The sequence below is a fragment of the Mastigoproctus giganteus genome, chromosome 8 (genome assembly GCF_048544385.1).
Source record: "Mastigoproctus giganteus isolate SK-2022 chromosome 8, ASM4854438v1, whole genome shotgun sequence".
NCBI lineage: Eukaryota > Metazoa > Arthropoda > Arachnida > Uropygi > Thelyphonidae > Mastigoproctus > Mastigoproctus giganteus.
Window position 1 is genome coordinate 190,366,854 of NC_143582.1, and position 123,401 is coordinate 190,490,254.

The following is a 123,401-nucleotide window of genomic DNA, read 5'->3' on the forward strand; positions in this document are numbered from 1 at the left end:
GATCCTGACAATGTTTTTTTGTACTGATCATGCATAAAATAAACACAAAAGACCACCTTGGGTATATATGAACTGTAGTTAAGGTAGATGGATTCATCCTATCAAGAAGGCTCTTATAAGATGAATACTGCTGGCAGACTACTAAATGTATACTATCTTTCAGATATGGTTATATGACATCAGCATATTTGGGGTACTGCCCCAAGATCTTACTAGTGCATTTTGGTCACTGACATACAATTATTAACAGTTTTCAACCTGATGCTGGTTTGCCTTGTGAGACCTTATAATTAGCATATACTGCCGAAGTCATTTTGACTGAGGAAGAAATGTACAGTTTCTCAAAGCTCCTGTTTATGCATATATTAAAAAAAAAACAAAAAACATGGTTTTGGTTTTAGCAAGCCGATATGTACTATTTTGAGTATATTAATTTTAAAAACAGTCAAGTTGTCTCTTGCTAAAATTGCTATTGTTCAGTATCCTTTGTTTTAATTCTCTGTTCTTTATTAAATACTGCTGTTTACAGCATTTAAATAAAGATGTTACACCTACTTTATACATACAGTTTGGTCATTTTATTGGAATCACAGGGATTGCATGAGCTAATAATGTGTTGGACAGCTGTTAGCCTAAATCACTGTTCCAATATGACATGGAATGAGGTTGAAAAGGTGCTGAAAATTCACACAAAAAATCTTGGCCCACTAATGTAACAAGACTCCCAAATTCCCGGAGTGACATTAGTAGAGAACAAGAACTGTGATGAAAAACATTCCTTTTCAGCTCCTCACACACATGCTCAATGAAAGTGAAATACAGGAATTGGGCCAGCCAAGACAGATTCTTGAAGCCTTTCTCTTGGTTCCGAAACTTTTCACACATTTTTTGCAGTGGATGGTTGCACTGTTATCTTGAAGGTATCCCCGACAATGGGAAAAAAAAAACATGCAGCACTGCTGGTGTACCCAATCTCTAATGATGTTCAAATATGCTTAGTAATTCAGAGTGCTATCCAGTGGGATAGGCTACCCTTGATTGCCTAATCCCACTGGATAGGCAACCAAGGGTATGCTGTGAAAGTACACTCTGCACCATTGGCTTCTACCGTCAGTACACAACAGGATGCTTCAAGTGCTTTGTGTGGTCTCCTCCATGTGCACACTTTTCTATCAGTACTGAAAAGTATAAACTGAGATGCATCTGGCCACTTGACTTTTCACCAGCCTCCTACATCAATTCTTGGAACTATTACAGACATTTGCTGGCTGGTATCAGATCTGCAAAAGACTTCTACTCCCGGAGTGCATTATTTGTAGGGTTTTCACATGCGTGGAACTGATGTCTTGATGTTATTGCTTTACACGAAGAGGTAAGTTGTTCTGTCAACATTTTGCTGCATCTGTACATTTTGGCCTTAACTGAGTCTGTTCATGGATGTTTTTTGCATTCTTATTTGCTAAAGACCTGAGTGACACTAGTCTTTGAATGCCCAACAAGTGCGACCATGCTCTCTGCTGTAGTATCTGATAAATGCATACCTTCAGTCATGCCTCTTCAAAAGTTCAAGATCTTGTCCATTTCCAGTGAACTGATTTGTGCATTAGTCAGGTCACAGCTTTGTGTTTTTCTGCGCACATAACACAAACGACATAATCTTACTAGTGCATTTTATATGTTAATTTACATATTTCTGCATAAATAAAATGTTGCAATGTACATGTGATAGCAGTCTTGGCTGCACAAAATTTTATTGAAAGAAATTGTAATAGGTACTGTGAATAGTCCAAATTCAACAAAACCTTTTTACTATTAATATTTATTGAAAAGTGCTCTGAATAACAAATGTGATAATGTTCAACTGCAAGTTTTTTTTTTTTTTTTAAACAGAATATCCCTGTCATTTGATGACTGGTTTATACACTACTCAAAAATAATAAAATATACATTACTCAAATTATATAACTAGAGACAGTAGTGGAATATCACAATCACCCACTGATATGATTTCAGACAGACAAAATATACAAGCAAATAAAAAACAAAATTAACAGTAAACTTAAGGTGTAATTAAGAAGCAGAGTACCATTTCAATGTAGGTTATTAATAAATTGAAATAGCTCTAATTGTGATAGAAAAAGTAACTAACAGTAGGTGAATCCATTATTTCATTAAAAATTCTGGGCACAGCTGTAACCGGTTTCCAGTCACAGCAATTCCACACATATCAGTTGCATTTTATGACCTTCCTTTAAGGGTAACCTAGGGGCTTTTCTAGAAATAGAAAACTTAGACAGCTGTTGCTTGTTCCAACTTGGATCCGTGAGAGTACAACTTGGGCTGTGGTGAGAGAAAGAATGTAAATTTATTTCCCTCGCCATAGCCCAATGTTATACATTACAGATCTATCAGATTGAAAAAGGTAACTACATAACTTTTCTATCTCTATAAAATCCCAAACATGAGAGTTAAAAAGCTTGATCAAAATGTACAGACATGCAAACCTCTATAACAGGAGTGGCCAACTTAATTTGTGATGTGATCTACTTTTTCCCTTCAAAATGCGCCGAGATCTACCATTTAAAAAATTTCATTGCACAAGGTGCACAAGTCGAGGGATGAGTATATTTAAAATTCGTCGTGATCGACCTAAATTAAATCCGCGATCGACTGGTAGATCGCGATCGACTAGTTGGCCAACCCTGCTCTATAATATAAATTAACGTATCAATTGGTTTGTACATTTTTTCTTTAAAAGGACTCTAAAATTATATGCTGTTTTACCAGTTCTCTATTATACCATAAAAAATCACTTTATTCCCATGCAAGTCAGTGTGGATGAACTCAAATTCAGTGCCATTTTATATTTTGGCATTTTACATTGAATGTAAAATGAATACATCAATTCATTTTACATTCAAACTGCAGTGTAGAACACAATATTGTTACTATACAAAGGGTGATCATTTAATTCACTGACTGGTGCAAGATTTTGTTTACCATGTGAACTGTCCATAACTGCCAGCTAGAGGTGCTCTCCCTGATAGCTATTGAGCAGACTCTGTGCGCACATGCCAGTACTTGTCGAGCTAGTGTTGCGTGAAGAGTTTTTTTTAGTAGCATATCGCTGACGATCGGTTTGAAGCGAGTGTCATGTCAGATGTACAGATTGAACAGCAATATGTGATTCATTATTGTGTCAGACAGGGCTTAAATGCATTGGAAATAGTTAAAGAGATGAATGAAGCATATGGTATTGAGTGTCTTAGTAGGAGGGCCATATTTAAAATGGCACAAGTGATTCAGTGAAGGCCATGAGTATGTTGCAGATGTCCCAAAACCTGGTCAGCTCTTCCTCCTCAACTCCAGAGCAAATCACAAAAGCCCAGGAAATCTTGGATAAAGACAGGTGAATTACACTTTGTGAATTAGCTGTTAGAATGTCCATTTCATACTGTAGTGCTCACAATATCGTGGAAGATCACCTGAAAATGTAGCAAATTTGTGCCCACTGGATTCCACACAATTTGACTACAGAACAAAAATAGCAAAGAGAAGACTTGTGCAAAGAAATGCTTGATCATTTTGAGATACAGGGTCAAAACTTCTTAAACTGAATAGTGACTTGTAATGAAACTTGGATTGTCACTATGATTCAGAGACAAAACAACAGTTGAGTAAGTGGAAGCATTCTGATTCACCAAGACTTAAGAAATTGAGCTTCTCGTTTGGCTGACAAATAAATAGCTCGTGTTTTTTTGACATAAAAGGCATTCTTGTTACACATTTTGTGCCTCATGGAACAACTATGAATAAGGAAGCATACTCTGAGGTTCTCACAGTCAAACTTTGCTGTGCCATTTGTGATAAACATCAAGAACTTTCCAGTGTGGAGTGGTTTCTCCATTAAGGCAATGCCAGGGCCCATATGGCTAATATTGTTCACCAGACTCATTCACCTCTTATTCACCAGGCTTAGCCCTATGCGATTTATTCCTGTTTCCACGTCTGAAGAAAGTGCTGAAAGGCAAACATCTCCCACCTGACAACAATGCTCACAGAAACACAACAGAAGCACTTCGCAGTCTTTCGAAAAATTGCTTGCAAGAAACATTTAATGCATGGGTACAATGGTGATGAAAGTGTGTAAAGTTTAAGGGAGAGTATTTCAAGAAGGGGAAATCCACAAAGGATTCAGATGATGCCAATTAAGATAAGATCTTGCACCTGTCCAAGAATTAAATGATCACCCCTTGTATTACTGCCTATTTTGTTCTATGAACAACTATTGTGACCTTGATGTGAATTATAGAAACCAGAGTATAACCAATCATACATAATGATGTCTAGAATGAACAAGAAAAAAAAATATATATATATAAAAAAAAGACAAATTTGATTGGACATATACTGTGTGTGTGTGTGTGAGAGAGAGAGAGAGAGAGAGAGAGAGAGAGAGAGAGAGAGAGAGAGAGAGAGAGAGAGAGAGAGAGAAGAGAAGAGAAGAAGCAGAATTAAAAAATAGATAGTTTGATAGAGGCTAATGATATTGTGGGCTGAAGGAGAGGGAGAGATGGAGATGCAATTGAGTTTTGGGTGTCAGGGAATATTGGAATTACAAATATTATCATATGAAATTGCTTAAACAAACCATAGAAATATGTTTAAGAGTACCTGAAGATAAACAGTCAAATGCTAATATATAGTTGTTAATGCCTTGAAATTAAAAAAGAAAAAAAAAAAAAAATTAAAATATTTCCATTCACGCTCTGTTAGACCAGTTAGCAGTTTCTATTGTTGCAAAAAGAGTTGAAGCAGTGCCAAGTGTGATATACAGAAATATTTGGACTTTTATGATAATTCTGCAATTGATTTTACCAACTGTAAACCCTTCTGGCCTGCATGGCATCATGGGTAATTGTCTTGTACAGGTGTACATCGTTCCCTTTTGACAATAAACTGATCTTAAATGTATTAAAAAGAACTCTTAAGAAATATAAGCAGTGAAATTCAAACATTTGTGATGTATCTGCAAAAGTTTCCCCTCCTCATACTTATGAAACAAAATCCTAAATCAGAAACAAGTTAATTAAATTGCACCACAATAACAACAGAACAATATATTTATTATTAAATTTTCTCAATGGTCCCAAAACAAATTAAATAGCAACTTTATTTTCCCTTTCCCCAAATACTTCATCTGGGAAGATCTACAAAATTTAGGAAGAATGAAGGGCAACTGATGCTGTTGCTGCCTTAAAAGTGTTGGTTTACATTTACAGGAAGATTTTAATTTATTCATACAGTAATCTGTCAAGGTGGCACATATTTCATTTTGTCCTTGCAGTGTTAAAATCACTGGAGCACTTTATGTGCCATATACTGTTTGGGAAGTTGATGTAAGAACCACAAGAAGGCAATGGTCTGATTCTTATTTACACAATTTCTAAGTTTTATTCCAGTCCTAAGGAATAATTAATAAATTGCACTGCAGTGATGATAACTGGTTGCCAAGCAACCAAGTAACGGATAAAGTCCAAGAAACTTCCATAAAATACATGTGGTTTTTCCCATCTGTAATATGTTAAAGAATAAACTTCCTATAAAATCAACTTATAAAAAAAAAGGAAGTAAAATTTTTTTCTAGCACTCTAATCATAATTAACAAAAGTTTAATGTAAGTAAATATATAAATAAGTGCTTAAACCAGTGGTTCCCAAAAACTGGTGGATAAATGGCACTTAAAGATGCTATCAATGTAAAGATAGAGGGAATTAGAGTGATAAGTTCACCGAAAAGATTGGAAGCCACTGGATTAACAGTATTTTATTATTGACTTTCAGACACCAACTAAACAAGGGAATAAAAAAGATAATACTAGCCAACACAATTTTTACCTCCGAGAACTTAAATGCTGTTTTTAACCAATTTTTATGAGTATACTTCAAAAATCATCATGATAGTTTTGCATCACATCACAGTTATTAAATATAGAGGGAGTTAATTTTTACCAAAATATGTCAATTTTAACAGAAAGCTAATTCTCTTAATTTTACAATCAATTCTGTCCTCAGTTTTCTTGTGATAAACATTAGGTTCAAATTCTGATGCAACAATTTGAATAGAGCACACTTTGCATTTTTTTGGTGAGGATTTTTGTAGGCTGTGCCAAGGTTTTCCAAGTATTAACTGATCGTGACATGTTCTCAGGGTTGTAAATCTATCCTCCAAACAGAGAACGTATAATATTTTTTACACTTTTATTACAAACTTGAATTATACGTATATATATCCCTTTATTTTAATGTTAGTACATCTTTTGATGTAGACATGATAGACTTTTTATGGTGATTTTTGGAATCAGGGCATTTATTTCCTCCAGAATCATATTTTCATTGCAGAGGTATGACAAAAAATATTTTTTATTGGCTAATGTAATTAGACACTAAAAATCAATATGAATATAAATTTAAATAATTAAAACAAAAATATAAAATTAAAGTTTTGTATAAATAAAATAAACATGTATTAAGAATTAAATAAGTAACTTTTTAAAGACAGCATATGCTACCTTTCTTGGTCAAACTCTAAATAATAAAAATTCTGAGAATATCTGAAACACATAAGCAGTAAACAGAAACACAAGGGGGATCATGAGTATCTCAGAAGTGCAGTACCAGTCTGAAAAATTAAATATCTTCTCCTATCCCCAGATTTCTATCTATAGCGATTTTTTTTATTATGCTAAAGTTCTTATTCATTTTGTATACATTGTATTGGTCAAGACAGCACCGTAAGTTTTCTTCAACTCTGCCTCTTGATTGTAGCAATGTGTGCTATATTTCTGTGGCAAGATATTGTGGCATATACTTAAACTGCTGGACAGACCCAAAACAAGCATTCTAAATAGTATTGTAGAGCGCAATAGACTGTCAATCCATATTTCCTGATAGGTGCAGTAAATAATAAAGTGGAACAACAAGCTACAAAACGTGATAACATTTGTATCATGTGGCGGTGTGTTTTCTTTTGCTTTTTTTTTTTTTTTTTTTTTTTTTTGTTTTCTTTTGAATGTTTCTTTGGCAGTTGCAGCCACTGGATGTTTATTCCTTTGGCCCTTTCATGGGGTTTATAGCGTTTTTACATCTGTATATGAAGCTATACATATCATTCAGGCCGATAAATGCAGAATAGCTTGGGAGCAGGAACCTGTCACCTCTGAACTGGGATGTGAGCTGTACATAAGATGTGAGATGTAAATAAAATAAATGAATTTTCTACTTATACTACTTGCTGCTTACAGCCACAGAGGGTCAGAGGAGTTCTGATATCAATTGATATTCTATAAAAAAATTATTTTAAAATAAATTTAAATATTCCTTCATTGTGGTTTGATTTTTGGTGGCACTGTTGAATTTGTTAGAATTAGAGAAGCACTGCTGTCTCATTTGTTGGTGCACTACTTGTGTCACATGACTGCTCATAAGTCAAATGAAAATTGAATAAACATTGTAAGGCGCACATATTTTTGGAATTGCAAGTGAATTTGGATAGTAAGCAGTACCATAAAGCACTTGCTGTCATAGAACTGCTACTATATCCCATTAGTCACTATTGCATGACCCCACTCTGCACAACACCTTGCTGACTACCGGCCAATGAGGCCCATGTGACTATTTAATTTCTGTTCCAGTTTCCTAACAGCCATGTATATATAAACATATGGGGACACTGTATTTCAGTGTCCCCATATGTTTATAGCAGTTTGTTAACCATTTAGTTTAAGGAACAGTTTTAGCAAAGTGTTCCACAGGGATCTGATTTATTATTATAAACAACACACCTAGCTATAATGGCTTCTTTTCATATTACGGGGAGTAGAATGTATTTCTTGCAGGGAAGCATTAACTTGACTTCTCTCTTTTGAGCAGAGTTTAGGTTTAAAGATTTGGAGGAAATCTTAAATCTTAATCTTTGTAGAAAATATCACAGATGGTGGCTTCGAAACAATAACTATTTTGAAGGAATCCATAACTGCAGTTATTTAAAATACTTGGAGCAAAAATACCCACCCTTCTATGCATAAGAAGTTATTTGCCAAATTTTGATTTTTGCAGTAACAAAAATCTTATGAAAGAAGGCAAGCATCAGTGCAATAACAACATCTGGTACACAGCACTATAAAAGAATATATGGGATTTATAATAAAATTACAGGTAGCAATGTCATATTTATTGACTAAACTTGACTGTTTATACACCAATTCCAGGAATAGTCAAGTGTCCTATTCTTCTTCTTCCAGTCACACAGCTCCCTGAGGAGCTGTTGTGGCCACCAACAAATTCCTCCAACTGCATCGATCGTGTGCTATACGAGCATCATTGCAAAGTGTCATGCCGAGAAGTTCACTGATCCCATCCTTCCACCTAGTTGCAGGTCTTCCTCTGCACCTCTTCCTCTTGGTTTCCTTCCATTAAATTCTTCAATGGAAAGTTTTCCCTTCTTACTATATAACCAAAAAACCTGAGTTTTCTTTTGTTGATGCTACGAAGAAGAATTTTAGGCCTGCCAACTTTATTCAATACCCACTCATCTGTTCTTTGATCCAAGTAAGAAATACGCAGTATTTTCCTGTAACATCACATTTCAAATGCCTCAATTTTCTTCCTGTCAACTCTTTTCAGATTCCATCCTTTACATCCATAAGTGGCAACTGGAAAAATTAATGAATCAATGATTCTCAGTTTCGTCTTTAGGGGCAGATCATGATCCCTCCATAATTTTATCAGATCAGCAACCAACGTTTTAGCAATTGCCTGTCATCTCTTTACATTTGAGCAGTCACAATTTTTATTTATTCTTGACCCTAAGTAATCAAATTCATCAACTTCTTCGATATCTTGTCCTCCACTTCGATATTAACCTTCACTTTACTGGAATCGAAATTATCACCATAATTTTAGTTTTACACACATTCAGAAACAATCCTTTTTTCTTACTTGCTTCACATACTCTCCTCAGAGTTTCTTTAAGATGATCCTTAGAGTTACAAATTAGCACAGTATCATTTGCATAACAAAGGTTGTTTATCTTCAGTCCTCCAATTTTGATGCATCTCTAAATCTTCCAAAGCTTCATGTATGATATCTTCGGTATAAAGATTAAAAAGGTGAGGTGACAAAATACAGACCAGCCTGACACCGTTACCTATTGTGAAAAAGTGCGTGTTTCCCATGTTCATTCTCACAGTTCCTTCCTGTTCCTGGTATAGCTTAATCGGCTGAATTATGTGGATTGGGAAACCCATAATAGTCATCGTTTCCCATAGGTTCTCATGTTGAACACAATCAAATGCTTTTGCATAATCTATAAAACACAAAATGACTGGAACATTGAATTCTTTGCATTTTTCAATAATCGGTCATAGACTTAAGATCTGATCTCTGGTTCCTCTACCCTTTCTGCCAGAAGAGCAAGCATTTCTTCAAGTTTTCTTGAGATTCTGTTTAATATGATTTTAAGAAGAATCTTGCTAGCATGAGAAATTAGGCTAATAGTCCTGTAATTTGAGCAAATTTTCATATCTCCTTTTTTTGGTAAGGGGGATGAAAATTGATTTCTTCCAATCTGATGGCCACCATCCTGTTTCCCAAATTTTTATAATCATTTTATGAAAAAAAACTCTGCACCCTTCACACCTGTAGCTTTAATCAATTCCACAGGGATTTCATCAATTCCAGGTGACTTGCCACACATTAGTTCTCTGATGGCTTTTTCGACTTCTTCCTTCAGTGGTACTGGTTCATGATCACACTTTTGAAAAGCGAGTGGCAGATTAGTGCCAACAGGTGCTCGGAAGAGCTGCTCACAGTATTCTTTCCACCTTCCTTTGATTGTGTTCACCTCTGTTAAAATTTCCCCTTTGGAGTTCTTAATTACATTAAGTTTTAGTTGGAACTTTTGTCTTAAGGACTTCATTACATCATACATCTTTTTAGTGTTGTTTCATTTGTTGTGTTATTTGATTTCTTTACACTTTCGATTGATATAATCCTGTTTGTCCTGGCTTAAACAGCGCTTGATGACTTTGCTTTGTTCCTGATACTCTTCATTTCCTTGTACACTCTGGGCTTTTGCAGTTCTTCTCTGTTCAATAAGTTTAGAAGTGTCTTCTGTAATCCAAGTCTTCCTAATCTTTGACCTTTCTCTAATGTGTCTATTTGCTGAATCCTTAATAATGCTTTTTGTATTTTTCCACATTTCCTCAGGCAGCATATCATCATCTAGTTCTAATAGAGCTTGAAAACGATTGCCTCTTTCAGGCATATAATCGTTTGGAATATTTTGAAATCATTTGAAATGTTCCATAGCAAACTTTAATTTGATGACATGTCATATGTGAGTGGAGTAGCACAGCATTTACGTGCATCATAGTTCAAGCCCACATGACTGCTAAATATAGTTGTATTATTGTCAAAAAAGTAATTCTGACTCCTTACACATGCATAGTGCCATAATTTAAACAAAACATTAATTTATTTCAAGACAGTCGCTGAATGACATTCGACTTTTCCTGGAATTGATGTGAAAATAGTGAAACTGCACATTACTCAAAAGTACCAAAGGCAGAATTTGCCTTATGCAGACCAAAACTCTGCTGGTTTTGAGATCAATGTGAATTTCATATCAACATAATTTATGAAATTAACATACAAAAAAACAACACTTTAGCAATTTAGCTTGAATAAAACCTTGCACAAATTGCATGATAGCAATTTAGCTTGAATAAAACCTTGCACAAGTTGCATGATTGCAATTTACTTTGAATAAAATCCATGAGGTTAGTGTATAAGCTGAAACACATTGGGATCATGAGTAAGATTCTAAGATGGATTGTAAGGTGGCTGCAAGGCAGGAAACAGATAGTTGTGGGATCCCCCCCAAGGACTGATAATGCAAGAAGTGGGGTACCCCCAAGGATCGGTACTGAGACCACTGTTGTTTCTGATTTTCTTAAATGACATCAATGAAGGAATACAGGGTGTGATGTTAAAATTTGCAGATGATGTCAAGATTGGAAGAGTAGTTAACAATCAGCACCAAGCTGCACTATGCTTTAATGCAGCAATGGGGAATAGCAAAGCCAAAATAACTTATATGTGGTAGAATTAAATTTAAAAAAAGGAGAGAAGAATTTGGGGGTAACAATATGGGTGGACATGAAGTTCTCAGCATAATGCACACAGGTGGGCAAGGTGAGTCCCTGGTATCCTATCAATGAGTTATCGAACATTTCCTTGTATAGTTAGGGAGGACTAGTGAAAAATTCAGAGCTACAGGGCTCAATAACTTCCACGATTTTTTAATATATTAAAAAGTAAGAGATTACCTCAATTTCTTTCGTGGAATGCTTCCAGTCAATTCTCTCTCATATGTGACGAATAAAATAAGATGAAAAAAAGTGAAAAAACAGCTTCCCCTTCCTATGGAAGGGAAACAGCTGTGCATTTCGTTTAATTTGAGTATTCATCCAAATGTTAACTTTTAATCCGTTTAATTTTAAAAAGTTTTTAATCTTTTTAATAGTGTTTTTAATTAGTGATTTTAATTATTTATTATCGGAACCAGTTTTAACTAATTATTATGGCACAATGTCTTCTCGCACTCATGGTCTTGCTGCAGTGGTTTGATGTGTTTCGGGGTCGGGTTGGGGCTCTCGGGTTTTGATTCCGTTGCGCTTCGGATTTGGTCATATCTCTATGAGTGAGGGAGTTCGTTAATTCGTTTTTTCTCTTTTTTCATCTTATTTTATTCGTAGCATATGAGAGAGAATTGACTGGAAGCATTCCAAGGAAAAAAAATTGAGGTAATCTCTTACTTTTTAATACAGTTAGGGAGGACATAATCCCACCACAAAGGCAATTATAAGACTGCATTTGAAATACTGTGTTCAAGTATGGAGACTGTACTTAAAGAGAAATAAACACAAATCTTCTTAAAAGGATCCAAAGATGGGCAACATACTCAGTGAAATCAGCAGAAGGGCATTCATGGATTAAAACAGCTTGGCAACCAGGCACCTTGGGATACCTAACTGAGGTCTATAAGGCTCTGCAAGGAGAAAGTAAAATGATTGATGGTGAAATTTCCACTGCTGTAAATGATTTCGCAACTAGGGGCCACAAATCAGATTATGAGGGAAGGCCTTTAGACTGAACTGCAAGAAGTTTTCTTTTTAGCTAGTAAGTTGTTAGTTACCAGAATAAGTTGCCTCCACAGTGGATTGAACCTAACAGATTGGAGAAATTCAAAGGACAGCTGGATAAGCACATGTGAGGAGGGAATCACACAGGTATTTTATTTATTTTTTTTGTCTGGTGCAGCAAAAGCCTAGGGCTACATGGCTAATACAATACTGATATTTACAACTATATTAAGTAGAAAGATTATCACAATTATACCATTTGCACAAATAACTAACATAAAATGTTTTAAGTAAAAGATACACAAAAAAGGATACGGATTACAAAACATCCTCTTTAGATCTACCTTCTCTTTGCAATACGGACATGTCTGTTTCTTGCCAACAATACACCATCCACGGATACAAAATTCATGAAATCTAGCTTGCTATTAAGAAAGATGCACAATACTTTTTTTTTTTAAAGTATCTGAAAATTAAAATCCCTTATTATTATTTACAATTTGTATCTCGCATCAAGCTTTGCAAAATATGGTCCAAACTAAAAAGTACCAAACTGTACTTTTTAGTTTCACTTACATTGTGTTAATCCATTTGACAATTTTATGTGAAATCATACACAACACATTGACAACTTCTTGTAATACATTAACACATTAATGCATTGCAATACTTTAACAGAATTTCTTAAATTTTGATAGAGAAAACTGGCAAAAATTATCTTGGAAAGAACTATGAGTTACTCCAGTACAAACAGAATGGTTTCAGTGTAGCAGGGTGCAGGAAGAGCATTATAAATAAACCTTTACTGAATGTAACACAGCCAATAAATAACAAAGGAAAAAGGTACATTATGTCCATCATGGAAGGAAGCCAGGAATTTAACCCTGTGCAACTGCCAACAGGTTAGACTGTATATATGAAATATGTTAAGGGCTTTAGCCTCAGGCTGCGAGATATTTAGACAACGTACAAGTTAGTGCAAATGCATATTAGTACACAGCTAAACTCTGAATTAACAAAAATATGCAAAAGCATATTTTTGCTAATTCAGCATATTTTGCGGCATCATTTAAGTTATATCTCATATTGTGAATACCTTCACAACGAGTTGCCATGATATTGCACTACTTCGAATAAGTAACGCTTCACCAAAGGAGAAGACTGTTGTTACTTATTCTCAGCGGATACCATCCCCCAAACGGCACCGTTTCAGGGCTATTTGGCCCTTCTTCAGTGGGTGGGTAGGTACCCTAGTGATGCAATGATGACAAAACAGTTAGAAGTATAACTCCGCAATATGAGAGATGCCTGATGGTGTATAATATAAATTAAGACTGAAATATGTTAAGGGTTTTAGCCTCGGGCTGCGGAAGATTTAGGCAACGTACAAATTAAGGCAAATACATCAATAAGTAACAACAGTCTTCTCCTTTGGTGAAGCATTACTTATTTGAAGTAGTGCAATATCATGGCAACTTGTTGTAAAGGTATTCGCAATATAAGATAACTTAAACGATGCTGCTTTTGCATATTTTTGCTAATTCAGAATTTGGCTGTGTACTAATATGATGCATTTGCACTAACTTGTACGTTAGACTGTATAGTAACAGAGGCATCAAGAGCTAGTACACGCCTCAGAACAAATGGCTTCACAGGGTTGACTTGCCTTTCTCAAATTTGAATTCTAGGTCTCATTCACAAAGTACACAGCTGTGTGACTGACATCAAATGAGATGCCAGTCATACATTCTAAGTATATGAAGTTTAAATGAGATGTGTCCTAAGTACAGTGGATTCTGGTTATTTGGGCTACCAGTTAATCGGGGCAGCCTTCTATTTGGGGCAAATCTTAAAAAACAGAAATTTTCTTTAAAGAGCTTCACAGGGTTAAAGTGGAAACACACCATTGTCACATGAGCTTACATTTTACTAAAGCACAGTTGGCAGTTTCTGGTTTATTAGGCTTTTCTGTTAGTGCAATCTATCATAAACGGATAGTAAACTCGATCTTATTGAATTTGCGATAATACCAACAGCTGGAATTCTGTGGGTTATTATGGTGAAATGTGTTTACACTTCCATGAAATCTTCAATCATATAAAAAAATTAATTTTCAGTAAAATCTTCTCTTCATTCCTATTTTTAAAGCTTCGTAACTTGTTACTCCGTTTTCATTTGCGCATATTGCATTACTTGCAATTTGTGTGTGTGTGTGTGCCGTGTTTTTTTATCTTTTTACTGTTTTAAATTTTAACCCCCACCCACAAATGTCAGTGAACAGAAATGTCAACTAGTTAGTATGTACATATTACAGTACGTATTAATTATTCCGGTTATCACGTATATTCTTCCGATTTTCACGTATCATTTAATTTTTTAATTGGTAAGGTAATAAAGGATAAATCTGTGCTTAATATATCTTTACTTTTATAGCCTGTGAATAATATTCCTCCTATTTTCACTAATTAGAATCGCTGTTTAATAGAATTAAAATTCAATTCACAAATATGATCACAATGACTGGCGCTTACTACACATCATATAGTGAACATCAAATTATGCTTTACTATGGCGAGTCCATCGTAACATAATTTGATTGTACAGCGAACCAATTGTAAAGAGGGGGGTCCATTATATTTTTAACTATTTGTGCATTAAACTTTGGATAATTGGGGCAGCCGCATAATCGGGCCAAAATGCATTAGCCCCGATCTGTCGCAAATAACTAGAATCGACTGTGTATATGAAGTTTAAATGAGATGTGTCCTACTAAGTATATGAAATATTCAGAGAATCAATTTGTTCCCTTTGTAATCAATGTTTGAAAAATATGAGTTGTGATTTTGTTCAAATTATGCTTCAAAAATCAAATATGTAATACATGTGCACATTTTTTTGATTTTGCCATGGATTTTGACTCATGTCTTGGTAGATTTCCTTTTAAGTAAGTTGCACCATTATGGGATTACCAACACAGCATTCAATTAGCTTCAAAATTTCTTCCTTAATCTGGAAGCGATTGTGGGATATTGGATGCCTCTTGAAAATAATGATCCCACATTAATTATTAATCAATGATTGTAAATCTGAAATTTTTTTCTACCCTTCTAAATGAAGAGGCTACTGGCCTATTTCATTGTTACCAAATCTTGGAAAAGTATTGGAAAGATTGATATTAATTAGATTGGAGGCTTTTTTGGCCAAGAATTTAGATTTTCCACATCAATTTGGTTTTAAAAGAAAAAGCTCGACAGATGATACATGATCTTGTTAATTATAGTATAAACTCTAATTGCAAATATGTCTTGGCCCTCTTCATTGATTCTGAGGGGGCCTTTGACACTGGCATGAGAGTGTGTTGGCCTCTTTGAGAGCACTACAATGCTTGGATTTATTATACAGAATAATTAGAGATTTAAATGGGAGGAGAATTATTGTTAGGACACCACATTCTAAATTTGGATGAGATATTAACAGGGGTTGCCCACAGGGATCAGTGTTAGGACCAGTCTTCTGGAATCTGGTACTTAACATGTAGCTGCATGATGACATACTTTGTCATAAAACTGCGTATGATTTGGTGGTGTGCATGCAAGGAAAATCAAGGAGATATCGAGGGTAAAACTAAGATGGTTGTGGGTAGTCTCGCCAATTGGGCTACAGATAAACTTATTATATCTTCTACTAAGACGGTTATGATGTGGACTAAAGAGAAACTTGATTACAATATGCCTCCTCATGTACTTATTAATAATAAGCAGATACCTTTGGCCTCTAAGGTCGAGCACCTTGGTGTAATTATAGATGATAATATGTTGTTTGTGGCACATCTTGAATATCTGAGGTAAGGTTAAAAAATTTACTGCCTCTATTGTAAGGATTACTAGAAAGGACTGGGGACTCAGTAAAAGGGTCCTTGGGTTATATTCTTACATATAGTATCATATGCTGATTCTGCTGGTTTAGGAGAATTAATGTAATTAAATTTAGGCATAAGATTAACTCAATTCAGAGATCCATGTTGCTAACAATATTAAGAGTATGTAAAACCTTCTCTACGCATGCAATGTAGGTAATTCCTAGCACCCTTCCGTTAGATTTATATATAGCATTTAGGGCATTCAGCTATTTTTTTTGAGAAAGGAAATTTAGATTTCATTTTTGGGTATTACTAATGATATTTTGGTAGATAGGAAAATTGAGGAAAAGAACATATGGTTAAAGTTAAATGAAATATGGCAGACGTTGGAGCACAAGTAAAACTGGATATGTTACTAGGCTGTTTATTCCAAAAGTAAGTTTTAATATGGGTAAGAAGACTAAGTGCTTTTACCCAACTATGGAAGCGTCTTATTTGCTAATGGGACATGGCTCATTAAAATCTAAGCTATGTGATCTAGGTCTGGAAACAGATCCCTTGTGATCCTGTAGGTTGTTGTTGTTGTTTGGTTTTTAGGAGCATTAGCAACTAAGGCCATATTGCTCCAGGAATATGCGGTGGTCATTCCCTTGACCTTTCCGCATCCTCCGTATTTGGTGGTGACGGGCTCAAACCCCGGTCTAATCAAGAAGCGTGTGCTACGCACTGCTGCTCCTTCCCACCTGGCTACGGAGGCGCGATCCTGTAGGTTCAACAAAACTTGGGATAATGTTTTGTATGATTGCCCAATTTATAAAGAATTAAGTAAATTAAGAGCTAGCTTACCAACATTGACAGAATGGTTGATTGATGAAAAACGTTTTAAGCTATTACAGGAATTTTGTAGGAGCGTATTCCTTAAAAGGAAGCAGCTCTCTATTTTGATTAGTGTAGATTTAGTATGACTGCACTTTTTTTTTTGATTTGTTTCATGGTTTTTTTTTTTTTTTTTTTTTTGCTGGCGTCAGTTAAATATTACTGATGCGGGATTGTGCTTTGCGAGTATTCTTTCTTTGGCGAGCTTGTAGAGGGGAATTTTTTTATTAGTTTTGCTTTGTTTGCTGGCATCAACAGAATTTATTGAAGCGGGATTGTTCCCTGCAGGCTGGTTAAAGAGAGGTGGTTTTTTTGGGGGGGGGGGGTTAAATTTATTTTATTTTATTTATTTTTTTTTTTTTTTGGCTCCTAGGTTTGGGCAGCCTAGAAGCAGGAATTGCTGGCACCCATCAGACTTGCACAACTGCTGGGGATGCAGGATTTTTGTTATTTACACAGACAGTATAGTAGACCCACGTGCCAGGGACGGACTGGGATATGGTTGGCTGTGTGGTGCCTGCTTCCTGGTGGATAAGTGGTCTGCCTACTATTTTATATATATATATATATGCATATTATAAAAATATGACAAATAAAAAATGCTTCGGTGCATTTGCCATTTCCTATCCTGTTTATTTAACCTTTAAATATCTTATCTTTTTTACTATCTCTTAAATATTTTACACACACACACACACACACACACACACACACACACACACACACACACACACACACACACACACACACTAGATATAGCATAAAATGGTACCTATCATGACAGTTTAAAATTCAAAGAACAAAATTGGCAGTGAATATCTGCAACATACAAAAGACCCTATCAGCCTCAATATAAAGCAAAGCTAATAATAATCATAACAATTCCATATTTACAAAAAAAAAATCTAAAATACCAAAAATTTTACCAGTTATTATTGAATAAGGCTTACATTGAAAGGCATGTCATCATGGGGCTAGAGCCTCTCAATATATGCCATCAATAACAACCAAAAACTTTTTTTACTAGTTATATGCCAGAAACAGATAGTTTTGGTTGTTATTGATGGCATATATTGAGAGGCACTAGCCCCATGATGATGTGCTTTTCAATGTAAGCCTTATTCAATAATAACTGGTAAAATTTGGTATTTTTTGGTATTTTAGATTTTGTAAATATGGATTATTATGATTATTATTAGCTTTGCTTTATATAGAGGCTGATAGAGTCCTTTGTATATTGCAGATATGCATTGCCAGTTTTGATTTTTGAATTTTAAACTGTCATGATAGCTACCATTTTATGCTATATCTATTGAATTTGTATATTTGCAGGCAAATGTAATGTCTAATCATTTCTGATGGCATTAATTTGTTCTGACTAGTAATTTTATCTATTTTAAATAAATATATTTTAAATTAATATATATATATAAAATCATGAACTTGGTCCGGCTTAGATCTTTTAAGACCTGTTCCGCTGTAGCTCTTGGAGGTGGTCTTGATCACGCCATCGTTGTTTTGGTTGACCCACATCTCTCTTGCCTGTAGGTTTGTAGTTAAAGGCTAATTTTGGGAACCGGTCTGGGTTCATTCTTTCTATGTGGTTGATCCATTTTTTCTGACACCATTTTATGTCATTTACTATGTTATCTACTTTTAATTTCTCATGGATATCTAAATTTCTTTGGTCTAGTCTTGTAAAGCCTAATAATGGTCTTAAAAATCTCATTTGTGCTGCTTCTAATTTGTGTGTATCTTTCTTATTTATGACCAAAGCCTCAGAGCTGTAAAAGAAGGCTGATTTTGAAGTGATGTTGTGTAGTCTTAATTTTGTTTCAGTTGTCATTTGTTTTCCGAAGTGGTTTTTAATCATTCCATTCATTTTATTATATTTTTGTAGTTTAGTGTGGATGTCTTTCCCTTCATTTGATATTAAATTTCCCAAATAGGTGAAGTCAGATATTTGTTCTATTATTTTGTCATCAATAACAATTTTGACTCTGTATGTTTTTTCCACATAATCCCATTGATTTTGTTTCTGAGGTGGAGATTTTTATCTTGTACTTTTTACCTATTTTATTCAGTTAATTTAATGCTATCTGTAGTTCATCTTCGGATTTTGCAATTATAACTTGATCATTAGCATATAATATAGTTTGGATTTTATTCCTGTTGTTCAACTGTATTCCGTTGTTAATTGTTTGTTTCCATTCTTTAATAATTTTATTGATGTAGATATTAAATGAATTTGGTGATAGTCCACATCCTTGTTTGACTCCTTTATTGGTGTTAATTGGGTCTGACAGTTGGCCATTAGAATATTTTATGCAGACTTGAGTTTTTATATAGGCTTTGCATCACTTTCCGGAGTTGGGTTGGGATATTTTCTTCACGTAGAATCTGCCAAAGTTTTTCCTGGCATAGTCATATACTTTTTCATAATCAATAACCAGTAGAAATGTTGGTTGATTGAATTCTCTTCTTTTCTCCAAAATTTGTTGTAATGAGAAAATGGCATCTATTGCACTTCTCCCTTTTCTGAACCCACATTGCTCTTCTAAGAATTGTTCACTGTATTTATTAAATTTATTCTTTAGTATATTAGAGTATAGCTTTGAAGCAGTTGATAGCAGTGTTATCCCTCTGTAGTTGTTAAGGTTATTTCTGGAGCTTTTTTGCATAAATTGATTACCTATAGCCATATGATGTTAAATAATTTTAGTAGTGCATTTTTTAGCAAGGTGCCACCATATTTAAATAGTTCTACATTCAAATTGTCTATGCCTGGGTTTTTTCGGCTTTTTGATTTTTTAATATTAACTTTGGTTCTTCCATTGCTATATTTTCTTCATCTTCAGTTACCACAGATTCATCTTCCAATTCCCTAGTGCCAGGATTATACCATAGTTTGGAATAGTGTTGCTTCCATTCTGCTTGAGAGATGGAGTTTTGGAGTTGGTTTTTATTTGATCATTTGTGTCCAGTTTTAATTTCTTAAAAATTTTAAAACCTCTTCTCTGTGGGCCCATGATATCACGTTCTAAAGATTTAACGAATATATATAGTTATTATAGTAAAAGCATAATAAGTACTATACAGATGCTGAACATGTATATGAACACAACAATATACAGCTTTATATTCATCCCTATTTGTTTATACATATATTTTTTTTTTTGTTGTTAGATGTTCCACTTGGATACATGAATATAGGTGGAGATGGACATCAGTCTGGGTGCCACCAGAGACAGTTATACATAAACTAACTAACTACCTTTTTAAATGGTTTACATACAGAAATTGCACATGAGAACCTGTTAGATACTCTGCCACCAATTTTGCAACTACTTGGCTTTTGCTCAAAGAGCGTCATGGTACCAGACAAGTGCCAATGCTGTTTGTTTAAAGTTTCAGGTTACCTGTTTTCTCCCTCCCACTAATTCAATAAACATGTCTTACCCTAGTTGTTTTTGAAATATTTATTGTTTTCACACAAAGTTTGACGTCAGGAAGGGCATCCGGTTGTAAAAACTATGCCAAAACAAAAGGTGATTGATGGAAAGTAGATGTGTCAGGGCTACCGAACAAAGGACGGGTCCGGTTAAAGAAGTTAGTTCAGCTAGTGATGAAGGAGTTGAAAAGTGTTAGAATTACATTGAACAGTGGGACGATGAATGGAAAGAGCATGCCGACCCCATATGAATGCGGGAAGAAGGCGAGGACAAAGAAGAAGAAGAAGATTATTGTTTTCACAGAGTAAAGATGATAACACAAAACCTGATATCCTCTCCAAATGGGCACTACTCAGTTGGAAACAACACATGTAATTTCAAATTTTGCATGCTGTGAAGAGTGCCAAATTTTAAATAAATCTGAAAACAGAATAACTAGCAGTATTGCATATATACGAGGGGTTTCTGAAAAGTAAGGTAACAAATTTTTTTTCTTAATAATGGTGAAAGGGAATTAGATGAAATGCGGTGGACAGATAGACCCATTAATAATGTTCAAAAAGACTGCCAGTGCAGTGCTGCACACTGGCAGTCTTTTTGAACTGCCAGTACTGTTGCCTCACAGTAGATTCCAGTTGCAAAATGGCCACTACCATACAAGTGTGGTCCAAAACAGGTGTTCGTGAAGTTATATTTGCTTTTTGCAAGCAAAAGGGTCTTTAAGTAACATTCACCATGAACTGATTGCTGTGTGTGGTGAAAAGGTGATGACAAAGAAGCAGGTGTGTTTTTGGTGCAATGAATTTAAAGCAGGCTGTGTTGACATTGAAGATAGACATCGGGCGGGCAGGTCTTCATTGAGCAAGACAGAAGACAACATTTTGCACATTAAGGGCATCGTTCTTGAAAACAGGCGAGTGAAACTGCACAAATAGTGAACATGAATAAGTTGACTGTTCACGATGTCCTTGGCTTTCGAAAGGTGTGTTGCCGCTGAATGCCCCCAACAATTGGCAGAGGAGGACAAAGCAAAATGCATGGGGATGTGTCTGGAGAACCTGTTGCCATACAGCAACAAAGGAGAGATTTTTTTCGCTCGCATAGTCACAGCAGAAGAAACGTGGGTTCATCACTTTACACCGGAGAGCAAACAAGACTCCATACCTGGAAACATCCACAATCTCCTGTGCACAAAAATTCAAAACTGTTTCCAGTATCTGAAAAGTGTTCTGGGATTGCCAAGGTGTTCTGTTGGTGGATTTCTTGCCGAAGGAAGGAACAATCAATGCACAATTTTACTGTGCAATGTTGGAAAAACTGAAAGATAACATTTGACGCAAAAGACCAGAACTCCTGACAAGCAGCGTGATTTTGTTGCATGACAACAAAACTCCACACCACTTGTGAGTGGTTGTGCCATAATCATTGGGAAACTCTGTCACATCCCCCCTACAGCCCAGACTTAGCACCTCCAGACTTCCATTTGTTCGGCCCTCTGAAAAAACACCTTTCAGGAAAGCATTTCACCACAGATGAGAAAGTTCATCAGGCATGTGATGTGGTTACTGCATGTGGGCACAGACTTCTTCAGTATTGGTATTGATAAACATCCATCATTGGGACAAGTGCATCAATAAAATTGGAGACTTTGTGGAGAAGTAGCGCATATTTCTTAGTGCGTAATTTCAACTTCATATTATTAAACATCATTGAGAGAAAAAATGTGTTACCTTACTTTTCAGAAACCCCTCGTATATCATGTTTTTTTAATAATATTTAAATACATAATAAACAGAAATATGTGCATGTTTGAAATTTCACACTTAATGTTCCTTTAATTGGAAAATGGAACAGACTAAGAAACTATGCATTATTTTATGTCTTGCTTTTTTTTTTTTTTTTTTTTGTAATTTTCAACAGAATTAATTTTTTTGAATATAAAAGGTGAAAAACACACAGCATAGCACTAATAAGGTACTGAAGGATGCTGGAGCAGCAAGACTTAAACCTATAACCAACATTTTGGTTATAGGTTAAGTCTTGAAATTTTATTGGTGTGCACATTAATCATCCATACTGCCAAAATGAATAACAGACTTTCTCCAATTATCATTCAGAGATAGATATATCCTATCTATCTCTGAATGATAATTGGATAGGTTCTTTTACTATCCTAGGCTTATGAACTGTGTTCATACAACAAAGGGGCAAAAAAAATCCTGTAACTGTAATGGTACAAATTGATTCTTAAGAATGTGCTCCATCTTCAGGATGTTCAGTGTGTTCTATATGAGCAATTTGAGACACCACAATGTCTCAGATATTGTGTCTTGGTATTATACTATTTCAAGCAGAACTCACCTTTATAGAAAAAATGCTATTCACCTGAAGTGCAGTTTACACACATGTAAATGTATGCCATGTATCTACAATCAAGGAATTGTAGACAACGCACATTAAGATGCATTAGCAACTTTTTTAAAGGTAGGTACAAGAAAATCAGCTTAAGCTTGACAATATTATTAGTTAGGCATTATCAATTATCCCAAAGTTTTAGGAAATCTTTGGAACATTGTAAGTAACATCCAACTGAAGATAAGTGAAGATGGTACGAAGCATACAGAAAGGATGGGAGAAGGCTAGAGGAAGATGAAGAGAAAGAGTTATTGATGGTGTCAAGCAAGCATTACAGAAGGATTATTTTGGCTAGGGCCAAAGGTCTAACAATAAAATAACATGCAAGAAGGCAGTGAATGGAAGGCTGACAGTCCAGAAAGACAGATTTGTACTAACATATTTGGAAAATGAAGAATGCTTTAGAATTTGTGGTATAGTTGGTGTAGGCTTAAACTTGTGGTTCTCCAAACTGGTCTGATCCCCATTTATCATGCAATAGAGATTACTAATAAAGAATTAAGTGGTTTTGAACAATGTGAGAAAATCTAATAAAATCTAATGGAACTAATAATATTCACTTTAAATACAAAAGGATACATGTGATCACATGCTAATTTGTATGTCTTTTCAACAATTGCTTCTGAATTATTCTGGACTAGAATTTTATTTCCACACACTGCACAAACATTTGGTTCAAGCTGACGAACTGGAACTCCAGTAGGTGTATAATACTATAAAAAATTTAAAAAGACAAAAATAAGTACAAGAATACTGATAAAAGAAAGATTATTTAATATTTCTTCCTCATCTTCTCCAGTTTTCAGAATTTTTTTTAAATTCTGAAAGCTGGGGAAGATGGGGAGGAAATAAGAAACACTCATGTTAACACTCAAAGGAACTACTTATATAATAACCATTCCCTAATCCAAATGATGGAAAGACCTAGTCATTATTTAAATAACTAAACTAGGCCAATTTTATGACTTTTAATCTATTTAGTGTGAATAAATTATCCCTTGTTAATAACAACCATGTATATATTTATAGAAGAAATTAATTAAAAATAAGGATAATAATGCTTAAATTAGTTAACCACATTAAAACTGCAACCTTAAACTGGTCAGCAACCTTTTTTGGCATGGCAGGTCAATCAAACTTTTGACTAAATAAAAACGAATAAATTTCGATTTGTGTGTATAAATTAATAGAGTGTAGAAAGTTAAAAATGCCACCTAAAATCTGAGCATAAATGTTCAGTCAGATTATTAAAAGCAAAAAATAAATATGCTTCTCTAAAGATATGACATTCTATAAAAATGTAATGAACAGTTAAAATAGTTTCACATGACTCGCACATAAGTGGGTCATCCGCTCTCAGCAAAAAAGGAGCGTGTCTGATGACTGCCTATGCAGAGCTGAGCAAGAAAAACTTCCTCTCTTCATACCCTGCATAGACTGGACTGCCAATGTGTGATTACAGGCTTAATATGATGTAGTTTATTTGTGGTCTGTCTGTCTGTGCCAAGAATCTTGCCACTGGGAATATAATTTGGTGCACATTATTTGCCTGTAGTTCATACAGGTAATGATTACCCAGGGAAGTGGATGATTTGGCAGCAGTATCAGCTAATTCATTTTCCCTGATCCCAATGTTGCTTGGAATCCAGCAAAAGTGGATATCAAATTCCAACTCAAGGAGAGAGAAAAAAAAAATCATCTGACTAGATGAAGGTTATACCTCACTGATAATAGAAACTGTAACACACTTGATGAATCACAATATTGTATACCTTTGTTAATTGCTATTTTTAATATGATCAAGTGCTATTTCTATTGCATGAAATATTGCAGTATATATATGCTAATTTCTTGTGGAACCTTGTTGGATACAGTTTTGTGTGGAAGTACAACAGCAATCCCACATAAGATTCTGACTTGGAGCTGTCTGTGCAGACTGGCAGGAAGTTGGAATATTGTGCTTGATGTGATGCAAAGAGTTGCTGGTGATGTGAGAAGTCACAAGTTGGAAGATGGCATGCTAGGGTGTAAGGAATTGTCCTGATGACTGAGCAATGTTGTCTAATGACATGTTTAGTTCACTTAACAGTCCTTGGATTCGAATACCAAAAGGTTGGTTAGCAGTCTGACCAGTGTTGTAGAGATTTTCCCATCATGGCTCAAAAACTGATGCCCACGTGGGGTTGTCAGGAAGGAATTTCAATTAAAAGCATACTGTAAGGACAGCTGCTTACGTCAAAGAGACAGATATGGTTCATTTACCTGGATGGCCTGGTGGTAGATTGGATCTAATCATTGAAGTGCACTGTCTTTAGCAGAAGCATAAACCTGAGAACTGTAATCAAATTTAGAATGTACAAGAGCCTGGTACAGCTGAAGTAGGATACAGTGATCTGCACCCCACAAAGTTGATAAAAGGGATTGTAGAATTTAAGTCCCTTGGCACACTTTGTCCTTAGCTGATGAATATGTCTTAGAAATGTTAGCTTCTTGTCAAAAAAGAAGTCCTAGGAGTTTGGTTTCTGCTACCACTGGAATGTTGTTTAGTCCAAACCTTAATTCTAGATCAGGACGAAGCGACAAAACTGTACACAAATAGTTGTCTGTGATGAAAATCTGAACCCTGTTAGCTGATGTCCATGATGTTCAGTGAATGGCTTTCTGCAGTTGCCTTTCAATGCCCCTCATATTGCACGAGTAAAAAAATATAGTAAAATTGTCAATGTAGAGGGCATTGTTTACTGTTGTGGAAGTTGTTCTGAAATAGTTTGATTTTAAAAAGCGAGACACTTAGGACAGCCCCTTGTGGATCTCCCTGTCCCCATCCCCTTGGCAAAACACTTGAGAGTGTGGATCCTAAACAAACTTGACGATCAAAATGAATTCCAAGCACTGGTTACCCTTAACACCAAAATTATGGAGATCTTGCAATATGCCAAATTTCCAGGCTGTATCATATGCTTTTTTGATATTAAAGAAAAACCAGTGCTTGGACCTAATAAAAGCATCACAAATATCTGTTTCGAGGCTGATTAGATGATCCAAAGTAGTTCTGTTTCTTCGGAAGCCACACTGCATCCTGGAAAGCAGACCATTTGTTTCCAAATACCATATATGGCAAGCATTAACCATTCTCTTCAGGACTTTGCACATACAGCTTGTCAGGGAGCTAGGATGATTAGTGGATTTCTAGGAGCTTTTCCTGGCTTTTGGAAGGCAAGAACAATTATACCTTTACACCAGGAATCCAGAAATTATTTCTCAAGATATATTATATTAAATAGATGGTATGAATCAGAGCTGTAATACTCAATATGTTCTATGTCGATATGTTCTCAATATGTTCTTATTATTTTACTAATATTATATTAAATAAAATTAAAAGGTAATCTTTACGTTATGGTGATGGTGATCATTTTGTAATGGATGTCATCTGGTCCCATAGCACTTGTTCATGTAAAAAAAAGAGTGTTGCACTTAACCCTTCCTGTGAAAAGGGGTTGTTACATGGTTCAAGTCCTTCAGAAGAGAAGTTTAATGGAAGTTTCTTACTTTTCTTTTTTGGGGCCAAGAATGCTGGGAAATGATGTTATTGCAGAGATTTTTGCAAATGTTTCCACTAGAGTATTTGCAACTGCACTTAGATCTGCAATTGGGCATCCATAGTTCACAAAGATCATTAAAGGGCATGGTGGATATTTTCCCTTCATTTTCTGAATCTTATCCCAGACTACTTTTGAGCTAGAAGTCTGGATTATGGAAGAAGTAAAATGCATCCAAGATTCCCTTTGGCTCTGACGTTGGATGTAGCATACTTGGGCATGTGCACATTTAAATGATAGTAAATTTTCTGCGGTGAGATATCAGCAGAATATCCTCCAGGCTTTGTTTTGTGCCTTTTTTGCTGATGTGCATCCTGAATTCTACCAGATTTAGGAAATGGTGGAAACTGGATGGATGTTTTTGGAATTTCAATCGCAGCTGCGTGGACGATACAGCCACTCCCCGACTTACGTAAGGGTTGCATTCCATGGAACTCTACGTAAGTCAGAATTTCCCTAAATGCTTATGCAGCACTCACAACTATGCACACTAAATTTGATTGAAGCAAAAAATAAATGCTCGACAAACATGTAAATAGAATTATTTAATCAATTTTTTTATCTCATGCACAGGAAAAATTACAAAAGTGTACAAAATTACAAAAATTTCAAAATTATAAAATTACAAAAAGAGAGAGGAGACAGGCATAACATCAGCAAGTTTTACCTTTCGGGCATCGTTGCCAGAATTAACTCTCTAGCTGATAAGCACACTGCTGCGGAAGTTGAGAGCTGTGGAGATTTAGAAGGGGTTTTTTCTAACATATCACAAAATTTCTCTTCAGCTGCAGAATCGGCACTGGCAACTTCACCACACACTTTAATGTTTTGGAAACCAGTGCGATGGTTGAACCTATTAACCACCCGTTTCTTGCCACGAACTTGGCTTGGGGTTTGCCATACTTATCCTTAATATCTTCATAAATACTTCTTGCTTTTGCTTGGATGGCCATTGGACTCAGGGACACTTGCTTCTGAATCTGATTTTCCATCTTTGATATAGTACCAGAATGGTTTTGTGATTACTGTTTATCTTAAATACGTTGATCCTTTAACGTGTTCTTTTATACGTGAACTGTTCCATTGTCAATAGTATTCGCTGTTGAAGCAGCAAGACCTAATTCCGTGCAATAGATGACAAACTTTGTCCTGCTTTGTACTTCTTAATTAACCATCTTCATTTCTAAATCAATTTTGTTTCGTTTCCTAGCACTGCCAGCACTTGCACTTTCTGTTGGTCCCTTTCCCTTCACCATTGTAATAAGTAAATAGGAATGAAGAGAAGATTCGGAAAATTTGTGTTTTTTATATGATTGAAGATTTCAGCAAAGGGGAACTCATTTCACCATAATACCATAACATAAAAACCCACAGAATTTGAGTTATTGATATTATTGCAAATGCAATAAGATCGAGTTTAGTACCCGTTTATAATAGGCTGCACTAACAGAAAAGGCCAATAAACCGAAAAGTGCAAAATGTTTTTACTGTTTGATGGTAGTGACCTACAGAAAAGGCCAATAAACCGAAAAGTGCAAAATGTTTTTACTGTTTGATGGTAGTGACCTACAGTACCTACAGAAAAATATCACAAAGGCGTTCAAAATTGATTCTTATAACAGAATATATGATAATGATGAAAGTGTAGTGCAATTTCCATTATAAAAATGACCTTTAAGAGAGATAAATACTTAGTTATATAGTGAAAATTTCAGCTTCCAAGGTCTTGGAACAAATAACCAAAAAAAAAAAAAAAAACTTGTGTTATTGGGTTCAACGTTACGATATTTTCACGATACCTTCATTTATTCCTATGGGATGCAAAATATGTTTCCACGATTTTTTTTAAGTTTGCACAGGCCGGAAAAAACTTACGAAAAGTCGAATTTTCATTAAGTCAAGAATTACATAAGCTGGGGAGTGCCTGTATATTCTATGATCTACATGACTGCATCACTGATAGGCTCCTGACTGACTGTAGCGATGTCAAGATTAGCCTGATGTTGAAAGGCATTACAGTCAGCTTGATCAATCTTCCACTGTGATAATTTAAATGGCAGACACAGTCTCCCATTGATGAGGGAAGTATAACAGGGAAATGATCACTTCCATATGAGTTCTCCTCCACCTCCCAAGTAAGTGAAGGGGGGGGGGAGAAAGGGAGCAGACAGAAAGATCAATGGTAGAAAAATGTGTAGGCATGTGGAAGGTGTGTTCCCACATTTAAAAGGGAGAGGTCATTGTCAGTGAGCATATGCTCTATCAGTCGTCCCCTTTCTCATTGATGTTAGCACTACCCCACAGGGTAGTATGTCCACTAAAATCCCCAAGAAGTAAGAAAGGAGAAGGCAACTGCATAACCATGACGGTCCTTCTGGAAGATGTCAGTCCCAGGTGGCAAATAAATAGAGCAGATGATTAATACAAACCCCACTGTAAGGCAAATTACAACAGCCTCTAAGCTGGTTATAAAGCTGAAAGGGGAACTGGTTGTGCATGAGGATTAACAACTCCTCCATGAGCAGGACCATCCTTACAAATAATAGCAGTGTCGCACACATGATGGGATCATCATTTGCCTTTAAACATGTCTTCTGTAAGCAAAAGCAGGATGGTTCATGCTTTTTCAGGAGTGCCTTGATGTCTTCTACATTTTGCTGGAATCCATGCCAATTCCACTGTAGGAATATGGCCAATACTGGGGTTGATGGATCCATCAGTCAGCTTCCAAAGTGCTAAGGGCTTACTTTTCTCAGTCTTGGATTTATCTTTTTTGGGGAAGTATGGATGCTGTCCTGGGTAGGTCCATTTCTTCCTTCACAGAGTTTCAAGACTGATTCATCAGGTACCTCCTAGGTTTTGACATCCATTTTTTTCTTGTATCACCACTGGTGGTTGAGTTTTCAGTACTGTTACTTTAAAGGTCGGAGGCAGTACAGATATTGGAGTGACAGCTGACTTGGTTTTTTTTCTGTGCTGGTTTTTTTAAGCTCAGTAAATAGCAGGCAATGGAAGTGAATAATTCTTTCAGTGGTACAGTCATTTCTGTTTGAGTTCCAATTGAACATTTCTTGGCAACCTTTTCAGCATATGTTACCTTATTGCTATTTACTGGTTTAACTGCTTTTCTGACCTCCAGGTATAATATATTCAACTCTTCCTTTAGTTGTATTTCCTTTTCTTCCTTCCACCTCTAGCATGCGCAAGAGTATGCAGGGTGCTCACATTGGCAATTAATGCAGGTGGGTTTAGCAGCTTTACATGATGTAATCTTATGGTCGTCTGCGCCACATCTTGTGCATGCAAGAGTACCACGACAGGCCATTTGAAATGTCCATATTTCTGGCACTTGAAACCCCTTAATGGGTTTGGAACATATGGGGAGTTGCCACATGTTCCAAATGTGATAAGTTGCACCACAGTCGCCCTTCTGTTGCCACGTACCATCCGGGAGAGCCTTCGCTCATCTCTACCATCGATGAGCCGTGGTCGTCCAACACCTCGCCCGCGGTTCGTGGGACTTCCCTCCTCGGACCACTTTTGGTAGGTACTAACCACGGCTGACTATGAGCATCCCACCAGCGGTGCCGTTTCAGATATGCTCTGACTCAGTCATCTGGCCATTACAATTTGGCCATTGTCAAACTCACTCAAGTCCGCTGCCTTTCCCATCTGAAGAACAAGAGTAACACTGATTAACGGAGCAGTATCAGGTGTTTTTTATACCGTGTCCAGACCCATGCACGCACCGTAGTTCACTTGCAGTTGCTTTGATTTGCATAACGACTTGCTGGTCATAATGTTTTGGCTCATTGGCGTATTGGTATATTAAAAGTAAGGATGAGGTTTCTAGTCAGGACTAGACTCCCATTCCTATGTATGAACATTTGGCTTTTTAATTCTGAACAGATTTCCTCCTCAGACAAATTGGAGCAGATCCTATTCAGAGATTATGCCTTGGGACGAGTTCAATGTTTTGTGGAGGTACTATACTTGGTATTCCCCCAACAGCTGTTGCTTGGAGGAGCTGTTCCGAGCGCACATAAGCTTTTGTCTCAATAAGGATGTCGTCACAAAGAAGCTGTTTAACTGATTTGGGTTAGCCTGCTAGCCCTACGAAATCCTTCCTGATGAAGAAGGTTAATGTTTTTTCTATGAGCTTTTCACTGGTGGAACATACAATCAGGTAACAAGGTACTGGACTTAGACCTGACGCATTTTCAGTTCTGGGTCTTTTAGTAGAGGCAATCTTTTCCATGTTAGTGATATAATTTTCTGGTAGGGACCTCACTGGAGTCCCAAAAAGGAGAATTTAAAATATCAGGAGTCATAGTTGTTTTTATTTTTATTCAGCATCTAGGCTCCCCACCTATCATGGAGCCCACATGGGATGCCCACAATAGCAGTTTTACCAGCAAGTAATAAATGCAGTTGGGAGTGGGCTGCCAGAGCTACAAAAAAAAAAAAAAAAAAAAAAAAACACTATACTTGTGCTGCCACCAACCTGAATCTTGTTCCTTGGACAATGAGGGCAGGAGCATAGCATTGACACAGTTGACCCTTGCAGGCAAACCAGTAGCACACGTTCTTTAAGTGGACTGAGGTTCAAGCCTGTGACTGCTAATACAATTAACTAAAATTAACGTTATTGACAGAAATCATAAAACCTTGAAATTAACGATTATTATGTTAATAATATCACAGTCCCCTCAATAATGCTGTAACTGAGTTTGATTCTACTTGTATACTGACTACTGATATATGAGCTGAAAGACGATGATACACACACACACATATCAATTACTAGTAAAATACACTTTATTCTGTGAATAATAAGAAATAAAGCAATATTTAATGTAATTAAAAGAATAACTGCTGTACAGGGTTTATGTTTAAATTTATATGTAGAGAACCTGGAATTTAGAGCAGCTGCAGAATGCTAACAAAATTTAAGTAAACAATTAATGTAAAATAAGAGTCCATGCATTTCAATCTCTTTTTCCAGATCTTCCTCAAGCAAATATTAAATTAAGTTCCTAATGACTGATGTTATCAGTTTCTACTTGCAGAAAACACTAATCTGTTCCATGCTGCAGCTGAAGGAAGAATGGACACTGTATAGCTGTGTACACAAAATGGCTCCTTGAGTCCACAGAAACTCTTTATGAAAGTCTGAAGTGTTCTAGTTATATACTAAGTGGAGGGTAGTGGAGAGGACAACAAATGTGGTCATGTGCTAGAATGATTTCTTAAAAGTTGTATGACCAGATAAACCTTTATCCACTTCTTTTTAACTATGTGTTGATATGATGATGTGCCCTATTCTTCTAACCACTTCCACTCATACCATATATGCTGTGCAATATGATCATGGCATGGTCTAGACTGACTTTGTGAACCCCTTTCCCAGTAGTGTTTTGTTGCACTGACATACAGTTAGCAGCTAAATAGTAAACAAATTTTCTCTCCAAGTCTACAACCAGTTTCTCCAATATAAGTTTTAGTACAATCTTGTATTATCTTATCCATAGTGGCACTTCTTTCCAGGAGAAGTGGGGTCCTTACTCTGACAAGTATCAAAGGGTATAGTTTGTTACCTGATATTTGAATAGGATCTATGCTGAACATTTTTAGAATATTGATTTTGGTGTTACACTTTTAACTGAAAAGAGTGGACAGATTTATATTTTAAATTCTTAATATAACCTGCACAAACTGAATTGCAGTTATTTTCAAGAGAACAATAAAATGATAAAAGACTTTCTTTCGTTTGTTATGCTGGGGAGGGGAACAACTTTGAATTTGCATCCATATTGTAAGAGAATGTTCAGATTTGTTAATTAACTTGCAAGCATCCTATTGCACTTAACTTGGTTTAAGTATGCAAAGAGAAACAGCAAACACTTCTTTGCTATGTTAACACTAGAAGGAAAGCAGTGAACCACATTAGTTCACTGTATATCATGGCATAATAGAACAGACATTTACCCAATTATATTAAAGAAAGCAACAAAAGAGCAAACTTTTAGCATGTTTCATAATTATGAGAGCATCTATGGATACAGAGGATGTTCCTATTGACCAAAGATGTGCAAATGTTTCTATTCACAAAGTGTGAAGTGAGTAATTACATACCTGCAAGCTCGACTTCTCTGCCAGGGAATATAATGGATAAAATGGAAATCACCACATTGGTCATAAAGATCACCACTGGTGATCCTGTATGACCAATATGATTAGATACAATGAGGTAGTCACAAAGGAACAGGATGCAAAAAATAATTTTGACTTCATTCATCTATATTTCAGTAAAGTTTTTGATACTGTTCTATATGAAAAACTATGATACAAATTGTAGAAGAGACGTACTGAAGCAAGCTGTTGCTATGAATAAAAGAACAGACAGTTAATAACCAAAGAGCGATTATTAAAAGGTCACTACTCTTCGTGATTTAACATTAAGAGTGGGCTCTCTCAGGGGTTGGTGTTGGGCTCCTTGCTGTTTTTAATATTTGTTAATTGTACTGATGTAGGTATATCAAGTTAACAAAATTTGGTAATGATACAAAGGTGGGAAGGGCAATGGCAGTAATCAGGGTACAATACTTCAACAAGAGCTGGATAAATTAGGCAGATGGGCTGAAAAGTGGCAGTTGAGGTTTAACAACGATAAATGAAAGATACTAACATCTGGGTAGCAATAATCCCAGAATAACAACATTTAGATAGCACCAAACTCAAGTTAAAATTAAAAAGGCTTTGAGGCAGCTGTACAGTCTGACAGTTCTCTGGGCAGCGCAGACATGCTACACCTCATAGGTGTTTGTCAATAATATACAGGAATTTTTCTAGTAGGAACAAAGTGAGTATTCTATGGTAGGAAACATCTTAAATAGGTCATACAAGTTTGGACACCTTGTTTCAGGAACGATGTAGATCTGTTGAAAAGGGTGCAGGGAATAACAACAGGGTTAGTCAGGAAATTAGGCAATTGCAGGGAAACCTGATTGAGGTGTTTAAGGCCTTAAATGAGTTGAGTACACTAAATACTGATGACATTTACACTCATTCTCAGACAACATATAAAAGACATAAATAAATTTAAACTGGAAAAGGCAGTTGCAGGATAGATCTGCAGAAATTTGCTTTCAGCCATTTGGAATGAACTTACATATGGTGTTGTGGAAGTGGGTATTCTGAATAAATTCAAAGAAGGATTGGAAAATTATTAGATGGGAAGGGCATGTGATGTAAATTTTTTTTCTGCTTTTTTTTTTTTAAGGCTAATAATACTGTATAAGCTTACTTCCTTGTATCATTTGTTAATACAGTAGAACCCAGATAAGTTTTCCAAAGGACCAGAGGTTTAGAACTTCTTATGCAGGAAAACTTCTTAGAAGGGAAAATGACTAAGTATGAAATATTAACTACATAAATAAAAATGAAAAAGATACACATACATAAGTTAAAGATCATTTTTAAGTACTATTTCAGAATTTATAAATATTTTACTCTGCTTATGGGAAACATTTTTAAACTGAGGATTTCTAATTGCTTAACATTCTGCTCATTAAACTCCTTACCAAGTTGAAAGGATGAGCTCCTTTGGAGTTCCAACATACCTTAAAAGGTCACAATTACAATAATACAGAGAAACAATCCACTAAGTAATTCAGAACTGTTCAGAACCATCAGAACTTAACAGTAACTGCATTACTGTGCTTCATGTGGCCAACACTATCCAATTATGGATATCAATGAAATCAATTGCAATATGTCACTTCCATCATATCAAAATGTTTATACTAAAACGGTTTTAGGGCTAAAAGCCTCAGACTACAGAAAATTCAATAATTGAACAAGTTAGTGCCAAGCATTTTAGTTCGCAGTAAAACACTGAAGTAGGTGAAATGACGTTGTTTTTGTGATCTCTATTGTGAATGCCTTCACAACAAGTTGCCCTGATGTTGAATAAGCAATGCTTCGACACTGGATTCTCAAATAGGGGTGGTGGTATCTGCCAAGAATAAGTAACATTAAAATAAAAAAAATAAATTTTCAGTTTATACTCCGGGACGACCAAACGGTCAGAGGAGTTCACAAGATAGACAGAATACAAGAAACAGCATATATTCAGTAGTCATGGGCTTGAACCCCGGTCACTCAAGGCACGTGTACTTATGCACCCGCGCGCCTGACCACTAGGCTACGTTAGTCTTCTCCATTGGCGAAGCATTGCTTATTGGAGGTAGCACAATATCAGAGCAACTCGTTGTGAAGGCATTCACAATATGAGATACATGTATATCAAAAACAATGCCATTTCACTTACTTTGCTGATTTACTATGAATTAAAATGATACTTTGCACTAACTTGTTCGATTACCAAAATGTTTATATTGTTTAATATTTTTTCAATATTAAAAATAAAGAATTTATGTATTTAAAAACATCATTATAATAGTACTCTGCATATTCTTTATCACAAACGTTTTATGCGGGAAAACATTTTACCCGGGAAACTTCTTACGCAGGAAAATAATATATTACAATATATAGAGTTGAAATTAGGACTGAAGAAACCAAACCCAGTACAGGAGAAAACTTCTTATGTGGAATTTCTTATCTGGGTTCTACTGTACTTATATTAATTGATGCTGTCACTGTATACACTGTTGTTAAATATGTACTTTGCAAACAAAAAATTCTTCATTGCTAATGAATGGAAACTATTCAAATGTTCATCATAATTACAGAGTAATGCGAGGAAATCTCTATGATTGCAATTAATCTGTAGCAAGTTCACAATGAAACTGCTGTGGCTATAACAGAAGTTATCCAACTTATTGACTGTGCAAGGTGTTGGCAAAGAGGAGAGCTCAGAACTGAATAGTTCATTCAACCTTATTGAACACTGATATTGTACCGGGGGGGGGGGGGTCAAAAAGTTTGTACCCTGACCTAGATTAAACATCAGTAGGAAGATGTCATTTTTAATATAAGTTGTCTACATATTCAATAACTAATATGTGAAATTTCATTCCCATAGGTGATCGTACACCAGAAGTGGAGCCCAGAATCTGAGGAAGGATGCTACGGTTGACAAAGTGGAGTATCGAGCAGTGATCTAGTGCCTGCATTTGCAGGGCCAGAAAGCTCAGGAAATTGACGAAGAAATGAAAGTATATGGGAAGAATTGTTTATTCTATGACACTGTAAAAAAAGTGGAAAGGGGTCCAGTGCAGTCATACAAGTGTCTTTGATGAGCCAAGAGAAGGACAGCCATCAACATCCACAGACAGTGAGATGGTTGTAAAGGCTGAGTAGCTGGTGCTGAGTGACAGACGTGTGACAATTCATTTCATCGCAAATACAGTGGGAATTAGCTATGGGTCTGCCCACATCATTTACACAACCATCCACATGTCTAAGGTCTCCACACGATGGGTTCCAAGATTACTGATGCCTTTGCAGAAGCAATGTCGAATGAAATGTTCTCGTCAACTGTTGGATTTGTGTAATGCGGATGTTGAGAACTTTTTTAGGGTGAACCCACCCTATTCTCCTGACTTAGCACCATCAAACTTCTTGTTTCAAGAAATGAAGAAACCATTGCATGGATGCCACTTTGATTTGTCTCAGGAAGTCATCAATGAAGAGGAATCGTGGTTTCAGGCAAAAAGTGTGGATTCTATGAACAAGACTTTAAACAACTGATCCATAGATAGGAGAAATGTGTTACTATATATGGAGAGTACATAGAAAAGGATTAAAGTTCCTGTGAAGTTTCACCTTTCTGGGGCTATTATTTCTAGGTAAGGGTATGAACTTTTTGATACCCTCTCGTATTATCAACACCTTGCACACAATAAAAAAAAAAACGAGTAAAGCTGAATTCGGTGTTCAAACCTTCATAAGAATCACTTACAGTAGAGCAACAGTTATCCAGAATAATTGATGTTAGACCTCTTCCGGATAGCCAAATTTTCTGGATAATCAAACCAGAAAATTTTCCCGGTAAGATTAAATAAATTTAATCTTATCTTACGATTAAATTAAATAATTAAGATTAATTAAATTAAAAAAATATATAAATCAATCTCAGAAAACAGAAACATCCATTCAGGCATTTTTATGATTTTTATACAAAACAGCAAAATTAGAAAGATTTTTAAACGCTCTCGATTTTTTCGACTTACCAATAACGAGCAGGGAAAATCTGTATGTCCGTCCCAATAGCAATTGTAACTCGCTCTTTTCTCATCTTAAAACTTGATGCAGGCATTTCTCTTTTGGTGGCTAGGGTTTTTCTCGGTGATGCTTTCCATAATAAGACCATCTCATCAACATTATAAATGTTTTATTTTTTGTAACTTGCTTAACTGAAGCAAACTTACTTTTAAAGGACACTGCTGCTGATTCGTCTTCAGAAAGTTTCTCGCCTTGAATGTCTAATTCATGTATACCATGTCAAAGTTTAAAATTTTCAGCCAAGCTGTGCTTGCCATAAAATCTTCATTACCTCTTAATTTTCAATTAAAATCCAATGCTTTTTCACGCAACATTAGGCTATACACTGGTTCACCTAAACTATGCTTCTGAAGAAAGAAAAAATAATAAAAAAATAATAATAAAAAAAATAAAATATGAAGTGCACTCTCTAAAGTGGCATTTTCAGGTTTCAACATCATCTTTTTCCTGCTAGATCCTTCTTCACTATCCATAATCGATACAAATTCTATTATAGCATTGGAATTTTTCTTGATGTCATAAATTGTTGAAGTCTCCACATTAAACTCTTTGGAGAGATTTCCTAAATTTTCACCTTTTCTAATTCTAGAATTCTATTAATAATTTCTGTTTCTTATTGCAATGTTAAAACTACGCATTTTCTTTTTGTTCACATTTACCGTTAAAAATTGAGAAAAATAATAAATCGCACAGTTTTGGGCCGATATTATTCTTACCGAATCTGGAGCTAAACTAATCTGAAATTCACTCATGGTTTCTGAGAAAACACAGTAGTCTCAGTGATATTTTTCTAAAGCACACTTCTGAAGGTCACATAGAATTCTAGAGGTCACAACCAAAAAACAATAAAAACAATTTGTAGTTTTCGGGTTTATTGGGCTTTTTGTTTGTACAATCTGTTATAAATGGATAGTAAAATCGATCTTTCACTTATTATAATCAAAATTCAATTTGCAAACGTGATCACTATAACCGACGCTTACTGTACTACCACTAACTTAAAAAAAAGAAAAGAGATCAGCCTTTCAAATTATTCTGGATAACCGAAATTCTACTGTATTTTTATTTGTGTGGCAAAACTCTTGTTGAACAGCATATCCATTAGAATAAAATTTCAGTACAACAAAATGATTCATACATTTTGATACGTTCTGTTGTATAGTCAAGTCCCATCAAGGGACTTGACTATACAACAGAATTAATACTGAGAATGTTAAAGGGGGGGCTGGCAATGCAATTTTCCCCTAACCATTATATAATGCAATACACCAGAGACTTGTTAAGAAACATTCTCCTTATAGAAATTTTTCTGACAGTGCTTAAACAATTTGATACTGAAATAAGTTTTGAGGTGAAGTAGCCAGAATTCATTCATAGTCAGAATCACTGGCAAATACAAACGTAACATACTGCCAGTTTTCTAAATTGCAGAGGTTATTCTGGAAGAATTTACTTTACACTGGTGGTAAACAGTTGATTTTATCATTTAATATTGTCAAAAAATAAATTTAAGTGACAACTTTTAGTATACTGCCCTATATTATTATTATGCATTATTTTGCAAATTTCAAAGTTATATTTATGAAATAATACTTACTCCAATTGTTGCTGCCATCTTGTCTGTAATAATTTCAGATATATCTCTACCTAAAACTCCATAATATAATCCATAGAAAAGAGACATAAGGCCAGCATCCATCCATGGCTGTGGACGTGATCGGAACATGAGATTAACTCCCAATAACGTCATCATTATTATTATATATCCTATAACGCCTAATGCATAACTCAGCATATATACAAGGTAAAACCATTTGTATACCAACCTAAAAAACAGAATCTTCATGTTAAATTTAATGAAATCCATTAAGTTTAATATAACATCTGATACTGAAACAGATTTAGATAGAAATAAGACTTCTATTTTATATAGAAATGGAATCCTACAAAAATATTTATAGATGAAAAGGTACAAAGAAGAATGAGCAAAAATATTAGTAATCTCACAATCAGATAATGTAGAAAATATATAAAAATTTTCCATACTCCACCTAGTAGTGTCAGTAATTTATCTGAGGAATATTTATATACATATATTAACGAATTAAAACTTCAAAATTATAACTCTATAACATAATCCCTTTAATAAAAGAAGTCCATAATCATCTTATAAGCTGCTGCTTGTGCAGACATTAAAGAACCATTATGAAAGAAAAATAAATAGTCCTGCAATGGGTATATCATTAAATAATTCTGACAGAAAGCAAAAAATATACCTTGTATTTCAACTGTTCTGTGGTATATAATGCAGTTTTCAAGTACATTAGTTGCACTATATACTATTATGTATCTGTAAGTGAATCAATACTGTGCAAGGTGTAAAGACCATACTACACTTAAATTACAAAAAAGATTAACATTTTTTGTTTGAAAGTTGAGTAGATGAATGCAAAAAAAAATTATTAAACTTACCTAGGTGTCATACCTGCTATAGGCTTCTGTACAGCTTTACTCATAACTACGGATGTTAATAATGTGAAAATGACCCACGTGATAATAAAGCGTATCCAACCATGCCGAAGTGAAACAAGAAGAGGAATAAACCACATACCAACCATGGATACTCTCTGGGAGCATAAAAGAAAAAAAAAAAAGTTCAGTTAATTAATTTTAAAATAAAAATAAACAACTTTAAATCTGAATTCTTTGAAGATTAATCATTTTAAACAAGATTTGATTCTTAAATCATCTTAAACTTTCTTATAAAATTTTCTTTGGAAAAATTTAGATTTGGAAGTTGAAAATATATTTTCTAAGCCAGGCTAAAACTTGTCCGATGATTAATTCCTGAATGCAGTATTCAAAATACAACTTAGAAAGCTACTTATGCTGGGAACAGTTTTACCAATTAGTATTTTGTTGTATCATTGTAAAGGTTAGCAAGTCATTAATATGTTGGTACAGTTGGTACTGTTACTCAGTAACCCCAGAGTAACATACCAACTGTGCAGTACTACACTCAGGGTAGCAGAGAATGAAAAGAACTGGGGGTAATTGTGCAAGTCAGATATGAAGTTTTCTGATCAGTGCAGACAGGCTGCCAGAGCAGATCAATGATATACAGGAATTTTGTTGGCAGGGATTAGGAGATGATTATCCCCTTGTATGAGGAAATGATCAGGCCATACCTTGAGTACTGCATACAGTTCTGGAGGCTTCATTTTACGAAGGATGTAGATCTGCTGGAACAAGTACAGAGAAGGGGAACAAAGGGTTGCTCTTACCAAGAAAGTTCTGCAAATTGCAGCATCTGGAGACTAGGCACCTGCAAGGTAATCTGAATGAGGTGTATTATAAGGGCTTGAATGGTTTGAGAAAGCTCAATACCGATGGGATTCTTCTTCTTGCTCAGATTACACACCCGAGGCGGCATAAATTCAAATTGAGGAAAGGCAGTTAAAGAACAGATGTGCAGAAATTTGCCTTTAGCCAGCGGGTGATTGATTGATGGAACAAATTTCTGTTGGTCAATGTGGAAGTTGACAACTTAAATAAATTCAAGGAAGAACTGGAAAAACTTTTGGAGCGAGGGATAGGGTAGAAATGGTTGGGTTTTTTTTTTTTTTTTTTTTTTTGGGAGGCTGATGCTGTATAAGCTTGCATCATATGCCTCTACTAATGCTAATGTGCAGATATTCACCTATAATTTAAATGCCTATAATTACTGCTTTAACTTACTACAGAAGACTTTCTACTAATTTTTGGTAGACTGCTGGCAGAAATTGTGCTCCACTCCTTTAAAGCATTTTTATGAGCTCAGTTAATAATGAGTGCTTGTTTTGTTCATCTCAAATATGTTCAACTTGGGTAAAGGGTAAGGGCTCTCCAAAAGCTTCCAATGTGGTGGTCCACTCCTCTTGAAATGCATTCCCATTCCTTGCTTTGTGACATGGAGCGTTGTTGTACTGGAAGGTGTAAAGGGCCATTTCCAAACAATTGTACAACACAGAACAGTCCAGAACATTGATTTAGGATGCAGCTTCATGGTACCACATACTATGACCAGCAGACCTAGTGTAGTAGTGGTGAACCTTTTCTGGCACATGTACCAGAAAATAAGCTGAAACAAAAATATTATCACATGCCACAGGGAGGGGGGGGGAAGGATTGATTAAAATTAATAAATAGATTGTACTGACATTATAATAAAAAAAGATAAAAATACTTGAAAGTTGTTAATGAAAACTTTGTTGCTGCATAATTTTGTTCACAATTACTTACACTTTCACTACTAAATATGGCTGACTGACCACAATAACAAATGTCTACAAATAAAATATACTTTAAGCATTATAAAACTACTTATGAGTTGCTGCATGCCAGTATATTTTTCTATGCTTGTGGGTAGCGTATAATTGGTTTGTCATCACTGACCTAGTTCATACCACAAGAAATACTCCATACACCAGATGTCAACACCACCACCTTTGAACTGTGAAGTTGGAAAAAACACAGGTAGTAAACATTCTCCATACTGAAACATATCACATTACATGTCTTTCCCTCAGACTAGAAAAACGTGCAATGTGACACTACTCCAGGACTGATTTCACTGATCCATAGCCCAGGTGTACAATGCACCATATCAATTACTGGTATGCATTAATTTTTGTTATTAAAAGCTTGTGGGTTGCCACTCCTCCATGAAAATTCATGGCATGCAGCTCTCAGGTAAACGGCTACAGGTAAGAATCACACCAGATGTGGCTGCTTGCACCTCTAAGCTCCGATTCCTTTATTGATGGAAAGGCAAGTCATCAAGTTATATCAGCTCCTATTAGGCAGTATATTTTATGCTTACTCAGCTATTTCTTGGGCTCAGTATCAACCTCTGGACTTTCATTTCTTCAGCACGTTGCTGATTGTCAACTTGAGAATGTCTAATTTCTCAGCAATAGCATGCAGAGATATTCTTCTCACATAACATCCAACTGTCATTCCCTCTGAAATTGTTAGTTCTTTCTACTCATTGTTTGATGTATAATTTTGAAATGAATTTCAGGCTAACTACTGTTCATCTTTACAGGCCAAAATATTGTATATTTTACTGCCCCACACAACAGTGTACTTGTATAACTAGAAATGGTAGGCAACTTGTGCCCTCAAAACAGATTAAATCTTCAAATGCTCCTCACCCCTTTGTATTAATATTAGCCATATGGTGCAAGGAAGCCTGAGGCTTATGCTGCATCAGCCAAAAAAATAAATAAAAATTCTCGCATTACCCTGAGAGAGAGAGAGAGAGAGTCAGAAGTAGAAGGGAATCACCAAGAAAGAGAAGAATGATGATATCCAGCTCATACTCACCAGATGTGAGCCCCTGGGGTACAATTTGCTTAAAATTAGTTCTTAAGAATATTTTTGTTTGTATATGTGCCACACTTACATTCATCATAAAATCCATATATTCTGTCAATACTAGCACATTTGTGATTTCTTCTTAAGAGGAAGAAATTTTCTGGATACTTTACCTTGTAAGCAAGAAGTAGGCAAATTGTCTCCAAGGACTGTTTCCCTCTATCCACATAATCGCCAAGGAATAAATAATTACTTATATTAGTTCGATCCTGAAATGCAGTGAAAACAAAAGAATTTCAGTTTCAGTTGTGTACTGGCAATCTGTGATGATGTCAAAGTGATTAGAACAGGAACAGGGCTCCAGCAAAAATGATGTTATGGGGCCATAAAGTTTGTGCTGTGGACTGACAAATACACCTTTGATTCTGGCATCACTAACTTGTGGAAACTTTTGTTTTAAATATTGAAAACCATATCCAATCCTATCCATCCGTTAGTAAAAATATATTTGTTTGATCAACTAGTGGCTGATAGATAACACTTTTCTTTCCAGGTACAAGATTCATGCAAGAGAGCAAAATCTTTGTTTTATAATGAACAGTTTTGGCTCAACTGTCTCACTCGCACAAAAAGGAACAACATTTTTGTGTAGCCAGATTGTAGACCTAAAATTATCCCAAATAATTTTACCTCCACTTATGTGCCACTTGTATTTATCATATTGTACTTTTCTTAAGAGAAGTTCCATGTTCTCACAGGATTCTTTCATGTGGACAGCATGACTGATTGGCATAGCTGGAAGTATGTTTCCATTGTGGTGTAGCACTACTTCTAGCTTAATTTCAGTGAGTCTATGAAAGACTCCATTCTTCTGGTTATGTTCTCTTCCAAAGACATGAAGCAATCTATCAGTGTCATTACAATAGATATTGTAAAAAAAAATCTTCCATAGCAAAATATGGAAAGAGCTCTTTTTTGTCATTTATGAAATATAAATGAGGCTTGTTTGGGTCTAGGCATCCATATTCTGATTCAGAGCTCATATGGACTTTTTTCCAATGGGGTCATCTGTGTTTTCCTCTTTTTTTTTTTGGGATGTACTTATTGCGGTTTTTATTTTTGTTTTTTTATCTGCTCTAATACTCTGATTTTGAAAATATGTATGTGGTCATCGTCTATCTGCATGCCCTTGTTTCGGTTCATATCGTTTGTCATGCCAATAACAAAAGATTCTTTGTATAGTCTGTGTTTCCTGTACCTTTCAGTGAATAGGACTGAGCTGTTCTTGAAATCCCATTGGTGGTCATCGCAACAGGCATGGAAAGCTCAATCTGATTTTGTTATTTGACTGTGGGCTATGTTGTATTTATGTTCTTTAACCATAATAAGTATATCCCAAAAAAGAACCCCCTAATCCCTTCTAAAATAATCTTGAATCACCCACACAATTAAAATGCTCAACAAAAGTTAGATCTAAAAACAGATATCTAATCCTACAACAACCTAATCCTCATCCTTGTTCAACACACCCTCACCCTCGGCAACAAACTAACCTAAGATTGGCCCTAGAAGACTTTAACCGGAGTTTTAATTCTAAACTTTCTTAGTTTGAGATACAGTACAAAGCATATATATATATAATGGATTGTAAACCACTATCTTAGTATGTGAGACTGATGGCATCGTAATGCCAGCATTACAGGAGTGTAAGTATTCATAGTTATTTGTTTTCTTAATGTTAATGTAATTAATTTTTAATTTAAATTCATCTTATTAACTAAATTAACAACTAATTTAAAATTAATTTAAAATTACTTAAAACTGTTAAAGCTTAATCTTTACTTGATGTTTGCTAATAACTGTTTGTTAATCAAATTAATGTGTAATCAAATTAAATAGGTAATGTATAATTAAAAATTAGCAACTTTATGTAAATCAAATCACCATAATTTACCAGTTCTGATGTCTTGACAGTCACTGAAGGAGTTGTATAGGAAGTACCATGAAATGTCTGAGAATAATCTGCCTTTAAGAAATTAAATTTCTTAAAGGCAGATTACACTCCATGCAGGTTTAAGTGCTTGATTATTTCACCAAATTTCAGAAGCTGAGGGTAACTGATAATTATAAATTGTGGAGTGCTTGGTAAGACTTGTTTGTGAGAGAGAGAGAGATATCATAATATTAAAAATCTGTTTTAGTTCTGAACAGAGGAAAGCACAACTGAATTACATTTAAAAAAAAAACTAAAAATATTTTCCAGTCACAGTAAAATGTTTATTTATACTAGACACGTGTCTGCTGATCATGTGTGTGCACACACACATAATAAAATCTCAAACTCAAAATCTCGTTGAAAATTTTTTACTAAAAGAAATTCCCATAGCTGTGATTTCAACCATCGAGACTGGCTTCCTAATCATTCTTGCTAAGTGATGATTACAAATTGATGTTAAAAATAAATATTCATGAACAAAATTTATATTTTATTATAATTTTAAAAATATAACTATTTTCTTTACCTGGTAAGATTTAAAGTGCCGTTTTTTCCATTCTACTAGAAGTATCTGAGCAACAATAACTGCAGTTATCAGGATAAGAATCATCCAAGCATGCATAGCTTCATGCCCACGATGCTTTTCATGTAACTGCTGATGAACATACCTTATAGGATTTAAAATACAAATTAGAATAATACTCTATAACACAAGTATATAAATATGTTGTTTAAACAATAACAAGAAGTGTGCCCTAAGGAAAATATCATTTTGTAAAAACAAATCTTAAGTTTATTATGAAAACAGAAATTCAAAAATACAATATGTCAATAAGTCAATAAATCATACAAGTCAAGTTAAATACTATTTTAAAATCATACAGGTCGGGTTAAATACTATTTTAGAATACACCTAACATGAACAGACATTTCAAGCATTCAGTTAAACTGTAAAGAATCAATCAGTGCCAAATCAGCACAAGAAATCAACCCTTCAGCATTTTTATAGTTTGTGAATTTGAATCAATGCAACTAAGGCTATAAGGTGTGAGTAAATCATATCTGTAAAACTGTATGTATTCTTTGGTTGGTGTGTCCAGGTGAATCAAGAGCAAACATGAGCTTCAGGAAAAACAACCACATTGGGCCAACCTTTCCTCCCTAATCATTCTTTTCTATTACTGATGTCAGTGGCCATACTCCAACCCCAATGCCTTGTGTTGGCTGCTTTGTTGGATGTAGCGCTTACCTAAGACCCACAAAGCACAGAAACAGTGATAGAAACTTGCTATGACAGCTATAAGGGTAGGGGAAAATTTGTCTTTTTGGAAGTGTTTCTTCTGTCATACTTGTATTTGAAATAACTTGAGACTGGTCCTAGTGGGGCAGTTTGGATTCATTTTAAAGCTCATTTCATGTGCTTTTAAATGAATTATAACATTATGTTACCATAAAAAATTTAATTTATTAAAAAATTTTAATATAAAAATAATAAAACAGTTTATTTAGCTTTCCAGCAAATTTCAGCAGTTAGATCAATTACAATGAAAAGAATTCTTGTGTTAAAGCTCCTTGAAATTGTTCTAGTAAATGAAATAGCCAACCAATCTATTTACAAGTGGAATATATTAGTTTATATTTTATACAGGGTGGTCCATAAGTAAAGAACCATGTTTGATTGTAAATAACAATATTATTTTAATTATATATTTTAATTAATGCTAGCATAATAGAAAGGACATGAATTACCTTAAAAAAATTTTTTTTTTTACGACACTTTTTATATTGTAGCCATTTTAGTCTTTACAAAAACTTTATTCAAAATTTTAGGCACAATTCCTCAAAAACATTCCCAAATTCTCTTAAATATTGAGTGCTGAAGCTCCGGCTGAGACCTGTGCATATTGCAAAATATTTTATCCTTTAAGAATCTCCACAAAAAGTAATCAGTGTTACACTAGGGGAGCATATAACAGAACTGTGGTAATTCAACGGAACCTTGCCATCTGATCCATTGATGTGGAAACTTTTAACCTAAAAATTTGCAGACAACTTTTGCATAGTAAGCTGCATAAAAAAAAAAGTCATTGCTGAAAACTAACTTTAGACTGCATTAATGTCTTTTAGCAGTCTCAGATAGCCTTCTCCCTTCATTTTTTTTTTTTTTTTTTTGAGGAAACAAAGGTCTGAGAACTGCCCATATTCCAGCCTAGAATGTCACATTAGAAATTTAAATGCCTTTAAATCATTATTAGAGAATAAATAGGGATTGTCAAAACAGTAATAAGCACAATAAGACAGTGATAGTGATTAATAATACACTTAATTTAAATGTAGCTTCATCAGTCCATAAAACATCATCAATCACTGAAATTCCAAATCTTCTATCTGGGCTGTCCTCATTCCAACTTTGTATGAATGTGGGATAATGCTAAACATTGCATTTAAGTTCCTTATGATTCTATTTAAACTTATTTTAGACATTTTAAGTTCTAAACTTCACTTTCTCTGAGATAGTGAAGTCTACCCTCTCTTAGAAGTTCTGATTGACAGATGTCTTTGAGATACAAGGTACCAGATTTTGGTAGATAGTGCATTGTTCCCACTCTATCAAACTTTTTCAAAATTTGCTTTATGATCTTTCTTGTGGGTAGCTTATGTCAAAAATCTTCTTGAACTGGCATGCAACTTAGGCAGCATTTTCATATTTTGCAAGCCATCTCAATTACAATTTCAATATTCTACTTCATTAGGGTTTAATGGTACTTTTCCCATGTTCAAATTATCCTGAAACAATAAAAAAAAATTAATAAATTAACTGAAAAATGTAAAATAGCAACACCATTGGATGGCAAAACAGGAAATAAAATTTAACATATATCTATCTATACATTAAAAAGTTTTCCTCCTAGTGATATTTATTCCAGCCAATGGGAGAAGAGGGTGGGGTAATTACATAAGTTATTCAAGAGAATGGGAGAAGAGGGTGTGGCAATTACATCACTACAAATGCATAGGTAAATAATTACATAGGTCATTTCGTGATTAGATTTCGATCAGTACGTTATAATGTTAATATATCAGTTATTATTATACAAATAATAACAAAACTATACAAATATTTACAAAAAACTAAAATATTTAAAAAATACTAAAATATTTAAAAAATACTAAACTATTTTCAATCATACGTCTACTATATCGGGATAATGGGTCCCTTCATTAGCTGACATTAATATACAAAAAGTGCTACAATGAACATCAAATGATGCCAGGTGTGGTCAACCTGGTGCACATGCTTCACTGTCTAATACACCACTACGCTTGGCATTATTTGATGTTCCATTGTAATGTTTTTTGTATATTAATGTGAGCTGACGAAGGGACCCATCGTACCGATATAGTTTTTATATTTGTAAATAGTTTAGTATTTCGTAAATATTTTACATATTTGTATAATTTGTAAATATTTTAGTCCTACTCTTTCGGTTGCAACAATAGTCCTCATGCATTATGGAACCTGAAGCAAAAGGTCTTTTCCTAAGTGACCTATGCAAACACAGGTAAATAATTACATAGTGATATTTATTCAACCTTGAGAATGCTGTGTGGTGAGATAGCCAATGGGAGAAGAGAGATGTGGATCACATGGTACAAATGGGCAGGGCAATTACATCACTACAAATGCACAGGTAAATAATTACATAGGTCATTTTCTGATTAGATATCAATCATTGCATTTTGACAGATGTGTCTTTTATGTAGAAAAGATTTGACTTACTCCGTTATACCTCTACATTTTACGTAGTAAAGCATGCGCGGAGGTTGGCAAGCAAAGCGAGCAGGTGGTGAAGCCCCCTAGTAAACATTAGAGTTCTTAAACTAATGTACAATTTAACAAAATCATTGAAATGGTCTTCAAAATCAAATTTCTCTCCAATTTACAAATTCATCCTTGGAATGGTCAGTAGACTGGAGCAAAGAATGAGATCCCACATGGAGTACTGTCTTTTGTTTTTTTTATATATATTTGTTAATGATATTGCTGAAGGTGTTATAAATAATATGATATTAAATCTGCTGAGGATACAAAGGTTGGGAGGGCAGTTAGTAATAGTAAAACAAGTTATTCTGCTTCAACAAATCCTAGATAAAACTGTTCAGTTAATCGGAAAAATAGCAGTTAACTAGTACTGAACTTTAACAGTTCAATACCAGTATATGTAGTTAACAGACAGCAACCTGTTACCTAAAGAGCATTTAGGTAACACTAATCCTAGACTGTCTTATTTCTTGGACAGCAAGGTAATTAATACTAATAAAAATGACTTAGAAACAGTTGTACAATCAAGCATAATCCTCAACAGTGCAGACAGGCTATCAAGACAATATGTAGCATTTTATCATGTAGAAATTTTGCTACTAGCGACAGAAGGTCACTTTTATCGTTATAGGCTATTAACTGATGGAATAACTTTATACCTAGAAAGTTTGTATAAATTTAAGAAAGTTGGATTGATACCTAGTTGGAATCAGATTTTTTTTTAACCTGCCACTGATACTAGCAAGTTCTTATACAAGTGTTTTTCTTTAAGTTGTAAAGGGAAGGGACAATCATATCTGCACAGTTGACAGATTAACTGTTTATTATACAGCAGGAGTGGCCAACAAGCCGATAGCAGCTTTAATTTTGGTCGATCACGATGAATTTTAAATATATATAAAAAATTGATTAGTCAAAATCTAAATGTTATTATTATTATGCCCCACTGCATAAGCTTATTACAAATCCGCTGAACCACGCGACTACTCTTGTCGTCATGCAGCCGCTAGGCTTGTCTAGTGAAAATTCATGCAGTTACATTGTGGAGAGCATAGTGTATGTGTTGAATTCTTATTTAGCTTACTTAATATTAATAACTGGACAGTACACTTATACGTTAATTTAATACACTTTGATTTAAAATGAATACTATGAAAAAGAGTAAAACTTATCATTTTCATTAAATGGCAACTAGAATTTTTTTGTAATGTTGCTGTTTGATTTGCAATGCATCTGTGGCTATACCCAAAAAAGGAAATTTAGAAAGGCACTTCAATGCACTCCATGGTAAATACCAATCGGATTTTCCGACTAATAGTGACCTTAGAAAAAATAAATTAAAAGAATTTAAATCCAGATTATTCGGCACAACAAAATTTCTTCGTTTACAACCTAAAGCAGCAACTGCAGCATCATTTGAAGTGAGCAGTCTTGCAAAAAAATGCAAATCATTTTCTGATGGTCAATTCATCAAAGACATTTTTAGAAATAACAGATTCTCTTTTTGAAAATTTCAAGAACAAAAATGAAATTAAAAGTGCTCTTCAAGATCTGCAATTATCTTGAAATGCTGTAATGCAACGCATCAAAAAAATGAGTAAAAATGTGAGGGAACAATTGCATGCTCGTATTGCTAATTGTGTCTCCTTTTCTTTACAACTGGATGAATCTACAGCTGTCAGTGATACAGCTCAATTGCTCGTTTTTATTCGTATGGTGTTTGATGATTCTGCTACTAGAGAAGAACTGCTGGGTATGGTTTCATTAAAAGAAAGAACTGGAGGTCGTGATATATTTAACGCATTCAAAAATTTTATTGAACTTAAATTATGACTATTTAAGCTCATATATCAACAGATGAAGCTAAAGCAATGGCAGGGGGCATCTTAACGGATTCATCGCACTGTACCAAATGAATTCCCAGATTTTTTGAGTTACCACTGTATCATCTACCATCAAGTGTTAGCCAGCAAAAGATTACATACTAAAAGTGTTATGGACATAGCTTAAAATATCGTGAATTCCATCAGAGGACACAATCTCTTTAACGGAGACTTTTCAAAATGCAACTCAATGAAAATGAACCAAATCTGATATTACACACAGATGTGAGGTGGCTGAGTCGGAGCAAGTTTCTACAGAGATTTCGAAATTCGCTGAATGAAATTTAAAAATTTGTTGATCAAAGGGGGAGATGATTATCAGCAACTACAAGATACGGAGTGGTTGTGTGATCTGGTTTTTTTGGCAGATTTCGCCAATAAATTAAGTGGTCTGAATTTGGAATTACAAGGAAAAAAATAAAAATGTGGGTGACATGATTAGTAGTAATTCGGCATATAAATATCAATTTTCGCAATGGCTAAAGTTCTCAAAGAAAAAAAAAATTCTATCATTTTGCAAATATCAAGATCATTTGCAAAAATATCCTGCTTTTGAACTTAATACTGAGAAATATGTTTCTGAAATTGAGAAAGTTGTTGATGATTTTAAAAAACAGATTCAGTAATTTTAAAATAATTGAAGACATTGTTCAATATATTTCTTATCCATTTAATGTCGACTTAGATATGAAACAATTTGCAGAAAAATCTGTGAGATTTTTCACATGCAGAAAATATTACTTGAAAATGAAATTATTACATTGCAAAACGATAACTTCTTAAAAGGCAGATCATTGGAAAAAGACTTTTGGAAATGTTTGTAAAAAAATTAATTGAACGTTTAAATTCCTGTTTTGGTTCCACATCTCTGTGTGAATCGGCCTTTTCGTATTGGAAACAAACAAAAACGAAGAATCGCTCTACTCTTACGCACTTGCATACAGAAGATTCTTATCACAGTACATTCTCAATTTTGAAAACTTGGCAGATGAATTTGAAGACACAAACTTCACATAAATTAAAAATTTAAATACGTATGAATTTAAAATAAGAATTCTGAATTGTATTTAATTTTAAAATTTATAAACAACATTTTTCAGTATGTTGATTAACTTTTTTAATCATGTGCAATGAAATTCTTGAAATGGTAGATCGTGGCACAATTTGAAGAAAAAAAAGTAGATCGCGTAACAAATTAAGTTGCCCACCCCTGTTATACAGTCAGTCCTTGTATAGCACAATAGTTGTGTTCCTAGAAACCCTCGTGCAATGCAAAATTGTGCAATATAAACAACAGGCCCTATGGGAAAAATAGGGTTAGTTGCCGACCACTCAAGATCAAACACACATTTGTAACCAAAACATTACCAAACACAATAAATATTTATTACATAATAGTCGTAATAAAATATTGCTAATGCTTTTGCTTCTATCGTAAGCAACTTGTTCTTCATTTGATTTTCTAACCAAACAGATGACAGCTGTTTCATTTCTTCCAATTCTTTGTGTCTTGATCTAATGGATTTTATTGCATTGAGTTGTTCCTGCTATGAGTTGCTTTTATTTTCTCTGCATTCTTTCTAATTCTTGGCATTGCCTCAATTTAGGCCTGTAACATGTGCAATATCACATGTTCTTTCATTTTGCTCAAAGCATTTCAGAATTTCATATTTTTTTTCTCTATGGACAGAGGCAGACTGGCCATAAGACTTACCGGCGAAACCGAGGTGGGCCAAAGGCCAGTGTGATTTTGGCCATAAACACTAGTATGAGGCCGCTACAATTCCCCAGTAAGAATTTGACCCAGTCCACCTCTGTCTATCCATATTGCTTTTCTTTTTCTCTCTGAATCTGTAGTGGATTCACCAGGATGCTTCCTTTTCACACCTTTTAAGTATTTTACTCATTTTTAGGGAATAAAGCACAATTACAAAATGAGGAGGCACGCTTCATACACATAAACAAAGATGCGCGAGTGTAGCAACTGAATAAGCAACACTGTAAAGGCAGAGACACATCATTGACGCCTCACTAGCTCACATTTTACTAAAGCACATTCATTTTACTAAAACCATAAAACAATAAAAACAATTTCCAGTTGCATTTTTGCTAGTGGAATCTATTATAAACTGGTATAGTAAACTTGAAAATGCATTTGCAATAATACCGATAGCTGGAATTGTCAGGTTTTTACGTTATTATGGTGAAATGTGTTTCCCCCTTCACTAATTTAAAAAACAAAAATACATTTTCAAAATCTTCTCTTCATACCTATTGTGTTGCATTCAGTTGGGGCGATTCCACATTGGACTGCCATTTCTTGTAAACAAAGGCGAATTGTGCATAAGCGAATTCGGATTGCGTTATATACAATATCGTTCCCCTATTTATAAATTGTGTGTGATCGAATTAGTGTAGTGTAAACACGTGTTATACAAGGACTGACTGTACAGTATATCCTTGATATCACTGTTAACTAATTCCTTAAAAGTGTGTAAGATAAGGAGAAACAGACTTGCATGTTATAATAATAACTGGTTCCAGGTCAGTCATATATTTGAGCAATAAACTAGTGTTCTGGATAAATAAACACCACTTAAACTATTTTAGTGATAACTTTATTGATTTAAATATACATATCATTTTACTCCTTGAAGGATGAATCACTCTCAATCTATATGCAAATTCCTGGAGGCATCTCTTTTCTACTTACAAAAGGAACCTTGAGATGAGTGAATCCCAGCAAACTTCCTCTCATTTAGCACTTCCTTTTAGCAATGAAGATTATCTAGTGATCTTTGTTGTTATACACAAACTCTCTGTCCAAGGACAGAGTCCACAGGTTTGTTCCAACAATCGACTACCTTCTGGCTGAAGGCAAACTTCTATGAACCTATCCTACAACCATCCTTCTCAATTCGAATTTATGCTTCCTCACATGTATAACTGGAGAAAGAAGAAAGATGCCATAAGCATTTAGCTTACCCAAACCATTCAAAATCTTAATATATTCCTTTCATAAAGGTGACTACAGTGGTCTCAGACAGTTTTTAAATTCTATACAGTGGGACCAACTGTTGTTGTGGTGGTGTTTTCTGGTGCAAGGGCAACTTAGGCCATATTGCACCTCCCAAATCAATTGAATTTACATATAAGAACTGCTTGTACAGCAGTTAGAAATAGTCATACATTTGAATTTGCTTTAAAGAGAAAAAGAATTCTGAGAGATTTGCTTCTTTACCTATGATGCTATTGAGAGACAGAGGTTGTTGCAGATCTGAAATGAAACTAAAAGCCATTCGTTGGGCGTTGTTAAACAAGCTACATTCAAGGAGTATATGTTTTACTGTAAGTGGTTGCGAGCAGTGCGCCCACTGAGGAAGATCATTTCATGTTAGCAGATATAGATGTGTGAGGTGAGTGTGACCTATTCGGATTCTGGCTAAGATTACTTCTTTTCTATTTTTACGAAGGCTAGAAGTCCATGATTGTAGTTCGGGTTTTATTTGAAATAGCTTGTTATTTGTTTGCATTTTCCACAGAATGTTCCATGCATGACCACTGTCCACTGTTCCATGCATGTTCTCCATATATTGTGTCTATAATCACGATATGGGACCAGATCATTTGTGGAGGCTACATTGAAAGGATGCTTTGCAGCATCATCTGTACATTCATTTCCTGGAATACCACTGTGGCCAGGGATCCAAGAAAAGATAAGTTTGTTGATGCTTATGAAGCTGCATCAGCTTATGTCTTATGAGTTTTAATAAAGGACTGTTAGGGAGGAAGTGCCTTTCAAAGCTAAAATAGCACTTTGTGAATCAGTATATATTATACTTTAATTTATTGACAGCAGTGAGATGTTTTTCAGAGCGAGCTTAATGGCATGAAGCTCAGTGGTATAACTGCTACATTCGGCTGGAAGTGAAAACGAGACAGTTGGGTTAGGAAAGATAGCAGCTGCACCCACTTGATTGTCAGGCTTTGAACCATCAGTATAGATCTTGGTGAATTGGGGGTACTTTTGTGTATGAGCATAATGTAGTTGTTGGAAGTTAATCTTTGCTATGGAACCTTTACCCCATTGCTCAAAGTATTCATCAGAAGAAAGTGTGAAGGTAGTCCACGGGGGATCTGGATCTTTTGATTCTCTGAGGATATTATCAAACTGGATGTTCCAGCTTTCTATGAGAATCTGCAGTATGATACCAGCAGGCTGAATTGTTCTGGGTTTATTTGCATAGTGGATTTTCCACTGAGGATCATGCAGGAGTGACCAAGCATGATGAGTAGGCAGGCTTTTAATTTTAGCTGAGTAATTCATCAGCAACATTTTTCTTCTGATGCCACAACAAAGATTTTGAACTGGTGATGTTCTGTATGCACCTAGGGCTATCCTAAGAGAGGAATGTTGGATGAATGCAAGATAGGCTAAGGTGCACTCCCTAGCCAAGTCATAAACAGGTGCTCTGTAGTCTAGCCGAGATCTAATTAGGGACTTATATAAGTGGAGCAGTGTATAATGACCTGCACCCTAAGATGTACTGAAGATGTTGTTGGAGTGGGGTTTAATGGCGCAAGGGCTACTATGGCCAAATTGCACCTGTTATTTTGGTCTAGAAGTGATTGTATACGTTATAGGAAATAGGTCTAAAAGTGACTGTAGACGTTAATCGTTTTCAGGTAAGTAAAAAGTTCTGAGAAATTGCTACCATCTCCAAGTATTTGGGACAGTTGTAGATGTTTTGTAAATTTAGCTGTGGTTTGAAACATGCAATTCTAACTGAACGATAATGTGCACACTCAATTAGAATGTGCTTAATGGTAAGTAGGCAGTTACAGTGTAAGCAAAGTGGACGATCTTCTCCAGCAGTAAAAAGAGGTGCGTTAGATGCGTATGGCCAATTCTTGCTCTTGCAAGCATGACCCCTTCGTGCCCGTTTAGTCTGAAACTGGATCTCCACAAATGTGGATTCTGTTTTATCTCAAGAAGTTTGTTTCCTGTCTGGGTATGCCACATTTCAGACCACATCTTAGTACATATCCGTTGTATGATTGGTTTGAAATCAGAGTAAGGAACTGAAACGAAGTCAAAACAAGCAGGGCGCTTTGCAGCTTCATCTGCACGATCATTTCCTGGAATTCTGCCGTGGCTGAGTATCCAGAGAAATTTTACAGTCAGCTTCTTTTCGTCAAGGTTACATAACAGTGATCTGATTTGTGTGAGAAGTGGATGGGAATGTAGTAGTTTATTTTGTAAGGCACTCACTGCACTTAAAGAGTCTGTATATATTATGACCTGGGTATTTAATAGGTCATTAAGGAGATTCAAAGCCATTTTTATTGCATACAGTTCAGCTGTAAAAACACTACATTCAATTGGTAACTGGACAGAGACAGTGGATGTAAGAAGGACCACTGCAACTCTTACGGACATGTCAGTTTTTGAGCCGTCTGTATATACATGAAGACTGAGTATTGGCCAATGCATGAGCATCATGTAACTGTCTAAGATTTTGATTCGATAGGGAGTATTTTTTCCACTGAAGAAAGGAGTTATCACATAGAGGTATATATATTGCCCATGGTGCTTGTACTGCGTCTGCAGCATGAGATATATTTCCAAAATAGATGTTCCAGCATTGCATTAGCTCCTAGCCAAATGCCAGCAGGTTTGTTTTCATTGGGTTTATTTTTATAGAAGTTTGCCCACTGAGGTTCAAAGAGATATGTCCAGATGGGGTGATAAGGGATGCTACGTAATTTGGCTGCAAAGCTGAGAAGCAATACTTTTCTCCTAAGATGTAGTGGAGGTTCACTGGCATCTATATACAGACTTTGCACAAGGGATGTCTTAAAGGCTCCTAAAGCAATCCTGAGAGCATTATGCTGCACCAGATTGAACCAAGCCAATGCTGTCCTCTGTGCAGAATCATAAATTGGGGCTCCATAGTCTAGACAAGATCTTATCAAGGTTCAATAAAGGTGTAAAAGTGTGAAGCGATCAGCTCCCCATGCCATAGAAGAGATAACTTTGAGCATATTCATTTTTTTCATGCATTGAGTTCGTACTTGCATTATATGAGCCTGAAAGTTAAGTTCAGTGTCAAGTACTAGGCCCAAGAACCGGATATTTTTGCTAAGTGTTATTGGTTGAGTTCCTAACCTCAGCTTAGGATCTGGATGGAGCTGATGTTTTTTACAAAAGTGAATAGAAGTTGTTTTTGTTGCAGAGAGGCAATAGCCATTGTGGGATGCCCATGATTCTATTTTATTTATTGAGAGCTGCAATTGACGCTCGATGGAGCGCATATTTTGTGAGTGGCAGGATATTGTAAGGTCGTCTGCATATAGATAGGTGTCGACATTAGCTGGAATATTGTCTGTAGCATTGTTTGGCCTTACTGCAAAGAGTGTTGCACTAAGAACTGATCCTTGTGGGACCCCTTCTTCTTGGATAAATGTTCGAGATAGTGAATTACAGTAACGCACCTGAAAGGTTCTGTTTTGGGGAAAGCTCTGAATGATTAGTGGTAGCTGACCCCGAAATCCTGTGGCATACAGATTTTGAAGTATGCCATAGTGCCAGGTGGTATCAAAGGCTTTTTCGATATCCAGGCAGATCATGACAAGATGTTCTTTATGGATAAAAGCATTCCGTATGTTGGATTCTGCCTTGATCATAAGGTCTCGAGTTGACCGATTTTTCCTAAAGCCGTACTGGTTCTTGTTCATTATCGAATGAGATTCTAGGTACCACACTAATCGAGCGTGAATAATTTTTTCAAATGTCTTACCAAGGCAACTGCTAAGAGATATTGGTCGATAGTTTCGTGGATCTGATTGATCCTTTCCAGGTTTAGGATAGGCGAGGACTATTGAGTGGTGCCAAGAAAGAGGATAGTAGCCTTCTGAGAAAATCCGGTTAAAATAGATCAGTAATAAATTAAGGGTTCTTTTATTTAGATGTTTAAGCATCAAATAGTTTATCCCATCAGGCCCTGGTGCACTATTAGTTGATCTATTTAAAGAGCTCTCTAGTTCAAAAAGAGTAAACGGTTGATTTGAAAGACATGCTCTTGTATTGAAGATCAACTTATATTTTTCTGCATTGGCTTTTATTTGTTTAAAGGCTGGCTCATATGCAGATGTGGCAGAGGTTTCAGAGAAGCATTCTGATAGGGCATTTGCGACTTCCACTGGGGAGGAGAAGTCTTTACCTTTCCAACTTATGATGGGTGTTGATTTCGGGAGGGATTTACCATTCAGTTTTTTGATTTTGTCCAAAATTTTCCTACTGTCTGTATTTTTAGTAATGGTGGAAGCAAACCAGATTCAGGAATCTTTTTTCTGCATGTAACGGGCCTTAGCTTTAAGTTTCTTGAAGTTAATCAGATTGTTAGTTGTTGGGTACTTATGAAACAGATTCCAAGCTTTATTCTGTTCTTTTTTGGCATCACGGCATGAATCATTCTACCAGATATTGACATGTCTGTGAGTACCAACCTCTGGTTTTGGGTATAGCACAGGTTGCAGCTGTTATTATCTGTGTAGTAATGTGGTCAGCAACATAATCTATAGGCTGGCTTTTAATGATTTGGTCATCAAAGGAAGCTGCATTGGTGAACTTGTTCCAATCTGCTTTGTTAAATTTCCATTTTATGTGACTGACTATATATGAGGTTGCGTGTGTTTGCAGTTTGCAAATAATCGGATAATGGTCACTGTTCAGTGGGTTATTTGTAACTAACCACTGAATGACTGGGAACAGTTTTGGGGAGCATATTGATAGATCTATAGCAGTTGATGTTCCGGTGGGAAAGTGGATATGAGTGTCAGCACCAGTGTTTAACAAGGTGAGATTCTGGTAGTCAAGAACTGTTTCAATGATTTTTTGTCATTTATCTGTCTGGGGAGAACCCCACATAGGATGATGCCCATTGAAATCTCCAAGCAGAATGAAAGGAGATGGAAGCTGTTTTATGAGATCCTCCAGTTCTTTTATTGTGAATTCTTTGTTTACAGAAAGGTACACAGAGACTATGGTTAGCATAAAATTCAAAACAATACGTACCGCTACAGCCTCTAATGTGGTCTGCACACGGATCTGTTTTGTAGGAGCTTTGTTGTTGGCAAGTATGGCTACACCTCCTCGTGTTCAGTTGATATTGTTTCTATCTTGCTGATAGACACTATAGTTTTTAATCTTTGGTGTAACCTCTGGGGTTAGATTGGTTTCCTGCAGGCAGAAACTTATTGGACTGTACTGTTTGATTAGATCATAGACATCGAAAATGTTGCTTCATAGACCTCTACAGTTCCATTGCAAAATGTTTTGCATTATTTAGATTTAGCAGTTGGGTATGGTTCTGTCTGTTTTTTGTATCCAGCCTGTTTGGATCGATCTAGTTTCAACCTGTCTTTTTTTGAAAAGGTAGGGCATCCAATGTTCATGTCATCCTCTGCAGGTAAACTGAATATAGGCTCATCCTGTGGGATATCAGCATCGGTATCCATATTTGTTGGGCATGGTTTGTCTTCAATGTTTGGAGCTGATGCTTTTAGTTTTACAGTTTCTCGCTGAGTATCAGAAGCAGTTCGGACTGTTAGAGGAGTATTGCTAGCGCAAGTTACTTTGCGTTGTTCTGTAGGTGATTTCTGTGGGGATGATAACACTGATCGAGCCCAGTTGGCTATTGAAATGGATGGGGGCACTGTGATTGCCATTTGTGTTCCTATTGATTGGTAATTCTGGGTTGCCACTGCATAAGTAACTTTTGGCATAACTTGCTTCCTAGCTTCCTGGTAAGTAACCTTTTGTCCGACTTTGTATTTTTGAATCTTTTTTCCCACCCTCCAGAGTTCGCATGCTTTTGAATATGCTGGATGTTGGCCTTTACAATTTGGGCATTGTGGCGTTTCTGCAGTGCAATCTGTTTGCGTGTGCATTTTTGATCCGCAATTCGAGCAGACAGTGTCTCCTCAACATACCGTTTGCGAGTGTCCAAATTTTTGGCATTTGAAGCATCTGATTGGGTTGGGAATGTAAGGTCACAGGCGGCAATTCAAGTATCTGGCTTTGACACACGACAGTAGGGTTGGTGTGCCAAATGCCAGAATAATGCTTCTAGTGGAAACAAGTTCACAATCTTTTTTAATCATTATTCGTTTTGCCTGGACGACTTTTTGCTCTTTTACTTCTTCAACAAGCTCATCTTCAGTGATATTCGTTAGGTCCCATTTGGAGATTACTCCTTTCGAACTATTAAAATAGCATGAGGAGTGACCTGTATAGGTATTCCACCAAAAGTTGATATTTTCAATAGGGCCTGAGAATGCTGGTACTTAGCTGTTTCAACTAACAGATCTCCAGATCAGAGTCTTTTCACCATTTTCAGTGAACCGGCCACACTTTCTAAACATTTCTGAATTACAAATGGGGAAAATGCACTTATAGGTTTGGTTGTAAGGGAATAAAGTATAAGGAATGTTGGAAGTTCCTCCTGATTCTCATTCTTACGTAGTCTCTTTGATTGGAATACGTCACGATCGGATTCATTCAGGTCATGAGATGAGCATCTAGGCTCAAGAGCTGGGTAATTGTCAGCATCCTTGCTCCTTTTAGCCCCGGAGGATAGCTTTTCCTCCGGGTTACCGGCCCTACCACGTGGAGGCAGGAATGGTGCCACCAGTGACCCAGCGATAAGAAGTTAGTGGTTAGTGTGTTATGTAGATTAGTTCTATATACAAAAAGAAGAAAGGTACCTTTCCTTTCTTTTGGAAAGCTTGCTTCTTTATTTAGAAGAGCATAAAAGAAATAATTTTTGAAAATAAGGACTTGAAGAGTCTCAGTAACCTGCTGATTTTAGAGAAGACGCTTTCTAAATCGCTTTTAAACTCGCTTTGATCACTCACTTGGCACTTGGGGCTGTACTGAAGATGACCCGGAGTATATTCATTTTCTTTGTGCAAGTGGTTCTTAGATATTTTGTGCTCCTGGAAGTTTAATTTTTTATCAAAAATTAGCCCTAGGAGATGAATACTGTTCATGATTGGTAGAGGGTGATTGGCCAAGTGCAACTCAGGTTCAGGATGCATTCTGTGCTTTGTGCAGAAATGTATGGCTGTAGATTTGTGGCTTGACAGTCTGTATCCATTTTGTGCCATCCATAATTCAATGGGTTGTTTATGGATATTTGTAAATGCCTCTCGATATAGTTCATATTCTTGGAATGGCAGGATATGGTAAGGTCATCCACATAGAGATGAGTCAATGGTGTTTGGAATTCGGTTTGTGATATTGTTTATTTGTAGTGAAAACAGAGTGGCACTAAGAACAGAGCCCTGTGGGACTCCTTCTTCCTGTATATATGTTTGAGATAAAACCTGCCGGTACCCAACTTAAAAAGATCGGTCAAAGGAAGCTTTGAATAAAATATGGTAAATGCCCTCTTGTATGAATAGAATGGAGATCTCTTCGGAAGCTGTATCGCCATGTGGTATCAAAAGCCTTCTCTATATCAAGGCATATCATGACGAGATGTTGATTTCTGATGAATGCGTTTCTTATATGATTGATTCAGCTTTTGTCATGAGATCTAGGGAAGATCTATTCTTTCAAAAACCAAACTGATTGTTACTGATTATGCTTTGGGATTCAAGATACCAGGTGAGATGATGGTGAACCATTTTTTCCAAAGTCTTACTCAAGTAGCTGGTTACAGAAATTGGTCTATAATTGTGTGGAATCGAATTATATAAGGATGTTGCCAGGAAGTGGGGAATAATGTTCTGAGAATATTCAAATGTAAAGTTTAAGAGCAATGAAGATAGAGATTTATGATTGAGATGTTGAAGCATTATATAGTAAATTCCATCAGGGCCAGGAGCACTGTTTCTTGAGGTATATATAGATTCTTTCAGTTCAGATATCGTAAATGGTTAATTATAGGGTAAATGGCATATAGCTTTGAAGTTCAGTTTCCTTTTCTCAGTTTCGGCTTTAAACTTTTGGAAAGACGGTTGATATGCGCTTGAGGCGGACAATTCACAGAACACAGTTCCTAAGGCATTGGCAATCTCTCCAGGAGAGGAGATTTCCTTCTCATTTCAGTTAATAATAGAAGGTGGTGATACATGATATTTTTTTGCTTAGCTTCTTTATTTTTTCCCAGATTATTCGGGTATCAGTATCTGTTGACTGAGGAGGCAAATTTTACCCATGAATCTTTTTTGGCCTTTCACTGGATGAAACGAGCTTTGGCTCTCAGTCTCTTGAAGTTAATAAGGTTGGCAGTGGTGGGATATTTGCAGAAGGTATTCCATGCTGCATTTTTTCCCCTTTTCACTTTATTGCAATCACCATTCTACCACTGATTGGTATGCCGCTGGTTTCTTATTTGAGACTGTGCGATGGTGGCTGTTGCAGCTGTTAGTAACATCATATATTTTTTAACACATCTTTAGACCAAATTAGTAAATAACATAACAAAATCGGGACCAACTGATGATGTTACCAACAGCAAATTCTAAATGGAAAGCATTCAAGGAATTAATCTTGGAAACTACTAAGCTTTTCATACCAACTAAGAAATACTGTTCAAGGTTTAGGCCTAAATGGATGTCAGATGAACTAATGAGACTCATGCCAGAAAAGAAAAATGCATGGGATGCATATAAATTATCAGGAGACATTGATGCTTATGGTGAATATAAGATAGATAGTCTGTAATCAAGTGACAAAGGAGGTTAGGCAAGCAAAGGATGCAAAGAAAAACAGTAAAAACGTCTTTACTTATGTAAACTCTAGAAGGAAGGGGATGATCAGATTGGTCTACTTGATATTGATGGTTCGATTGATGATGATTCTGCTCAGGTAGCTGACAAACTGAATGAGTATTCTGCATCTATATTCACACATCAGGAGTAATTCAAGGATGAGAATGGCAGAAGTTTATCAAACTCTGGCAGGGAGCTAAATGATTTTATAATAACTGAGAACGAAATGGAGGAGAAATTGCTGATGTTAAACATAAGGAAGGCACATGGGATTGAGGTCTATCCAGTTATATTAAAGGAGGCGGCAAAGGATGTACGGAGGCCCTTGGCAATGATTATGAGGGTGTCCTTGGACTCAGGGGAGGTCCCCACAGACTGACACTGTAAATGTTTACCCAATTCACAAAGCGGGATCGAAAGGTAACACAAGTAATTACAGACATGTTAGTTTAACTTCTGTTCCAGTGGAAAATAATGGAGTCTCACTGGTTTAGTATCAGTAAGGGTATCAAGTCCACATGTTACAAGTTGCAGCTCTGCTGAATGAGAAGTTTTTTAGCCGTATTTAGCCGCTTTATTGACCAATTGTTATATTAAATTATTTTCTATACGTAGCTTATAGACCTAGTAAGGATCCTTAGTTTATTCTGAATTGACACAGCGTGATTTGGAAGTAAATTAATACTTAAGTGTCCATAGATTTACCGTTCGTAACTTGCTGCCATTATTATAAGTTACAACATTATATCCCGATAAGATAGCGTTAGTATAGTATATAATATAATATAGTCAATTAATCAGTAAAATCTATTAATCTTGTTAAACTTCACTGTCAATTAAATTGTACTTTTTAACTAAATACATATAACGACTTAGATTACAAACGTAACATAATTAATTAATACATAACTTGATACGGAAGTTATATAAATGGAACTCGTAGATAATACTCGATACTGAAAAAAAAATATATATAGCATTATAACTGTGTTGGGATACAAGTTTAGAGTTATAATTTTGTATTGAACTTGAAATTTTATTGAAATTAAATCGAAATCACAACTCAGACCAGAGTAGCAAAGCAAAAGGCTCAAGCAAATGGAAGTGCTGTGGCTCATGGGAGAACTGAGGGAGGCAGTTGCCCTCTGAATCACAGCCTTTTAAAATGCACTGCTTGCTTGATGTTTGTGGAGCAAACGGGTACAGGACATGATACTGCCACAGGGGATGTCTTTGTCAGTGGGATTTATTCAAAGAGGTAACTACTATCAGGGGTAAAGGGAAGGTTTTTGCTTTTGTAAAGGCAACTATGATGGTCTGAGACAGTATTTAAATTCTATACAGTGGGACCAACTGATGATGTTACCAACAGCAAATTCAAAATGGGAAGCATTCAAAGGAGTGTAAGGAAATCAGGCGACACCTCAGCGTTGTTATGGGCCTATATGAGAGCTTGAAGGACAGGGTAGATGCCCTAGAAGGATCTAAATTGAGGGCCCATCAAGCTCTCAGCTGCCCACATCTATGCCAGAGCTTGCACTTGGTCATCACGCAACACAGCAAGAACCCACAAGGCAGAATGCGCTGGTCCCACAGGAACTAGTAGCTGTTAGTAACTCTATTGTCAGGGAAACATGCTTTGTAAAAAGGATAGGTGGAACAGGACCAGGGTATGTCTGCCAGGGGCAAAGGTTGATGACATTGTAGAGCGGATATCATATTTTAAGGGCACAAAAGGTGATATAGTTGTACACGTTGGCACTAATGATATTAAGAGTAGGAAACCGGCGGAATTACTTAATAAGTACTGCTCAGTGTTGAAAAAAAAAGCCGTGAATTAGGGTTGAATTTGAGAGTGTCTGCAATTCTGCCCAGACACGATAGGAGGGAGTATATGATTAGAGCCCTGTCGATCAATTCGGCCCTGGAAAGATTGTGCAAGGCTCAAGGGGTAGAATTTTTTTCAGCCTGGTCTGTACTTGTTAACAGGAGAGACTGCTTCTACAGGGATGGGATACACTTAAATAGAAAGGGTGCAAGAATGTTTGCTGATGCTATCGAGGCAGTGTTAGGTGGGTCAGAAAACTGCTAGCTTAGAGAGATACAAGGACTAATAGATTAACAGGAGCCACTGGCAGAGGTGAAAGTGATTCTTGCACTGCTTCTATTGGAATGAGCAGCAGCCTGGAATACAAGATGCAGGATATTTCAGAGACTGCTGGGAGTCATTGCAGTACAAGTAAACACATGGGTTGTGTTAGGGTAGCTAAAAATAGGAACAGGTGCATGTATACTTGCGTGTACACCAATGCTAGGAGTTTGTTAAATAAATTTGATGAATTTGAGGTACTGCTCAAAACATCAAAGGCAGATATTGTTGGGATATCAGAGATGTGGTGTCGCACAGATATAAGGAATGCAGAACTGGAATTTGGGGAGTACAAAGTACAATGTGTACAGAAAGGATAGACATGATAGGAAGGGAGGAGAGGTTATGCTATTAGTTAAATAACACAAAATCCAAGGAAGTGAGGCCAGTCAACATCGCTGGACAGTGCAGTGTCGAGTCAGTTTGGTGTGACATAAGCATTGGGAGATCAAAATTGAGAGTAGGAGTGTGCTATAGGCCTAATGACTCTGATGAGTCATAATAAGAAACTGCACAGTATTTAAATTCTATATAGTAGGACCAACTGATGATGTTACCAACAGCAAATCCAAAATGGGAAGCATTCAAAGAACTTATATTGGAAGCTACTAGGCTTTACATACCAACTAAGAAATATTGTTCAAAGTTTAGGCCTGAATGGATATCAGATGAACTAATGAGACATGGCAGAGAAGAAAAATGCATGGGATACATATAAATTAATGAGAGACATGGAAGCCTATGATAGATATAAGCTGGTCTGTAACCAAGTCACAAAGGAGATTAAGCAGGCAAAGGCAGATTATGAGAAATCCTTGGCAAAGGATGCAAATAAAAACAGAAAAGAGTTCTTTACCAATGTAAACTCTAGTAGGAAAGGGATGAATCAGATTGGTCCCATGGATATTGATGGTTCAACAGTTGAGGATCCTGCTCAGGTGGCTAACAAACTAAACAAGTATTTTGCATCTACATTCACACATGAGGAGTTATTCAGGAAGGGGAATGCCAGAGGTGAAGTAAACTCTGGCAGTGAGCTAGATGATTTTGTAATAACTGAGAGAAAAGTGTAGGAGAAATTGTTGAGGATAAACATAAAAAAGGCACCCAGGGTGGATGGGATCTATCCAGTTATATTAAAGGAGGCAGCAAAGGAAGTAAGCGAACCCTTAGCCATAATTATGAGAGCTTCTCTGGACTCAAGGGAGGTACCCATAGACTGGAGAAGTGCAAATGTGACCGCAATTCACAAAAGAGGATCAAAGGCTGACACAAGTGATTATAGACCTGTGAGTTTAACTTCTGTTCCAGGAAAATTATTGAGGCACTGGTTAAAGAAGCACTGCAGGATCATCTAGACAAGACTTCAATTATAGTTCAGACACAGCATGGGTTTGTTAAGGGGATGTCTTGTCTGAAGAAATGATTGGATACTATGATGTGGTCACAAAGGAACTGGATTAAAAAAATAATTTTGATATCATATACTTGGATTTTAGGAAAGCTTTTGATATTGTTGCACATGGAAGACTACTGTACAAGTTGGAGCAGTATGGCATTAAGGACAAGTTGCTACAATGGATAAAAGGTTGGTAGAGTGGGAGAAGACAGAGTAATAAATGGACACTGCTCTTCATGGACTAATGTTATTAGTGGAGTTCCCCAGGGATCCATGAAGGCATATCAGATTTAATGACCAAGTTTGCAGACAAAAGTAGGTTTGCAGGGTAGTTAATGACAGTAATGATAGAACAGTACTGTAACAGGATTTGGAAAAGTTGAGCAGATAGGCTGAGAGGTGGCAACTGAAGTAAAATATTGACAAATGCAAAGTACTGAATATGGGTAGCAGTAACACCAGAGTAACATACCAACTGTGTTACTCTGGTGTTACTGCTACAATTTTTTCATTCTCCACTACACTGAGTGTAGTGGAGAATGAAAAAGGAATGAGGGTAACTGTGCAGTGAGATATGAAGTTTTCTGAACAGTGTAGACAGGATGCAAGCATAGCTCATGGGGTCTTGTCAATGAATTTTTGCTAGCAGGGATAAGGAGGTGATTATCCCCTTGTATAAGGCAATGGTCAGGCCACACCTTGAGTACTGCATAAAGGTCTGTAGATCTCATTTTAGGAAACCTGTTGTGCTACTAGAACGAGTACAGGGAAGGGCAACGAAATGAGTGAGTGAAACAAAGGTTTGCTGTTACGAAGATAGGCTTAACTTCTGCAAATTGCAGCATCTAGAGACTAGGCACCTGCAAGGTGATATGATTGATGTGTATAAGGCATTTGAGCGAGCTCAAGGCTGATGAGATTCTTCCTCTCGCTCAGATTCTGCACCTGGGGGGGGGGCATTATTCAAATTGAGGAAAGACTATTGTAAAACAGATGCGCAGACATTTGCCTTTAGCCAGCGGGTTGTCGATTTCTGGACCAAACTTCCATCATTTGTTGTTGTGGAAGTTGACAGCTTAAACTTAAACAAATGGATGAGTGAAACGGGAAGGATTTTTTTTTTGGTTGATGCTTAATAAGCATTCTTTCTTGCATTGTATGCTTCTACTAATGCTAATGCTAAAATATAGTCCTGCTGAGGCTATTGACTAGATGTTTTTTCAGGAGCTGTTGTTGTTATTTGGTTTTTAGGAGCATTAGCAACTAAGGCCATATTGCTCCGGGGAGCTGTTCTTGTTATTTGGTTTTTAGGAGCATTAGCAACTAAGGCCATATTGCTCCGGGGATATGCGGTGGTGGTAATTCCCTGACCTTTCCGCATCCTCCGTATTTGGTGGTCATGGGCTCGAACCCAGGTCTAATCAAGAAGCGTGTGCTACGCACTGCTGCTCCTGCCCACCTGGCTAGGGAGGCGCCGAAATCTAGATGCTGCAGAAGAGATTGTGCTTAGCAGCAATGAAGAGGGAAAAAAATGGTGTATTTTTGTTAGCTTCTGGAATGTAATCCCCTTTTTTGTACTGGTTCTTAGTCCTGTATAACACTGTTTCGGATTACAAGAGATTTTGTAGCAATCAAACTACTGTGTTATATGAGATTTACCTTATTTTATTTATAATTATTATCATTATATTTTGGCTGATGCAGAAAAAGTTTGCTTCCTTGCATCATTTTACCTTTAAAATTTTTACAACTTTAAATTTTGTAAATTTAACTTTTTTGTCAATGAGAAAATTGTTTCTCATCATTGGCGTTGTCTAAAAACATTATTGCTGTACTTATAAAATAAAAAAAATAAAAAAGCCGATTTTATTTTTAAAAAAATTAAACAAATAAATAAATAACTGTCATGGCACATGGTGTTGTAACAGCAAGTCACAACACCATGGCACATAGTGTTGTGACTTGCTGTTACTTGCATAGTAAATTAAAATAAACATTCTGCAATATGAAGGTGACAATTTCAGCACACTCATTGTATTGCACATGAATTTTTTCTATATAAAATTAATGTTAGCTTCATAAGTGGCCTAATGTTTAAAGACTAAATTTATGATAGTGGAAAGCTGGCCAATTAATTGATAAGGCAAAATATGATAAGAAAAATCTAAATCAGTGGTTATAATTTTGGTTACCTGAGAACCTCACCGCCACTTTAGCCAATAAATTTTTTTTTTGCAGCTAGCTTAACAAAATTGTTTATATGCTATAAATTCCTTCAGTTTTTAAATATTTATGAGAAATTTCAGCCATTATTCGCAGATCACTGGAATATCTTTATGGACTCCTGGAAATTCACAGACCACAGTTTGAGAAAAACAAGTCTAAATGGCAAATCTGCTTGTTTGTTTGTTTGTTACTTGGTTTTTAGGAGCATTAGCAACTAAGGCCATATTGCTCCGGGATATGCGGTAGTCATTCCCTGACCTTTCCGCATCCTCCGTATTTGGTGGTGACGGGCTCGAACCCCGGTCTAATCAAGAAGTGTGTGCTACGCACTGCTGCTCCTTCCCACCTGGCTACGGAGGCGCGCATGGCAAATCTCTTTAAAATGAAATGAACCACGATAGACAAGGGTATCCTTAAATTGCAATGTCCTGTATATGCAGCAACATGGCATTCCACTTTAGTAAAAATGACAACAAAGTCATTTTATGAAAATTAATATTTATGACAGAAATTGTCCCAACTGTCCTCCATCATGCCCAACACAGGGAAGTTTAAGCTTTAAGTTTCCTCCTTGACCCACTGAATAATATATAACAGCATAGTTCCTTGTTATTCAGTTTCAAACCACAGATTTAGCTGGCATACAAGTTAGAAACATTTTTGGATGCAGCTTATTACAAACTGAAGTCTGCTTAAGTGCATCATTATACATCTCATATTGTGAAATCCTTCACAAGTTGCCTGTCTCATATTTTGAATAAGTAACACTTTCCCAATGGAGAAGTCTTATTGTTACTTACTCTTGGTGGATACCACCACCCAGAGAGCTGTTTCCAGACTAGTTGATCCCTCATCATTGGGCAGGCAGGTACCCAAAGAATAAGAAGTGACAACCCCTGGTTGTGACTTATTTACATAATGAGAGATGCCAAGTGGTGTGGTTTCAGACTAATAAATTTTCTATGGTTTGGGGCTTATCACCCTAATAAATTAATAAAATTTTTTATTAATCTGAATTTATACCACTTGGCATCTTTCATACTGCATAACTAAGTCAGAACTAATCTGCCACCTCTTATGCCTTGGGAACCTACCTGCCCAACAATGAGAGATGAACTAGCCCGAAACTGTCATCTGGGTGGTAGCCAGGGCCGGCCTGAGGTACATGCAAGTCAGGTGACCACCTAGGGCAATATTATAAGGATAATTATCTAAATAATACTCAAACATGAATACTCAGAATATGCATTTTCTTTTTCTTGTATATCTTAACAGTTACAAAGCTTTGATTACAGTAAACACAAATATGACTTTTCTCTTGTGAATGAAGTTATTAAGCACTATCATTGTTTAATGAAGGCCATGCTATTAATCTGATGATTAAGATGGAAATAAAGGTAAAAAGGTAAAGTGCAGCCATTATCAACCCACTGCAGGATAAGCCTCCTCAACAATTCATACTGAGGGAAATGGACCATAATCTGCCACGCTGGTCCAGTGCGGGTTGGCAGATCGACCGTATTCAGCAGTCAGGGGCTTGAACCCCGGTCTACTCAAAGAGCGTGTGTTACTGCACTCCCGACCACTCGGCTACGGAGATGGAAATAGTCATCTCTAAATATAATACTTTTCAAGCGATCATTTAAACAAGTTTCTCAGTTAAGCTGGTGTGATAGGCAGTGAATTTTAGTTCTGTCAAATCACATATGCATTTTCTCTTTAGCTACAGAAGTAGTAGTAATACTTATTTCATTATCTAGAAAACAAAACATTATATAAATACATATAACATATAAATGAAGTGAATTATCTATAAATAATTCAATTAAATTTTAAGTCATTTTATAGAAAAGTGTTTAATATAATATAAACATGGGAGTATAAAGAGAGGATGCAGATATCAGAATATGCATACCCAATTTAATTTAAATTCAACATCACAATTATATGATCTTCACATCACTTTTCACCTATATCTGAAGAGACAACCTTCCAAAATTAGTTTGCTCAACAGCCATATATAAAAGAATAAAAGAAATTTTAGAAATAATTATAATTACCTCCATTTTTCTTCTTCAGACATTTTTGAGAGATCAACACTCTTAAAGAAATCAAAAAAGATCAAATTATATTCTAGAACTAGTCAAATTATTAAATAAAGAAATGTAAAAAATAAAATAAAAAACTACCATTTTATATCAAAGTATAAATATTTTACCCATATGAAACAAAGCCACCATTTCTTGAGAATACAAATGAAACATAAAAAACACTAACCAACAAAAAAAAAAAAAAAAAGTTAATGTATACAGAGCATTACGTTTCAGGCACATTAAGCAAATAGTAATAATTCATGATTTATAATTTAAAAAAAAAAAAAAAAAAAAACTTTTACGTGTGAACTGATAAAATTTAATTTCTGCACTCCACACCACAATTGCCCATCCATTCCTCCAACCACCACATAACCACAAACATAATATCCATTGCTTTAGCTATAATATATGGCATATCAATAGCTTATGTGATATGTACAAAAAATAATAATAATAATTACCAGATTTCTCTAATTTTAATGAAATTTTGGGAATGGCTGACAAATTGTTCTAAAGAGAAAAACAAAATTTTGTGGAAATCCATTCACTGGGAGTCAAGTAATTACATGTGGGTGGATGGACAAAGAAATAATAATTGCTAGATTTATACTGGTCTGATTTTAATGAAATTTTTTATTATTATTATTATTAGCCATATGGTGCAAGGAAGCCTAAGGCTTATGCTGCACCAGCAAAAAAAAAAAAAAAAAAATATATATCCCACATTACTGAGAGAGAGAGAGAGAGAGAGAGAGAGAGAGAGAGAGAGAGAGAGTGTGTGTCAGAAATGGAAGAGAATCACCAAGAAAGAAAGAGAAGAATGATGATATCCAGCTCAGGACCCTGGGTTTGCCAAACCCATACTCACCAAATGTGTATGGGCTTGACAAATCTTTGTTAAAGGCCCAAAAATAAAATTTCATAAAATCTGTCACATATGGGTAAGTGAATAGACAAGGTGAAGCCAACAGGAAATCTGTATTTTCTAGCAAAATATTTCAAAACTTCTTAATCTCAGGTTCTTCCTGAAGCAGAGCAATAGTTCATTCACAGTTTCCAAGGATTTGTCAGAGCAAAGTTTATTACAATGTCAATTCATAATATGAAGTTATACAGCCAATATGATCAATAAAAAATATTATAAATTTTCTAGACCAATGGCATAAAACTAGGCACTTGCCTAGTTTTACAGTGCTTAAATGTCAAATGAATGTTGCATTTAAGTAGCCATTTTGTTGTTTTCCAGAACCTAAACCAAATACAATGACAGTTATATTTATGAGAGATGAAACTTGATTTATATATTTTCACTTGAAAAGTATATTACATTATTAGTAATACAACATAAAACCATTTAATAAAATTATTACAGAAATATAAAAAGTTAGTGCAAATGAATCATGTCTATAGGTAGTAAGTTAACCAAAGTTAATTATAATGGCATCTCATTATATCTCACATTGTAAATGCCTTCATAGAGAGTTGCCTCTGTTTATACTTCAAATAAGTAACACTTTCCCAACAGAGAAGACTACTGCTACTTATTCTCTGTGGATACCATCACCCAGGGTTGGTGGGCAAATACCCAGTGGTATAATGGCTGACAACCCAGTTGTGAAAATAACTCTACAATATGAGAGACACCAAAAGGTGTTTAGTAGTTTAAGACAATAAAAATTCAGGGCTAAAAGCCTTAGACTAGGGAAAAACTTAAACATATAGGTTAGTACAAATGCACCATGTCTATACATGTTAAGTTAATTAAAATGACATCATTTCATTACACTACATTTCATATTGTGAATGCCTTCACGAGTTGCCTCTCCAGTTATACTTCAAATAAGTAATGCTTCTCCAAAAGAGAAGACTATTGTTACTTATTCTCAGCAGATACCACCACCACCCACTTTGAACTTTTTACGTAGTTTGAGGCTTTTGGCCCTGAATGTTTATCAAGAAATATAATAATTATTTAAATTTTGATATTTTTTGTTTAGATTACAGGGGACACATTATAAAGCTGGCATTATCTGTGATCACAATAAGCAGCATGCACTGTACTCAGATTTCTGAAAAGCTTTTAGTGGTAATGAAGCATTTCTGCTACATGTGGTCCACATTTTGCTCATCACTGATTTAGATGAATATCCAGCAAGAAAATTTCGTCATATTGTTCAGGTTTATTAAATGTTTGTATCACTTTTTTGTCACTTTAAATTTTTGTGATTTTTTTTATGCTTAATGAATTACTTTAGTGACAAAAATTTCATTACAGCGTAGTTCATAATCAGAATACTTCAAAATCTCTTCTTTATAGGCAATAATGGTCAAAATCTTGAATTTTTAACAAAAAAATTGCATTATCCACATACTATAATCTTCCAATCAATATTTTTTTTATCCATAGCAATAAACAAGTGTCCTATAATTAAAATAAGGAAACCCAGGACATTTTAAGTGCATTATTTTTACAAGCAACAAGTCCAGAAAGTTTGTTTTTTTTTTGAGATCTGGAAAACTACTCTCTAGTGACCGAATGTTCTTCTCCTGCACCCTACAAATAAATAACACTGTACATCTCTCTTTGAGAAGTACTGTTTATTCATAATCAGTGTTCTTCCCAGAAAATTTTGCTAGCCGGGTGGTATTAGAAGTAGTCGGGTGGGGAAGTGTAATACTTCACAATATTATAAAATGTTCTGTTATTTATAAATGTGACTTAAGTGATCCAGAGCGAAAATTAATTGCATAATTTAACATTATATGCTCTTGTCACATGCCTTGATCGCATAGTATGTTTGAATTAATATTGATCAAGATCAGTGAATATACCACATGGTACCGTGGGAATCACTTAAATTTTAGCCTGGTGGTCAGTTAAATTCACTGGATGGTGTGCCCATTCGATAGGTCCTGGGTAGAACACTGATAATGCAAAATTTATAATGGATTTTTGAAAGTGGAGAAGGGGATGTTCCAAGGCACTGAGATCACAGGTATGAAGATCATGCCAGAACTTTCCAATTATTTTTGGTGTTCCTAGACTTGCCAGGGGTGGCCAACTTAAAGCATGTGTGCTACTCATGGCACACCTTCTGATTTGGAAAAAATAATTGTACAAATGGTGCGAAAAATAAGAAATGAAGATAAACATTCAAAAGATACAGTTTAAATTCTACTTTGTCAGAAATTATAACTTGAGTTTTATTACCTATTTAGCATCAGTTCTGTGCAGGTAGCCAGAAGCACTTAGTAAACTACTTTTTGACATCAGTTTTGTTTGCTAACCTATATTAAATTTATTTTATAAGCTTAAAATTTATCTTCTTTTTTATTATTTCAAGAACTTAGCATAAAATTCCTTTACATAGTCAGCAAAAATTGTAGGTGGCATCAGACATGGATCAGTTGGGGAGGGGAGGGGGTTTTGTAGATGTACTCTTTCCCATCTTTAAATTAAAATTGTTAGCTTACCTGAAAATGACAAAAAGAAAAATTTTCCCAATCAGTGGTAAATCTTGTGTCACTTTGGTGAATGGAGGGAATAATATAAAACCAATTATAATACGCATCATTTGTGTTTATATAAATATTGAAGTATTAGTATTAGTAACGGCCGTATGGTGCAAGAAAGCCTATGGCTTATGCTGCACCAGCCAAAAAAAAAAAAAAAAAAGTCCAGGGGAGGCACCCTCTGTCTCTCGACTTCTGTATCCACTATAGTGTTTTCAATATAATATAATAAGTCAGTTCTTTTGTAACGCGGTACATGTGTTCCTAAAAATCTCCACGTTATGGTATTTCGTGCAGTAAAAACAACAGGGCTTAAGGGAAAAATAGGGATAGGGGAAGAGCACTCAAAAAAATGTTCAGTCTGGTTTCTAACTAGAAAAAGTTAGAAACCCAATAAAATTGCTAATACAGGTTTACACATCTTAAATTTCTAATAAATAAATAAATAAATATTACAGTAAATATATGGCACTTTATCTTGACAAGATACCTTGTATTGGTATCTTGTCAAGATTGGTATCTTGTCAAGATAAAAAAAAAATTCAGTCGGAGACTATGTAAGTATATATAGTCTCCGACTGAATTTTTTTTTTTTTGGACTAAAAATTTAACACAATAGAAAAGATAACCATGACAAAAAGATAATAAAGATAATAATAATGAAAAATCAATAATGACGAATACGGCACACACAAATTGCACAAGTGAGATACGGAATAACAAGTTTACGAAACTTAAAAAATAGGAATGAAGAGAAAGTTCTGAAAATTTATTTATTTGTTTTTTTTCATATGATTGAAGCTTTCATAGAAGGGGAAACACATTTCACCATAATAACGTAAAAACCCACAGAATTCCAGCTATCGGTATTATCACAAATGCAATAAGATTGAGTTTACTACCTGTTTATAATTAAATTGCACTAACTGAAAAGCCCAATAAACCGGAAACTGCAAATTGTTTTTATTATTTTATGGTAGTGACTCCCATAAATGTGCTCCTCTGCTCAAACTATCACACGCCTCACGAATTTTCTGTTCGAATGGAAAAATGCGAGCTCTGAAAACATGAGTTGGTCTACAATATCACTTATCTTGTGGATACAGCGAATGACAACAGTGTGTCTCAGACTGATACAGCTACAGTAAATGGGAAATATAGCTGTCACGCATTTGACGTTTGAGATTTTTTAAGCTTCGTAAACTTGTATGTATTGCTGCGCAAGTCACTACGTTCAGGTTGGTATCGGGTTTTGAGTTCACCTGGTGTTACTCGCAGACAAAATCGCGCATGAGCCAAAGTGAAAATCTTACTATACTCACATTGTTCTCTAATATATTAGTTGCGTTGGAGCAAATTCGCATTGCAAAAATGTGCTTTATAGCAGAACCGACTGTATATAAAAACACATTTTCTTGAATGATTTTCCTAGTTTCCAGCACAGACATGAAGGCACCTTGCTTTGTTTTAATAAACGATAGATATAACACTTCCACCGCATTCAACAATTTTGACAAATCATTTTTTATATACTCTTCACTGTCTCAATCTGATATCTCTAAAGGAGATGATAATTTTTTCCCTATAAGAGCCCAAACTTAAGTTTTTTGTATGGGATTTAACTTTTTTAAAGAAAAGAGGTAACTGAATTCTTATAAAGTTTGCAAGTGCTCTGCCCCTGCCCCTATTTTTCCCATAAGTCCTGTTGTTTTTAATGTGCGGAATACCATAACGGAGAGATTTTTAGGAACACATGTACCATGTTATGGCAGAACTGACTGCACCACTACCTGTTGGAGGAAGTTTGAACTATAATATGCCACTTCCATTTATTTTAATTTCTTCACTGAATATGGCCACAACAGCACCAATCTAGGAACTTTACTGCAACACACCTCACATGAATTTTCTAGATAAAGCTTTAAGTTTTGTGACAGTACTAATAAAACTAATTTAGCCAATACAGCATATATTTTACAAAATTTACCTCTTAACTGTTTGGTTTATTTCAAAAACAAACTGGTTTTAAACTAAGACTCAGAACTTACCCCCCCATACTCAAAAGGTGCATCTTTACATGGTAGTTTGTAATTAAATAAAACTAAAAACGAATGCACCATTGTCTAACTTAAGGTTTTATTAGTATTGTCAGCAAGAACATTTGTGTAATTACAGTGTTCTCCCCAGGACTTAATGGGTGCACTGCCCAGCAAAAATTTAAGTGATTATCGCTGTACCCTTTGGTACTGCCCACTGATCTCAATCAATATTAATTCGAACATACTATGCAATTAAGATCAATGCGACAGGAGCATATAAAGTTAAATTATGCAATTAATTTTTGTGCTGTACTGCTAAGTCACATTTGCATTGTGTAATTACAGTGTTCTCCCCAGGACTTAATGGGTGCACTGCCCAGCAAAAATTTAAGTGATTATCGCTGTACCCTTTGGTACTGCCCACTGATCTCAATCAATATTAATTCGAACATACTATGCAATTAAGATCAATGCGACAGGAGCATATAAAGTTAAATTATGCAATTAATTTTTGCGCTGTACTGCTAAGTCACATTTGCCCCCCCCCCCCCCCCCCCGTAGCCAGGTGGGAAGGAGCAGCAGTGCGTAGCACACGCTTCTTGATTAGACTGGGGTTCGAGCCCATCACCACCAAATACGGAGGATGCGGAAAGGTCAGGGAATGACCACCGCATATCGCAGAGCAATATGGCCTTAGTTGCTAATGCTCCTAAAAACCAAATAACAAAACAAGTCACATTTATAAATAACAGAAAATTTTATAATATCTCGGGCATCATTGCCAGAATTGACGTCTTCAGCTGATAAGTATGCCACTGCGGAGGTTGAAGGCTGTGGAGATTTAGAAGGGATCAGCCGCTTATCCTCATGAAAGAATGTATTAATGGATGACTGGACGGTGGCTTTTTTCTTTTCATCATAGATTTCTTTGTAGCAAGCAAACAAATCATTTACCCCCCTGTTAATTTTTAAGAATCGAAGCCTTTTACATGCTGTGGACATATTTCCTTCCATGTGCCATTTAAACAACTTTTAGTAATTTCCGCCCGGGCCTTATTAATGTTTAAGATGGCGTTGTAAATATTGTAACATTTCCAAAAGTCTCAACGTAAAATTTTTCTCACCGTTTACTGCAGACAATGCCTGAGAAAATGTTGTATGTAAACAGTATGCTTTTAAATTTGAAATAACACCCTGATCCACAGGTTGGATGAGTGAAGTCATGTTTGGTGGTAGAAATACGACTCTCACATTCAAATTGAAATCATCTAGATGCGTAGGATGTCCAGGAGCATTATCTAATAGAAGCAAAATCTTAAAAGGAACGTCGTTGTCTTTACAATATCTTTCAACCTCAGGAATGAATAACAGTTCATGGATAACAGTATCTCAAAGAAAGATACTGTTATCCATGATTTCTGGTTTGATCGGAAATGCACAGGTAGGGTGGCTTTATTGATGCCCTTAAATGCACAAGGATTTCCAGAATGGTACACAAGCAGTGGTATCAATCTGTAACCTCCTGCTGCATTAGCCCCAAGAAGGGCGTGGCCCTATCTTTTGAAGCCTTGAAACCTGGCATTGTCTTTTCCTCTTTGGCAATGTATGTTCGATCCAGCATTTTTTTCCAATACAGAGCAGTCTCATCAACATTCAAAATTTGCTGTGTTGAATAGCCACCTTCATCAATAATTTTTTTCGAGCACATCACAAAATTTCTCTGCAGCCGCAGAATCGGCACTGGCAATTTCACCGTATACTTTGTTTTGGAAACCAGTGCGATGCTTGAATCTATTAAACCACCCGTTGATTGCCACGAACTTGGATTGGGGTTCAGCATACTTATTCTTAATATCTTCATAAATGCTTCTTGCTTTTGCTTGAATGGCCATTGGACTCGGGGGCACTTGCTTCTGAATCTGATTTTCCATCCATATTATTAATATGCTGTTCCATCTTCGAGATAGTACCTGAACACTGTTTTGTGATCACTGTTGATCTGGCATGTTCTTTTATATGCACACTGTCCTTTAAAATAGTATTCACTGTTGAAGCAGCGAGACCTAATTCCCTTGCAACAGACGACAAACTTTGTCCTGCTTCGTACTTCTTAAATCATTTTCATCTTCATTTCCTGGCACTGCCAGCACTTGCACTTTCCATTGGTCCCTTTCCCTTCATCACTGTATTACATAAATAGGAATGAAGAGAAGTTTCTGAAAATTTGCTTTTTAAATGATCGAAGGTTTCAGTGAAGGGGAACACATTTCGCCATAATACCATAACGTAAAACTCACAGAATTCCAGTTATTGGGATTATCCCAAATGCAATAAGATCGAGTTTACTACCTGTTTATAATGATGCACTAACAGAAAAGCCCAATAAATCGGAAAGTGCAAATTGTTTTTGTTTTTTGGTCGTGACCTCCAGAAACGTGCTTTAGAAAAATATCACAAAGGCGTTCAAAACTTATTCTTATAACACAACATAAGATAACAATGAAAGTGTAGTGCAATTTCCATTATAAATATAACCTTTTAGAGAGATAAATAGCTTAGTAATATAGCGAAATTTTCAACTTCCAAGGACTTGGAACTAATTAAAAAAAAAAAAAAAAAAAAAACAATGTGTTATTGGGTTCACATTACGATATTTTCATGATACCTCCATTTATTTCTACGGGATGCAAAATACATTTGTGTAAGTCGAGTATTATGTAAGTCGGCGAGTTCCTGTATTTATAAATTCTGAAATAGTACTTAAAAAGGATCTTTAACTCATGTATCTTTTCATTTGTGCAGTTAATATTTCATACCCTTAGGTATGATCCTCACAAGACAAATATGATGATTTTTAAAACTAAACTGGATCTTCGGCGGCCCCCTCAGGTCAAGATAGATGGAATACGGCTCCCCCTGGTGACACAGACCAGGGTCCTTGGGGTCGTTATTGATCACCGGCTATCCTTCTTACCACACTTGCAACATTTATATGCCAAAATCAGAAAATTCTCTGCCTCAATTATCAGAATCTCCCGAAGCGACTGGGGTCTCTCTAAGCGTACCTTACAGTTATACTATAAAGCTGTTTTCTTACCTATCGCCACGTATGCTGCAGGAGCATGGTTTCACAGAGCGACCAATTGCAAAATCAAACAGAAGCTTAACTCCATCCAGAGAAGCATTATTCTTGCTACCCATCGTGCTTGTAGAACTGTGTCAACTGCAGCATTGCAAGTAATATCTGGAAACATCCCCCTGGATCTATTCCTTATCTATAGAGGACTTGCCTACCGTCTGAAGAAAAGAATCCCAACTGAAATACTGGATATTGAACTCAACCTGGACAGTGATACCAAACAGGAAAGAGCTCGTTGCTATAACGAGCTAATCAATTACTGGCAGACAAGATGGGACACGACCACAAAAGGCATTGTTACGAAAAAATTTATACCGGATGTCACATTCGCAACCAGCAAAGCGGTCAACAAGTGGTTCTCAATCAGCATGGAAACATCCTTTCTGGTCACTGGACATGGATCTCTCAACCAGAAACTCCACCAACTAGGTCTGCTAAATACTGACCTCTGTTTCTGTGGGTCTGTCGAGAGTTGGGAACATCTACTATTTGAATGCACTATCTACGAGGACCATAGACAACAACTCCAGGCAGCAATTTTGGGATTTTCTCCTGACCAAGTAGAACTCCTTGTCCATTCCAAAAGGAACTTAGGTGCACTACAGCACTTTGCGGCAGACGTATTCAAGCGTAGGAGGAGGATCATCCTAGAAGCTTCTGCAATTCAATAACTAGTTATTTATTTTTATTTATTTTTTTTTTTTTTTTTACTCTCTCTCTCTTCTTCTCATAATCAGCTAGCACTAGTAGCCCTAGCCCTCTCCTGATAGCCTTTTCCTATCCACCCCGTGTGGGATAATTTGAAAAAAAAAAAAAAAAAAACCCTCTTTCTTTTCTTTCTTATTTATTTGTTATTTTTTTCCCCTTTAACATCATTCTGCTTGCTGACATCCTGGCTCTATTCCTTTCCTTGACCAGGTTGTGGGATTTAAATCTTTTTTTTTTTTTTTTTTTTGCGTTCTGACCTGGGCTGGGGCTCCCCAGACCAGGAAAGCTCCTCTCTCACACTAATTTTTTTTTATTTTTTTTTATTTTTTTTATTATTATTATTTATTTATTTATTCATTTGTTTGCGTTGTTGTTCTAGCTATCCATCCTGGACTGGGACTTTCCTGGGCCGGAACAGTCCTTCTCCTCTTTACTCCTTCCCTCTCTTCATCTTATACAAGTTTTTCTTTCTTCCCTGGGAACTCTTCCCCAGGGAGGAGGGCGTGCAGATAGTAGGGGAGGCCTTGCCCTTCTTCTGCTAGGGACGAGTACCTGGAGGAATCGTCCAGGTGCTCACTCCTTCCAGGTAGCCAATAGGCCAAAACACATTTTTTTTTTTTTTTTTTTCTTTTTCCCTCTCTCCCCTTCCTTTTCATCTATCTTCATCCAATCTGGGATATTCCTGTGTGGATTCGGTTTGAAAAAAAAAAAAAAAAAAAAAAATTATTTATTTTTATAAGACACACACCGACCTTACCCTTACAGAGTCTATAAAAACTGAACAGAGCAACGAGGCGGAGATGAACTTCTGTTCTAGGAGCCGCCCATACAAAAACACAAAAATAAAAAAAAAATAAATACCCTTAGGTAATTTTCCCTTCTAAGAAGTTTTCCTGCATAACAAGTTCTAAACCTCCAGTAACTTAGAAAACTTCTTATCCGGGTTCTTCTGTATTATTATTGGAGACATATGCTTTCCATGTTAAATTAAACTTTTGAAAAGATATTAATTAAAGCATTAATTATGCAGGAATATTCATTATGTTATTACCATATTAGGAGCCAAATGCTGGTGTTACAATGGGAAGAATTAGTGGTTTATAATGATATTCAAGTTCAAGCCATCCTTCAAGGCCCCTAATTCATCCATTAAAAAAAATGGAATTCACCAACTTCCAAAGCACCAACAATCACATTTTAATATTGCCAAATGTAAGGTTTTATATTTGAGAAATAAGAACTCAAGGGTTATTTTATTTCTTGTTACATTTTCAGATTTGAGAAGATCCATGCTATTTTTACTTATTGATAAGAAACTGGGCAGAATGTTGTATTTCTTTGCCACCACTCTCTATCACATTTTGTGATAATTGCTTCTTTTCCTACCAAACTTAAAATGTTACATTCCTGAGCCACGTTTAAAATGTGAGAAAGATTTGGCCAGAAACATTAATCAAAACATTTGCATAAAAGATTACTGAAAAATGACTGTTTTCAGACCTTGTTTACAAGATCCAGCCAACTTCTGGTTTTCTTTTTTTTTTTTTTTTTGCCCCTCAAACTTTATTTTTTAAATATCCTTTAAAAATTAAAATACACAAATTTCCTGTGATAATGGCCTTTTTTTATTAGCAGCAAATGGCTGCTGTATATGCCATTTCCAGTATTTGTTTAGGTAAGTCCTTTGACATGTTTCATGCTCCAAATTAAGGGGAATTGAAAACTGATTTGAAAATACCGTTACAGCCATAAATTCCCTATACTTCATTATGAATAGATTCAACTACATCAACCTTTATTGCAATATTAGGTGGATCAAAAGCCAGAAAATGTTTTGGGATTAAAACTGGAAATATTGTGTTTCGATGGTTCATTTGATTTAGATTATTTGACAACAGTGAGCACTTAAGCTAGCAAATACAAAAATGATCCAAATAATCAAGTGGCATGCAAACTTTAGAATGCTACAGAAATTTCTTGCCAATTTAAGAAAGTTTTTCAGATAAGTGAGCTCATAAGAAAGAGTATTCTGATGTCTTCAAGCAAAGTTTATGTAACAGGAAGGGTCCATAATCTTTGAAATCAAGCAGGCTTAACTTTGTTGCATCTTTACCTAAAGAGTAGATAAAGGAAAGGTTGAAGGAAAATCCCAGAAAGTCAGAAACGAATTTCCAGAAGTAGTCTCAGGAGAATAACAAAGCATTTAAAATTCAAGATTTACCATCCCTCATTAGAATAAGCCCATGAAGATTATCCTGACCACAGACTGAAACTTGCAGAAACATTCAAAGTAAAGCATAGGAGAACAGTTTGTAACAATAGCTCAAATTCTATTGTCTGATAAGCCTGTCCAATTAAATTAAATAATCAAGTGAACAGACAATTGTGTTTATTATATCTTACAGAACCTACATCTAACAATATTAAAACATAAATTCAACAGAAATAACTCCATAGGTTGGAATTTGGTCAGTGTTTGAGTGGTTTTTTTTGTTGATATGGTCAACAGGTGAAAGCTACCCACATATGTTAAAAAATAATGTAGTCCCACCTACTGCATTCAGTTTAATTGAAAGGATTATTTTTAATGTAGGTTGATATCCCAATCTTATGCTACCACAGTATAAATTTTTTTTTGCTGGTGTACCAGAGAATGGCCACCACATTCACCCGATTTAACATCCTGCATTTATTTATTTATGTTGTTCTTCTTCTTATCATTATTTTTTTATCAAAGACAGTCATTTTACACACTTCATTTTACTATGCTAAACATGGGATAACTGGAGATCTTCAGCATGCAAATATCACACAATGTAAATCAGTTAATTTATGCATGTCTGTCCACCAAAATGTTATGAAAATGAAGTCCAATATTTGGAACTTCATAAATTTCAGATATTTATAACACATGCACTAAGATCAGTTATACTTATTTAAGGTGACAGTTACCCTTATTTCACTTATTAAGATTTATATTCTGTTCTATGTACACTATTTTTTGTGCAGTACTCAAATAAATTTGTTTTCCCAACTTTTAGTTAACCCCATATTTTGTGTCTATATTCCTTACTTATTTTTCCCAATGTTCTTCACTGTAATTTAATGAAACTGACTTAAAACAATAATTTTATTTACTAATCACCAAAAACTTGTTATACTGTAACAAAATAACTAGAGATATACTTCAGATCCTTGACGCTGTCACAGACATTCTCTCAGATATGCAAGACAAGCTGTAATTGCTACCTGGGAGTCTAAAACACTGATGAAACTGATATTCAGGTGACACTCAAGTCAAGTGGACCCAATTTTGGCGAAGTCAGGATGGTCTGTGACAGCCAAATCCTCTGCTTGCACCTTCACGATGGTGTGACTGTTAGTAATCCTGGGTATAACCTCCATGCACAAGTGCACGGTGGGTGCCCAGGTGTGAACCAACGTAAGCAGGGGTTGAGGTGTGGTGCCCACACCACATGGAGGAATGCCGCCCCTCTGTGTTACCACGCAGTACTAGATGGTAGATGATTCTCGTCAACCGGTGCAATACCACCACTTTGCTAATTGGAGGCTTGAAGTCGTGGAACACATGTTTAGTCTCCAGAGCTAAGTTCCGGTCAACCCTTCCCCATCTCTTCCATTGTGCAGTACAATCGATGACTTTTTAGGTTCTGATGAACGTCGTGGCAAGATCCAATATTCCTTACATTTCGAGGGTACAGCTCTAAAACGGTGTTAGTACACTGGACCGAACCTATTGGTAACTCTCGAGGAGGCTTCCGGATCAGCTAGTGCATAATCTTGCTACCTCTACTCTGCCAGATAGTGACTGGAGGGAGTCTGAGTAGTGTGTATGCGGGGAGCATTGTCGAGGCCACGTTATGTCAAGGATCTGGGTATATTCTTACCACGTGTACGCCATATCCAAAAATTTCATTACTTCATACAGAATGTCCCACCCACTTTTTCTTACTATTGAATACACCATGAATTGTCAAAATAATAGAGCAAGCTTATCTGCGAAAAGATCTAAACCTCCCAAGGACTTCCTAATTCATTTCACAAATATACGTGGTCTCAATTCTAATCTCAACAATGTCCATTTCCACTTGCAGTCTGCCAAACCCCATGTACTTTTTCTGACAGAATCTCAGTTATCGGTTGATTCAACTACTGCTCATCTCAGTTGCCCAAATTATTCGCTGTACGATTCCTTTCGCCTCAAAGGTGCTACTTTAGCATTTTAGCATTAGCATTAGTAGAGGCATTTGATGCAAGAAAGCAAGCTTATGCAGCATCAGCCAAAAAAAAAAAATAAAGTAAAATAAATAAATAAAAAATAACCACTTCCACTTCACCCCTCTGTTCGTTCGAAATACCTGTCCAGCTGAGCCTTAAACTTATTTAGGCTATCAACTTCCACGACAAGGGATGGAAGTCTGTTCCACCTACCAACCACCCACTGGCTAAAGGCAAATTTCCGCACATCTATCCTACATCTGTCTTTCCTCAATTTGAATTTATGCCCTCTCAGGTGATTATTCTGAGCAAGAGGAAGAATCCCATCAGCATTGAGCATGCTCAAACCATTCAAGGCTTTGTACACCTCTATCAGATCACCTCACTGGTGCCTAGTCGTGTGCATATGTCCATTCCGATTATTCCCTGCCAGAGACTTGGTAATTTGGAATCTCGTCTTTTTGATCTTCTCTGGCTTAAAATCTCTCTACCTCATTGTGTCAAATTCATCTGTTGTCTCTACCATTCTCCCAACTCCACTAACCACCTGGAGCTCTGATTTCTTCTCTTTGCAACTTGACTTTCTCCAGTCCAACTTTCCTAACAGTGAGGTAATTTTCCACAAATTTAAACAGATACGCCAACTGTTTAAAACTGATTTAATAATAAAATAAAATAAAATAATACAAAAGACTGTAAAAATAATGGTTACAAAAATTAATTATTTACAAAAAACTAGTTTAAAACAAAAATAAAATAAGTTAAAATGCATTAAAATATAAATTTAAAAGCGATAAAAACACTATTGAAGCTTTCGGAGGTGTCTACCTCCTTCCTCAGCAATAATGAAACTTATGCGACACATCCTTAAATACCAGGTTCACGGCACAAGTGGATGACCAGGCACATACTCGGTATTCCTTTCACGCGTACCAGAACCGGAAGTGGTCTGGGGGCGAGGAAAACTAAAATGTTTATCTCTGGCAAAAACCACCGCCTCAAAAAGGGAGTGAAGCCTAACTCCCCTGTCTCTGTTTGTTCATGCTATTGTTACCAGAGGATCCAATCCACAGACTTTCCAGCCACTTGCGGTCCCAGAATCTATGCGCCCGGTCAAGGATGATGCTGTCATCCTTGACTGGGGGGAGATCTGGTGTTGTTTTTCCCAATAGTGCTCGGCAATGGCGGATTTATTGAGCTCTGCGGTCCGTATCGCTCTTGAACGTTCCCTCAGACGGTCCCTTAAGACGCCGTCCTGTCTCCCCCACGTAACATTCCACACAATCCAGGCATGTGATCTCGTATACGACCCCCACTACTAGAATCCCTAGTAATGGGGTCTTTGACCTGTGACACTACTGTCTGCAACCTCCGGCCCGGGAGCTGCACACAGTGTGTCTGAAAGTTGCGAAGCATCCTCGCAATGCGATCTGACAGGCCCGGAGGATAGTAGGGAACATACACTGTGGTAAGCGGTACAGTCGGAACTACCCGATTGGGCTCTTCCTCTCTATTATATCCCACCTAAACATAGAAGATATATGTTGTGCTGTTGAATTATGTCTTTCTAGTACAACCTTGGTTTTCCAAGGAGTGATGTATAAACAGGTTCACGGTACAGCCATGGGTTCTACACTCAGTGCCATTGTCACAAATCTGGCTATGGAGGAATTAAAGAATAGGGTTTTTGCGAGATTGGAGTTCCCTATGTGTAAGTGGAAACGATATGTCGATGACACGTTCACTATTGTACAGAAGGGGAGAGAGGAAGATGTGGTCTCGTTTCTCAATGGTTTCTCCCCCTTTATAAAATTCACTTCAGAGGTAGAAATAGATGGCACCCTCCCATTTCTGGACATAATGGTATACAGGGAAGGCCCCAGACTTAGAAACAAGGTTTATAGGAAACCAATGTGTAGGGGCCAGTATACACAACATAAAAATAGTGTGGCCAGAGCACTTTTGGGTAGGGTGTGGACACATCGCAGCACCTGAGGAGGGGGAGAAGGAAATTAGGCAAATTATGATGGATCTTGTGAGGTGCGGTTACCCCCAGAGAGTCATTGATAAATATAATAGAGAGGAAGAGTCCAATCAGGTAGTTCCACCTGTACCGCTTACCACAGTGTATGTTCCCTACTATCCGGGCCTGTCAGATCGCATTGCGAGGATGCTTCGCGACTTTCAGACATACTGTGTGCAGCTCCCGGGCCGGAGGTTGTAGACAGTAGTGTCACAGGTCAAAGACCCCATTACTAGGGATTCTAGTAGTGGGGTTGTATATGAGATAACATGCCCGGATTGTGGGGAATGTTATGTGGGAGAGACAGGACGGCGTCTTAAGCACCATCCGGGGGAACATTCAAGAGTGATACAGACCACAGAGTTCAATAAATCCACCAATGCCGAGCACTATTGGGAAAAACAACACCAGATGACAGCATCATCCTTGACCAGGTGCACAGATTCTGGGACTGCAAGGGGCTGGAAAGTCTGTGGATTGGATCCTCTGGCAACAATAGCATGAACAGAGAGAGGGGAGTTAGGCTTCACCCCCTTTTTGAGGCAGTGGTTTTTGCCAGAGATAAACGTTTTAGTTTTTCATGCCCCCAGACCACTTCCAGGTCTGGTACACATGAAAGGAATACCGAGTATGCGCCTGGTCATCCACATGTGCCGTGAACCTGGTATTTAAGGATGTGTCGCTTAAGTTTCATTATTGCTGAGGAAGGAGGCAGACACCTCCGAAAGCGTCAAGTTTTTATCACTTTTAAATTTATATTTTAATGCATTTTAACTTATTTACTTATTTTATTTTTATTTTAAACTAGTTTTTTGTAAATAATTAATTTTTTAAACGTTATTTTACAGTCTTTTGTATTATTTTATTTTATTATTAAATCAGTTTTAAACAGTTGGCGTATCTTTTTAAATTTGTGGTATAAAATTAAAAAGTAAAGTGCAGCCATTATTAACCCACTGCAGGATAGAGGCCTCCTCAACAATTCAGGCTGAGGGAAATGGACCATAATCTGCCACGCTGGTCCGGTGCGGGTTGGCAGATCGACCGTATTCAGCAGACAGGGGCTTGAACCCCGGTCTACTCAAAGAGCGTGTGCTACTGCACTCCAGCTCCTGCCCACTCGGCTACTGAGGCTGTGAATTTGTGGTACGAATAATCCCAACCTTAGAGGCCTTATTGCAGATAGAGGTAATTTTCCTTATTGATTTTAATGTTCACAACTCCAGCTGGCTTCCGTTTTCTAGTCACACCGACCCAACTGGTCGAGATGCTGAGGCTTTTGCAATCACTAATGACCTTGCACAGATTGTTCATTTACCTACAAGAATATCGGACAATCCTAACCATACAGCTAACACACTTGATCTTTTTCTCACAAACAACCCTTCTAAGTACACAGCTGAAGTGAGAGGTCCTTTAGGCACCTCAGATCACAACTTGGTGAATGTCTCTTCTCCAATGGAGCCTTTATCTCATGGCTATTCCCAACCTCGTATTGTTTGGCCTTACAAGAATGCAAAATGGGATGACATGCGAGATTTCTTTTCTTTGGTTGGATTACTGTTTCAAAACTTCTGATGTCAACATTTGCTCAGATCGTGTCAGTGAAATTATTCTTGCAGGAATGGAATCCTTTATCCCACACTGCACTTTAAAATCTCATCCTTTATCTAAACCTTGGTTTTCCAATAAATATGCTAAGGCTGTTCAAGAGAAGAACGTTGCATATCATAATTGGCTTGTTTCTAATTCTTCATTTTCATTTTCTGCCTACACCAAAACTCGCAACAATTGTAAAGCAGTTATTAATCAGTCCAAACTAGAGTTTGAACAGGCTAAGAGTAGAAAACTTGCTTCTGGTCTCTTGCCAAAGCTACTGCCGCAACTTTTGCCCTTCTCTGCTCCCACCTCTGTCCAAATCAGATGGTTCTATTGTCACTTCAGCCAAGGATAAAGCTGACCTGCTAGCATCCCATTTTTATTCCAACTCGTGTAATAATGATCTTGGTAAAACACCTCCCACCATTCCCAACACGCCACATTCAATGCCTCCTGTGGTCTTCCGTTAAAAGGATGCCAGAAGGATTTTGACAAATCTTTATGCTAAGAAAGCTCCAGGTCCCGATGGTATTTATCCACTTGTTCTCAAAACCTGTGCTCCTGAACTTACTCCTTTTCTTTACCGCTTTTTTCACTTTCTTATTCCAAAGGTGTTTTTCCTTCTGCTTGGAAATTTGCTCATATCCAGCCAGTTCCTTAAAAGGGTGACAAATCCCTCCCATCCAATTATCGTCCCATTGCAATTACTTCTACTCTTTCTAAAGTAATGGAGAAATCAATTAACCGTCAACTCTTAAACCACCTAGAAACCTTCCGTCTGATCAACGATCACCAGTATGGATTCTGTCAGTATCGATCCACTGGTGATATTCTGGCTTATGTTACCCATTTATGAACTAATTCAATGGAAAAGTTTGGTGAAACAAAAGCAGTTGCTCTTGACATCTCAAAGGCTTTCGATCGTGTTTGGCATAAAGGTCTTCTAAACAAGCTTCCATCTTATGGTTTACCAACTGTTTTTTGTAATTGGTTATCCAGTTTTATTTCTGATCGCTCACTGAGGGTGATGGTAGATGGCTCTCTGTCTTCTAACATCTCCACTAATGCCAATGTCCCACAAGGTTCAGTTCTTTCCCCCACTCTTTTCCTCTTGTATATTAGTGACCTTCTTCCATTGAAGGAAAATCCTATCCATAGTTTTGCCGATGACAGCACATTGTATTCCACTTTCATTTTGAGAAACCTTGCCCTGCTCAATCAGCTTCAACTTCTCGAAAACCTGCTACTGATTCCTTAAATGCCGATCTCCAGGTAATTCGCCAGTGGGGCAAAGACAATTTAGTTGATTTTATTCCTTCTAAAACTCAGTCTTGTCTTATATTTCGCAAAAAGGATTCTTTTGCTCCTATGCTCTGATCTAGACACTCTGATTTCTAGGCAAAATGATATATCTCCTTTGGGGATTACCCTGACTTCTAATCTCTCTTGGCACAAGCACATTACAAATATTGCTTCCTCTGCATCTAAAAAACTTGGTTTTCTCTTTCGCTCTCGGCGTCACTTTTTTTCCAAACAGCTGCTCACTCTGTATAAATCGTAAATCCGCCCTGCCATGGAATATTGTTCCCATATCTGGGGTGGTATCCCCAAAACCTCTCTCAGGCTTCTTGATTCCATTCAGAAGAGGGCAGTTTGGTTAATTAATGACTCATCTCTAACAGAGTCTCTGCACTCGCTGTCTCATAGACATACTGTTTCTGCTGCATGCCTCTTCTACAGATATTTCAATGGGCACTGTTCTTCTGAATTGGCTTCTATAATTCCCGCTCTCTCTCTCTTTGAAACAGTCCGAACACGTGCCGCCACCAACCAACATCCATTTACTGTCCAACTTCAACAAATATTATGAAGGAAGGTTATTTTCTGGAACAACCTTCCTTCATACATATTTCCTGAAAATTACAGTCTACAGAAGTTCAAATCCAATGTCAACAAATATCTTCTTTCGTCTTCTCAATCTCCAACCCAAGCATGGTACTAAGTACTATAGGTTCTAATACCTCTCGTGTTTGGGGTTTACATAAAAAAAAAAGAAAAAAGATAGGGCATAGTAAAGCATATTTGTAATATAACAAAAATATATTTAAAATAAAAATAATTCCACACTATATAAAATATAATTGACACAATCCTTGTATGTACTCAAAATTAAAATTATTTTATTTGTGGATTCAAGAATTCAATTTAAAAATAAAAAGGACTAATTGCAATTTTACTAGTAAATGTTTCCTGCATATTTCTCTATGCTTTTAAAAATACATATAGAAAAACCAATTCTGTGTGGAAGTTTTTTTTTTCTTGAACCTTATAAGGCTGCACACACACATTATCTGTAATCTCAGAAATAAGCTTATAACAATACACATTTCCAAGGATTCTCCTGTACATTAATTTCAACTAACAAGTCATTATCAACAGAACTGTGTTTCTGCTTACTTGTTCCTTTTTTTTGTAATAAGTTTGCAGAACCAGTGTTGTTTCTGTTGATGCAATTGCTAATTTGAATATTTTTTCTAAATTGTTTGATCTAGTCAACAACAAAAAATGTAGTGCATTTTTTCTCCTGATTTATTAAAGCAAAAATTCAGCTCACATTATTTTTTAGGAAAAATATTAAGCAAGCAGAATAAATCTACACACTTTATTTAATTCGACATAAAGTTGAATTAAATAATTATTAATTTATTATTAAAATCTTTATTAAGTAATTTATTAATTACTTAATAAATAAATTAATAAAGTAATTTATTAATTACTTTATTCATTTATGCACATTTTCAATGTGCATAAATTAATAGTTTGTCTAAAATGTTTTAATCTTAATTTTCTTAATGTGAAGTACTGCAATTATTTAATGCAACTAAAATAGCACAATGCATAAAGCTAGATATTTTCAAAAAAGAAGTCTGTAGAATGTTTTGCTAAACCCTCTATTTTTCTGTATGCAAGAAATACATAAAAAGGAATGGTCCAAAGGACTTCTAACAGCTTAAAAAATTTTTAAAATAACAATAATAAAACACTTATTCACCAAATAAATATGAATTATTACTTTGTTTTAATACAATAAATTGGTTTTTGTGCTAGAGTCTCCAGCACTGCCAAAAGTGAATGGAAAATACTGAAGAGATGAAGAATAAAAACCTGAAAAATTATATAAGAAATAAGTAAACAATAGCAGTTTTTTTTGGGGAGGGGGGATGATTAATTTGAAGAAATGAACTGAATAAGGAAGATAAAGGGCAAGGTTCAGGTCAAGGACTATATGGTTTACAGAAGTTTATTTAAAAACACTTTTCTGTAATAGCAAAGAGAAAAGCTTTCATGACAAGTAACCGTCATTAATAAGGTTCAGATTCTGATGACTAAAATTGTCTGAAAAATGCCCTTCAAACATTTAAAAAGGGCCTAAAGTGGAAAAATGGCATAAAATAGAAAAACAACATAAAAATGAAAAGAATGATGGTTTGGTTTTTTTTTTTTTTTTTTTTAAGGAGCATTAGCAACTAAGGCCATATTGCTCTGGGGATATGCGGTGGTCATTCCTGACCTTTCCGCATCCTCCGTATTTGGTGGTCACGGGCTCGAACCCCGGTCTAATCAAGAAGCGTGTGCTACACACTGCTGCTTCTGCCCGCCTGGCTACGGAGGCGCCTAAGAATGATGTAATCTTGCCATTTTTTACTTTATTTTCTGACAAAACAAGTACTAACATACATTCTAATCATTCTGTGTGAATGATTAGAAAAAAAAAAACACTTGATGAAAGAAAGTGTACCATATTTCAAGTATGAACCCATAATAATGGACAAAGTGATCCCACACAACAAAACATAACCTTCATCGACAAGAAGGAAATGGCTGCTTACCTAATTGAAACAGTGGTGCCCAACACCAGCAACCTCCAAAAAATCTAGAAGGAAAAGATCAGAAAGTACACAGACTTAAGACAGGAAGTCAAAGGAAATGTGGCATACCGAACAAGTAATGATTTTCTAACAGCAATATTCAAATTCTGTAGCTTCTTAGAGAGAGATCTTGTATGGTTGTCATCGTTTTTTAAGTACTTAGCATATAAGCATAAAGCACCTTTTTTTCACCATGTCTAACCATCTGCAAATAATAACTTCACCACTAGTGGTTGCATCTTCACAAATTCTTATATTTGACTCTTTCAGAAAGATTTGTTGGGCCAATCTGCATTTCATTAAAATGTGTTCAAAATAAATCTGGTAATTAATGCATATATATGACCCATCCATTTGCTAGCAGGGATAAGGTGGTGACTGTCCCCTTGTATCAGGCCTTTATCTTGTAATAAATAAAATTTATGTATTACATTACCTAACTTGTAAAACTTAAAAATGACACCTTTCATTTCCTCACTTGAGTACTGCATACAGGTCTGGAGGCCTCATTTTAGGAAGGATGTAGAGCTGCTGGAATGAGTATTGAGAAGGACATTGAGATTGGTCATTGAACAAATGGTTGCTGTTTCCAAAGAAAGGCTTAATCTCTGCAAATTACAGCATCTGGAGACTAGGCACCTGCAAGGTGATCTAACTGAGGTGTATAACGCCTTGAATGGTTTGAGCAATCTCAATGCTGATGGGATTCTTCCTTCTCAGATTACACATCTGAGGGGGGGGGGGCATAAATTCAAATTGAAAAAAGACAGTTGTAGAATAAATGTGCAGCAATTTGCCTTTAGTCAGCAGGTAGTTGACTGCTAGAAAAAACTTCCATCTGTTGTTCTGGAAGTTGATAGCTTCAAGGAAGAACTGAAGAGTTGATAAATTCAAGGAAGGTTTTTTCTTTTGGATGATTCTGTATAAGCTTGCTTTCTTGCATCACATGCCTCTGTGGACAGGTTTTTGTGAACTTTTATTTTGCTCTTCGGAACAATTTGTTGAGTCTCCCTAAATTTTGCTAAAATCAAACCTGTTAACAGTAATCTGACAATTATTATTTATTTTTTTTTTTCATACATATCACACAGGCTATCCAAGTACCATATACTGTAACTGAAGCGCTGAACACTGTTTGTTGCTGTGTACTGAGTGGAGGAATGAATGGGCAATATGGCAGATGTACAGAAACAAGTGTTCTCAGTTAATGCAGAAACAAGTGTTCTCAGTTAATGCATAAAATGCATTTCTTTTTGTTCTTTTATTAATACAAATCATGAATTAAATAAATTTATTTATTACATTACCTAATTTGTAAAACTTAAAAATGACACCTTTCATTTTCTCACTTAAGTGAGCTCGGCAAAAATCCATCATTAAAAGCAAAGTTTGTATCAAGTTTTCATTACTACTACATTTATCCAATCTTTTTCATTAGCCTCAACTATTATGATCTTTGGAAAATTTTATTTAAAAAAAAAAAAAAAAAAAATGACTGAGGCAATTTTTGAGCCATTTGATATTATGGATTAACTACATAAAACACTTTTCATGACCCATCATCCTGATCAATACTTTTTTTTGTCCCTTTGAATGCAGTATTCTTGACAATGACATGTCAAAACTGACTGGAGTTTGGCACCAACATTTTAGGGGTCACAGTGCTGCGCCTAGAATGGTGCTAATAAAATAAAAAAATAATAATTAGTGCCACTGCAACACTAAATTAATTGTTATTTATATGAGAAAGTGTATCAATAAAAGTATTTGAACACAGAAGGGTAACGCATGGAACAGAACCTAGCTTATACATATTTGAAAGATATAAACAATAAGTGATTGGAAATACACAGAAGGGTCGATTCAGTAAGGCTAAAAATTGCCTTTTTGATTTGTGTGATGGATACTGCAGGACTTATGGTGGTGAACATTCTAATTATATATACACTTCAATGCTGGGAAGAGACTTGTAGTTCTGTTACATGAGTTGAGCTAATCCTGTAATAGTGTGTAAGACAGGCATATTTATTTGCTCCTTTCTCACACACAGGATTATATGTGAAAATGTTCATAGTGAGGACCGTACACTCAATGATCTGTGAATTTTGACCACCCTATCCATAATGGACTATTCTACATAGCTCGCAGTATAAACAGCCAAACAGCTTCATATGCTACAGCAGTGGTAATTTGCATCTGGTCATTTGTTTATTTGTTGTACGGTTTTAGGAGCATCAGTAACTAAGGTCATATTGTGCTGTATATATTGTCTGTAAATTGCATGTGTTCTATGATCAATTTTCTGTTTGCTGGAGAAAAACCTGGTCTGAGGTGATGTAGCATGGTATTTTCTTCTAAATTTTTGGAAGAAAAAACCATGCTATCCTTGCCTGAGACTGAATAACTCAGCCATATTGTGAAAAAGCTCATAAAAATTCCTCATGTTATCAACAGGATTTGAACTCAGGTCATTTCCAGGGAGGACACGATTCTACCAACTGTGCTCCCATGAGGGTGCATCTGGTCATGCAAGTCAAAGTGGAAAAGTAGCAGTTATGAGATATAGCAAAGATATCACAAAGCTTCAAAAAGACATGATTGTGGGAGCTTCCATATTGGAAACAGCAAGTCTCGTTGGTTGATTGGTTGCTCACAGCCAACTGTGGTTAAGGTATACAAATAATGATGTCAAATGGGTCAAACCACTTCCCACCGACAGAACTGTAAAGGATTATGCAAGGTAGATGTTTGTGATGAGCAAAGGGTGTAGCACATCGTACAGGTTCAATGGCAGGTCACTGTGTGACAGTTGAAATTGCAATACAATATGGGGAATGCAAGAACAATATCCCAATGACGATGTGCCACACACTCCAACATATGGGGTTCCACAGCAGACAACCCAAGAGACACCCTCTCCACCGCTAATCATTGTCAACAGCAAATGCTGTGGCGTCAACAACATGCCGGTTGGACACCAGAGGAGTGGAAATGAGAGTGTTGGTTGGATGAGTTCAAATAGTTGGTGCAACATGAGTGCATGGTGCCCACTATCCAGGCAGGTGGCAGTGGTTGCTTAATATAGGGAATGTCTTTCTGGTAAGAACTTGGATCTATGGTTGGTGTGTGTGTGTGTGTGTGTGTGTGTGTGTGTGTGTGTGTGTGTGTGTGTGTGTGTGTGTGTGTGTGTGTGTGTGTGTGTGTGTGCCAACATTTCACTGGTGAGGTCTACCAATGTGTCTTAGGAGACCATATGCACCCTGCCATGTTGCGTTTTTTCCCAAACAGAAATGGGATCTTCCAAGATGATAATACACCGTGTCATCGGACCTGCACTGTACAAGAGTGGTTCAAGAAACACAGTGAAGACATCACCCATCTTGATTGGCCTCCAAATTTGCCTGACCCTAATCCAATTGAACACACATGAAGGATGTTTTAGAAAAGGAAGTGATGCACATGGACACACAACCATCATCTATTTCAATCCTGTGGAAAGCTTGCAGGCAATGGCTGCAGATCCCTATGAACCTCTTCAGACATTTAGTGGAGTGGATACAGTGGTGGGATTCAGCCGGTTCACACCGGCTTGGCAGAACCGATACCTAATTGATACCTAATTTTTTGTTGAGTTCTGCGAACCGGTTGTTAAAATGGCACTTGTGATCAGGGTTCTCTCTAAGGTGGGCACCTGGGCAGCCATCCAATGTGGAAATTAAAAATTTACATTCCTTACTCTTTTTTTAACGTTCATCTATGCAACAGCATATTCCAAGTGCCCGTAGTAATGTTCATTCCTTCCATAGGTGAAAAAAATTAGACGGAACTATGCTTGTAATATCTATTTATTCATTTCATAAAACTCATTATACCTTTGATGAAATACTACATTTTTATTCCCTCGCATTTGTTACTTAAGTAAACAAACATATAACGTAAGGAGAAAAAAGTGCCAAACAACCAGGGGGTGACACACTGTCATTTGTTTCAGCTTTGTATTACGCCCTAAATTCACACGAGATATGAGTGCATTGGTGTTCCCTGATCAATAAAAACAATAGGAAGCTAGGACACAACGAACCAACAGAAATATAGATTTCAAGGGTTATCTTATCGCCCATTTCGGAAGCCGTGGAAGAATGTTCTTTCCATGTTGGAATCCTTATGCCAGTGTGCATTCATTTGAGTGTGAGCTTCCATCTCAGTTGCCACCCGGATTTTCATCCATATGCAACCAATTCTCATTTAGTATATCAGTCTCAACCTTAGTTGTAATAACCAATATATAAAGACCAAATGGTCAACTCAAATCAAACAAACAAAATAACATTAATCGACCATTCAGCCTTGTGGTGGGGATGGGCAATCACACCTCTCACCACGAGTTACCGTCCCCACCACGAGGAGGTAGGTCACTACTACCATCCGGGCATCGCCCAGCAGCGACTATAAGCCAGCTTAGCAAATCTTAAAAAAGAACAAAAGAATTCATAATTATCAAAAATATACATCAAATTAACTTCAGTGAGAGCCAGTGTCCCAAAGTCCAACCTCGCTCTTAAATCCTCATATAGAGGACAATATAGCAAGATATGAAGGCCAGTCTCAGTCTCTCCACACTCACAGAATTCCGTAAGGGTCAACCCCAAACGAAACAGCCTTGACCTCAAGCCATGCCCTGTAATGACGGCAGCAGCTGCAAACCCAAATTGGAGCCAGGAGCGTCGCTCCCTACTCACTATATGGACCAAGGGCATAAAGGTATACAAATGACGACCTTTCTCAGAGTTTGTCCATTGGAATTGCCATATGGTACTCAACTCATCATTGATTCGCCCCCGTTCTGCTGTTATATCAGGGAAACCAGCCAACCGCCCCACCGGGCACGACCGGACGCCAAAAATCACTCTGGTAATCCCCCGCTCAAGGGCATACCGTAAAGCAAACTGTGCCACAACCAACTCCGCAGGCATCTTCCCTGCAAGGACGCACAAGGCATCTGTGGAAACAGTTCTGCAAGCCCTGGTTATACCTAAGAGAGCAAACCTCTGTGCCGAAGACAAGATTCTACGAACATGAGAATGTTCTATATACCCTCCCCAAGCCCCAGCAGCGTAAGTCAGAATCGGAATAAAGATGTTATCATAAAGTACGTGGAGGGCACCACCTTTTATACCCCATTCAACACGCAGAACTCGCTGGAGCTTGGCATATAATCGTTTCACCTTATCTCGGACAAAGGCAGCATGAGCTACCATAGAAAGTCGCTCTCCCAGGACAACACCCAGGTACCTGGTCTTATTAACCACTCTAAGCGAGAAATCACCAGAACGACACAAAGGAGGTCGAGTTCCACTGAGGCGTCCCCTCAGAAGCACTGCTACAGATTTCTCTGTAGAGACCTCCAGCTTATGCTGAGCAGACCAATTCAACAATTGGCCTATAGAAGCAGCTATACGCTCCTCAAGCATCCGGCGGGACTCTCCACACACCAAGATGACTAAATCATCAGCATAAGCTATTCTGATCGTACCTTCCACAGCTTGCATTTGTAGGAACTCAGAGAACCCAATTCCAGAGAGTCAGCCCCAGAACCGAACCCTGTGGGCATCCTCTATAAACTCTTCTCTCACACTTCATGAAAGTGGTACAAATGAGCACATATCTCTCTCGGAGATAGTCCTCAAGAAGACGGTATAAATTTCCTGGACAGAGGGACGCCCTAGCCCTGCGTAGGACACTGCCCCACCACAGAGCATCAAACGCCCCCCTAAAGTCCATGAACAAGCCCAGGACATATCAACCAGGCAGCTCATTGACGCCTTTAATCAAATTGTAAATGGCATCCTCAGCAGAGGAACCAGCCTTAAAACCATACTGATTGTTAGCCACCAGCCCCTGACCAGCATAATGAACAATCAGCCGACCAAGAACAAGCCGCTCCAACAACTTTCCGATAACTGACAAAAGAGCTATTGGGCGATATGAACGAGGCTCATCCACAGGCTTCTCAGGACTCTTGAGAATAACCCTCAAATTAGCCGTCTTCCATACTGCCGGAAATACTCCTTCACGAAGACAAGTGTTGAAAAGGTCTAGGTACACATCAGGACTCGCCTGACACGTTTTCCTCACCACAGCGGTGTCAATATCGTCCAGTCCCAGAGCACGACCTTCTCTGGTCTGCTGTAAAGCTAACTCGAGCTCAGCGGGAACAAAAGGAGACTCGCTCTCACTAGTAACATAATCTAAATTCTCCCGAACAATCTGACTCTGCAGCAAATTATCTGGAGAATCTTCAACTAAAATTGAATTGATCAAGCAGGAGACAGAGTCAGCCCATCCCAAAGTCACTCTGTCCGTCGCCACAAACGTGGACATAATTTCACCACCACAGATTTTATCGGTGACTATTTTATACACAGAAGACCAAGGATCAGCCGACCCCCTCTCCTGCACATAATTTCTCCAAGAAGCCCGTTTTAATAACATAATCTTATTCTTATATTCATTCCTTTTAATCTGATACTGCAACCGCAACAAATGATTCTTGAGAGTAACACCTCCTCTCATATTGATACTGCTTACGCGCATGTTGAAGATCTTTCCGCATACGCGTAAGTTCTGGTGTCCACCAAGGTACCGATCTTTGCGGCCTTCTCTTCTTTCGCAAACACTGTTTACATAGGTCCTGCAATACACTAGTTAATTTCCAGGCTTTCTCTGACGCAGTCAGATCATGCCACATCTCTAATTGATCAATTTTGGAATTCCATAGAGTGAGAAACCTGATCCAGTTTACACCACGCATAGAATATCTACCAACATCACTCCAGTGCCTTATTGGCTCCACTGTAGTAATATCAAATGTGATCACTCTGTGATCACTAGTTGTGAGACAATCCCGCACTCTCCAATTTTTAACCATCCTCAAGATGGATCTAGAACAAATAGTGACATCAATAAAGGACTCACCAATTACAGAGGAAAAAGTTGGCAGTTGTTCTGAATCATTAATCACCTCCATGTCAGTAGTAGCCAAAAACTCTTCCAGCTCTATACCTCTGTCATCAGAGCTCTGGCCACCCCATAGAGTAGATCCAGCATTAGAATCCATACCAACAATTAAATGAACTGATCCAAGTGTACTTACAACCTGCTCAAGATATCTTATAAACACCGCCATAAATTCCGATGGTCTACAATACAAGGACACAAAATACACTCGACCAAATCCCCCTATAACCTCCACACATACACCATATGATGTAATCAAAGTAGACACAACAGTTACTGTCAACTGTGGGTCAGCTATTATTATTGCCACACAGGGAGATCTGGGAGCAGCCACAATTCTGTATCTTGATGGATAACAAACCACCTTATCTCTAAGCACATAAGGTTCTTGAAGTAACACTAGATCAGCTCGTTCCTCCTCTATAACTCGTGTCAACTGCGAGGCCACACTAATCGCTCTCTGACCATTAAACTGAATTATGGAGTAACTATTCTTACTCTCCATAATCTATTCTGCGTTTCAAAATATCTAAAGCCCTTGCGTATTCTGGGCATATCTTATCAACAGCAGAATGGTCAGAGGGAAGTTTCCTCCTCCAGCAGTTAACACATTTCGGAGAGTCCCCCCGCTTGTCACAACTTCTGAAGGAGTGCTCCCTCTCAGAACAGTGACCACAGAACGACTCACCTTTACAATGTTTAGCAACATGGCCGAAAGCCATGCACTTATAACACTGCGTGGGAACAATAAGATCCCTCACCCTATGGACACTCCAATCCACAAAAATTCTTTCCCGGGCGATCAGAACTCGCCTGATCAAGCCCGAAGTTTCAATAATAAAATTATAGCCAGTTTTACCTCTGGCTTTATTTTATTTTTAGTCACTACAGCTGTCTCACTACGAAACTGCTCCTCCGAAACCTCAGATCCACTAAGATTATGGGTCCAAATCTCCTGCAGGAGATGTTCTTGATTGACCTCCTGATCTAAGTCAAAAATAACAAGTTTCGGTTTGATCTTCAAAGATTTTTCCACTACCAAGCCTAGTTCACCAAGCCAGGAGCACTCTTTGATCTTACGAATGTCTTGTTCTGTGGCCGCCTCCAGGGCAACTCGACGATCCCGAATAGGCCTCACACCTATCACTTTCGTGTCACTCAAAGCCGGACGGATAGTCTTCAGGAGCTCCGACTTCACGTCTTCACTGGTCCTGAATTTCTCCGTTGTAGCCTTAATGATCACAGTCTTTGTCGCTACTCTCTGTTCGGTAAAAGCCTTTACCGCATCAGAATATGTTCTTTCAGCTGATAGTCCACCAGCAGTCCTCTCTTTCAATAAAGCCTTCAGCACAGCATTATCTACTAGAGTTCTTTGAACCACCTCTTCGAGGTGGTCCCAAAGCGTTAACATCTCATCTAACGCCATTATCGGCACCTTATGCCTCAAAACTAAAGTTCGTAAGCTTTGCCTCGCTTGCTTGAGGTCCTCAAACCCATCACGGGGAGTACGCTCTTGACTTTTATCCTGAGTACCCACTTCCTCAGCTATTTCCTTTTCTTTAGCCCGAGAGCGCAAGGATCTTGTGACACGAGATTCACTCACATCTTCTTCATCCTGCACCTTTTTCTTAACCTTATGTTTTCGCTTTTTCTTAGGGACAACTCCCTCACTAGGCCCAGCAGCTTCTATCTGTTCTTCCTGAAGCTGAGATTTCATCATGAGTTCTTTCCGCTGTATAAAGTCACTTAATTCTTCATCACTATCACTATCAGAATCCCCACTATGGGGATCTGAAACTATTTTCTTTGAAGCCATAAAGATCAAACAAAACAAATGAAAACAACAATATAACTATATTAAACCTAAATTAATACTAGGACTAATCACTAAATGATATGAACGCTCAAACAAGATTTAAACCAAAAGACAAAAAACCAAAAACACGGAATTTTGAAATAAACCTAAAAAAGCTCACTCTGCCAGCTGGGGGAACCCCCCCCCCCAGCTGCCCGGCCCAGACCACTTGGAGGTGGAGCTTCTTCAGAACAAATTGAATAGCAGGGAAAAAGCAAGAAATAGTCAATTAAACAACCACAAAAAACACTCTAATCACCTTGCAAAAAACCAACTGCTATCAATAAACGCTCTGGCACCTGGGCCAGAGCGTTTATTGATAGCAGTTGGTTTTTTGCAAGGTGATGCCAGTGTGCATGTGGTAATTAACAGTTTTTATCACAACTTTCCCATGAGAAACAGGTTTGTCATACACATTATTCTATTGTATTTAATCTGCATAGCCTATGCCATTTATTAATTCAGCAAGAATTTTTCGTTTAGTATCGATAAAATGAAGGAAATGTATGTTCTGATTGATGTTTATCAATGGTATAAGCACAGTTTATAAAAGTTTATGATATAACCACATGTGGACAGAACCAGTAAAAATATTCAAATATATAGGCATATATTCACTCCAGCTCTATAATAAATTAAAATAAAACATTTTCAAAATTTTTTGTAGTAGCCCTTAAAAGGATGAAAAGGAAACAGAGTTTGACAGATTTTTTCAATAAGAAACTAAAATCAGAATTTGTTGTATCACAATTGGCCTTGGATGGTACAAAACAGTCACAAGCACCACTCCAACTTGAAGAAAGCAGCACGTCAGTTATTGAAATAAAAAACGATAACTCCAAATTTGAAAATAATCTTCCTGAATGCTGGACAGTGCAACAATATAACAATTTTAAAGAAAAATATGACGGACTGGTAATTTTTAACAAAAAGTTAAGTTGTAAATATTGTGCAAAATATGACTTTATAAAAGAGAAAAGTGTTCATGTGTCAAAAGAATGGAAATGTTTTCAGATTGAGGCATCAGGGAAAAATAAAGAGGTACAACAAGCTTCTCTAAGGAAAAAAATGAAAGAACATTTTTCATCAAAAGCTCATAACATTTGTAAAGAGAACTTAAAACAATGTGAGCAGGATTCAATAACAAAAGTAATAGATACGATGAATTAAAAATATTTAAGTGCTACTTGTAGAGTATTTAATACAGTTTACAGCCTGGCAAAAAGATGTAAACCATTTTCAGACATAGAAGATGAGATAGAAGTGCAAATTAAAAATGGATTACATTCTCGTAAAACTGCTGTGAAAGTAGTTGATTGCATTGCAAAGGAAATTAAAAAAGAAATATTTAATAAAATTATTGAAAATATATTTGATTATTGACGAAGCTTCAACGATATCCTGCAAACCAGTTATTATACTTTTCTTAAAAGTTGAGGATTCAGTTACATTGCCAACAATTTTCGTTGAACTACAGTAGTTGAATTGGAAAAACAAGATGCAGAGACAATATGTTCTTCAGTTATGGAAAGTTTAAATAATGTTGGGCTTACTAAGAACTACCTAGAAAAAAAATTTAATGGGATTTGCTCCGATGGTGCCAGCATTATGCTTGGAAGAAAATCTGAAGTGAGCACTAGGATTGCAAAAGAGTGTCCGAACATAATAATATAGCACTGTTTAAATCATCACCTCCATCTTGTTTTAGATGATTCGATAAAGGAAATAAAGCAAGTAAATCATTTTAAAATATTTACTTGCTTTATTTCCTATATATATTAAGCTATATATTTTTTTTCATCAATCCAATAAGAACCAAATTGAACTTTCCAAAATATCCAAACTTGGAATTGAAATTATAAAGATTCATAGAGTTTTATATATTTTAAAGACGGTCACCCCTAGCTGTGTAGCATGCTTATCCAGCGCTACATCACTATTTTTATTCAAATAAAAAGTACTTAGGTATGGCTGCCCATCTTTAAAATATATATTTTATAACTGATTTGGCATTGATGATTGATATTTTAAACGAAATTTCTCTTCTTTCAAATGCACTGCAAGCAAGAAATATACACATAATAAAGGCTGAAAAACTCGTGATAAGATCTATTAAAGCATTTCAAATGCTTGGAAAGGAAAAGGATCCATACGAAAAAAAAAAAGATGAATTAATTACTTCAGAAACCTTCAAAAATATAAAATTTGTAGAAAATCATCGATTTGTTGGGTTTCCTCAGGAAAGACTTTTAGAAAACATCGTAACGAATTTGAAAAAAAGACTAATGGATTGTGAACATTTAAAAGCAAGTTGTAGCCAATTTCAAGATAGGAATAAATTACAATTTCTCAATTTTTTGGAGCCAGATTACTGGAATATTGAAGAAGTACTAGTTCCATGGAAAGCAGCTGAAGAACAACAATTGCTCGTATTTAATGACATTTTTAATTACCAAATTGATATTAATGATTACCGAGATTTCATGGAAAACATTTTAAAAAATTCCCAGAATTATGCAATTCCTGAAAGTGTTCAAAGAGCTAAAAATATTGTCAGAACAATTGCTGTAAGTTCAGCAGAAACGGAAAGGGGTTTTTCAAAGATGAACATAATATGTTCAGAGAAGAGAAGTCACCTAACTGTTTCTAATATATCAAACACAATGACTATTAATCTAATTGGCCTACCTCTAAAGGAATGGGATCCTACTCCTACAGTGAAAAGATGGTTAAGGATAAATCACTCAGCCGATGATGCTTGGATAAAAGTGAAGAAAATTGGAAGTGAGGGCACCAATCAAGAAGCAATATGGAAATATCTTAAATAACAGTTTTGTTTTTTGTCAGGTATTATTTAATATTTTTTCATTAATATTTTAAAACTCTTTCTTATAACATAATTAGTTTTGTGGACCTCTTTTATTGTTCTTATTTAAGTATTAACTGCATGAAATAAACTAACTTTCGGTATATAGTTTTTTTATACTTAGAACGGTCATTAGGGCAGAAAACAGGTTGTTAAATTATTTGAATCCCACCACTGAGTGGATACCTAGGCATATAGCAGCTGTTATATGTGCAAATGGTGGCCCAACATGATATTTAGGTAGGTGAGGTCACAATTCAGCAATTGATTGCTGAGTGTATGAAAATTACCATAATGAGGATTATATATGAAAATGACAAAAATTCAATTCTTTATTTATTTATTAATACTATCATTTTATGGCAGAAAATGTGATATTTTCATATGTTCTTGTTTATACTGCAGCACAACCTTCTGGTCAGAGGAGTTTACAAAAAATCATGAATACAATCATTAATCGTATTTAGTAGTCACAGGCTTGAACCACTGCTCATTCAAACAGCATGTGCTACTGCACTCTCACTCCTGACCACATGGCTTATTAATTCTGATTTTGAAATGACTATCTGAAAAGCAAATTTTATAACGCACATAGATTTTATTTAATAAAAGTCACATATATATTTTAAAAGCTTATGGTTTCCCCCTTTGAAGGTTACCTTGTGTGTGAGAGAGAGAGAGAAAAATCTTTATTGTACAGTAAAGATACAATAATGTGCCCGCCACAGCTAGGAGGCCAGGGGCTTGACAATGATATAGGGTAATATAAAAATATGTACAGTATAACAAAAAGATAACATAACATAACATGAAATTAACTTAAAAACGTAGCATTAACCATTCAACAGATATGAGTATATACATAGTTGTGAGGCAGACAGTACACCAAGGTGTGTACACGTTCATATGTACAAAGCACATATTTCAGAATATTCACACAAGTCAGAATATTTCACAGTGCCAAATTGATGTTCAGTATCGCATTTTCTTGTGAAACAGTTCGTCGATGAGGCTCTCACGGTTACTAAGCTTGTCCATCCCCTGGTCTGGCATTCAGAAAACCACCTTCAGAGGCTCACATCTGGTGAATATGGGCTTGACACACCCAGGGTCCTGAGCTGGATATCATTCTTTTTCTTGGTGATTCCATTCTACTTCTCTCTCTTGGGGTAATTCAGAATTTTTTTTTTTTTTTTTTGGCTGGTGCAGCATAAACCTCAGGCTTCCTTGCACCATATGGCTAATGCTAATAATAATGCTTCAAATAACAACATAAAACAGTGTTCCCAAATATTTAGTTGAGAACAATTATCAGAGAACAATTATCAATGGTCTTGGTCTTGGGCAGACACATAGCTCGAAGACATGATGACAGATGGACTAAGAAAATAACAGAATGGTACCCAAGAGGAGCTAGAAGAAAACCTGGAAGACAAAGGCGGAGATGAATAGATGAAATTCATGAGTTTTTGAGTAGTAAATGGATGGCCAGTGCTCAAAACAGAAGGAACTGGAAAGTTGCTGGAGAGGCCTTCATCCTGCAGTGGATTGAAAATGGCTGATGATGATGATCAGAGATCCCAACTTCAATATAGTAAGTTGTCCACTAACAATCTACATACCATTTTCAGAATTAATGCCATTAAGAGAGAAAAACTGCATCTTATTATTATACAATAATAAGAAACAGAGAATGCTTCTTATAACAGACTGCAATTCAGATATACTAAGTAAAATTATGAATGGACACTATGTTCATTCAAAATTCTTAACACAATAAATTTATTCCGATTTACTCTGCACTGTATAATTAATTTTGAGATGGAAAAAAAAATAGTACTTCCCAGTTATTTACAACTGGCTTTGTATTTAGTTTATATTAAAATATGCTTTTACTATCCCTGTCTCTTATACTAACTAGGACGGACGAATAATGTATACAATACTACTAAACAGCTGACCATTTTACTTTTTATTGCGGCCATCTCTGATGAGTCATAACTTAAAAATAATACGTGTCTAAGTTCCATCATTCCACTGCACACCAGAGAAGATGGCATGATCGGATTCCCTCACGGCGGAAATTCTTACCATCCTAAAGTTAGAAAGTCAAAAGAAAGAACTGGATGGAGGTGTGTGTGGGGGGGGGGGGTAAAGCTAAGATACCTTTGATACCGTAAAATAAAAGTATAAAGGTGTCACACGGGCTGGAATGTGCACAGTTTCGGTGGCAAAAGCACAAGCGTTAACTGAGAAAATGTCAGCAGGTACTTCAAATGTAATACCTGAAAATGACTAATCTTCGATACCTTAAAAACTCCTAGTACCGTATGTTCATCTGGAATTAAGCCCTTAATATTACTTTGGAAAAAGTTATACCATGTTACATGGGCTATCCAATAGCAAGTAAATTTGAATACTTCAAATACTTTCTTAGATACACCTAAAATAAAGTGCATCTGTAACAATTATTTTAGATTTTTTTTTTTTTTTTTTTAAGTCAAGCCAACAAACAGCCAAAAGCCGGATACATAACAAAATACTATATTGAGCCCGGAGGGCGATACAGGAAGATGGGATGACAAGGGGTAATGCGGGGGAGGTGACATAACAGGAAGACAGTAACCTAAATACCGATTTAGTTATCATCTTCAAAATAAATGCTACCGTATGTAGTTTCGCTCATGTGTTAACAACAAACGAAAGAGCAACAAAAACGAATATTCTTACCTCATTTACTACTGCCCTTGCATGAAGTGCATCATGCTGATCCATTGTAAAGGAAATGCTGTACAAAATTACTTTTATTTTTAAATATTTCTACTTTCCAAAGAAATGAGTTGTATAATTTGGACGGTAACTAAAGTGCACTGTACATGTCTACGAAACTGGTGTGAATGATTCAAACATATGAAACCCACGATATGACACAAGCACGTGTGTTTGTACAACTATATTTAAATATACTATATTTAAATATATAAAACTATTGTACACGAACAATATATAACAGCTCTACACCGTATAATTCACATCAGCATGTTAAAATATGACTTTATCCTCTTACTAAAACGGAACTTTCCGAACACGCGAAACTAGATAAAAACATAATTACTAAAATAAGTGAGAGCACTCTCTCTCTCTCTGAAGACAATCTCTTCTGTAAATCATTAAATTAAGTAATTAAAAACTGTGGTCAACAAATATTTAAAACAACGGTGGTAATAAATTGCTCATTTTGTTATAGAAAGGAATAAATATATTTTATTAGCATTATAAAAAATTTAAACCGTTACGATATATAAAAATTAATTAAAATAAATATAAATGCGCAAAAAAAAAAACAACAACAAGAAAAAACATGAACACCGTTAGCTCGAAAACTTCTTATTAAGTTAACTTCAAAACAGTATTTCGTAGTGGCATAGTGTCTTCTCAACTTCTTATTCGATTCCCGGACTAGACAAGAGCAAAATGCTTTATTCCGGTGAGTTATTCCAAGTTTTTCAGCCCTCACAACATGCAAATTGGCCACACTTCTACAGACATAATACACTTGTAGTTAGGATCCACGCTTGGGGGTGTGATAGAATCAACTACAAATGGGAGGTTTACAGTCCCTCCGAGTTAATTCATATCGTGTGGTAGGGGAATATTATTTCCCCCTACAACTTCACTTTCTTACCCCGTGAATTACTCGTTTCCGTTGAAACGAAAATGGCGGCAATGTTTGGTGTGACCATTGCAAACATGTAATGTGGTCAGACAAATAATGGTCTACAAACCTCTGGTGTAGCACAGTTGGTATAATCACAGCCTTCTCCACACCCGTTGGAGAAAAGCTGAGTTCAAATTCCGTTAATGTCTCAAAGAATTTTTATGCGCATTCTTTCACAGTGTGGTTCAGTTAGTTGGTTTCAACAAGGGTTTTCACAAGGCTCTTGACAAGGGTTTTCCACCCTGACACTCCAGTTTTTTTATCCAGAAAATCGACTACAAAAGGCATGCAATTTAGAGACATACACTCACGCCTAAAAGTTTGAAATCACGTTTTATTTTTCTTAATTTTCAAAGTTTTTATTAAAATAGGAAGAACTTGTTTATCAATTTTTATTAAAATATTTTCTATTATGTATAAAAATTAAAAAAAAAAAAAAAACCGCGTGTGTACCCTGATACACACAAGAGATGTTTTATGTGAAAACATCTTTGACAAAAATCATAACCATTTAAAAATCGAACAGCTAGATCCGAAGTTATCAACAATGAAACTTTGTGCTCACACCCCCTACTTACTCTACAGAATCAACGTTAGTGACAATAGCATCAATAGTGTCATACTTCAGTCCGAAATATTTAGTATGAACGATGTAATATTTTACGCACACGTCCGCTACTTACACTACTGAATGAATGCTTGGAAAAGGACAGCGAAATTTAAGGCAATAGCCTTATTACCTATTTGATTGCAGCCATTTGTTGAATAGTATGATTGCAACAACACAAGTATTTGTATTGAGAGTACCGAGCAAGCCAATCTAAAAAAATGAAGGTGGAGGTAACAGTGAGGTGCAATAACGACAAAGATTATTGAGATTGAGTAAAAGACAAACAGAAAATCAAGCGTTGGATTTAGCTCTGCCTTCAACCAGCAATGCTGCTCCATCTAACGGTAAGGTGCCCAAAGTGAATCTACAACAGACATTTCTCCAATTGCGGAGCAGATGAGTTTAAATGATCAAGCTCCTTTTCTTTACACCGACTACTACATTGGTATGCAAAATTTAAGGGCCAGTCAGGTTTTCACCTGTAGCTTCTCATAGGAGTTGCCTGGATATGGGAGAAGCATACCAAAAGAACCTCGTAAGATAGAGAAATGATAAAGGAAATAACATCGACACAACAACGGAAACAAAACGGTACAGCGAGAGACTTTATTCAAAAATGGCAACATAGCACTGGCTGCCATGATACAGATGCATCACTGCCAAAGATGGAACAAAGGGAAGAGGTGGTCCTCAGTAGGAGATGTGGCCACCCTTAATGTCGATGCAGGCTTTTGCACCGCCTGCCCATACTTAGAACAATATTCTTGATAAGTTCTTGCGGTAACATCGTCCATTCCACTGTCAGCGCCATCTTCAGCTGGTGAAGATTTTCTGGTGGGTGTGGATATGCCGGTAGGCGTCTCCCCAGAGCGTCCCATGTGTGATTTAGATCGGCGGGGGGAACGGACAGGCCAATCCATTCGAACAATGTCCTCACTTTCCAAAAGCATATCAACAGCTGCAGTGCGATGGCGTGTGGCGTTATAATCCATAAACACGAACTCGAAGCCAATGGCACCTCGCAACAGACGCACATGGGGAAGAATTACGTCAGTACAGTAGCGTTCACCGGTTACAGTACCGCCTTCCAGTATCTGGAGTTGTGTACGTCCATCCAAGATAACGCTTCCCCAGACGAGAACACTTCGACCGTCATATCGATCCCTTTCAGAGATGTTTCCGGGGTGTTATTCAGCCTTTAGACCAACCCTCGCCAGATTAGCTGACGTCCAGAATTGCTCCTGAGACCGAATCTACTCTCATCAGTAAAGAGTAACTTAAGCAAAGATTTTGTGGTTATAACATTTAGAAATAATATTGGTCCTTAAGTTTTGCACAGCAATGTATTTACAAGCAACGGAGCATTTATCCGGCTTCCATAAAACCGGCTATTTTTGAAACTGGCTAGTTTCGAATCTGGTGGGCATTTTTTTTTTTTTTTTTTTTTTTTTTTTGACAACGTGCATGTGCGGAATATAGCAAGTGTCAATCATAGCGATCGATCGCACGTCAGTTTAGAAAGTAAAGTTACTTGCGAGACTCGATAAAGGTGCTTTAGTGAGGCATTTGACTGAGGAGTATGGTGTTTGTACATTTACTATCTATGATATCAAGAAACAGAAGGAACTGATACTTAAATTCTAGGGTGACAATGATGTGCCTAAATTCATGGACAAGCAAAAAACTTTCACCAGTCGAAGAGTGTAGGCAGCGTTGGAGTCAAAAGTTTCCACTTGATCGTTCCATTTTAATTCCTCGTGAACGAGATGAGCTAAACTTTTTCACGAGGAATTAAATTTGACAACTCCCTGTGAATATTCAACTGGGTGGTTCAACAGATTTAAACAAAAGCACGGCATTCGCAAGCTGAAGGTTTATGGAAAAAAGGTTCTGCAGACCACAACGTTGCAGATGCGTATTTAGATGAATTTACCAAGTTGGTTTCTGATGATTGTCTGTCAGGTGAACGATGCAGAAGAAACTTCTTTATTCTGGGGTTACACACCAAGGAAATCGTATGTAAGACCAGATGAGTCAGCACCAGCGGGGTATAAGGATTCCCGAATGCTATATTGTCCATATGCCCCCAAAATGCTATATTGTCCATATGCGTGTCTCAGGCGCCTTATTTGTGCATATAAAATGCAAGAAATTACACAAGTCCAGTTATTTGATCGGGTTAGTAAGAAAGTGACTGATTAAAGCGTGGCTTTAACCACTATTTGGTCGGGTTAGTAAGAAAGCGACTGGTTAAAGCGTGGCTTTAACCACTATTTGGTCGACATGTCTCTGATACGCACTGCATTTATTATTATTTGGTCGACACGTCTCTGATACGCACTGAATTTCCCGATGTTGACGTCGACGGGATATTTGTAATAGCTGCAGGTGAACACTTAGGAACAACACTGTTCCAGCGCTATCTAAGTCGAATGGCTTTGTCTACCCAGAAATTCATCATATTTACTGAATTCGATTTAGTGACACACGCATACAAACAATACAGAATTCTGGGCCTTGTTATTAATGTGCCTATTTTGGTCAACACGATGGACCATCGTTTGCCAAGGGAGATTGACGGAAACAGGCACATTGATTACTTCCCGCAGAATGCCGTATTGTCCATATGTATGTCTCAGTCGCCTTAAAAGTTCCCAGCGTCATCGACAGGATTCGAACCGGGACCTTTTCCACCCGGTGTAGGCAGAACGGTGTTGATACCACTCTACTACCGGCGCAGACAAGAATACATTAACAGCTGTTTCGAAAACAATTTGGCCTTCCTAAGGATAATTCCAGCTTTGACAAATTACGGGCTCAACGTAAGTGCGATGTATTCGCCGCGATTAGACAGCTCGGTAAACCTACAATGTTCTTGATTCTGAGAGCCAATAAAATCGGTTGGCCGCGCTTCCATCAGCTATTGTACAAGTAACAAAATAAGGGGCGCGATGAAGTTAATGTCGACGCGAACGACATTGACTTCATGTAGGAGGCGATACTAGTCAACGAAGGCTCTGTAAATTATGCGATATACTTCACGAAGAATATGATTATGATTATTGTTAGCCACAAGGTGCAAGGAAGCCTGAGGCTTATGCAGCACAGCCAAAAAAAAAAAAAAAAAAAAATCCCGTGTTACCCTGAGAGAGAGAGAGAGAGAGAGAGAGAGAGAGAGAGAGAGAGAGAGAGAGAGAGAGAGAGAGAGAGAGAAGTAGAAGGGAATCACCAAGAAAGCAAGAAAGAGAAGAATGATGATATACGACTCAGGACCCTGGGTTTGCCAAGACCATACTCACCAGATGAGAGTAGTAGTAGTAGTAGTAGCAGTAGCAGTAGTAGTAGTAGTAGTAGTAGTAGTGGCACATGATGCAAGAAAGCAAGTGTAGGAGCTTATGCAGCATCAGCCAAAAAAAAAAAAAAAATCACACCATTCCCTCCAAATGCCTGTCCAGTTCCTCCTTAAATTTATTTAACCTATCAACTTCCACAACAACAGATGGAAGTTTGTTCCAGCAATTAACCACCCGCTGGCTAAAGGCAAATTTCCGCACATCTATTCTACATCTGTCCTTTCTTAATTTGAACTTATGTCCCCGTAGGTTGGTAATCTGAACAAGTGGAAGGATCCCATCAGAATTCAGCGTGCTCAACCCATTCAAGGCCTTATAGACTTCAATCAGATCACCGCGCAGGCGCCTAGTCTCCAGCCACTGCAATTTGCAGAACTTAAGCCTCTCTTGGTAAGAGAATCCCTTCATTCCCCTCACCAATCGTGTTGCTCTTCTCTGTACACGCTCAAGCAAATCTACATCCTTCCTAAAATGAGGCCTCCAGACCTGTACGCAGTACTCAAGGCGTGGCCTGACCATTGCCTTATACAGAGGGACAATCACCTCCTTTTCCCTGCTAGCAAAATTCCTATATATCATTGACAAAACCCCATGACCCGCCCTAGCAGCCTGTCTGCACTGCTCAGAAAACTTCATATCTGACTGCACAATTACTCCCAGGTCTTGTTCATTTTCTACCACCTTAAGTGTAGTACCACACAGTTGGTACGTTTCTCTGGGGTTACTTCTACCCATATGCAGTACTTTGAATTTGTCAAGGTTGAACTTCAGTTGCCACTTCTTAGCCCATCTGCCCAAATTATCTAGATCCTGTTGCAGTAGCACACTGCCATTACTGTCATTAACAACCCTGCCAACCTTTGTGTCATCTGCAAACTTCGACATTAAGCCTGATATACCTTCATCAATATCATTGATAAATACACAAAACAACAGTGGACCCAACACCGAACCCTGTGGGACTCCACTAATAACATTAGTCCACGAAGCGCAGCACCCATTGATTACCACCCTCTGTCTTCTCCCACTCAACCATCCCTTTATCCATTGTAGCAACTTACCCTTAATACCATTCTGCTCCAATTTGTACAGTAGTCTTCCATGCGCAACAGTGTCAAAAGCTTTCCTGAAATCCAAGTATATGATATCAAAATTATTTTTTGCATCCAGTTCCTTTGTGACCACATCATAATAACCAATCAAATTTGTCAGACAAGACTTTCCCTTAACAAACCCATGCTGTGTTTGAATTATTGCTGCAGTCTTGTCTAGATGATCCTGCAATGCATCTTTAACCAGCGACTCCATTATTTTACCCGGAACAGAAGTTAAACTAACTGGTCTGTAATTACTCGTGTCACCCTTCGATCCACCTTTGTGAATTGGGAACACATTTTCACATCCCCAGTCCGTGGGAACCTCCCCTGAGTCCAAGGATGCTCTCATCATTATGGCTAGGGGTTTGCTTAGTTGCTTTGCCGCCTCCTTTAAAATAACTGGATAGATCCCATCCACCCCAGGTGCCTTTCTTATGTTTAACTTCAACAATTTCTCCGCCACTTTGCTCTCAGTTATTACAAAATCATTAAGCACACTGCTACAATTTAATAACCTTCTTCCATTTTCAAATTGTAATAATTCCTCACGTGTGAATGTAGATGCAAAATACTCATTCAGTTTGTCTGCTATCTGAGCAGGATCATCAACAGTCGAACCATCGATGTCAAGTGGACCAATCATATTCATCCCCTTCCTTTTAGAGTTTATATAAGTAAAGAAATCCTTGCTGTTTTTCTTAGCATCTTTTGCCAAAGATTTCTCGTAATCCGCCTTCGCCTGCCGAACCTCCTTTGTGACCTGATTACAGACTAGCTTATATCTGCCACAGGCTTCTGCGTCACCTGATAATTTATATGCATCCCATGCATTTTTCTTCTCTGTCACGAGTCTCATTAGTTCATTTGATAACCATTTAGGCCTAAACCTTGAACGATATTTCTTAATCGGTATATAAAGTCTAGTAGCTTCCACGATTAATTCTTTGAATGCTTCCCACTTAGAATTTACTGTTTGTAACATCGTCAGTTGATCCCACTGTACAGAATTTAAAAACTGTCTGAGACCACTGTACTCCCCTTTACGGAAGAGCCCCTGGGGAAGGGATGTAATTATGATTATATTGCAGTCAAAACGTTATTATAGCAAATTGGGTCAATTTTATGGTCAACTTTTCAAGCGCATAGAATTTCAACTTCCCGGTAGTCTACGTGCACACATTTTAGCATTAGCATTAGCATTAACAAAGGCATATGATCCAAGAAGGCAGGCTTATGCAGCATCAGCCAAAAAAAACAAAAAAAAAAAACCCACTTCCATTTCACTCCTCCATTCGTTTGAAATACCTGTCCTGATGAGCCTCAAATTTATTTAGGCCATCAACTTCCACAACAAGGGATAGAAGTCAGTTCCACCAACCAACTACCCGCAGGCAAAAGCAAATTTCCGCACATCTATGCTACATCTGTCTTCCCTCAATTTGAATTGATGCCATCCCAGGTGATTATTCTGGGGAAGAGGAAGAATCTCATCAGCACTGAGCATGCTCAAACCATTAAAGGCTTTATACACCTCTATCAGATCACCTCGCCGGTGCCTATTCTTCAGACACTGTAATTTGCAAAACTTATGCCTTTCTTCGTAAGAGCAACCCTTTGTTCCATTCACTAATCTTGTTGCCCTTCTCTATACTCGTTCCAGCAGCTCTACAACCTTCTTGAATTGAGGCCTCCAGACCTGTATACAGTACTAAAGGTGTGGCCTGACTATTGCCTTATACAATGGAATAATCACCTCCTTATCCCTGTTGGAAAAATTTCAGTATATCATTGACAAGACACCAAGAGCTACTTTTGCAGCCCGTCGGCACTGATAAGAAAACTTCATATCTGCCTGCTCAATTACCTCCAGGTCCTTTTCATTCTCTACCACTCTCAGTGTAGTACCACAGAGTTGATACGTTACTCTGGGGTTACTGTTTCCCATATGTAGTACTTTACATTTGTCAATGTTAAACTTCATTTGCCACCTCACAGCCCATCTGCTCAACCTTTCCAGATCCTGTTGGAGCAGCATACTGTCAATAGTGTCCTTAACAACCCTGCCAACCTTTGTATCGTCAGCAAACTTGAAAAATTTTTAAATTAAATAAATTTTCTCTTTGTACTCCGGCACGACAACCAAATCAGCAGAGTTCACAATAAATCGTCAATACAATTATTTATCTTGGACATTAAACTTCATATACCATCATCAATATCATTTATAAATACAGAAAACAACAATGGACTCAACACTGAACCCTGAGGGACTCCACTAATAACATTAGTCCACGATGAGCAGTGTCCATTGATTACCACTCTCTGTCTTCTGCCATTCAACCATTCCATAGCAGCAATTTTTCCCCAATGCCACACTACACCAATTTGTGCAGCAGTCTTCCATGTGCAACAGTATCAAAAGCCTTTCTAAGATCCAAATATATAATATCAAACTTACTCCCTGCAACCAGTTATTTTGTAACTGCATCATATCATCCGATCAAATTGGCCAGGCAAGACTTTCCCTTAACAAAACCATGCTGTGTCCGCGCTATAACTGAAGTCATGTCTAGATGATCCTGCAGTGCTTCTTTTACCAATATCTCCCTTAATTTTCCTGGAACAGAAGTTAAACTAACAGGTCTATAATTAATTTTGTCAGTCTTGGTTCTCCTTCCTGAATTGGGGTCACATTTCCACATCTCCAGTCTGTGGGTACCTCCCCTGAGTCCAAAGAAGCTCTCATAATTATGGCTAAGGGTTTGCTTACTTCCTTTGCTGCCTCCTTTAATATAACTGGAGGGATCCCATCCACCCTAGGTGCTTTTTTTATGTTTATCCTCAGCAATTTCTCCTTCACTTTCCTCTCACTTATTACAAAACCATCAAGCTCACTGCCACAGTTTACTTCACCTCTGGCATTCCCTTTCCTGAATAACTCTTCATGTGTGAATGTAGATGCAAAATATTCGTTTAGTTTATTAGCCACCTGAGCAGGATCATTAACTGTTGAACCATCAATATCCAGTGGAACAATCTGATTCATCTCCCTCCTTCTAGAGTTTACATAGGTAAAGAACTCTTTTCTGTTTTTCTTTGCATACTTTGCCAAGGATTTCTCATAATATCAAACTTATTCCCTGCATCCAGTTCTTTTGTAACTGCCTTTGCCTGCCTAATCTTCTTTGTGACTTGGTTACAGCCAGCTTATATCTATCATAGGCTTCCATGTCACCCATTAATTTAGATGTATCCCATGCATTTTTCTTCTATGCCATATGTCTCATTAGTTCATCTGACAACCATTTAGGCCTAAACCTTGAACAATATTTCTTAGTTGGTGACGTAAAGCCTACTAGCTTCTTAGAAAAATTCTTTGAATGCTTCCCATTTTTGCTGTTGGTAATATCATCAGTTTGTCCCACTGTATACAATTTAAATACTGTCTCAGACCATCGTAGTCGCCTTTACAAAGAAAAAACCTTTTCCTTGATGTAGTTACCTCTTTGAGTAAATCCCGCTTCAGAACACTGTGATCACTGCCACATAGTGGTTCCTTTATCTGCAGATTCTTAATGCATGAAGAATCACTACTGATAATCAGATCAAGAGTATTACTCCCTCTAGTTGCCTCCCAAACATGCTGATGTAGAAAACAATCATCCAGTAAATCCACAAAAGCCTTGCTAGTGTGTGAGTGACCAGCCCCCAAATTCCAGTTGATATCTGGGAAATTAAAATCCCCCATTATAAGACTCTCTGATTTACTGGCTCACTCTATTTCCCTGTACAGTTTCTTATTATACTCATCAGAGTCATTAGGCCTATAGCACACTCCTACTCTCAATTTTGTTCTCCCAATGCTTATGTCACACCAAACTGACTCGACACTGCACTGTCCAGCGATGTCGACTGGCTTCACTTCCTTGGATTTCATGTGTTTCTTAACTAATAGCATAACCCCTGCTCCCTCCCTTCCTATCCTGTCTATCGTTTCTGTACGTCTGCGCGGGTAGAACAATGATATCGTCACCGTCCTCCCCACACCTGATTGAAAAAACCCCAGTGGCTCACATCTGGTGAGTATGGGTTTGGCACACCCAGGGTCCTGAGCAAAAGCCTCAGGCTTCCTTGCACCAAATGGCTATTGTAATAATAATAAAAGGCCTGGGTTCGAATCCCGTCGATGACGCGAGGAACTTTAATGGGCTTTTTTCACTCCGTGGCTGAGTTAGTTGGTCTCAGGCATTGATAGCAAGGTTTTTCTCCCCAGTAACTGGGGTTTTTTCGTCCAGCAAAACAGGCAAATCAACCATAGAACATACGCAATTTACAGACACAAATACAAATACGGGTTAATGTATTTAATTACGGGCAACCCTAAAATAATAATAATTTGATTTTTTTTATCCTTTCTGTACACATTGTACTGTCCAAATTTCAGTTCTGCATTCCTTATATCTGTGTGACACCACGTCTCTGATATCCCAACAATATCTGCCTTTGATGTTTTGAGAAATCCTAAAATTCATCAAATTTATTTACTGAACTCCTAGCATTGGTGTACACGGAAGTATACATGCACCTGTTCCTATTCTTAGCTACCCTAACACAACTCATGTGTTTTCTTGTACCACAATCACGCCCAGCAGTCTCTGAAGTACCGTGCATCTTGTTTTCCAGGCTGCTGCTCATTCCAGTAGAAGCAGTGCAAGAATCACTTTCACCTCTGCCAGTGGCTACTGTTATTCTATTAGTCCTTGTATCCTCCCAAGCTGGCAGTTTTCCGACCCAACTAACACTGCCTCGATAGGATCAGCAAATGTTATTGCACCCTTTCTATTTATGTGTATGCCATCCCTGTAGAATTTTGGTGTGGCTCAATATCCCCAAAGATCCTTTGGGTATGAACACAAAAAGCCATCGCAATGACCGAAAAGTTAGTGTCTGTCTCCGCTAGCCAGGTTCGGGGAGCATCAAGCTTCAAACTCACACATACCTTCATATGTTAGAAGAAAATAACACCGGAGAGACGTGTCAATTTGAAGCATTATTCATGCCTTGTCGCATGAATAATGCTTCAAAGAAGATTATGATTATATTTGGACAGTGACGTCGCAAATTCGACATTTCCGGTTTATCAGTCAAACCGACAAACCGATGGTGACGTCGATAAAGTCATCTCCGTGTAGAAAAATCATGATAAATTGGATTCATTTCAGCGCAAATTTTAGTAGGTGCGTCCAAAGATGTTTTCATATAAAAAATGAAATAATTTTAAGATAATTCTACAATATTCTAGAATGTTCCAGAAAGGTATAGAAGATTCTTGAATGTGGCATTATGTTGGAAGTGATTCTAGAATATTCTACACACAGAAAATTGGAGTATTTTTTTAATATTATAGAAGACAGTACAAGTTTGATGAGCTGGAGTGTTTGCAATAATATAAATTGGGGAATAACAGCTGTACAAATTGGAGCAGTATGGCATTAAGGGCAAGTTGCTACAATGGATTAAAGGATGGTTGAGTGGGAAATGACAGAGAGTGGTAATCAATGGACACTACTTTTCGTGAACTAATGTGATTAGTGCAGTCCCCAGGATCCAGTGTTGGTCCCATTGTTGTTTTGTATGTTTATCAATGATATTGATGAAAGTATGTCAGGTTTAATCTCCAAGTTTGCAGATGATACAAAGGTTGGTAGGATTGTTAAGGACAGTATGCTACTGCAAAAGGATCTAGAAAAGTTGCGTAGATGGACTGAGAAGTGGGAACTGAAGTTTAACGTTGACAAATGCAAAGTACTACATATAATAGAAGTATCCCTAGAGAAACTTACAAACTGTGTGGTACTACATTCTGGAGGGTAGTAAATGAAAATGACCTGCGCTAATTGTGCAGTCACATATGAAGTGCAGACAGGTTGCCAGAGCAGCTCAATAATATACAGGAATTTTGGTAGTAGGGAAAAGATTATTATCCCTTTGTATAAGGAAATGGTCAGGCCACGATTATCCCTTTCTTTAAGGAAATAGTCAGGCCTTGCCTTGAATGCTGTGTATAGGTCTGTAGGCCTAATTTTAGGAAAGATTGAGAGTTGCTAGAAAGAGTACAACGAAGAAAGGCAATAAGATTGGTGAGGGGAACTCTTACCAAGAAAGGCGCTTAAGTTCTGCAAATTGCAGCATCTGGAGACTAGGCACCTGCGAGGTGATCTGTGTGAGGTGTATAAAGCCCCTTGAATGGCTTGAGTAGGCCTAATTCTGATGGGATTCTTCCTCTTGCTCAGATTACGAACCTGAGGGGGCATAAATTCAACTTGAGGAAAGACAATTGTAGAACAGATGTGCGGAAATTTGCCTTTAACCAGCGGGTAGTTGATTGGTGGAAGAAACGTTCATCTGTCGTTGTGGAAGTTGATAGCTTAAATAAATTGAAGGTAGAACTGGACAATCTTTTAGCGCGAAAGAATATGTGAAATATGATATACTGTATATACATTTGTATATATATATTTTTGATTGATACTGTATAAGCTTGCTTACTAGCAATATATGCCTTTACTAATGCTAACAACTATCGAAGAAAAGAAGCTGCAGGAAGCAAAAAGTTCAGATACATCCTGCCCTCTTCGTAGGGCACTGGTGAAATTGTTCCTATTTTCATTGCACAGATTCTCTCGATGTTCTTTATATTAATAATTTCGATATTCTATCCAATATTCTCTGGATTATTACCTGAAGAGTAGATTTAAGTGTCTTGCCGAGTAGTTCATTCCAGAAAAAAACTTTTCTATGCAATCTAACCCCCCCAACCCTGAATTTGTGTTTATATGCTTCTCCCCCGAAAACATGAAGGTTTTCTATGCCTCTCCCCCGAAAACATGAAGTGTTAATCGAACCTTGTGTCGAAGAAAAATTCTCTCATAAGATGAAAGAACTTTTTTAAAAGGCATATGTGCTTTACATTAGGAAACTAATGAGATGCATAGCTTAACGTAATTTTTTTTTTTAATATTTAAAATTTTCTAATCGTGTTCTGATTGACCAACCCACGTATAAGCAATGCCGAAGTTACATAATTTGAGATTTGGTGCACATATTACAATATATTATTGTAACACGAATATGACATAATTAAAAGTGGGTAGTTAACATGGCATAGTGACAGATCATCGAGGCGCAATACAGCGGTGTGATATATTTATGAATAGATGTAGATACAATGAAGAAAAACAACAATGAATAACAGTATATAATGCAATTCAAAGCTAAGAAACTTTATTCGCACACTGATTGTGTTGTACTAGGAGAACCCAGACACCCTGGAGAAACCGCACTTCTGTAAATACGGCCTTGTGCATAAGCATTTACAAATGAAAAAAAAAAAAAAAAAAAACCTGTCACATTTGAGAGTTCACAATACAAAAAGTTTCCAAAATTTTGAAGCTTCAGAAATGTTAGGTTACGTGAGTGGCCTCCCTAGTCAAGAACTCTTGTGTGTTACCGTAAAAACTGCAGCCATTATCAACCCACTGCAGGATGGAAGCCTCCTCAGCAATTCATGTTGAGGGAAGTAGACCATAATCTGCCACGCTGGTCCAGTGCCGGTTAGCAGATTGACCGTAGTTAGCAGTCAGGGGCTTGAACCGCGGTCTACTCAAAGAGCATGCGCTACTGCACTCCTGCTCGTGACCACTCGGCTACGGAGGCCGTACTACAGTAAAAATACTGGGAGTTGTATTTGTCTTCCTTGAACAAGATTTCACATGCAATATATGAAAAAAAATACACGTGCTCTCGAGTAATCCTAATGAAAAATATTTAACTACCTAGTTCGGAAGAGCTATTTTCTCCCACCCATCACAGATTAGTAATTTGTGACATGTTGAACGATCTGAGAGTTAGGAATTTTCGAGAGGCAAAAGATAGGGCAGTGATTGTTAAAGTTGATAAAATTAAATTATTATATTTACGGCCACCCGTAATTTCTTACATATAGCCGTTTATATATTACGTCTGTAAATTTCGTGTGTTCTCTGGTCGATCTCCCTGTTTTGCTACACGAAAAAAATCCGTTTCTAGGGATAAAGCTTTCCTATCTAAGCCTGAGACCAACTAACGCTTCCACGGAGTGAAAATGTTAAAGTTGATAGTCAGGAAGATTTTGATCTAGTTCACGATCACGATACCTTCTTTAATTAAAGAAACATGGCCAAAGTTTGAGAGACTTTTGAAACTTGACCTACGCATTATAATTGAATTTTGGAAATTTTTGTGAACATTAGAAGTCTTAGAAAAATTGTATCACATTTTAATTGGTTCGAGGGCGTATCTGGTTACGACATTCTTGTCGATGCTTGGGGTAGAAAGATGGGAGAGTAAGGAGAACGCTAGTTCTCATTGTAAGAATGAAGGTCATTCATTTCGTGAATCTAAGCTAAGAAATAGGAACCAAATTTGTGCAAACTGCAAAAGCAGAATGTCTGTCTTTCGTTCCCAGTCTCTACGAGGTAGAACATTTTTGTTTATTTGAAGGCTATGGAGTAAGTTAATTGTCTTACAAAATTCATAGTGAATCTGTGAGCACTATCTTGCGGAGAGATATATCATAAATGGAAAACTGTTGTTTTGAAATTGATTTGGCTTAGAATTTACATGAAACAGAGAATTGTAATGCCGAAGCGTTTTCCTGATAAATTCTACTTAATCTAGAATAGATTCTTTTGATTTGAGAGCAGTATAATGTTTGCAGACAGAATGACTACACATTTCATTGCTGTTTATATTTACTGGACTTTGGAAAGTTCTCTGATTATCAGGAGCATTATTAATCAGATTAATTAGAATTTAGATAGTGAATGCTGTACGAAACTTAAGTAGACTGTTTTTCAGTGTCAGAATTAAGAGTTCATTTACCGATGGTATAATGTGTTATTGAACTTAAGTTATTTTTTATTAATCCTAATTGGGGTAGGATATTGATATTGCGCTTATCAATGTGGAATGATTAATTTCCTTTATCTCTTGCTATGCACAGCGGAAAAGTATAGTGACACGCAAGTATGCAGATAACATAACAGGGTGGGGTTATCCGTATATCAAAACATTGGAATGCCAGTACAGCTCGGACCACATCCATGGGGTGAGAATGGAAATCAGTATGCGGTATATTCTACTACATTTTACTTACTTACTGGGCTAAGGCCGATCATGCAAACAAACAACCCAACACCGCCCTATACAAACATATTCACCATTACATTGATCAGCTTCGCTTAGTACAATACTTCACATACACATATATGCGAGGTGCCATAGTCTGGCCCAGGATCGCATTCATTCAAGACAAAAAATGTCCTTTGTATACATTGTACTCAAAATATTCATATTCTTCATCCTTTATATCTGACTGGCATCATATCTACGATATCCGCATTTGATGACTTAATTAATACTTTAAATTTGTCTGCTATACTCTCAGCATTAGTCTACAAGTAAGTATGCATGCATGCACCTGTTTTTACTCTGAGTATCCTTAACACAGCCCATGTACTAGTTGTGCACAGAATCTCCAGCAAGCCTTGTAAGTCCTCACTCCTTGCTTTCCAAGCCCAATGGAAAACATGGCCCAATAGAAGCAGTCCGAGGATCGCTTTCAGCTCTTCTGGCGGTTGCTGTTAATCATTTGGCAAAATGAGAAATTCATTTTGCTGTTATCAGAATAAATTTTGTATTTGAGCAGAATCTTAGCCAGTCGACATTCTTCGGCAGTTAGTAGAAATCAAAAGAGAATGCTGTGCAGCATCAGAGAATTGCAAAATAGTAATATACATTCGATGTCGTTAGGACTGGTGCTCTCAATAAAAAAAAAAAAAAAATGGAAGCCCCATTATTGATGAGAGTCTGATTTAGAAAGTTGATGAAATCATTCTGAAGAACAGGCGGTGAGAGATTTCCGCTCCTCATAACAATTTTCCGGATATATTATTATTGGCTCGTGAAATTATGAAATAGCATCTGCTCACAAATTGTGTGCCAGATGGTCAACAAAAAATATTAACCGATGCTCATAAAGCGAAATGACTGGCAAGCGATTTAACTTTTCCTGCAGCGTTGCACACAGAATGGTGATTATATGTTTGACAGAATAGTGACTAGCGATGAGATCTGAGTTAACTATCACACCCCAAAGGCCCTCGCGCGTATTGTGTGGTTATAATCACCGTCCTCCCAACACTGTATGGAAAAAGTCTGGGTTCGAATCCCGTCAATGAAGCTTTTATGGGAATTTTTAACACAGTGGATAACTGAATCGATTTCAAGTGTGGATAGCAAGGTTTTTTATTTCTGAAATACGCGCTGTTTTCATCCAGAAAAGCAGAACATATTATTATTATTATTAGCTGTATGGAGCAAGGAAGCCTGAGGCTTATGCTGTACCAGCCAAAAAAAAAAAAATTCCCGAGTTACCCTAAGAGAGAGAGAGAGAGAGAGAGAGAGAGAGAGAGAGAGAGAGGGGGGAATCACCAAGAAAGAGAAGAATGATGATATCCAGCTCAGGACCCAAGGGTGTGCCAAGCCCATACTCACCAGATGTGAGCTCCTGGGGGTAACGCAATTAGCATTAGCATTAGTAGAAGCATACGATGCAAGAAAGCAAGCTGATGCAGCATCAGCAAAAAAAGAAAAAAAAACATACCCCCCCCCCTTTAGTTCCGAATGCTTGTCCAGCTCAGTCTTAAATTTATTTAGGCTATGAACTACCAAAACAAAAGATGGAAGTCTGTTCCATCAAGCAACTACCCGCTGGCTAACGGCAAATTTCCGCATATCTATTCTACAACTGTCTTACCTCAATTTGAATCTGTGCTCCCTCAGCTTCTTAATCTGAGCAAGAGGACGAATTCCATTAACATTTAGCATGCTCAACCCATTCAAGGCCCTAGCACCTCAATCAGATCACCTCGCAGGTGTCTACTCTCCAAGCGCTGCAATTTGCAGACCTTAAGAATTTCTTGGTAAGAGCACCCCCTTTGTTCCCCTGACCAATCTTGTTTCCCTACTTTTTACTTGTTCTCGAAACTACATCTTTCCTAAAATGAGGCCTCCAGACCTGACCATTGCCTTGTATAACTGGATAATCACCTCCCTATCCCTGCTAGCAAAATTCCTACATATATCATTGCCAAGACTCCATGACCTGCCCTGGCAGCCAGTCTGCACTGCTCAGCGAACTTCATATTTGACTGCACAATTACCCCAGGTGTTTTTCACTTTCCACTTCATCGAGTGTAGTATCAAACGGTTGTTACGTTTCTCTTCGGTTATTGCTACCCATATGCAGTACTTTGCATTTGTCGATGTTAAACTTCAGTTGCCACTTCTCAGCCCGTTTGCCCAACTTACCTAGAACCAATTGGAGTATGTCTGTGTGACATGATATTCTAACAATATCTGTCTTTGATGGCTTGACTACCACTTCAAGCTCATTAAATTTATTAACTATACTCCTAGCATTGGTGTACATGCAAGTATACATGCACCTGTTTCTATTCAGAGTTACCCTAACACAGCCCATGAATTTATTTTTTCCACTATGACTCCCAGCAGTCCTGGAAACCTCTATTGTCTTGCTTTCCAGACTGTTTTTCATTCTAATAGAAGCAGTGCAAGAATCACTTTTACCTCTGCCTGTGGCCACTGTTAACCTTTTAGTCTGTGTGTTCCCCAAGCTAGCAGTTTTCCAGTTCCCCTAACACTGCCTCGATAGTATCAGCAAATAGTCTTGCACCCTTTTTATATATCTATAATTTATAGACATATAGAAAGGGTGCAATTTTGACATAGACATATGCGTGGATGGAGGAGTGCCTTCTGGCTGATAACTCTATTATAAAATATTATTTATATTTATTCCACTACAAGGAGTAAACACTGTTCACTACAGTAGAAACCATGAACACACGGGTTCATCCAGAACAAAATAAAAAAAAAAATATATATATTGTTAATATTTCCTTGGACAAATTCCGCAAGGAGCAACCATAACTCAGATATACAGGGTGTTTCAGTTAAACGTTTCAGAACTTCTAAGAGGGGTAGGGTACATCCTGACAACTCGAAATCATATAGCAATGTGGGGTCGGAAATGCTTTCCTGAAGCGGTGTTGTACACAGAAACACCATAAAGAAAAGAGACCGTAAGTGAGAAATCGTTTTAATAATACATGAAAAGAAGCAAAAGGTACATGGATTAAAGTAAGTGTTCGAAGTTTCTTCCACGGGCTACAATGCACGCCTCACATCTCCGACTCATGGA

At 36.8% G+C, this 123,401-nt stretch overlaps 1 protein-coding gene across 1 annotated transcript; it reads right to left on the minus strand.

Moving 5' to 3' along the window:
• Positions 1 to 5,250: 5,250 nt before the first annotated feature.
• On the minus strand, positions 5,251 to 105,306 carry LOC150082101 (E3 ubiquitin ligase Rnf121). Its single transcript, XM_090379972.1, has 8 exons — positions 105,029 to 105,306; positions 69,336 to 69,376; positions 44,541 to 44,682; positions 39,133 to 39,287; positions 38,258 to 38,486; positions 23,387 to 23,520; positions 12,521 to 12,622; positions 5,251 to 5,574 (listed from the first exon to the last, which is right to left on the minus strand). Exons 1-8 carry the CDS (start codon positions 105,071 to 105,073, stop codon positions 5,454 to 5,456), a joined length of 969 nt encoding a protein of 322 aa, XP_090236098.1. The 5' UTR covers positions 105,074 to 105,306; the 3' UTR covers positions 5,251 to 5,453.
• Positions 105,307 to 123,401: the final 18,095 nt, after the last annotated feature.

Bases quoted from the DNA above. Each gene is read 5' to 3' on its own strand.
- LOC150082101 (XM_090379972.1), bottom strand. From the start codon at position 105,073: ATGGATCAGCATGATGCACTTCATGCAAGGGCAGTAGTAAATGAG. The intron at 69,377-105,028 runs GTAAGAATATTC...GATTTCTTTAAG, and splicing joins CAAGGGCAGTAGTAAATGAG to AGTGTTGATCTCTCAAAAAT. The intron at 39,288-44,540 runs GTAAAGAAAATA...TTATGCTCCCAG, and splicing joins GGCACTTTAAATCTTACCAG to AGAGTATCCATGGTTGGTAT.